Genomic DNA, 144,179 nt, shown 5'->3' on the forward strand with positions numbered 1-144,179 from the left:
GTGGAGGGTGGGGAAAAATGGGTGAAGAGGGTCAAAAGGTACAAATTTCCAGTTATAAAGTAAGTCATGGGGATGTAATACACAGCACCGTGACTATAGCTAATAATACTGTATTGCATATTTGAAAGTTTCTAAGAGAGTAAATCTTAAAAGTTCTCATTACAAGTGGGATGCCTGGGTGGCTCAGTCAGCTAAGTGTCTGCCTTCGGCTAAGGTCATGATCCCAGTGTCCTGGGATCGAGCCCCGCATCGGGCTCCTTGCTCAACGGGGACCCTGCTTCTTCCTCTCCCTCTGTTGCTCCCCCTGCTTGTGCTTTCTCTCTCTTTCTCTCTAATAAATAAATAAAATCTTAAAGAAAACAAAAGTTCTCATCACAAGAAAAAAATTGTAACTGGCGTCAGATGTTAACTAGACTTATAGTGATCATTTCGCAATATGTACAAATACAGAATCATGTTGTCACCTGAAACTAACATGTTATGGCATTTATACCTCATGAAAGAAAACACTAAAAATGTATTCAAGTAACACAGTGATGGAAAGAGTCCATAGTAGGGATAAGCACACAGCACATTAATAAATGTTTAAGTGACATATCAGATCCTTTCCTCTTTGACAAGCCAAAGAGAACACTGGGAAACATGAAGGCTACTGAAGAGGGACAGAAGGTCAACCTCAAAGGGCTAAAGTTGACCCTCCTTATCAACCTACCTGGACAAATAGATGTTATTAGGGTGCTTTTGGTCTCTATCTCATACCATGGCTTGAGGCAACACAGTGACAATGTTGTGCAACCTTAGCCTTAACATAATCCATCATAATAAAAGAGTTTTCCCCTCAGAAGATCCATGAAGCACCAAGAGGGTTATTTGCAGTAGTTATGACAAATTACCACCTCACTAAAAATGTATGTGCCCGGATTTTTATTACTTTTTCTCACATTACGTTGTAATTATTTGTATACCTGTTTGCTTCACCAAGAGAAAAGATTCTATTTTATCTGTGTTTCTCTATCTGACACATAGAAGTGCCCACACAGAGGAGGGACTTGAAAAAAGGATCTTGAAGTAATGGGGAAATGTAGATTATATCCTTATTGTGAGATTCTCAGACCTTCACTCCAGCTTGACTCCCCTTTCTATAACCCCAACGGCCCTTCTATTCCCCTGTTCACAGGAATCTATCTCACCTGGCAAACAGCTCAAGAGGCTTTCCTGCCCTCATTTACTCAAAATTTTAATGTCTGCTATCCACCAGATTCACTGTTTCCTGATCCATAGCTTTTCTAAAGCAGCTATATTCCATCCAGTGGTGTGCTGGTAAATGTTTAACAGCCGGTTCTCAGGGCAGGAAAGTCAGGGAGAGACCTGATGTGTAGAATTTGCCAATTTCTCACTGTAGCTGATTTCAAGCTGCCAGTGTGACTTCTCTGAGCTCAGAGCTGAGAAGAGATGTACATAATGGGCTCTCACAACCAACTTCAGCTCACTGTTGGTTTGCATCTCATCAATAGGCCACAGTCATCAGCATGACCTTGGAGGTGGACAGAGCTGGAATGTCTCCCCAACTCTAGCACTGGGTGACTTTGGGCAACTTATTTAACCTCCCTAATTCCATTTCCTTATCCATAGGCTGGAGATAATAAAGTAGCTACCTTATAGTTCTTGAGTGCTGGAAAGAAGGTAATGCATATAAAGTGCTCACCATCGTGACTAGCACACTATACAAAGTGCTTGTATATTATAGCTAGCATATTAGCTACTGGGGCTTCTGGGTGGCTCAGCCGGTTAAGTGTCAGACTTGATTTTGGCTCAGGTCATGCTTTCAGGACTGTGAGATCAAGCCCCACATTGGGCTCTGTGCTGGGTGTAGAGCCTACTTAAGATTCTCTCTCTCTCCCTGTGCCCCTCCCACCCCTGAAAAAAGAAATATTAGCTACTTCTCTAGTGAGGGGAGAAGGGCTGGAAATGGAGTTAATGATTGACCATGCTTAAGTGATGAGGCCTCAATAAATCCCCAAAGTATGGGATTCAGTGAGCTTCTAGATTGGTAAACAAATCCATGTGCCAGGAGGGTGACACGCTTTAACTCCACGAGGACAGAAGTTCCTGTGCTTGGGACAAGTCCCAGACTTCGCCTTATGTATCTCTGCATCTGGCTGTTCATCTCTATCCTTCATCATATTCCTTAATAAACTGGTAAATGGTAAGTTAAGTATTTCCCCGAGCTCTGTGAGCTGCTCTAGCAAATAGTCAAATCCAAGGAGGAGGAGATCATGGAAACCTCCAGTTTGTAGCCACATCTGACAGAAGTTATGGGTGACCTGGGGACCATCTGAAGTGGGGAGCAGCAGTGGGACTGAGCCCCTAACCTGTGGGAGCTGACACTATTTCCAGGAAGATAGTGCCAGAATTAAACTGCGGGACACCTAGCTGGTGTCACAGAGAATTGTTTGGTGGGAGAAAGCCCCCACACATTGGTGACCAGAAGTGTCAGAAGTGAAGTGTTCTGTGTGAGTAGTAAAGGAAACACAGAGTAAAAGGGACTGTTTTTTTCTAATGCAACCACCCCCAGGGGACAACCAAACTCCACAGAATACAACCAAACTCAAAGGACATCACAGAATGCCGTGCGGAATGAGAGTAACAATCTCCATCCAAAGGGTTAAAAAATATCTATCCTTGGCTATATATGCCTGAAATATTGTAGTAGCAAGCAATTTACCTTTCTCAGTGCTGAACTTTGAAGTCAATCAATATGTTAATTGTGATCAGCTTTACGCAACTTCATGACCTTTTTTCCATTAACAAAAATATTCTGTACAAGCAGTCCACCTGCGCTGGGTAATTTGTCCTGGTGCTTTCAGAGGTTACCCTAAGAGAACTGTCGAAAGCGCTGCTAAGACAGAAGGAAGTCATCCCACTAGAGGAAATGCTCTGACTGTAATGTAGTAACCTGCCAAAGCAATCAGTGTGCAAGTGAGAACACCTTGAGGAAAGCGTGTAAAACCCTCCACTTGGCCATGGTTCCTGTTACCTGCCATTCAAGTTACAGAGCTTTGTTCCTTCCCCGTTCCCATATCCAACCAGGAAACACACTTTGTTCTTCTCTTCCTGTGGTCTGACTGTATGATGGTGGCCATAAGAATGGAAGGGGAGGAGGCAGGTCAGAACCCCCCCCATGAGCCCCCCCCATTCTCACTGCCACCCCCACAAAGCCCAGCCTTTGTTCTCTCCTAGGGAACGTCTTCTAAATAGGGAAATATTTGCAAATTCAAAACCTAAGTGCCAGAGGCCTCTCTCTCTTGATTACTGCAGGATTTGATTTAAATAAAAGGCTAGTTTTGCCTAAGGTAGTGTCTTTTGTCATCAGCAAACTGTTGAACAACGAATGCGGTCGGTGTATGTGGAAATAGTAATTTACGAATTCTGCAGTTCTTTTTGGCGTGCCCCATCGCCGGTCTCCTGCCGGACGGAGTACGAGTCCTTCCAGTGCCCATCAGACGCCCCTCCTTAAGCCATCAGAGTAGACCCTGGGGCCGCCCATGCAGTTTTTCTTAGAATGACCCGCTCAGCCTCTAAGTCCGGGATCAGAACCTCCCCCGGGGCCTTCACAGCAGCCAATCAGCTGTTTCTTCTGGCTCCGTTTCAGTCCCAATCTTTACTCTATTTAAAGGGCTGAAAGTTAAAACTGACCCAGAGAAATAGCTAGCAGGTGACAGCAGCTAAGCCCCTGAGGCTTTAAATAGAAGACACCGCCTAAGGAGAAGCTTCCCTGGAGTGTTCCTCTGTGGTCAAAGGGATCTTTCGGGAAAGTCACTCTGTTAATCACTTATGACTGCACTGGAATTGATGCCTGGTGGCTGCCAAATGAAGCAAACAGTGGGTAACTGCCTCCATTTGCCAGGAGACAGATTTCTGTCATTGTAACGTATGGGAAAATGCCATTTGTTATGCCAGAGGAAAATGCGCTTGTTTACAAAACAAATGAGAGGAATGTATCTATTGATCAATTATTATTTCATCTTATGCTAGGAATTGTTGAAGTTCAGATACATGATTCTTCACCACAAGAGAATTTAGTTCCTCAGGAGTCCTCCAAAGGCTGGGCCAGACAGACCCCTAGGAGTGTGAAATAAGATGAAAATAAGATGCACCTAAAAACATGCAGATTTTAAAATATTTAAAAACCCTGAACTGGCCTTACAAAACCCAAACACAGCTGCAGGCAAATCTGGCTCACACATGCTGCTTTGCCTTGCTGGCTCTTAGATTAAGCAGAGAGATTATAAAAACATTGAAAGCCTTGGAAATGCTGCTGCTGGTTGTTGTGTTGTGTTTTTTTTTTTTTTTAACTATGTGGTTTAATTTTAGATAGCATGAATTGACTCTCTGCTATGAAAGATGAAGTGATACAATTTTGTTATTCCTCCTACCTACACTTTCCCCTGTTCCAGTTTTCATTGCTTATATTTTTACTTTGCCGGGTTATAAACCATCACATTGTGTTCTGTAATTGGGACGCTCATAGTTATTTAATCTTTGTTCTTTTGAAAAATGGATTCAGAGCTCATTTCTGATTCTTTTACCACTCCTAAATTCTTGGTCTTCATTCATTTCTTTGGCAGAATTTCAATGTCAAATGTGTTTTTATTTTTGGGTTTTTTTTTTTTGGTTGTTGTTTTTTCCAAGAAAGGCTCTCAGGTTTTGTATCTCTTACACACCAGATTCTAAACACTACTTTCCCTTTGTTTTTTCGTATTTGAAAAAGCCTGCTTGCTGACTTTATAACTAAACAATTTTTGACTGGGTCACACTTTCTTGTCCTCAGAAGTTTGTAAATATTGTTCCATCGTGTTCTGGCTTTGAATATTGCTGAGAAATCTAAGGCAACCCTAATTTTCCTCCTTATGGGTGACTTATATTTTCTTCCTGAGCAGCTAAAGATTTCTTATCCTTTAATGTCAATAACTTAAACAAAGTGTGTCTATATGTTTGTTGTGTTGTATCAATTTTTCTAGCATACAGAGTGCCCTTATAGCTAAAGATTTAGTTTGTTAATTTCAGGGAAAGTTTCTTTTATTACATATCTAACTACTTTTCCTATTCCATTTGTTGTCTATGTTGACTGGTCTCTGTTCTCCATACTGACTGCCTTCTACATATTTTAATTTCTTTGTCCCTTTTCTCTGCATTAGCTGATTATTGCAGGCATTTCCTCCATTCCACTAATTTTATTTTCAACCACTGTCTCTCTTGTTCCTTGCTCTTCCTAAATAATTTACTAGATCTATAATGGTGCTCTTTGGACTCTCAACAAGTTTTCTTAGCTCTGAAATTTCCTTGTTCATTTTATTCTGTTGTTTTATTATCTCATTTTAGGGCCTGAGTTTTATAGAACAACAGCCTCATAAAGCAATTCTGTACCTTAAAGCTCTCTCAGGGAATCTTGTTTGCTTGGAGAAGCTAGCTACATTTTTGTTATCTGAAAACCATTCTCCCCCTTAAAACATCTGCCTTTTTGTACCAAGTTCGTTCTTTCTTTTTCTTCTCATTTTTCTTTTCCTTCTCCTCTTTCTTCTTCTTGTCCTAAAGGGTTTGCTTATCGCCGTGCCATTTCTTTTCATTTTTCATTAGATAGCTCTGTCCTGACTTATTTGGTCTGATATAATGCTTCCACTTTATTTAGGACCAGTCTGTCTGCCCCATTTGGAGCTAATTCAATGTGTTGGAGATACTTTCGATCCACTCATCCATGGAGGGCATGGTGGGAGGCATGTGAGTGAGGGAAGACCCACACTAGGTCGGGGGAGCCTCTGATTTCTCCTTTGAAGTCCAGTGAAGCATCTTGCACCAGTGCCCGCCCCAGCCAGCTGGGGATATCCCTCTCATTCATCCTACCCGCACCCCCCCAACCACCCCCCCCCCCCCCACCCCCCCACCCCCCCGCCACAGGGACCTGGAAGATCAGAAGCCCTTCCTGCCTCCGACCAGGCCCCCTAAGGAGAAGTAGGGTCAGCTACACTGAAGCCATTTTCCTTTACTTACCCACGGCTACCTGATCACTCCCTCAGACAGCTTCTGTCCAAAGTGGATGACACTAATAAAAATGATCAGAGTTCTCAATATTCTCCTGGTGAGTGAATGTGAAGAAAGGGGCAACAGCAAAACTTCTGTCACTGTCCTTAGCCATCACTTTTTGAAGTTTTATGCTGTAAAGTTGTTCTTTGTTCATTCATGAATTGTTGCCTTTTTCTCACTGCTTCTGTTCACTTCATTAGATTTGAAGGAAGATTCTTTATTCTGGCTTTGTTTCACCCTTTGTATTCAGAGGTCACTTTGCCCTTCCGATTTTCAAATCTTATAAACTTATAATAGGCATATAGAAAATATCTGGAGAAATGTTGCCGCTACATAATTTGTTAAAAAGTAAAAACTGTTAATGGGACTGCTTGTTGCTCTTGGGTAGTTAAACATTCCTCAAAACTGCTACTACAAGATAGTTAAGAAGCCCAGTCTTCAGTCCCCAAACCCTGGAGCCACACAGGCCTATGTTCAAAATCTCAACTCGACTACTCACCAGTTGTAGGATATTAAGCAAGTTCCCTAACTCCTATAAGTCTCAGTTTCTTCATCTGTAAAAAGGGGATGATAATAATGCCTACCTTATGAATTGTGAGGATGAAACGAAATAATGTACAGTGTTTATCACAGTGCCGGTCACTGAACCCATCCACTTTCCAAGTTATGTGTAGGGCTTCCCTTTTCCGTGATGCAGACCATGCAATAGGAATTTTTAGAATTGAGAAGAACTTCAAAGGTTATCTTATCCAAACCTCTAAGATCACAAAAGATAAATTAAGATCATAAGAAATCACATCAGAAATAATATGATACCTATTTCCCAATACCCTAATACTGGGATTAGACCCTTAGTCATTGGTCATAGACCCTGAGATGACTGTTCTGATCATGGGGAAGGTGTATCTCTCATTGTAAGTTATTAACAAGGTATCCACTTGATTAAAAATAGAACAAAAATGGGATGTCTGGGTGGTTAAGAATCTGCCTTCGGCTCAGGTCATGATCCCAGGGTCCTGGGATCGAGTCCCACATCTGGTTCCTTGCTCAGCAGGGAGCCTGCTTCCCCCTCTGCCTGCCGCTCTCTCTGCTTGTGCTCTCTCTCTCTCTGTCAAATAAATAAAATCTTAAAAAAATTAAAACACAACAAAATCATTTCAGCAGGACCTATGACAACAACCTAGGACCTCTGAATCCAGGTGTGGTGCACTTTCCCTTGTTAACCGTCTCTCTTTCATTATTGAAGGAACTATCTTTAATCCCAGAAAGGTTTATAAAAAGATTTATACATGAAAAAATGTAGTCATTTTTTAAGTTGTTTGACTTGGTAAAGAGACATAATATCATTAAAGATCTGTACTATTCCTGAGATATAGATCTCATAGAGATATGCTAAGCTCATCAAAGGCTATAGTAAAAAGCTTTAACCCAAATTCATAACTCATCATAATACATCTGTTTAAAGAACACAGTGTTGAAAATGCAGTGGTATGACTAGCTAAAAAAAATTATGAATTCTTAGAGGAAAAAATATTCCACTTACTACACCACAGTGAATTGGCCAACCATAATAATGTATGTTGCTTCCAATCCAGACTTTCTAAGCCTAGAAGAAGTCAGAGCAGGAACAGCCTTGGAGGATATGTTTCCCTGGATGAAACTCCTGCACCACTCCTACTCTTCTGGTCCACAGTCACAAAGTACCCACCTCTGTACAAAGCAATTCCCAGGCCCTGTCCTCCTTAGCTTATCCCCCCACCAAGAGTCCCCCTGCCAGTCGGACTGTAGAGTTGCAGACATACTTCTTTAAACTTCTCTTACTCCCAATGTGGCAACCAGTTAATCAGATAAACAGGTCAGTTATAAATGATTATGAACTAAAGAAAACTAGAGATGCAACATCCCACACCCTTGCCCTCCCAGAAAATATTAACAGACTGTGGCTTTTAGAGACTGTGTCTTCACTTCTATTGCTTAACCTGAAGGATTGCTCTCAGTGATAGAGAATTCATGCCACTCGAGCCAGAAGGAAGCCATGGCATCTCCTATTTGCTAGAGTCCCTGAGGGCTGTGGTAGACTACTAAATGAAGGGTGAAATGGCTGGGGGGCACTTGGAGGACTCCTCAAAGAACCCCAAGCAAATAGTTATTTAGGCCTGGTCTGGTATGAAACACCTCAAGCCATAATGGCTCTGGTATTGAACAAGATGGCCATCCCCGTCATTCCCTCGCCACCGGCTGAGGTTCCGAGGCCCTTGAATGGACCAGAGCAGAAAAGAATCCTGTGACTCTTCTCCCTACGAAGGTGGGACCCCTGACCTTTGCCATAAGCTTTTTCTCCAGGCCACAGAGCCCAGGCTGGGGCATTGGCACTCCATGCTTCCTGACGCTTCACTTGCTCTCAGGCTCCGCTCCTCTTTCCTTCCCCAGGCAGACCCACAGTGCCCTCCAGAGCCCCTGCCAGGATACTAGAAAACACTGCTTTCCTCCAGAGCAGCTCTGGTTAAGATGGACACTGATGATGCCTGATGGCCACGTCTTCCTTGTACCCAAACTCAAAAGCACTTTCTAAGGTTCAACAGAGAAGCTTCATCTAGAAGGTCTTGACACCCACCACATTATACTCCTCACTGAAAACTTGGATACCCAAAGCATCTAGCTTTCTCAGTAACACTGAATCTATCATAAAATTTCAAAACAAAGGATAAGCCAGAAAAGTTCATGCAGATATGTTGCTCATTGTTTTCATACAAAGTGTGTTACTCTAAATAAATTCAAAGGCCAAATCTTTGAAAGTCAAACAATAAACTTGCAAGTTATAAGGAGAGCTTCCATTACTGAGACTCACAACTTTTATAAAATAGTTATTTATACTACATCTTTTAGACTTGGTTTTTGACAACGTATTTTCAACATTTTGCTAATGAGGCATACTTTTGCCTCTGGTTTTTTTCTTCACAGTTGAATCCACGGCCAACCAGCTTAATACAATGAGCATTCATTTGAAACTGAAGAGTCACAACCTTTGGTATGTCATATCCATCTTCCCTTAAGAGATAGAATCCCAAATTTTGGCTGGGCATATTTCCCACCCTCCCTTGTAGCTAAGTCTGGCTATATGACTAACTTCTGACCAATAGAATGTGAGCAGAAGTGACAATTTCTGAGTTGTGCTCTGTTGTGCTTTAAATGGAAAATGTATCTTTTTATTCTATCTCTTCTTCTGCCATCCTGGTGCCTAGCCATGTCATCCTGGCAAGTCATCTAGGAACAAGCAGATGGGGCCAATATTTAAAGGACACTGCAGGATGGAAGGAGCCAACACATCAATATTACGTGAGAAATATATCAGATTATTAAATGAAAATAAAATTCTATATTGTTTAAACTTCTGTCTTTATTAAAGCAGATTAATCTGTATCCTAATTGAAACACCCTACAATTTCAACTTCAATTATATTACATTTAGAATTTTTGCTTTTGGTGACTCTTGGCTTTTGCTATTTCATGTTCACTAGTTGTTGAAAGTAAGTCAAGGAGCAATAAAACATTCAAAGAATTACACAAATTTCTGTACAAAGAAGGCTGATAACTTTGCTAAAATTGATGGGCATTGACATCATCTAATAGTTCAAAATGGTCATTTTATTGGCTGATTATAAAAGTCCATGTCCAGGGAACAAACCCTACTTTAAAAGTTATGCACAATGCTGTTTACTCATGAAGACAATGAACACAGGCTGTTAGGGGAGTGCACCAACACATTTTACTTTTGGTGCAATTAGGGCAAAAGCTAGAAGAATGTGTTTCAATTATTCGAGATAAACAATTTCCTGTTGCTAAATCCTCTTAGCAGATGTAAACAAATTACTCGAATTCTATATTTAACAACCTGTTGAGTTTCAGTTGTAAAGTTGGCTAAGAGTCGTTGGTTCAGAAGAGGTAACGGACCTCTTCAAAAAGTTTCTGATGTAAACTGAGGCTGTAGTAACTACCAGCAATTTCAGAAGGTAGATTGCTATTTGATGCAAATTTCTACTTGCAAATAACTCAGCTAAAGAACTAGGTTAGAAAGAACGTTATGAGTCATTTCTATTAGAATTATGCAGACAAGGAAGTAGTCAGGAAAAGAGGAATCTTAAAATAAAGAACACTCAGGACTAAAAACTTTATTTCACTGTAATGCCCAGTATGACTATAATTCCTATTTCTATTGTGGCTACCACAAATAACAGGCAGTAAAGGGAGAAGTAGTATTATTAAAAGAGGAGAAGAAATGTGTGTTTCCAGTCTTTCCGATTCTCTTTGGGCTGCCAAAATGGGGTGAGAGTGCTAAGTTAGAAAATAGAAGCCATAAGTGTTGCTGGAAGAGAAAGGAATCACATGGCCTTCAGGGAAACCTTAGGGGACATTTGGGAGAAGCTATAGAACTTTCAGTTTCACAAATCGTGAGCAAATCCTAAGAGGCAGCTCATTTCAAAATGAGGATTCATAGTGATAAAGTCTCTCAATGTCTCTAATTTTCACTAATGGGATAATGATCACCATGTCACTTAATCACAGGATGTCAGTTATCTATGATTCTTCCCTCCCTTTTATCCCATTTTCTTACTGTCACTGCTTATTGTCACTCATTGTCACCCTTTCATTTTATTTCCACCACCACTAAGTTCAGGCACTTGGTATCAAACAGCCTCCCTTCCACCCTGCTCTCCAGTCACTATGTTCATTAATTCATTAGTGGAACATTTATACTAATAGACACTGCAGTAAGTGCTAGGGGTATCACAGTACACAAGTCAGACATTCTTCCTGCCCCCCGTGGGGCTTATGTTCTAACAAGGGAAGAAAGCAAATCAATTTTATGGTATCTTGTCCTCCAAGACTCTATAGAACAATCCCGGATCTTTTGTGTTATGGACGGAATGTTTGTATCCCCCACCCCCCCTACCCCACTCCAAATTCATATGTTGAAGCCCTAACCCCCAGTGTGACTGCATTTGGAGATAGGGCCTTTAAGGAGGTAACTGAGGTTAAGCGAGGTCATAAAGGTGACCACGATCCTGTAAAACTGGTGGCCTTATGAGAAGAGGAAGAGGGGTGCCTAGCTGGCTCAGTTGGTAGAGCGTGCAACTCTTGGTCTCAGGGTCATGAGTTCAAGCCCCCATTGGGCATGGAGCTTACATTAAATGAATAAATGAATGAATAAATAAAATAAAGAATAAAAAGAGGAAGAGACACCAGAGCTCTCTCTCCCTCCATGCACACACAGACAGAAGGTCACGTGAAGACATAAGGAGAAGGCAGACATCTACAAGACGAGGAGAAAGGCCTCAAGACAAACCAACCCTGCCGGCACCTTGATCATAGACCTCCAGTCACTAGAACTGTGAGGAAATTAATTTCTGTTGTTTAAGCCACCCAGTCTGTGGTACTCTTTTATGGCAGCCTGAGCTGACCAAAGACATCCTATTACTCTTGTTCCCACCACACAGGCGCCACTCTCAAATGCCAGTCCTCAGCTCCAGTTACGTAAAATTCTCCAAAGACACCCCATTTCTCTATTCTAAACCTTTGTTCATGTAACTCTTCATCATCACTCTACCCAACTGCTTTAATAAAGACTTCATTATTTCTTAAGGCATAATTGTAGGCCAAGTTCATTAATCTCTCTCTTAGTTCTTCCTGCCAGTGACTGAAGTCTGTTTGGAAGAGGAGGCCATAACTAAAGTACTAATGGGAGTTTTCTTACTCTGAATGCAGACAAAATGCACATAGGGAACTAAAGAAACTCTAAAGGGCAGGAACCATAAAATAATTGCCTGCTTGGTAAATTTGCCTATGTCCATCCCTTTCACAAACATAGATTTCATTCGATGCCAATAGAAGAGTAAGAGGCTGATAACTGTCTTGGCCAAACTAGATACAACTATGAAATCATATTTTAAAGCAATTAGGTATTCCCTATTACAGCTTTTTGTTTTGATTTTTCCAAGAAAATAATTTCATAACATATTTATCTGAAAAAGGTATGTTATATATCAAAAATATTCTTTTTTTGGCAAAGATGATAGATTTGTACTGAAGTGGTTAAGTTGTCACATATGTTCACAACATGACTCATCAGGATTAGGTGTCACAACATGGACAAAAGGAATTTCTCCAAATAGCAACCATACTTCATATTTGTGATGCACTTGCCCCATATTCTAAGCTTTAACAAAACGCACACACACACACACACACACACTGACTTCAAATAAGTCATCAAATTTAGGACTTATTAGATGTAGTAAGGCCACATTGGAGTAATAAACTTACTAACTGCCAAAGTTTTTTGTTTTTTGGGTTTTTTTAGATTACAATATCGGTTCCTTTGTGAGCTTTTGAGTATCTGAGGTTCCTAATTTACATAAACACTTTGGTCTTTCCCAGAAAGCACACCTGTGCCTTTCCTTTCTGCTCAGCCACCAGAATGGCTACTCATTTTTATGGACATGAAGTCTCAAAGGAGGTTTGAGGTATTATTTTCTCCTCTCTTCCAGCAGAGTCTACTTATCATCTTCTAAAGAAGTTTTCCTTTAGGTAATAAACATTTCACAGGTTCAGAAATAAATCTTAAAATTTAACTGGAACTTTAGCAGCCACTGGTTATATTAATAAATGACATGGGCTGGCATATCTTCAAATTTAGTACTGGCATTATTCAGCAAAGTGGGCCTCAATGAAATATAATACTTAAATAAATATAATAACTCTTAGGAAGCATTTCCCAAGAAGGCGTTTTAAATTTAAATTACACTAACTAATATATATTACCCAGGAAATGATTATCCTCTTGGGAGAAATTTTTCTATGTGTCAATAATAAGCTTCTTTCCAATTTTTAAAAGGTGAATGAAAACTTCTTTTCAGAAGAAGGAAGAAAAGAATATTTCAGAGGACAGAGGTTGGCTTCCCTGAACAGATTCCTTCAGTGACCCCGCTCATGGGTGAAGCCCGAACGTGTACCATATAAATAGTTCCCACTGTTTCAGCTCTATCCGGTAGAGAGACAATGATTTTGTGTGATTCAGAGTGTGTGTCTGTTCTTAGTCACTCTTCAGATTTTAAATGTCACCAAAACTCAATGGCTTCTCTGAGCATATAGACATAGCTCTGCCATTCTGTTTCTACGAGTTTTGAGGTTGTTTATATGATGTGGTGCGCAATCATTCTGTAGGTTAAGCTTCAACAAAGCAAAAAAAAAAACCCACTTATTTTATTCTGATTAAGAGGATAATATATGTTCGTATAAAATATTCAATAATTCTTTTTGTTTTAAGATTTTATTTATTTATTTGACAGAGAGAGACACAGCGAGAGAGGGAACACAAGCAGGGGGAGTGGGAGAGGGAGAAGCAGGCTTCCCGCGGAGCAGGGAGCCTGATGCGGGGCTCGATCCCAGGACTCTGGGATCATGACCTGAGCCGAAGGCAGACGCTTAACAACTGAGCCACCCAGGCGCCCCAATATTCAAACAATTCTAAAGATTATATAGAAAAAAGTAAGAACAGGGTGCTGGGTGGCTCAGTCAGTTAAGCATCTGCCTTCGGCTCAGGTCATGATCCCGGAATACCAGGATGGAGCCCCACATCGGGATCCCTGCCCGGCGGGGAGTCCACTTCTCCTTCTCTCTCTACCCCCTACTCCTTATCTCTCTCTTTCACTCACTCTGTCTCTCAAATAAATAAGTAAAATCTTAAAAAAAAAAAAAGGAAAAAAGAACAACCTAAAAACTCTAGTTCCTAAATGTGACTGTTGTAAACTATTATAAAGATTTGGGGGAATATCTTTCCAGATGTCTTTTTATTCATGTATACACATATACAGAGTCTAAAATATTAATGACCTGATATTAAGCATGCTATTTTATAACCTGATTTTTTTCACTTAGCAGTGTGGCTTTCCACATCAGTGGATAATTGATATGCATAGATATATGTCATATTCTTTAATGGCTGCATAGTATTCCTATCCTTGTATATGTCACAGTGTATTCAAATAATCCCTCTTTGGGTTGCTTCTAATTTTTTGAGAGAATAAACTACAAGTTAATGACTCTGTGATTTCACTTTTGTGTATCTGTCCAAGTGTTTCTTTTGGACAATTTCCTAACAATGAACTTGGCTGGATCAAAAATAGCTTTTGAGCTTTTGATTTTTCTTAAATCTATATTGCCAAATCGCCTTCAGGAAGTTTGTACTCTCACCAGCACTGTGTGAGAATGTTTGTGCTCCTGCAGCCTTGCAGACACTGAGTTTTGTCCATCTTTTCTAACTCTGGCAATATAATAAGTATATTAGTTCTACTTCTGTGTAACAAACTACCATAAACTTAACAACTTAAAACACATACATTATCTCTCAGGGTCTGTGAACTGGGAGTTCGGGCACAGTTTCACTGGGCCCTCTAAGTTCCCTCACAATTTTTGCAGCAATCAAGGCATGAGCCAGGGCTGGGGGTCTCATCTGAAGGTTCACTTAAGGAGGATTTGCTTCTAAGCTTATTTACATGGTTGTTGGCAAGATTCGGTTCCTTTTGGGTTATTGGAGTGAGGGCTGCAGTTTGCAGCTGACTATTGGCCAGAGGCTGCCCTCAGTTCCTTGCCACATGTATCTCTCCAACATGGCAACTTGCTTCATCAAAACCATTAAGGGAGTAAGTTGGCTAGCCAGATGAAACTCAGAATCTTTTGTAATCTGATCACAGAAATGACATTTCCTTGGGGCGCCTGGGTGGCTCAGTGGGTTAAGCATCAGACTCTTGATTTCAGCTCAGGTCATGATCTCAGGGTTGTGAGATCGAGCCCAAATCAGGCTCCATGCTGGGTGTGGACGCTGTTTGATATTCTTCTCTCCATTTCCCTCCCCGCCCACCTCTCTCTCTCTCTAAAAAAAGAGAAAAGAAAAGAAACGGCTAAAAAGAAAAGAAAAGAAATGACATTTCCTCAATGTTGAGGTAGTCTATTGGTTCTTAGAAGCAAGTTATTTAAGGAGATGGGATTATACAAAGCCATAAATACCAGAAGGCAGAGACCATTAGGGGCCATCTTGGAAAATGCCTACCACAGTCCACCCTCTGGTCCCCAATGATTCACATCACTTCCACATGCAAAACACATATCATTCTCTCCTAAGGCCCTCAAGAGTTTCATCCCATTATAGCATCTGCTCAAAGAACAGAATCTTATCATTTAAATCAGGTCCAGCTACAGATGAAGCTCCTTAGGTATAGTTCTGTTAAGTATATCTCCTGGAGCACAATTCTTTTTAATTTGGGGAATCTGTGAAAGAGATAAGTTTTTTCCTCCTAGGCACCTAATGTACAATGATGTGACAGGCAAAGAAAAACAGCTACCAGCATTCCCAATCAATATGGGGGAAATGGTAGGTACAAAGACAGCAGTGGTCCTGAGCAATTCAGAAATACATCTCAGCAAATGCTGGACCTTCTCTGATTAGGCTTCAAGGTCTAGGTATAATTCTCTGTGGTTCTTGGCTCCACTCTCTAGACTCTTGGTTCCATATTCTGAATCTCTGTTCCTTTTCATGAAAAGTAGTACAAGTTTGCAGGATACGTACTTTTCTCACCTGCCTCCTGCCTGTAGAAGTTTGGAAGCCCAACACCTTCTTTTCATTTTGTACTCCTCTGTCCCACTCAGTCCAAAGTGGCAGTGTTTTGAATGATGTAATTTTCTCATAAACTTGGTGGGTGAACCATGAATTTCCTTGGGGTTGATTCCATTGGACAAAAGCCAATCCAAAATCTCTTCTGGGTAAGATCTTCTCTACTTTGGGGTCCTGTTGATTTTGCTGAGGAAAAAATGCCCTTAAACTTCCTAAAAGGCCTATGGGTTAATTGAGAGGTTTCTTAAAGCCTACCTTTAATCTCTCTCAAAGCTCCTTTGTGTGACTGAATAGTCTGAGCCTTTGATCTTTCTGAGGTTTTAACAAAAGATTGTACAGTCACACGCTCAGCTTTTCCTCTATGCCACTTTCCCCAGTCAGTGCTCAGAATCCATTCCTCCGCTTTAGCAACTTTTTCCATCTGAAGAGGCTGAATATTTTCAAAATCATCAAATCCTGACTTCTTTTGTTTCATAGTTTTTCTCTTATTTTTTTTCTCTCCTCTTGCATTTTACTATAAATATTAAGAAGAAACCCAGTGGCACCTTCAACACTTCTGCTTGAAAATTTTCATACTATATATCTAAGTTCATCACTTACAGGTCCTGCTTTCCACGTAATTGCAGGAGACATTTGGCTAAATTTGTTACCATTACAAAACAAAGACACCCCTTCCTCCAAAGATGTCCATTCCAAAAACATGCTCCTCATTTCCTTTTAAGCCTTACTGGCATTGTCCTTAAAGTTCATATTTCTTCTCACAAACTGGTCAAGGCAACTGGGCTTTCTCTTTCATGCTCCTCATAATTTTTCCAGCCTCTGACCACTACTCGGTTTCAAAACCACTCCCACATTTTTAGGTATTTATTACAGCAGTACCGCTCTATCAGGTACCCAAATACCGCAACTAGTTATCTATTGCTACAAAACAATATTACTGAGTCAGTGCAGAGCCAGGAGGAAATGGTGAAACAGACCATACAGATTTTCACGAGGGTGAAGCCAACTATCCGAAAGCAGCAACAAGGGATTTATTCCATAGATGAAGATGAAAAATTAACCACTAGCCTGGAAATTACCTTACCTCGTGATTTGGCAGATGGATTTGTGAATAATAAGGAGAAAGCTACAAATTTAAGTCAGACATCAGAAGTTCGCTGGCTTAGCAACCCTAGGGTCCCTAGAAAACAGGTGCATCTTGCTTGGGTTCTGGTCAATAATTTGGACTCTATACATTCCTTCAACCACCTCTCAACAGAATGACTAGGAGGAGGAACCCCCAAATAGGAAAGACTCAGAGATTATGACTTATGCCACAGATTTACAAATAGATTCAGATATAACCAAGATGTTGGAGATGGAATTCAGGCTAGTGATTGTGAAGACAATAGCTAGAATGGAGAAATCAATTAATGGCAACATAGAGTCTCTAAGGGCAGAAATGAAAGCTGAATTGGCAGAACTTAAAAATGCTATCAATGAGATCCAATCTAATCTAGATAATCTAACAGCTAGGGTAAGTGAGGCAGAAGAACGAATTAGTGACCTGGAAGACAATTTAACAGATAAAAAGGGAAAAGAGGAGGCCAGGGAAAAACAACTCAGAATCAACGAAAACAGAATCAGAGAGATAAGTGACACCATGAAACGTTCCGATGTCAGAATTATTGGAATCCCAGAGGAGGTGGAGAGAGAGAGAGGACTAGAAGATATATTTGAGCAAATTGTAACTGAGAACTTCCCTAATTTGGGGAATGAAACAAACATTCATGTCCTAGAGGCAGAGAGGACCCCTCCCAAGATCAAGGAAAACAGGCCAACACCCGGCATGTAATGGTGAAACTCGCCAATCTTAGAACCAAGGAAACCATCTTAAGGGCAGTTAGGGGGAAGAGATTCCTTACATACAGTGGGAGGAACATCAGAATAACGTCAGACCTATCCACAGAGACCTGGCAAGCCAGAAAGGCCTGGCAAGACATATTCAGGGTACAAAACGCGAAGAACATGCAGTCAAGAATACTTTATCCGGCAAGGCTTTCATTTAGAATGGATGGAGAGATGCAGAGCTTCCAAGACCGACAGAAACTGAAAGAATATGTGACCACTAAGCCAGGCCTGCAAGAAATATTAAGGGGGGTTCTATAAAAGGAGAAAGACCCCAAGAGTGATCTACAACAGAAATTTACAGGGACAATCTATAAAAACAATGTCTTCACAGGCAACATGATGACAATTAATTCATATCCTTCAGTATTCACTCTCAACGTGAACGGCCTAAATGCTCCCATAAAATGGCACAGGGTTGCAGATTGGTTAAAAAGACAGGACCCATCCATATGCTGTATACAAGAGACTCATTTTGAACCTAAAGATACATCCAGACTGAAAGTGAAGGGATGGAGATCCATCTTCCATGCCAATGGACTGCAAAAGAAAGCTGAGGTAGCAATTCTTATATCAGACAAATTAGATTTTAAACTAAAGACTGTAGTTAGAGACACAGAATGACACTATATCACTCTTACAGGGTCTATCCAACAAGAAGATCTAACAATTGTAAATATCTATGCCCCCAACATGGGAGCAGCCATCTACATAAGCCAACTGTTAACCTAAATAAAGAGTCATATTGATAACAGTATGTTAATTGTAGGAGACCTCAATACTCCACTCTCAGCAATGGACAGACCATCTAAGCAGAAAATCAACAAGGAAACAAGAGCTTTGAATGATACACTGGATCAGATGGACCTCACAGATATTTTCAGAACATTCCACCCTAAAACAACAGAATACTGATTCTTCTTGAGTGCACATGGAACTTTCTCCAGAATAGACCACACTCTGGGTCACAAATCAGGTCTCAACCGATACCAAAAGATTGAGATTATTCCCTGCATATTCTCAGACCATAATGCTTTAAAACTGGAACTCAGTCACAAGAAAAAATTTGGCAGAAATTCAAACACTTGGAAGCTAAAGACCATTCTGCTCAAGAATGTTTGGGTCAACCAGGAGATCAAAGAAGAACTTAAACAATTCATGGAAATCAATGAGAATGAAAACACATTGGTCCAAAACCTATGGGATACTGCAAAGGCGGTCCTAAGGGGGAAATACATAGCCATCCAAGCCTCATTCAAAAAATAGAAAAATCCTGAATTCACCAGCTAACTCTACACCTTAAAGAACTAGAGAAAAAGCAACAAACGATGCCTAAGCCATGCATTAGAAGAGAAATAATTAAGATTAGAGCAGACATCAATGAATTAGAAACCAGAAACACAGTAGATCAGATCAACGAAACTAGAAGTTGGTTCTCTGAAAGAATTAATAAGATCGATAAACCACTGGCCAGACTTATCCAAAAGAAAAGAGAAAGGACCCAAATTAATAAAATTATGAATGAAAGAGGAGAGATCACGACTAACACCAAGGGAATAGAAACAATTATTAGAAATTATTATCAACAACTATATGCCAATAAACTGAGCAATCTGGATGAAATGGATGCCTTCCTGGAAACCTATAAGCTGCCAAGACTGAAACCAGAAGAAATTGACAACCTGAATAGACAAATAACCAGTAACGAGATTGAAGCAGTGATCAAAAACCTCCCAAAAAACAAGAGTCCAGGGCCTGATGGATTCCCTGGGGAATTCTACCAAACATTCAAGGAAGAAATAATACCTATTCTACTGGAGCTGTTTCAAAAAATAGAAACAGAAAGAAAGCTTCCAAACTCATTCTATGAGGCCAGCATTACCTTAATCCCCAAACCAGGCAAAGACCCCATCAAAAAGGAGAATTTCAGACTGATATCCCTGATGAATATGGACTCCAAAATCCTCAACAAAATCCTAGCTAATAGGATCCAACAATACATTAAAAGGATCATCCACCACGACCAAGTGGGATTTATCCCCAGGATGCAAGGGTGGTTCAACATTTGCAAATCAATCAGTGTGACAGAACACATTAATAAGAGGAGGGAGGGGGCGCCTGGGTGGCTCAGTCATTGGGCGTCTGCCTTCGGCTCGGGTCATGATCTCAGGGTCCTGGGATCGAGCCCCGCATCAGGCTCCCTGCTCAGTGGGAGCCTGCTTCTCCCTCTCCCACTCCCCCTGCTTGCGTTCCCTCTCTCATTGTGTCTCTCTCTCTGTCAAATAAATAAATAAAATCTTTAAAAAAAAAAAATAAAAGGAGGGAAAAGAACCATATGGTCCTCTCAATTGATGCAGAAAAAGAATTTGACAAAATACAGCATCCTTTCCCGATTAAAACTCTTCAGAGTATAGGGATAGAGGGAACATTCCTCAAGTTCATAAAATCCATCTATGAAAAACCCACAGCGAATATCATCCTCAATGGGGAAAAGCTGAGAGCCTTTCCCGTAAGATCAGGAACACGTCAAGGATGCCCACTCTCGCCACTATTGTTCAACATAGTACTAGAAGTCCTAGCAACAGCAATCAGACAACAAAAAGAAATAAAAGGTATTCAAATTGGCAAAGAAGAAGTCAAACTCTCTCTTTTCGCAGACGACATGATACTTTATGCGGAAAACCCAAAAGACTCCACCCCCAAATTACTAGAACTCATACAGCAATTCAGAAATGTGGCAGGATACAAAATCAATGCACAGAAATCAGTTGCTTTCATATACACTAACAATGCAACTGTAGAAAGAGAAATTAGAGAAACGATTCCATTTACAATAGCACCAAAAACCATAAGATACCTTGGAATTAACCTAACCAAAGAGGTAAAGGATTTATACTCTAGGAACTACAGAACACTCATGAAAGAAATTGAAGAAGACACAAAAAGATGGGAAAACATTCCATGCTCATGGATCGGAAGAATAAACATTGTTAAAATGTCTATGCTACCCAGAGCAATCTATACCTTCAATGCCATCTCGATCAAAATTCCAATGACATTTTTCAAAGTGCTGGAACAAACGATCCTAAAATTTGTATGGAATCAGGAAAGACCCCGAATCACCAAGGAAATGTTGAAAAAGAAAAACAAAGTTGAGGGCATCACGTTGCCAGGTTTCAAGCTATATTACAAAGCTGTGATCACCAAGTCAGCATGGTACTGGCACAAAAACAGACATACAGACCAATGGAACAGAATAGAGAGTCCAGATATGGACCCTCAACTCTATGGTCAAATAATCTTCAACAAAGCAGGAAAAAACATGCAATGGAAAAAAGACAGTCTCTTCAATAAATGGTGCTGGGAAAATTGGACAGCCACATGCAGAAGAATGAAACTCGACCATTCTCTAACACCATTCACAAAGATAAACTCAAAGTGGATGAAAGACCTCAATGTGAGACAGGAATCCATCAAAATCCTAGAAGAGAACATAGGCAGTAACCTCTTTGACATCGGCCACAGCAACTTCTTTCAAGATACATCTCCAAAAGCTAGTGAAACAAAAGCAAAAATGAACTTTTGGGACTTCATCAAGATAAAAAGCTTCTGCACAGCAAAGGAAACAGTCACCAAAACAAAGAGGCAACCCACAGAATGCGAGAAGATATTTGGAAATGACACTACAGATAAAGGGCTGGTATCCAAGATCTATAAAGAACTTCTCAAACTCAACACCCAAAAAACAAATAATCCAGTCAAAAAGTGGGCAGAAGATATGAAAAGACACTTCTCTGAAGAAGACATACAAATGGCTAACAGACACATGAAAAAATGCTCATCATCATTAGCCATCAGGGAAATCCAAATCAAAACCACACTGAGATACCACCTTACACCAGTTAGAATGGCAAGAATGGACAGGGCAAGAAACAACAAATGTTGGAGAGGTTGTGGAGAGTGGGGAACCCTCTTACACTGTTGGTGGGAATGCAAGTTGGTACAGCCACTTTGGAAAACAGTGTGGAGGTGCCTCAAAAAATTAAATATAGAGCTACCCTATGATCCATCAATTGCACTCCTGGGTATTTACCCCAAAGACACAGATGTAGTGAAAAGAAGGGCCATATGCACCCCAATGTTCATAGCAGCAATGTCCGCAATAGTCAAACTGTGGAAAGAACCGAGATGCCCTTCAACAGATGAATGGATAAAGAAGATGTGGTCCATATATAAAATGGAATATTACTCAGCCATCAGAAAGGATGAATACCCAACTTTTGCATCAACATGGATGGGACTGGAGGAGATTATGCTAAGTGAAATAAGTCAAGCAGAGAAAGACAATTACCATATGGTTTCACTTATTTGTGGAACATAAGGAATAGCATGGAGGACACTAGGAGAAGGAAGGGAAAAATGACGTGGGGCGGGGAATTGGAGGGAGAAATGAACCATGAGAGACTGTGGACTCTGAGAAACAAACTGAGGGTTCTAGAGAGGAGGGGGGTGGGGGGATGGGTTAGCCTGGTGATGGGTATTAAGGAGGGCACGTACTGCATGGAGCACTGAGTGTTATACGAAAACAATGAATTGTGGATCACCACATCAAAAACTAATGATGTATTGTATGGTGATTAACATAACAAAATAAAATTAAAAAAAACAATATTACCACAAATTTAATAAGTTAAAACAATACCCATTTATTATCTCACAGTTTCTGTGAGTCAGGGATATGAATGCAACTTAACTGGCTGCTCTGCTTTGGTGCCCTTAGAAAGGTGTTGGCCAGGACTGGAGTCTTACCTGCTGCTCAACCAGGGAAGATTCTGATTCCAAAATCATGTGGTTGGTGGCAGGATTTAGTTCTTTCTGTTTCTTCAGACTGAGAGTCTTGCTTTCTTGCTGGCTGCTGGTAGGAGGCCACCCTCAGTTTCTTGCCCCATGGAGATAGCTTCCTCAGGGAAGCTCAGTTCACCAAACAAGGAAGCCAAGAGGTAATAGTATCTTCTAGCAAGATGGCAGCTACATCTTATATAATATAATCATCCTTTGCCATATTCTATTGGTTAGAAATAAGTCATGGGTTGCTCCCATGTTCAAGGAGAAGGGATTACATGAGGAATATGACTGGGGGGGGGGTCATCTTAGAGTCTTTCATCCACAAAATACTGATGCCTTCAATTAGGGATATATCTTCATTTCCATCATGTATAAATGGCTATTGGGTTTTTATTCACATTAACACGAGTAAGGGGGTGCCTGGGTGGCTCAGTTGGTTAAGTGTCTGGCTCTTGATTTCAGCTCAGGTCATGATCTCAGGGTCATGAGATCCAGCCCCCATTGGGCTCCATGCTGTGTGTGGAGCCTGCTTAAGATTCTCTCCCTCTGCCCCCCCCACTCCCCCTCCCACCGCGCCCGCATGCATGCACACATACGAGCGTGCTCTCGATCTCTCTCTCTCAAAACAAACAAAACCATGAGTATCAACTATTCTTTTTTTTTTTTTTTAAGATTTTTTATTTATTTATTTGACAGAGAAGGACACAGCGAGAGAGGGAACACAAGCAGGGGGGAGTGGGAGAGGGAGAAGCAGACTCCCCGCCGAGCAGGGAGCCCGATGCGGGACTCGATCCAGGGACTCCAGGATCATGATCTGAGCTGAAGGCAGTCGCTCAACCAACTGAGCCACCCAGGCGCCCTCAACTATTCTTTTAAATATGTCCTGGGGGTCCCTGGGTGGCTCAATTGGTTAAACAACCAACTCTTGGTTTCAGCTCATGTCATGCATGATCTCATGGGTCCTGAGATCAAACTCTGAGTCAGACTACCCTCTCAGCAGGACATTGGCGTGAAAATTCTCTCCCCCTGCCCCTCCCCCTACTTGTGCTCATGCTCTCTCCCTCTCAAATAAAAAAATAAATCTTTCTAAATAAATAAATAAATGGGTCCTGAACATTGACTATGTGCTAGGCACTATACAAGGTACAAGGTGAAATTCAATGATGAGCAAAGCCAGACACAGTTCCTGTTCTCATGGAAATTATAGTCAGAGGGAGAGAGAAAATAATTCTATGAATAAATGTGAAATTACAATTTTGACAAATACTATGAAAATTTGTGGTGCTGTGAAAATATGTAACATGAGGAAGTGACCTGATCTGGTGGTTGGGCACAGCCTGTGGGAGGATGTTTCATTTGAGATACAAAGACCAGGGAAAGCCCAAGGAAGAGAGGAAGAGCAAATACAAGGGGCTTATAAGAGCAGAAAGCATCAAGTGATTGAGGAATGAAAAGTGTGATTAGAGCAAAGAAACCAATAGTGACCTCCAAATTCCCATCTGTCCTTTGGAGTCTACACTTATATATTCACCTGCTTATTTGATATCTTCATCTGGATATTTTGTACTCCTCACATCAATGCATATAAAACCACACTACTGATTTTGGCTTGCCAAGCTTAGTTCTTTCCCAATATTCTCTAGTTCAGTGAATGGCACCACCATCTGTCCAACTGGAAGTGAGAAACCTAGCAGTCATTCTCTCTTTTTTTTTTTTAGATTCTATTTATTTATTTGACAGAGAGACAGCGAGAGAGGGAACACAAGCAGGGGGACCAGGAGAGGGAGAAAGAAGCAGGCTACCCTCCAAGCAAGGAGCCCGACGTGGGGCTCCATCCCAGGACGCTGGGATCATGACCTGAGCCGAAGGCAGACGCCTAACGACTGAGCCACCCAGGTGCCCCCCTAGCAGTCATTCTTAACCATTCCATCTTCCTCGATACCTCACCAAAATCTTAAGGACTTTATCACTAGTTACAGCCGTGCTCACCATAATCCAGATATACCATATTCTCTCATGTCCCAAGCCTTTACTTTTGCTGGTCTCTGTGTTTAGAAATTCATCTCCGTCCCCTCCCTTCTCTTCTTAGCAACATCCTACTCATTCTTCAAGACTTAACCTAACCATACTGCATTGATGTTCTGCTACCCCTATGCAGAAATAATCTCTCCCTCCTTGGTGATACCAAACACTTTGTATATACCTCTTCATCCCTGTTACAGGTTGAGTTCTCTGGGAAGCAGACTTTAAGATAGATCAGCATAAATGGAAGTGCTCTTGGAAACAATGCCTGTGGAAGGGAGAGAAAGAAGTAGGACTGGGCAGAGGAAAAATTGAGCTGTGATGCAGTGCTAACAATCCTCAGCCAAGCCTATGGAGTGCTCTGGGGCTCGGATGGTCCTTTAAAATTGTCCCAAGTTAGGGCAAGAAGGCCAGGACTTTATACCTCCAGGCTGTTGAGTGATTGGATATGGGCTATCCCTGGAAGGAGACGTGATGTTGGCTGAGGAGGTTTTCTTCGGTAATCACCCCAGAAGTCTGACACCTAATGGATGTCTTCTGGTAATACTCCAGAGTTGGGGAATAAGTCCTTATTGAAGGGGCATCTGGGAGGTGCATCACAGCATCCAGTCTAATCCCCATGTTCAAATCAACTTACTATAGCAATACTCTCTTGTATTAAAGCTATTTAATAAAGGGACCATCATACTCACTAGGTTCTGAGATTTCTGAGGACAATACGCATTTGAATCAGAGTTGCAATTTCATGAAAGTACAGTGAAGAAATGATTAAAGAAATGACCCAAACCAAAAACATGAGAGCCTACTTGATGAAACCAAATGCCAATTTCTTCCTTTACACCAGTATTCCTCAACCACTTTTTAATTATCACCCCTCCAAGTGCCTTTTTAGATATTTTTCCCTAATCACCAGCTATGAAATTTTAATGCCACAGATATATTGCATTTCTGTGCATCAAGTATATTTTATCTGTATGTTATATATTTTTATAAGTACTTTTTGCCCCGAGAACCAGTAATTTTCACCCCCATGGGAGCAACATTGGTCCGTTAAGAATGCATGATTTATATCAATAAATGTAACTGTTAAGAGGATCAGAGTACTGAAGTCAGCTCTTCAACCCATTCTCTGTTACGTAGTCAAGTCTACATGAGAGGCCACATGGGTGTGCTGTGCTGAGCATGAAATCAGCGCAAAGGGAGTTAAATGATCTCAGCAGCTCCTTGTTGAGCTAAGATGGTCTGATACCCTTTTCCCCACTCTAAGATGATAGTGACCCAACAGTTGAGTAGTCAAGGGAGCTTCCATTATTCTGTGCAATTGCTTTAATTATTTAATTTTTGTCATTTATATTTAATTACAAAGTATTTCTGGCATATAAAAAGTAGAAATAATATAAGGAGACTCTTGTACCCATAATCTGGTTCGAGATAAAACATTATAGATATATTTGTGGGCCCCCACCCACCTCCCGTATACATCACTCCAGTCTCAATTCTCTCTCACTCTCCCTAGGAATAACCACTATCCTGTGGCCCAGGAGTGTATAATGGTAATAGTCTACATTTTGAAGACCCAAGTCTACATCTTCCTTTCATCAGCCCTCAAAGGTAAGTACTTGAGTGGAAGCTTCCTGCACTGCTGTGGACTGAAGGTTTATGTCCCCCCTTCAAATCCATATGTTGAAGCCCTAACCTCCAATGTGACGGTAATTGGAGATAGGACCTTTAAGGAAATAATTAAGGTTAAATGAAGTTATAGCCTAGGGCTCTGATCTGATAGGATTAGTATCCTTATGAGACACGAGAGAGTTCACCGGCTTTTTATCCACCTCTTGGGACACAGCATGAAAATGACCATCTGCAAGCCAGGAAGAGAGTCCTTCCCAGAAACTGACCATGATGACACCTTTATCCTGGATTTCCAGCCTCCAGGACTGTGAGAAAATAAATCTTTTGTTTTAGCTCCCTAGTCTATGGAGTTTGATTATGGCAGCCTGAGCAGACAAATACACATTCTAATCCCAAGAACCGATCACACAGTATACTGAAAAAGAAGAGCAGCCAAGGGGTCAAAGCAATGAGAAGACTGCATTCTTCTCTGAGCCTGGCCACTCTGACTCAAGGGTATGACAACCCTTTGAAGCCTTCTTTTTCTCTTCTATGAAATGAGAGACTTAAGTAGAACTTCTTTGGGCCCCTTAGAACTTCCTAATTAAAAGGGTTAGATTACATATTGTGGGCTATGACTCAGGCAATTGCACTGCCAGGATTATAACCTTAAGAAGTAATTATGGATAGTCACAAAGATTTAGTTATAAGCATGTTCATGCCAGAATTGCAATCAATAGCAAAAAAACAAAAACAAACAATAAACTCTGTAATTCTAACCAACAATAAAAGTATGTTAAATTACAGTAGAGCCAGACAATAAGTGAATATTTATTGTGTGAACCTATAGAAACTGCTTTTGTTAATAAACATCAAGGATAGGGGCTCCTGGATGGCTCAGTCAGTTAAGCATCTGACTCTTGATCTCAGCTCAGGTCTTTTTTTTTTTTTTTTTAATTAACATATAACATATTGTTTGTTTCAGGGGTACAGGTCTGTGATTCATCAGTCTTACACAATTCACAGCCCTCACCATAGTACATACCCTCCCCAATGTCCATCACAGCCACTCCATCCCCCCCACCACCCTCCCCTCCAGCAACCCTCAGGTTGTTTCCTGAGATTAAGAGTCTTTTATGGTTCGTCTCCCTCTCTGGTTTCATCTTGTTTCATTTTTCCCTTCCTTCCCCTATGATCCTGTCTTGTTTTCTAAAATTCCTTATATCAGTGAGATCATATGATAATTGTCTTTCTCTGATTGACTTATTTCGCTTAGCATAACACCCTCCAGTTCCATCCACGTCGTTGCAAATGGCAAGATCTCATTCCTTTTGATGGCTGCATAATATTCCATTGTATATATATACCACATCTTCTTTATCCATTCATCTGTTGATGGACATCTTGGCTCTTTCCACAGTTTGGCTACTGTGGACATTTCAGCTCAGGTCTTGATCTCAGGATTGTGAGTTCAAGCCCTGAACTGGGCTCCATACTGGGCATGGAACCTACTTTAAAAAAAAATAAACGTCAAGGATATAGTATTGAGAAACCTTGTTTTTTAAAATCATAGACTGGCAAAAATTTTGTCAGAAATCCCCTCAGAGGGGCGCCTGGGTGGCTCAGTTGGTTAAGTGTCTGCCTTCAGCTCAGGTCATCATCCCAGGGTCCTGGGATCAAGCCCCATGTGGGGCTCCCTGCTCAGCAGGGAGCCTGCTTCTCTCTCTCCCTCCTCGCCTCCCCCCACTTGTGTTCTCTCTCTCAAATAAATAAAGTCTTAAAAAAGAAAACAAAAGAAATCCCCTCAGTAAGCATGGAACTTCCCACTCTTATAAGAGTCTGAGCCATGCAGGTCACTTTTTAAAAATGTCTTTGAACTGGGGTGCCTGGGTGGCTCAGTCGTTAAGCACCTGCCTTCGGCTCAGGTCCTGGGATCGAGCCCCGCATCGGACTCCCTGCTCGGCGGGAAGCCTGCTTCTCCCTCTTTCACTCCCCCTGCTTGTGGTCCTCTCTCGCTGTGTCTCTCTCTGTCAAATAAATAAATAAAATCTTAAAAAAAAAAAAAAGTCTTTGAACTGCTTTATTGAGGTGTAGCAACTTAAACTATAATATTTAAAGTATACAACTTGGTAAGTTTTCACATACATATATACCCATAAAACCATCACGACAATGAAGATAATGAACTTATTTATGAGTCCCTGAAATTTCCTGATACCCTTTTGTAATCCCTCCCTCCCACTTCTTGCTCCCACCCCCTTCCCCCAAATAACTCTTGATTTGCTGTCACTATAGTTTGCATTTTCTAGTTATATATAAATGGAATCATACTGAATGTACTCTTTTTTTTTTTTTTTTGCCTGGCTTCTTTCACTCAGTATAATTATGTTGAGATTCATCTACGTTGTTGCATGTATTTATAATTCATTCCTTTTTCTTTCTGAGTGGTATTCAATTGTATGAGTCACTTTGATACTTAGAAAAAGCAGTCTTTAGTTCCAACCCACATGTTTCAGGTAAGAGGTTTCAGAAACATTTCACATTCATCTTAATTTTGCCACTTCTGAGGAATTAGGATTCTGAATCTACTTGGGCCAAGCCTGGTAACTCCTTTACAAACAGCCTGCTTTGCTTAGAGTCTTTCAAAGCATTGCTTCATTTAAGCTTTACCTAAACTTCATTCTGCCATAAGTTAATAAACCCAAATTTGTGGTACCACAGGTGTGTTCCTGGTGTTCAGATGGACTTTCTCAATGAACATGAATGTTCATGACCACATTAAGTGCAAAACAGTAAATAGCATATGACCTTATTTCTTTTTAAAATATAAATACTTGGATGACTATACAGTTATATATGAAAAATGATATCTGTATTACTAAATACATTTTTAATCTATTTTTAAGGTTTTTTTATTTTATTATTATTTTTTTTTTATTTTTTTTAATGTTTTATTTATTTATTCATGAGAGTCAGAGAGAGAGAGAGAGAGAGGCAGAGGCAGAGGGAGAAGCAGGCTCCCCGCGTAGCAGGGAGCCCGATGCGGGACTCGATCCCGGGACTCCAGGATCATGACCTGAGCTGAAGGCAGTCGCTTAACCAACTGAGCCACCCAGGCGCCCTATTTTTAAGGTTTTTTTAAAAGGCATTTTTAGGGACAGTCACAAAAAAGTGAAATTATTTTACATAATCAACACTTGCTAGGCTGCCAGAGGAACAGGCACATCCTGCTACTATTACCATATAATAGCTTAATTCATAAATCCACAGGTGTTAACCTAGAACGGGCATTTGAACTTCTTAAAGTCATCATCTTTCCCATCTCTAGAAACAAAATGTTAAAACGTGGAATTATAAATCTAATTTCATAAATATAAATGGAATTTGGAAACTTTTAGGGTTAAAGCGGATCCCAATGTCATCATCTAAGTTTTTGGCCTTGTAACTTACATTGTCTTTAATTATAAGTCTATATAAAGCCTAGCAAGAGTAGTCTGTCATTTTTACTATTCATTTACAAAACTCCCTTCCACCCATTAATCACAAAGTAGGTCAAAATACTCCTTAATAGATATTTGGCATTAGGTGCTTATTGATCTTACCCCCCTTTTCTATTCTTTGAGAAAGTCTGTACAACTGACCCTTGAAAAACAGACGTTTGAACTGCCTAGGTCCACTTACAGGTGAATTTCTTTCAATAAACACAGTACAGTACCGTAAATGTATTTTCCTTAAGATTTTCTTATTTTTTCTCTAGTTTATTATAAGAATATAGTACATAATACATATAAGATACAAAAATATGTTAGGTAACTATTCGTGTTCTTGGTAGGGCTTCCAGGCAACAGTAGGCTATTAAAGTTTTGGGGAAGTCGAAAGTTATATTCCACTGTCCAGGAGTCAGTGCCTCTAACCCCTGAGTTGTTCAAGGGTCAACAATATTTAATCCACTTAAGATACTTGCTTACATGCTATTATTTACTGATTAAACAACTTCCTTATAGAAAGTGGAAAGAAACCGCAAGGCACCCCGCAAACCATCATTTTTGTAATTAAAATATGAAAGGGCAATTCATTTCTTCCTAACTCTACCCAGAGATGGTCAACACAGATTCTAAAAACAGACTTTTTTCAAACTCCTTTTGTGGTCTTGTATGAAAGCTTAAAATAAAACACAAGGAGGAAGCTACCTCTACGCGTAAACACGGTCCAACGCGCTTCTCTTGTTATTTCTCATTAAAGCTACAGATTAGTAGGAAAACAGTGCCGCCCACGGGCTTTTCAAGTTTTGAATTCTGGGGAACACCCAGAGCAGGAGTGAATGAGCGAAATTGATGCGAACCGCCCAAGCCAGGCCAGCGAATGATAGGCACGCGGTATGTTAGTTGGCCCTGAAGAGAAAGAGCCAGTTTGTGAATGAAACCTAGGGCTTGGAGGTGGAACGTCTGGCTTCATACTCAGAGCCCACTCTGTTAGGAGCTAGCCCTGTGACCCAGGGAGAAAATGCTGATTCCACCCCAACACCACTCCCAGAAAAAGAATGGAGAAAACCTACACCTACTAGGGCGACTTTGACCTAGACACCCCGACCCGCTGTTACGCTCTTCACCCTCTCCCCCCACCCCCGACTTCCTCGAAAGCCCCTCCCCTGGACTATTTCAAAGCGCCACGTCTCCTAGCGCCAAGGGACCAGCCACCCGGCGGAGGCTTCCTGCAGTTAACCCCTCCCAGACGCCCGCCCAAGGTCTGCGATCCCGAGGCTCGGAGCCTCCACCAGGGCCAGAACCGGTCACCGCCAACCGCAGGAGCCGCGCCCTCGACCCAACGGCTCCCGCCCCGCCCCGCCCCGCCCGTGCCCACGTGACACCCACGTCCCGCCCATGGCGCCCACGTGACCCGCGGCCATCCCCCGCGCGCGGCGTGGATCGCGGCCCGAGCCGCCATTGTTCCGCCAAGGGACGACGGCGGGGCCTGGCACTGGCGCCGAGACGCCGCTTAGCGGCCGCCACTGGAGACACTCCCTCCCGCCGCCCCCCTCCTTCTGGCGGCGGCGGAGTGAGGCTGGCTAGGGGGACCTCGGAGCCCCCTCTCCTGGCGGCGGCAGCTGTCGATCCCCGGCTCCGGCGCGAGGGGCGGCCGCGATGCGCTCCGCCTGAGGCAGTCCGGCCCGGCCCTTCTTCGCCTCCCTTGACTCTTGTACGGCGTCTGTGCGCCCCAGCGTCATCCTGCGAGTCTCGCTGACGGAGGGAAGATGGCTGCACAGAGCTGGCAGGACGAGCTGGCCCGGCAGGCCGAGGAGGGCTCGGCTCGGCTGCGGGAAATGCTTTCGGTTGGCCTAGGCTTTCTGCGCACCGAGCTGGGCCTCGACCTGGGGCTGGAGCCGAAGCGGTACCCGGGCTGGGTGATCCTGGTGGGCACCGGCGCGCTGGGGCTGCTGCTGCTTCTCCTGCTCTGCTACGGCTGGGCCGCGGCTTGCGCCGGCGCCCGAAAAAAGCGGAGGAGCCCGCCCCGCAAGCGGGAGGAGGCGGCGGCAGTGCCGGCCCCGGCCCCGGCCCCTGACGATCTAGCCCTGTTGAAGAATCTTAGGAGCGAGGAGCAGAAGAAGAAAAACCGGAAGAAGTTGCCCGAGAAGCCCAAAGTGAGTAGGGGTGGAGCGGCGGTAGAATAGGGGCCAGGGGCCGGCGTGGAAACCCTCGAGAGAGCGGGAGGCCGAGCCCCAGCCGCCCCAGCCGCCCCAGCCGGGAGTGGAAAAGGAAAAGTGAGGTTAGTCAAGAGCTGGGACTCCGATCTCTCCAGGTGGAGGAGGGGATCGGTGGACGCGTTACTGGGGAATCGTGGAAATTCGGGAAGTGTAGGACGGGGTGGGGAAGACTAGTTTCAAGGAAGGAAGTTAGACGGCGTGGGGTACGTGTAACTCGAAGCGCCCAGAGGTCAAGCCGTTTTCGGGAACCTTGACCGCCGGAATTACGTACCAGCTCTTCTTGAGGCCTACCGGGTAGGCTGCATGTGTGCAGAGTAATGGGACCTTAAGGTGGTGTTGGGAAGTTGTGGAAAGACAGTGACTGGAAGACAGATGTCTGCTTCAAGTCATATTGAGACGGTAGTCAGTGGAGGAGATACGATGACCTAAAAAATCTGGGGCTTACAGAGGATTAAAGGTACCCAGGTCTAGACGCGCTTCCATTTTAGTTAGACTGTTTAAGGGAAATGGTTGCCCACTCTTATTCTTGTGAGTGTGGCAGTGGAGGCCTGAAGAGGAGTAAGGCGAGAGGGAGTCGGTTGCCTGATTTACTCTGGGGTACATGGCCCCATGAGAGAGACCTAAGGCAAGTTGAGCGGTGTGCGAGGTTTTGAAATAGAGCAAAAGGGGATGACAGAGCAGAATGGTGCAGTCTGAAAGAGAGATTTAGGCACCGATTTACCTACCGGACCACGTGTGGAAATGCAGAGAGCATTACATCCATTTTATCATGCCTTTCTGTTTTATTTGTATTTTCTTTATTGCCGTTTTCCCATTATATCTTTTATAGTTTTGTTTTTTAAAATACTTTACAGTTGAGCAGAATTAGAAACCGCTCTTGGCCTGTTGTTATGTACACTGAATTAAGCTCTTTACCTTTCAGTACAATAAAGTAAATGTAACCAAGGCCATACTTTGTGATATGCACTCTGGTCTGTGTTGGGCAATGGGAGGCATACACATGGGAGTTAAGAGTCTATCCTGGAGATTAGTGTAGGAGACAGATTCATAAGTAATGTCTATAGTGCATAGACAGGTGCTGTAGGAGCACAAGTGGTGTTAATGAGGTCTGGAAGGTGGGAGACTAATTCCGTTGAAGGAATTTAGGAAAGTTATTGGAAGAAGTGGGATTTGAGTTCAAACTAAAGCAATGAGAGTATTGTTGGTACCAGTACAAAGAATAAGTCAGTATTAGAGAAGTGACAGGTCACAGTGCATTATTAGGCCTAGATAAGTGATCACATTTTGTCTGCTGATTAAGAGGATGTAAGATACATACAAAATCTAGAAAAGGTACAACTTTGTCAGTATGAATTCTACCTTAAGTTAGAAGAGGAAATAGAACTGATTTGGAATGTATATAATAAAATTTGTTGAGCACATCCAAGGTTACCAGAAAGTAATGTTATGGTGGACATAGAGAACTTGGCTCCAAAATAAGCAAAGAAGGTGATCTTGAAAAAATCACATACATTAGTAAGCCTAAACCCTATGTGGATGAAGCAGGTTGTGAACATTTCAGAGCGCTGTTTGGGATGTCTAGAATTTCAGATAGACTGGAGTCCAGAGACGGGTGCTCCAGGAGCCCATCCGAAGTGCATCATAACACTCAGATGACCTTTATCTGAAGAAGGAACAGACTTCTGTGAAACTTACACTGTGAAAAATACTCATCAGACTTCGGACTTACTGCTTCTCTTTTTCATTTTAGTTAAGGAATGGGGCAGTGAATAAATAAATAAATCTAATATTAAGCTTTGGGGAGTGGAGAATGGGATGACTAATCAAATGGTAGAATGTTAATTGAGTGAGAAAATATCTTTGCCTACTTTATGGTATAGAAGTGTTGGAAAAGTTTGTCAACATTAACAAAATTCTAGCTTTCAAACTTTTTTTTTTTAATTTTATTTATTTATTTGACAGAGAGAGACACAGCGAGGGAGGGAACACAAGCAGGGGGAGTGGGAGAGGGAGAAGCACGCTTCCCGCGGAGCAGGGAGCCCGATGCGGGGCTCGATCCCAGGACCCTGGGATCATGACCTGAGCCGAAGGCAGACGCTTAACGACTGAGCCACCCAGGCGCCCCTAGCTTTCAAACTTTTTTGACTGCAACTTACAGTAAGAAACACATTTTACATTACAGTACCTGCCCCCACTCTCCCCCCACCCACATATCAAACCATTCTGTTTTTCTTTAATGATATTTGCGACCCATCAGATTGGCTTCACATTTCAGTGTGAGGCATGACCCACAGAAAAATACTGCTTTATGGGACTGAAAAGTAAAAGCACCCATTTGTGTAGTACTCAAATGCTTTGCACTGTGCTAAGTACTTACTTGGAGAAAAGCAGCATACTGCTTGCAATTTGAAGGCAGTAAAAAAGAATGCAATATTCATGTTTCATTGTGAAGGGGATACAAAAGTAAAAGCTCAGTTGCTCCCCAGGGAGCTTTTTATTCCAGTTGTGGAAAAAGATACACGAAAAAAAAAATTAACATCGCCAACCCAGTGTGGGCCCAGGAGGCTGTGAAAGGCCTTATCACACAATCTGGCTTTGAATGTGGGTAGGAGCAAGGTAGTGGAAGAGGCTGAAGCAACAGAAAAGGCCCAGTAGAGGAAGACTTAACTCCGTCAGCCTGTGAGGAATGGGGACTAAACTTAAGTAAGGCATTTAACCTTGCTCTGTTTAGCATGTCTTGTTTATAAATTGAGGATCTTAATTGAGTTAAAATACTGCAGGATTCCTCAAAATGTTATCTCCGACTACTTGCGATAGAGTTACTTTGAATGCTTACTAAAATTTATAGATTCCTGAGCACCAGAACAGATCTTATAAATTCAAAATCTCTGGAACTGAGTCCAGGGAATCTGCATTTTAACGAGCTCCCTTGGTAAATCCTTGCTATTAGTTTAAAAATGACTCATTGGTGTAAGACCATGAGATCCATAGAATAGGAGAGGTTTCTAAGTGGAGTCATGTTTAATCTTACAATTCATCTCTTCATTACTACATCATTCTGATACACATTTTAGGATATACCTTACTCTGATCCAACTAAACTACTATGGGTTTGTAAAAGGATATTACATGTTTACTTAAATATTTTATTCTCATCTTTTTATCCCATTATTTTTAGTTCTCAAGTCATTCCAAATTTTGCAACTCAAGTTTTAAAAATTTGTTTCTAGTAGCTTATTTTTATCTGTAGAGTAGGTGGTATTTAGCTCTCTAATATCTACCCATAAGCACTTTTTGAAATTTTTATATCATTTTGGTTTTTATCCCCCAATAATATCCTGGCATAGGTCTTTTAGGGTATGAGTTGCGGTTTATTTCCCTATTAAAAGTGGAGGGGGTGGCACTTTTCTGGGTTTATTTCTTGGCATTTTTGGAAATCATTGTTATGTATTTTCCGTGACACCTAGTATGATGTGAGTATTAAACAGGCACTCAGTAAATATTTTTAACTTGACTTAGTCTGAGCAGTGATTTAGATGGATGTGAGATCTCAGATAACTGGTCTTTAACAAAAAATCATTGCTTTGAATATCAACTGGAAGCCTATAACCCAGGATCAACTTCAACAAAAATTCATTTAGTGAAAAAGCTATTTTTATATTAGTGTAGGACTTCTCATAAAGATTTGCCATAGTGCAGTCATTGGTATCAATAAATTCACTGAATAGAGTAGTGTTTTGTCTTGTTTGCTGCTGTATAACCTTGCATAGTGCTTGGCACTCAATAAATAATTAACAAATGCATAAAGTATTAAGATGTCCTACCAAAGTATTTATACAACTCATTCCCATTCTTCATGCCTGGTAAACAGCCATATGAGCCACCTTTTTATTTTTACAGTGGATGATGGCTATGTTCGCCTCTTCTGACAAAAATTTTGTGAGGTCCATTGTTCTACAGCCAATAAATCATTCTAATAGTATGCAGTATCTTTTGTAGTTATTATTTCTGTTCCAGTTTCATTGCCATTGCCCTACTTTTGGACTTTATTACCTTTTGCTTCAACTATACTAACAGCATCCTAACTGGTTTTCCTGCTTTCCGTCTCTTTGTTGCCATTCCTTTCTAGAACCCACTCCTGCTAGTTAAATCTTTTAAAGCCCAGCTCTGATCGTGACTTTCATGTTCACATCTTGTCAGTAGTTTCCCCATCACATGTTGAGTAAAATCCAGTCTATGAGATGGCCATGATGCAACCCCATCTTAGATTTATCTCTTAACCATTATCCCAAATGCATTACAATTAACTAGACTGCAGTATTTCTTTATTCATATTATTTTGTTCCATTGGAAAGCCTTTCTTTCTGTATCTGTACAGTTTCTACCTAACCTTCAAGGAAGGCCCAGCTATGGTGCTCTCTCTGCTATAAAGCCTTCCCTAGCTCCCCAGGTAGAGTTAGTCTCTTTTTTATATGTTTATTTTATATTTTATTATGATCTAAAACAAGAAGACAGAGCATTGCCTAGGAATGTACCTGTGGGGCAATTCAGATTTTTTTCCCAGCTCTGTGCACGTCCATGAGTGATCAGGAAAGCACCTCAAGTACTGATTTTGGGATTAGAAGTTAATTTTAGTGAGTAGGTGAACTTGCCAATATGGAATCCCTGAATAATGGAGATCAAGTTTATATTAGTCTATATCTATAATTGGACCATTCCTCTCATCTCCTCATATCTAGGCATATACTTGACTTCTCCAATTGGAAATCTGGCATTTGTCTCAAATTTTAACATCTCCAAAACAATTCATGATTCCTTGCTTTCTCCTGGTCTTCCCCATTTCTGTGAATGGTAAATGACTGCCTGCCACCCATTCAGTTATTCAAGCCAAAAATCTGAGAATCATTCTTGATTCTTCCCTTTTCCTCACCTACTTGTATCTTCCCTACCTCATGTCTAATCTAGGAGCAAGTACCATCCATTTTATCTCCAAGATGTAATTCAGTTTGACTACTCTGTTCTGTTGTCTGGCACCTTAGCTCACTTGTGTAGCTGGAGCTTCTGCAGGCTGCCTCCAGTCCTAAAGCCAACACTTGTCTAAAATCAACACCTCAGTGGCTTTTGCATTTAAAATCTCAACTTCTTTCCTATGTGGCCCAGCACCTGCATTTCTTTCTAAGCTGATTTTGAGTTAATTTCCTCTTATTATTACCTCCAGCTATAGTGATCTTTTTTCAGTTCCTCAAATTCCTTCACAACCCAGTGCCTTTACATGAACTATTATTAACACTTCTGGAATAATCTTTTCCCCACTGTTCTAATCAGCCTGTAGATCTCACCTTAAATCTCACCTTCGTAGAAAATCATTTTCTGATCACCCTATTTCACATAGTCATCCCGTTCTATATTCTGTCTCAACTTTTGGTATGTGGGGATTTTTTTTATTGTAAGTATCAGAGTTTGTAAATTATTTACTTATCCATTAACTTTTGGGGGGTCCTCTGCCTCCACTAGGGGAAGGCCTCACTGGCCTTGAAATGCAATGGCAAACAGTGCCCAGCACACGTAAGAGCCTTTGATAATTATTTGTTGAACTCAATTCTGAACAGAGTAACTATAATGATATCTCACAGTTTAATTGGATAGTTTATTTGGCTAAATAAATTTATCTTTTAAGATACTCCAACAGAATTATATCTTTTATTCTTAAGCAGTAGTTTTGCTGTATCATCCCAGGTATTAGTAAAGGTAAATTATATCACTTGCCACCTACATACAGGATTTTCTTTTTACCTCTAAATCACTAGTGCCGTTAGTTTTAAGTACTAAAAGAATAATCATTTGAAAATAAGTAAATGAGTAATCATTGGATGAAAAAATCCCAAGTCATAGTTAAAACAAATATTCCTGATTGTACAGAAAAGGAATCTTGAGATTCATGAAGATTAAATAACTTATTCAAGGGGCGCCTGGGTGGCTCAGTCGTTAAGCGTCTGCCTTCGGCTCAGGTCATGATCCCAGAGTCCTGTGATCAAGCCCTACGTCGGGCTCCCTGCTCCGCGGGAAGCCTGCTTCTCCCTCTCCCACTCCCCCTGCTTGTGCTCTCTCTCTCTCTCTTGCTGTGTCTCTCTGTCAAATAAATAAATAAAATCTTTAAAAAAATAAATAACTTATTCAAGGTCATAGAGCAAAGGAGTTTCAAGGGCTAAACAGTATCCTAATTTTTAGTCTACAAACTCAACTGTTACTTCCACTGTACCTCTCTGGTTTCTGTAGCATGTTTAAGGATGTTACTTTGCATTCAGAGAGCAAATCCAGTTTTCCCAGTGAGTTACAGCTCTCTGTATTGCTTTTAAAATTTACTTTTAGAATCATAAGTTTGTACTGAAAATTGTAATGACTTTTACCAAAGCTCCAGAATTTTGGCTCCATTTGTTTGGTTATATGACAGGGCTTTTTCTTTCTTTTTTTTTTTTTTTAAGAGAATGAGAGACAGAGAGCATGAGAGGGAGGAGGGTCAGAGGGAGAAGCAGACTCCCTGCTGAGCAGGGAGTCCGATGTGGGACTCGATCCTGGGACTCCAGGATCGTGACCCGAGCTGAAGGCAGTCGCTTAACCAACTGAGCCACCCAGGCGCCCGACAGGGCTTTTTCATCTTGTCATTTTCTCCTGCCAGAGGCCTAGTAGAGAAGACCTTTAATAGTTCTGCTTATCTTAGATACCGAGAGCAGCAATAAACCCTCTGAACACCTGGGGTTTCTTTTGCATTTGGGCATTACTGCTTAATGCACTACTTCTCAAGTTCATGAAAGCTTTGACAGTATTTTTAAATTATTATTATTCAGGCAAAATCAAGGGCTCTGAGTGAGGAATTGGTGTTATTTGACCAGTTTTAAAGTTTACTTTTTTCTCTCCAGCTGTGCTAATAGTTTTCAAACTGTGCCACAGAATGCCAGTATTCCAGAGGGCATCCAACAGGATCCAAGGAAGTACATGGCTGTGTATCTGCTCTATCAGATGTAGTCCTTATCTCAGTACCCATCAGAAGCAAAACCTTTGAAACCAATACCGTATTGAATTCTTCAGAAATCCTCTTAGCATAATTTGGCCAGGTGACAGGTGTGGCGTGTCATCTCTCTATCCTTTGAAAGTAGCTCTGAGTATCCCTGATGCAGTCAACAAGTGGATAGTTCGTAATCCCTGAAAAGAGTTGAGTCTTTGGCTAGCTGCTTAGAAGGCAACAGGATCTTTATTACTAAAGGGAAGATCTCAGGATACACAGCAAGATTGTGCAAATTTGAATTATAGGCCATATTTTTAAGATTGTTCTCTCGGTTATTAAAGAGTTTAAAATTGGAGTTGAATTTAAAAATAATTTGGTAAATTACTATGACAAAAGCTGTAGTTTATTGTATATTTAGTTTATGTAATTGATATATTCACATTTGGCAGAAAAAAGACACAGTTCATGCTTTCAAATAAATGACAAGGAATTGTTCTATCATGAATTTGTATCAGAACTCTTCAAACTAAAATAAACTGACTGAGGCAAGGTCTTGTTCATTAGATAAGTTGATGTGTATAAAAAGCATCTAGCAAGGTGCTTGGCACATGGCAAATACTTGGAAATTATTAGTTATCGTCAGGCTATCTTTAATCTATCAGCTAAGGATGATGCACCTTGAATTTCTATAACATCTTGCCTTTTATCTTCTTTATGAAGGGTATAATGTATATACTTAATGCCTCCTGTATGTGCAATATAACTTTGAGCTAAGAAAATTGAAACTCCAGTGACATCGTAACTTGTCCAGGTGGCACACATTTGAGAATTCAACCCTGGTTTCAGCTTGCCTTCAAAACCCATACTGTTTGCCTTTAAGGGGTGGGGTTGGAGGGGTAGGGAGAAGGGGGCAGAGTATACCTTTTGCCTTGTATTTTAATATGTGATGTTGTCTTCTTCCTTTGCTAGGTTCTAAGCTTTTTGAAGGCAGGGATTGTGCCTCACTTGTCTTTGTTTCAAGCTTTTAAGGGTTCTAGGTATTACTCTACTATGTTCACTTACTGGATGTTGAGTGAATGAACATAAGTGAATATGATGTAATTTTCTTTTCTTAGGAAATGGTGAAGCTATAAGCAGGTTTTTTTTTTTTTTTTTTTTTTTTAAAGAAAGATAATATTACATTGCTGTCTCTAGAACAAGCCTGGACTATTTCTGGCCTCTGAGAGGATATATTTACTTACCATTTGTATTCTCTTAACTTCCCAAAAGAATTTGTGTCTGGAGTACTGAGCACATGTATTATTTGTTGGCCTTCTTGACCACCAGGACTTAACATTTATTTTGAGCTTGCTAGTTTGAAAAGTGACCTGAATGCTAGAACATGAGGATAGGGATTTGAGCCATCCTAGCCATGTTCTCTCCTTTATTGTTGTTTTAATAAGAAACTTATATAAGACAAGTACATTTTTTTTTTTTTTTGTATTACAGATGATGAAGTCAAGGAAAATGCTTACAATCACAGGGAGTAAATACAGAAGTCGAGTCTTGATCCCAGTTTTGTCCAGCTTCAAAGCCCATGGTCTTTTCATATTCCTTTTTTTTTTGGTAGTTGGTAGACTGCCTTTCTAGTTTCTAAACTTAAGGCATTTCCAAGTAATTTAAGTCATGATTTTTATATTTTATGTCTAGAAATAAAATTTACATAGCTAAGTGAAAATGGGATTCTAAATGGTTTCATTTTAGAAGTCTAATGTTAAACCTTATATATGCTTATCTTAGATGTAGATTCTTTTGCAATTTAGAATCAGTTTGACAAATATGTACAGGCTGCTCAAATGGAGTAGATGTCTGTTATTAAGCATATCTTCTGGGGCGCCTGGGTGGCTCAGTTGGTTAAGCGACTGCCTTCAGCTCAGGTCATGATCTCAGGGTCCTGGGATCGAGCCCCGCATCAGGCTCCCTGCTCGGCGGGAAGCCTGCTTCTCTCTTTCCCACTCCCCCTGCTTGTGTTCCCTCTCTCGCTGTATCTCTGTCAAATAAATAAATAAAATCTTTAAAAAAAAATTAAAAAAAAAAGCATATCTTCTTATTCTAAACTTTGAAACTTCTGGAGGGCAAATTCCTTTCATTTGTCCTTGTTCCTGAGGTCCCTAGCCCATTGCCTGGTACTGAAGTACTTCTTAAATGTTTATGGAATTGTATGGAATTAATAACTCAAAGGTTCACTAACACAAAGAATTTTATTTCCTTTAAATCAGGCATTATTAAATAAGAGACCCTACTCCCCTATGTGTCCCCCTTCTGCATTTTATTTTCTTGATTGTCAGCTAGGTATTTTCGTTCTGGTTTATCACCACCCCTCCCAACACACAAACACACACTGTGTTCTTTTCATGAATGGCATAGGAATTGGGGAATATATAATAATAAGGCAGGCATAGCGATGCCTACAAGGACTTTATCCATATAAGAAATGATTATGTCATTCTTCTGTTATTAGTTGATTTTCCTGAGATTTGGAGAATGTTCTTGTCTAATTTAGAATATAGATTGTATGTTATATATGAAATTAGCCTTGGTTGGCCCTGGAAGGAACCCTCAGAGCGTTCTAGAAAATTTTATACTAGGGTACAATAAGAGGCTCATGTAGTTACTAATCTATGGAAACACACCATATATATTAAGGCTTCATGATGAGAGAAGATAATACTTTTGTGTAAAACCCAGATTGGCAGTCAGGTTATATTTAAAGTGTTGGTTTGCAGTTAGTTACTTTTCATGTGAGCAGATCTACATAGTATTCTTCCATTTCTGGATTTGCTGATTTAAATATGGTTAACAATTTTCCAGGGCGAGGCCTTCTTGACCAGCTAGTGGCAAGTAAGGGGACAGATTAGTGTTGCTGGTGGGTAGAAGAGGCACAGCCACCATAGTGTATCCTTTTCTCCTGCTGTCCAAGAGCTCTTTGACTTTATTCTTGGGAAAGGAGGCTTATTGTTTCATGTTATCAGGCATTTGGGGGGAGTTGTTGCTGACTTGCGGACTCCCAGTAGTAGTGAGAGCAATATAAAGCCCCAGAGTTAGTGGAACATTGGGACATCTGCAGAGACCAAAGGAACAGCTGCAGTAACAGCCATTGCTTAAGTTTATGTTGCAAAGAAGGAAGTAAAATTGGCACAGGTTGATGGTGTGGGACCAACCTCTGGCTTGGTGGTCATTTCAGAGTCTATGAGATGGAAACGGAGTATTCCCTTTGTAAGTCACTGATAGAGGACTTCAGACTTCCTGGTTGATCAAGAGGAGAGATTGTTTCATCTTTCATTTGGGAGGCTGTATCAACAGTGTTTGCAGTTGGTCTCAAAGGAATTGCATTGAACTTTTTAGTCATTTTAAACCACTTAATTTCTTGCCTTTTAGCAGTTAATAAATAAATTAAAATGACTCCGTGTAGTCATTTACATGAGTAAAATGGAAATGCTATTTAAGTGACTATGATGGACAGTTTCCTGAAGGGATTAGTTAAGTGAAGTTTTTAGAAATGTAAGCCTGTGAGCTGCCAGTTAGAAGTGGGAAACTGGAATTGGAGCTGCCAGATCTAAGGTGGCGTAAGGCTTGAATAGAAAGGTAAAGCCAACCACAGGAAATCAGAAAAAGTTTGGCTAAAGAGGATAGTATGAACTAAGAACTAGCATATGTTGGATATTAGAAAGTAGAATTAAACAGTTTTATATTCCTGTTGTGGTTATGGCTCTAAGTCCAAATTCCTTTTAGGGTTTCTTACCTTTCTCTGTAGTACCGTCCCCCCCCCCCCCCCCCCCCCCCCCCCGCACCGCCCCAGACACACACACATATACATACACAGGAAGGTGGATTAGAGGAAGCAGCAGGAAAGTGACAAAACAGCACGGGAGAAAGAAAACCAAATGAAGAGTGAGGAGACCTGGTTTTGGCATCTGACTGACTTCAACAAGTTGCTTAAGAGCCAGCAGATTAAATTGGGATTAATTGGGAATTTCATTTCAAAAGACAGCTTTTGTTTTGGTTTTTCTTCCATAAATCTTTGTGAAGCCTACAAATTGGGTTTTAGAATATTAATGGTCTCTTTCTCTAACTGTATATCCCTGATAATTTTGAACAAACTCAGGGAAAGTCAAGTTATAGAAACTTGAACATTCATATTGTTTTCTTGAGTATGGCTCTGCTATAGTGAGTAATCTGGTGGAAGTCAATTCTGCAAGAACTGGAAATAAGGCAACTGAAACTAGTGTATTGATTTACTAACTCATTGTGTTGGAATATGAGGTGAATAAGCAAGTGAAAAGAAGTAGTAGGATCCAAAAAGAAGAGGTTAGAGTACAGATACCTGGACCCCATTCTTCAAATTCCTGAATCCTAAATACATTTCTGGTGATAGAGCTCAGAAATTGTTTTTGGGGGGGGGTAGCCCCCAAAACAAGTGATTCTAATGAAAAGCCAGATTTGGAATTCACAGACTTATTTTTATTCATGAGCACCTCTAAGAGCTATCATTTTATTTTAGGAGTGTTAAAGCTGAGGTAGCCTTTCTTAAGCTTTAGCAGCGGATTGGTAAATTTCTTAACCCCGGAACAGTAGAGCCATTAGATAATAGAATTACAAGGGATATTAGAGATAATCTTATACAGAGGCCAACGGACTATGGCCCATGGACCAAATCTGGTCCTCTACCTGTGTTTTGTAAATAAAGCTTTATTGGGAATAGCCAAACTCATTAATTTATTCATCTGTGTCTGCTTTTGTACTATAATAGTGGAGTTTTGTGTTGCAGCAGAGACGATATTGCCCACAAAACCTAAAATATTTCCTGTCCCTTTACTGACAGAGCGTACCAACTTTTGAATTGATCAGATTTATCATTCTATATATGTAGAATAAGACTAAAAGATAATGAGCGAAACATTCGGAGATCACACAACTAATTGGTAGTTAGAGTGCAAATGCAGTATAATTCCCTTTTTTCCTGCTTTCAGTCCATTATTTTTTGCTGGAGCAACTGATACCTGAGTAAGATCAGAAAATATATTTGTTTATAGGTTCATTATTAATTATATTATGAAACACAGTTACTATGAATTAGTAGTCCAGGTCTTAGATAACATGGCTGTACAGAAACCTTTTAAATTTGGGTCAGGGGGTAGAACTTGATTGTAGTATATTCTGTTTCCTGAGTATAAATCTTTGGTTTGACCTATTGAGTAGTTTGATAACAAGATTCTTTTCTGTTGCCTGTGCAGCCAAATGGACGGACTGTTGAAGTGGCTGACGAGGAAGCTGTCCGAACTCCTCGAAGTATTACAGCAAAGCAGCCCTTAGAGACAGATAAGAAAAATGAAAAGGTAAGCTTGAGAACATATGAAATTATATGCAAAGCTCTTAATAAAGAGAGTAACATATAAAAATGATGCTTTTCTGTTTCACAAAAGTGTACATATACTCCCCATTAAGGACAACTGAAAATCTGAATTTGTCATAGCAGATAGGTGGTGCAGGTTTAAGTAAGTTGTTTTGTTTTTTTACTTTTAAAAGGAAGGATATGTCACCAAGTATTTTAAACATGCTGTGGGATTATTAAATACTCATTTTGCCAAAAGAATTTACTCATGACTTGAACATCTTTTATATGAGTAAGGTTCCAGGTATGTAACATCCCTCTTATTTGAAAACAGAACTGTGTTATCTTTGTTAATAGTGCACTTCTGACATAAAAAGCTTACCAAAATTGTTCTGTGGTATTAAGGTTGAAACAAATTGCTGTTCTGATGGAGATATAGTTGTCTTCTTATTAAACAGTTTGACTTTGTTTAACAAAAGAGAATGTTCTATATTCAGGTCATTATTAAAAGGTTTGGATGTGCACTCTTAAGTTTTCAAATAAGACAATCTGTCATACCCCATAAATGATACATTCCTGGGATTTTATTCATTTTTCAGTTTTCAGTGTTAGAACTGACCCAGTTTTTATTTGACTCTAGTTTGTAAGTAGGCAAAATGTAAAAAACTGTTAACAGTGGGTTGTTCTGCTGTGGGAGAGAGACTTTTCATTTAAATCCTTTTGGTACATTAAATACTTGTTCCCCCCTCCCCCTTTAAAACCCTACACATGCATAACTTCTTTTCAAGAAAGACAGACAAAACAAAAAGTAACCAGAGGTAGGTAAGTGGTTTCTAGGAACCAGAATGCAGCAGATCCAGTCCTACAGAATAGTAGTATGAAATGGTTGCTACAGTTTCTGAATGCTTGCAATTTCAAAATGTCTTTGAAGAACTGGCAAGATCAATTCTCCCCCTGTAACCCAATGAAATTGGTCTAGGGCCACGACAGTTGCAGGTGGGATGGCTTAAAATGAAGGATAGTTGTGGGAAAGAGTTAAATTTATGCCTGATTTTGCCTTTGGCAGAAAAATAAATAGTAAATGACTTGTATTAGCAAATAAGGATACAATTTCGGGATTGTGAATTTACAGAATGAATAGTTTATATGTCTAATACGGATTTATACTTCTTCCATCTAAAGTTTCCTTATTTCTGGGCTTTCTACTAGTGAGCATTTTATGCTTGTTCTTGCTTCCAGTTCCTGAATTATCCTATAAAATTTGTAGTTGGAATAATTGATGAACTACCATTCATTTCTGATTGATGAATTATATATAGATTGGGTGCATGAGGATGTAAAACTATAGTTTAGAGTTTATAATCATTCTGAAATTTCTGATAGAAAATAATTATAATTGACATTTGTTAAGTATCTGTAATATGGCAGGCACTGTGCAAGGTGAGGTGTGTGTATATGTGTGAATATATTTACATATATCTAGTAGAGACAAGTTACTGAGTACCTACTGGGTATACTTTTAAGACTTTATAGAATATTTATATGTTTATTTATGCCCACAAGAGCACTGAGGAGGTGGTATTATACCTATCTTACAAATAAGAAACCTGAGGCATAAGTTACCAAAGCTACTAAAAGTAGTCAGTTCTATCCCAGACCCATCTGACTTCACAGTGTGCTTTTTACTGCTCTGTATGATTTCTGATTCTTTCATAAACTCTACAAGGCAAATAGAAAGAGCCCCATCGTACAGATAAGGGCTCTGAGGCACAGAGGGATTTTGCAGTTTCACTCATTTCATAGTTTTCTGAAGTAGGATTTGAATCCAGCTCACTCTGGTGCCAAAGCCCATGCACTTGTTAATCACTTGATGGTACCGCCTCCTTTCAGTTGCTGTTGATTTTTAAGGACAAAGCTTCTGCCTTTGGTTTGCTGCCTATTTGATTTGACTTTTTGCATAGTAGTAAATGCTGCAACTCATGGCTAGTGTTTCTTTTTGCCATCTGCATCTTGAATTTATGCTTTTAACCTGGTTCCAGTCCAAGAGACCTCATTTCAGTTAATTTTTTATGCTCTTGCACTGTGTGTTTTTGTGTGTTTTAAATATGTGTTTTTTAAGACTTTTTATTACTTTTTTTGTAAAGATGCTTATCATAGATCTACTTAAAAACCTTAAGACACATTATTGTCTGTTTTCGTCTCAGAGCCATATCTTGGGCACTTTGAGAAGTACAGTTTGCCTGTAGAATAATTGCAGTCTAAGCTGTGATACTGAATACCTTGCCCTGTCACTTGAGTAAACCTCACAGAGAAAAACATGGTCTAAAAACCATGTATGACCAGAGTTATAGATCTTGGGTCTATAAAGCAAGTTAAACTACCATAGTTGTCTAGGTCTTTATTTGGCTGTGAAGGTCAATGCTTCATTGATACTGGTCTCTAGCAGAGTCCACATAGGACCATTAGCTAGGCTGAATGTATTGTGCTGTTAGATGCTGAAGGGAATAAGAAGAATGGAAGATGTACTCAGCCCTCAGAGAGATTGCAGTCTAGTTAAGTAAATGCAAGCACAAGAGAAGATACCAGGTAACAAGGCTTTGGGTGCCAGATATTCAGAGGAGTAAGATTATTCTATTTGGGTGGCCAGAAAAGATTGACTTAATAGGACTCTTAAGGATGGGGATGGTATTTCAGTAACTAGAAGTGAGGAGGCCAGTTCTGGCAGGTGAGAGAAACAAATGAACACAATCAGACATTATTCAGCTGAAGCAAAAGAGCATATTCAGACATACTCAACGGAAAGCCCTAGACAAGTTTGACTGGTCAGGGTGGAGTGGGGGTATGACAAAAACAGGTATGTTCAGCTGGCAGCAACATTTATGAAAACAAATCAGGTTTGCATCAATGATGATGAGGGTCTGAATTAAAATAGCAGTGTAAAGATCGTTAGAGAAACAATAGAAACAAAAATGTATGAAATTTGGTCACTGTCAGGTTGTTCAGGATGAAGTCAGTGGTGTCCTACTGAAATACTAATATCACTCATTATAAGTATTAATAAGCTCTTACATTTTTATGATGCTACAATAATACAAATATTTTCACATCTCTTAGCCCTGATGAATAACTCTTGGTTGGGGAAGGAGGGGAGTATAATCATTTTTTTCAAATCCAGCTCATTAAAAAGAGTTTAGTGGATTGCCCAACATCACATAGCTAGTAAATAATGATCCCTAAATTTTGCGGGGGCACCATTTCTCAAAGTGTGGTTTGTGGACCCCTGGAAAGGGGCCTCGGGGACCTTTCGTTGGGTCCAACTATTTTCATAACAATAGAGACATTTGCCTTTCTCAGTGTGTTGATATTTGCCTTAATGGTACAGAAGCAGTAGCAGGTAAAACTGCTGACCTCCCGAGCACAAATCATGACTGTGACACCAAACTGCTAGTAGCTGTATTCTTTATTGCAATCCACTCACCATTAAAAAGAAAAAGAATGCCAGTTTCACTTAAGAGTGTCCTTAAGCTGTAAAAATGATCATTATTAGTTTTATTAAATCTTGACCTTTGAACACATGCTTTTTAATTATTTTGTATGATGAAATGGGAATTATACATACAGTGTGCTGTGTAGTGAAGAACAGTGGTTGTCCTGAGGACAAACACCAGTACCGTTGAATTACAGTCCTGACTAGCCACTTCGTTCATGTTGCTCCATTTTAACATGAAAGAAGAACTGATAGATAAGCCATGGTGATTTAGACTTGGGTATTTGCAGACATTTTCTCAAAAACAGTCAGGATGATCCTGTCACTTCAAGGAAAACAACATTTAGTATTTATTGCAAATGATATAATGATTTGTTTCCAAGTGAAAATTGGAAATTTAGAAAATTTGTATCTGCTACCATGAGCTTGACAGCATCCCAGTGCTTAAAGAATTTCTGATGAGATCAATTGTGATATTAACGATTGAGATTTTTAAAAATACTGTATACAGTGGAATATTTTAACATTTTAGAAGATGTGTGTGACTCACTGAACCGGTATTTTCCAAATGACCAGTGCTTGCGTGTTACAAAATCAGGCAGTGTAAAAGATTCATTCAAAGTGCAGGATAGACCAATAGAGTATGGGAAAGTTCATCGATACAGATTTCATGTTGCAACAGTTTTTAAGAAACTACCACTTGACAGGTTTTGGCGTAATGTTTTTTCCTTCCTCTGCTTAAAACTCTTCACAACTGGGCGCCTGGGTGGCTCAGTTGGTTAAGCGACTGCTTTTGGCTCAGGTCATGATCCTGGAGTCCCTGGATCGAGTCCCACATCGGGCTCCCTGCTCGGCAGGGAGCCTGCTTCTCCCTCTGACCCTCCCCCCTCTCATGTGCTCTCTCTCATTCTCTCTGTCTCAAATAAATAAATAAAATCTTTAAAACAACAACAACAACAAAAAAACTCTTCACAACTTCCCATTGCTCTTATGCCACAGTCTTGAACATAACCACTCAAGTCTCTCTTCCTATCCCTGACCCTCCCTAAGCCCAAACACATTGGTTTTCTGTCTTTCTTTTTTATTAAACAGCTTTATTTTGAGATATACTGTAGAATTTATTTTGTTAAAGTATATGATTTCAGTGTATCTGCAGAGTCATAGTGTAGTTTTTGAACGTTTTCCTCTTCTCAAAAAGAAATCTTGTGCCCATTACCAGTCATGCCCCATTTTCCCTTCTTTTCCTCTTAGCCCCAGCCCCTGTCAACCACTAATCTTTGGTGTAATATCAAAGAAGAATGCAATTATCTGAAAAAACTATTAAGACAGTCCTCGTTTTTCCAATTATATATGTATGTGTACGTAGCCAGATTTTCTTCGTATGCTTCAAATAGTGTATCACACAGTAAAATTAAATGCAAAAGCAGGTATGCAGGCTGTCTTTTATGAAGCTAGACACTAAAGATATTTGCAAAATGTAAAGCATACCACTGTTCTCACTAAAATGTTTGTTGTTGTGGAAAATATAGTTGTTCATATAGGTGTAATTATACAATATGTAATGAGTCTACTGTTCTGAAATAAATTAATATATATCTAAATAATATCTTAGTTTTAATTTATAATATGGTAGCATATCAGTAGGTATAATCCATGTAAACAAAGGCTCTTTGACATCCTCAGTCTGTTTTAAGAGTAATCCTATATCCAAGAAGTTTGAGAACCACCACTCTAGGAGTAATCAGTGTTTAGAAGACCAAAGACAAACTTACTCCAAGGCATCATAGTTTTTAAACAAGTGTAAGGTATAGCAGCTCTTAGCAAAACAGAGAACCCCTGCATGCCCAGTGAGCTTACATGCATTTGTGTTTTACCTTCCATAATACATCTTAGAAACTAATTTAAAACCAGGGATTGGCAAACCATGACCTATTTGCCATGTCTAGCTCTCTGCCTATTTTTGAAAGTGAGTTGGAATGCAGCCACACTTACTTAACTTATTTATTGTCTATGGCTGCTTTTGTACTCCCAACAGCAAAGTTGAGTGGTTGCAACAGAGGCCTTATAGTCTGCAAAGCCTAAAATATTTACTGTCTGACTTTTTTTTTTTTTGCTGAAACCCTGTTTTAAACTCCAATATAGTCTTTTGGATTCATTAAAATGTTTTTATCTGGAATGCTTTGAGTCTGATTGTGTAGGTCTTGGACTCTTGACTTTTCGGGCTCCTTGGGCCACAAAATCTAGTTTCGTGAGTCTTGGATTCCCATCCAAGGAGTTAGTTTTCAGTGTCCCCTTTAAGGCAAATACTATTTTCTATAAAAGAGGGTGTATCTTGGGCGCCTGGGTGGCTCAGTTGGTTAAGCGACTGCCTTCGGCTCAGGTCATGATCCTGGAGTCCCGGGATCGAGTCCCGCATCGGACTCCTTGCTCAGCGAGGAGTCTGCTTCTCCCTCTGACCCTCCCCACCTCATGCTTTCTCTCTCTCTCTCTCAAATAAATAAATAAAATCTTTAAAAAAAAAAAAAAAAGAGGGTGTATCTTACCAGAGAAACGTCATTTCTGCTCCTAGAATTTCCTGTCTAAACTCTGACATTTGCAGAAATGAGACCAGAACCAGGACTTCCACCCTAGCCCATCCTTTTTCCATGATGCTGTAGTTATATGAGGCAGGAGGGGATCGAAATACGGTGAAATAATGAATTTGGTTTTAAACATACTAAAATTGAGGTAAAAATGGGGTCTCCAAGTGGAATTAATTTATTAGGCTGTTGGAAATATGAGAACCGTATCTGGGAAAGAGTTCGGGGCTAGATAAAAAGAGTTCTTAAGGAAGGTTTCTTGTAATTTTTTTAAGATTCTGGGTAGATAGCCATGCTACTTATGTGGTGTACCATAATTCATGAGCTCACACTAAACATATTTAAATAATTTAATGGCTTGGATGATGGATCAAGTATACAAATACGATAGCCCAGAGGTTTTATTTTGGGGACAGTGAGAGTTGGGCAGACAGGGCTATATGTAATGCAGTCTACTTTTAGGCTCTTCCATTGATTAACCAAATATTAATTGAATACCTTCTCTCTGCAAGGTACGTTATTCTAGGCACTAGGAATATAATGGTTGATAAAACAGGATAAAATGGGAGCGGGGGGACAACTGAAAATAAGCAAATATATTCTCTCATGTCAGATGGTGGTAAGTGCTGTGAAAGAAAATATAACTAATTAGGGTAAGGAGAAAGAGGTAAAGTTTAAGTTGTGGGCACTTCCCTGCACCTGCAATCCTGCTCCTTCCTTGCATTCAGGAAAATGCATCAGGATAGTAGTGAGTAGAATAGTCTTGGCTCTAGTTTGAATTACACCACCTCTGCCAGCCACCACCACCACCTCCTCCAGAAAAGGGGGGGAACATCAATTGCAACTCTCTCTACTTTTAAAAAGGTTTATGACACTTTTTATAATTAATCTCATCCTAATATTGTGTCACCAAGTTACTAAGATTAAGAATTGCTGGTGTAGAAAAATGTAAGTAATATGCTCTTTGAACCGTCCATCCTTTGCCATTTAACCATGCCCAGCTTGTTTATATGTTTGAGACAAGTGAGAAAAAGAGTGCTAAATATGGAGCAATGTAAAATAAGGACTTGCCATATTTGTTTAGGCAGAAAGTGAATGAAATTGATTTAAAGCAATAGTTTTCAGATTTTCCAAGTGGCAATTGATTTCACCAACTAACATTTTAATTTTGTCAGGTATGTACATTTTTAAAACCACTGTCACCATTACAAAAAAAAAAAAAAAGGAATTTTGACACAGTGGAAAGAGAAAGAACAAAAATCTCAGAAAACAGAATAGTTTTTGCCATGAATTAGTGGAAAATCTTACATACTAGCCACTCATCCGCAGACAAAAGCATCATAGTATCCACTTCTGACCTCTAGGAAATACTCAGCATTCCTCTTTTTCAGGTTCCATTTCCTTTATCACTCCTGACTTTACCAGCAGTGGCTTTAGATAATTATAGGGCTTTAAATATCAGTTATGTCAGTTCACCAAAATTTTAAGGACCAGTATTTTCCAGAAAAGACAGTTAAGAAATTGAGTAAGGATTACATTTAGAATCTGGCTGCCTACTTTGGTGCAAATAACTGATTGCAAAATAAAGTATCCTCTAACTTAAAATTTGTACAGTATCTCTCTTAATGATAGTTTTTGACTCTATACGAATATTTAGACTCCCTAAAATTGAGCAGTTCTCTGCCCTTTTTTTTTTTTTTTAATACTTCACAATTCCTTAAAATCTGCTAAGAAGCAGCCATTTCGGTAGATCTGCTTTTGCTGCCAACATATACCTTTTGCTGCTCTAATAAGTGTTATCACTTATTTTTGGGTGTTGTCTAATACTAGGAATATTCATTCATGTTAGGAAGTTAAAGGTAGAGGCTGAGCTTATTTATGGAAGTCATTTTAGTGTCTTTTTTTGATAACTCAGCTTATAATTTTTGATATTTTAAGTTCTGTGAATTCGAAAGCATATTACTTGTAGTCCTAGAACTGCTTCAGCATGTGCTTTTTAAGACCATTGTCTCCAGAGTGGAGTATACAGGAGGATCCATTGGGATGAAGGAAGAGAATATTGGACTTTCTATTTATACTTAGTTTTTTATTAAAACAAATGAAGCTTTATTCATTTCAATATATGATGTCATTGGCATCCTCATTTGGAATATTAGAGGGTAGTAAGACACTACATGGGCCAGATCCTGAGAAGAATGGGAAGCTACAATGGAAAGACTGCCCTCATTGCTTCTTTTCTCATAATATATTTTGACAGATTGCAATTGATGTGTGCTCAACTCTGTGGGTTTCTTGATTGTGTTACCCAGTTTAAACTAGACTAACCTTTAGTGAACAGGCTAGGAAGCTGCCGACCGTAGATGATGATAATGCAAATAAACAGAAAAATAGAGTGGGCACTACTATTCCTACTAAGACCTCTGTCAGTCACATCATCATGAGGTTAAGATGATTTAATCAGACCTAATAAGAAATTGGTCACAAAAAATGGAATAATCAAGGAAGATTTTTGAAACAGAAATATAGTCCTACTTCTGGTAAGAAGCCTTGCCCATTTATACTGTGACTTAAGATTTTAGCTAGCGATATTCTGAAACTGTCTCAATCAGCAGGATATCTAAGCATTTAGAATGTGAAGATTGGCCTCCGCAGTTTTTTTTTAAAGATGATTATTTATGCAGTACCCAATAGTACAGAATTTTACTAAATATAATTAAGAATGCTTAGAAGCCACTCTTGGAGGTTTCTTGTTTAAAAAGGGAAAGACATATGTGGGGAAACACTTGTTCTTTCTGCCATGGTAAAATCGCAAAAAACAATATGACAATCACCCGGAACACATTCTTTCATCAGCATATACTGTTGGGTGCAGCATAAAAACATTGTTGATGAATTAAGTAAATCAGTAGCAGAGCAAATTGCAAATTGGAAAAATGTACAGATGATTCTGACATTACACTTGGGGAACTCGGTATATTCTATTTCAGTAATGAAATGCATAAAGAACTAGTTTTGTGAGCAACTAAAGATAAAAAAAAAAATACAAAGATACCTTCTCAAGAATAGATCACTTAATTTAAATTTTTTGGTGTGGAAAAACTAAATAAAAGTCACTGATGGAGGGCCCCTGTGAACTGGAATTTAATTTAAAAAAATAAAATTTGGGGAATAGGGAGATGAAGCCATAGAGATAGCACCATGCACAAAATTCATTCACTGCATTATTTCTAGAAATCTGTGGTGGCAAAAAAGGTATAAAGCCAGACTGTAAATTGGAAAATGAGGCCTTTAATTTATGGTAAGGGCAAGGTGGGAATCATCATCTTTTATTCTACAAAGAAGAGATTCATTGATTATATTTGTCAAAATACTTTTAGAAAGCTGACCAACTTAAAAAGCGAGCCACACATTTTTCTTTTACTAAAATTCAAGTGTTTCAAATATGTTGATCTTTTTTATAATGACAGATTATACTTAGCAGATCTTTTTGGGAAAAATTTGTACTTAATCTGTCCCGTCAATGTTAAGGAAACTTTAACGAGATGTGTCAGAAAGTAGCTGATTTTTTTTTTTTTTTTTAAAGAAACTCATGTAACGAAGAGTGTATTCTGAGAAGTTTACACCATTGTGTGATTTTGTTATTAAAAATTATTTGTTACTTGTGAAAATTATCATATCTGCATAATTTAACAGCTCAGGAGCAGTTTTCTAACAGAAAAATAGCATAGCAGCCCAGGTTCTGGAGCATGCTTATCAAATCCCAGCTCTGGCACTTAAGAATTATGTGATCTTTGGGTTGGTTGCTTAACCACTCGGTGCCTCCCTTCTCTTATCTGTAAAGTGGAAATAATATCATTTGCCTCATAGAGCTATTTTGAGACTTAACTGGGTTAATTAGAAAGGTCTATAAGTGATAGCAATTACAACCAACTTTTTTTAATTTAAGTGTTTTTAGTGAATCCATTTTTAAAAAATGCCAAAATAAAGTAAAACCATCAGATTCAATTGCAGGAACACCTGGTGTTGAGGAAGACTAAATTTTATTAGTTATATTTCCACAAAAACCTTTGCCTACTTAGAGGATGAGGTGGAAGAATTAATGTCATGTTTTAGTAAGCGTGGCCTTCATTTAAATGGATCTGTGTACCTTTGTCAGGTATGATAGTTTTTAATATTAAAAGTATTAAAGTATTAAAATGCATGAATTTAGAAGATTATTCAAAAATAATGAAGCATATTCAGTCCTATTGCTCTGATGTTTTACACATGTATACATCATCAGTAGTAGGATATGTGTAAAATTTACAAATAAGCATTTTGGAGTGTATGTCTAGCACTTTGTAGGTATTTAATAAATCTTGATTGCATGATGACCAGCCATTCAAGAGAGGCTAAGGCTAGCTCCATGGTAGAGTCTGACAACGAATTGGGGGAAAGAACTATGGTAACAAGGGAGCTAGAACTTTGTATTTGCAATTTTCCTTCAAAAGTGTTAACTGTAGTGGAGCTGCCCAGAAGTAAGGTGTTCCTCTGAGTAGGATGACTGGGGCAAATAGTAGCATGTATGCATATTCATTTTAATGCTTTTTATAATATGTTATTAAGTCTCATCTGGGTAAGCATGATTTTTTGGTTAGTTTTTTAAAGGTAACTAAAACAAGACCTAAGCCAAGATAGTTGTCTTTATTTTTCTGCAGATTTTATTTTAGTGACACATCACAGTATTTCAGTGTGAATGTAATTTCTATCCTTTTTTCATAGTTGCTTTCCTTGAAAAAGTCTTATTTATGTATACTGTTTCGTAGTTGGCAATCCGCTTTCACATCTTACTTAATCCTTAAAAGACCTTATGTGAGGTTAGGAGTTTTTGTCCCGTATGGCAGTTGGGGAGAAGGGTTTAGAGCGATTTAGCCCAAAATCACATACCTAATACATGATTAAATTTGTATTTAGAGTTAAATGTAGAGAGACAGAATAGCAGAGTATTTGTGAGGGCAGGATCTAGAGTCGGAACTGAATTTTAGCTCATTTTACCACTTAATAACTCTATGACCTCAGGCAATTTATATAATCTATGGCCTCAGTTCTCGCATCTATAAAATGAGGGTACTTTAGGTAGTTCCTGTAGGTCTGTACTATCCAATGTGGTAGCTACTTACATGGCTATTGAGCACTCTTTCTCATACTATGTTATTAATAGTTTTTTATATTAATTACATTTTGAAATAGTATTTTGAATGTGTTGATTTACATATATTATTAAAATTAATGTTACCTATTTCTTTTAACCTTTTAACCTGTGTGCTAGGAAATTTTAAATTACTAGCATGGCTTGCATTATATTTCTATTGGACAGTGCTGCTCTAGACCAGGGGTTGGCAAACTCTGGCCCCCGAAATCCAACCAGTTGCCTATTTTTGTAAATAAAATTTTGTTGGAACACAGTCATACCCATTTAATTACATATTGTATACGGCTACTTCCGTGCTATAATAGCAGAGTTGTACAATTGCTACATGTAGAGATACATATGCCTTGCACAGCCTAAAATATTTACTGTTTGATCCTTTATAGAAAAAGTTTGCTGACCCCTACTTTAGGCTGTAATCGAAAAGTGCTCAAGGTATTGTGTGTACTTGAGAGTGGATATGAGAGACAGACAGAAAGTGGCCTGGTGGTGGACGCCAGTGGGAAGAGGGTAGTGGGGACTGATTAATACTAGGTACGAGCTTTCTTTTTCGGGGTGATGCAATCATTCTGGAATTAGACAATGGTGATAATTGTACAGCCTCAAGTATACTAAAAACCACCAAATTGTACACTTAAGAAGGATAAATATTATGGTATGTAGATGATAGCTCAATTTTTGTAAAGTGGATATGAGCCTGGTTTGGTAGGTGTAATAAAGCAGTACACGAGACGTGATACATGTTCATGAGAACATGCAAAGAAACAAGTACAGATCAACTATGGGAAATAAACATTGTTTTGAATAGTTTGTTGTGTACTCCTGTTGTCAAAGAATTTTTAATCACTCTGAAGAGCTGTCATTCATTGCTTACTCAAACTATCCTTTACTGCTTTACCCATGAAAAAGGCTTACTATCAAGATACAGTCTTTTTTGGTGGTAAACTTAACTTTAAGATAGTGTACAATAATACATATGTGTAGCCAATATTAATAAATAGTTAAATGTGTGAATACAAATTATAAATAAAATCACTATTTCATGAATGTTAGTACTCTTCTTGAAGCACTAATCTATAGGAATCATGGCTTTATGAGGTTTTAATGAGCTTTTGAGAAGAGAAAATATTAGCGGAAGGGAATTGGAAGTCTATTTCAAAATATGCTTACCTTCTGTGTGTGTAGGTATTTTTTCTTTAATGAATTACTAAATACTAAACATCTACCATATATGAATTCTAGATATTTTCACATTGCTCTGAAACCAACAAAATATTATCTACTTTGTACAGTTGACTCACTAATTTGCTATACAGTAGGGTATTCCAACAATGTGTTTTATGAAATCCAAAAACTGATAATCAGTGCATCATTTTCTTTCTGAACATTAGCAGTAGGTTTTTATTTTATTCTGAACACATCATATTATAGTACCTTATTTATGATGTAAATTAGGGTAGCATGTTTCTAAGGGCACAGACTTTGGAGCCAGATAGACCTATTTCCTAATTTGACTCTACCATTTACTAACTCTTAATGTGACCCCAGACAGCCTATTTAATATTTAACAGCTCTAAGTCTCCATTTCCTCATCTCTAAAATGGGAATAATACCTTCTCTAGTGATTTTTTTTTTAGGGAATAAAGAAGAAAACGAGTGCAAAGTACTTAGCATAGAGTAACCACTGAATAAATGGTAACCTCATATTATTATTGCCATTTAATGTTAAGTTTTTTAATCAAACATTAAATTTTTTGGTTGTCAGCATCATACATTTCATTATGTATCTTACTGACTCCTACCTTTTCAAAAACATAATGAAATATTAAGTAACATTCTATTTTACTTTCAGTCAAAGAAAAATAAGAAGAAATCAAAGTCAGATGCTAAAGCAGTGCAAAACAGTTCACGCCATGATGGAAAGGAAGTTGATGAAGGTACTTGAGCAAGTGAAAGGACTATAGAAAAAATTTTAATCCTTTTTTACCATGGTGCATTATATAAAAGCTGCATTTGTGTCGCTTAATCTTGTATCTAGTTTTCTTTTAATAATTACAGATTTTAATGTACAGATCTGTGACATTGTTAGAAAACTTTTTTTTTTTTTTAAATCTAAGTTCTAAGAATCCAATCGTGCTTTTCCTGAAGGGAACCACTTTGAGATTTAAGGTGTAGCTTAGTATCTTGAGCAATTGTTTTGTCTTTGTTTCTTAGAAATATGATTTGGACTTTTTCTCTCTTGTTCTTAAATACACTATCCCTAGAAGGCTGTGTACAAAATTCTTGAGGAAGCCCTTTATTGTCATCACCAAATAAACCCATTTATTAGTAATTATTTATAACACTCTCAATTCTCTCCAGCGGGATAAAAAGATCTACAGGATGACTTATAGTTATCATTTTTCCTAAATCATAGATGACAGTTGATAAAAATTACCAGAATAAATAATAATGGCAGTTAGCTGCCTAAAACAACATATTGGGATTAGAATAAATTCTTAGGATAAATTAATATAATCAGTACTCTGGGTTTTTAGTTTACTCTCTTAATTTATCATGATATCTTATGTGCCCTGCCCCATTTCCCCCCTCAGAACTACAACGTTTTGTCTTCCCCTTTACTGAATAACACTTTTTTTTCTGGGGCTATGTCAGGAGCCTGGGAAACTAAAATTAGTCACAGAGAGAAACGACAGCAGCGTAAACGTGATAAGGTGCAGACTGATTCTGGTTCATTGGATTCAACTATCCCTGGGATAGAAAATACCATCACAGTTACCACCGAGCAACTTACAACTGCATCATTTCCTGTTGGTTCCAAGAAGAATAAAGGTATATTAGTGGAACATAAGAGTCATACATCAAATCCAGCTCCTTTTAATCAGATGTACAAAATATCATTATGTCAAAATTTGACTATTTTGAACTGCTTACATCATTGTGCTGATATACCCTTCTTCGTGAGAGCACCGTGGACCACATATTGGTTTACCTGATAACCAGCAGTGTTACTTGTTACGTAACGCCTGATGAATGGCCTGCTAAATTAAAATTGCCTTTCTGCCTTGAGTCACGTGAGAAAATGATGTTGCCTTTTTTTTGTGTGTGCATTGCTTTGCCCCAATTCTCTTACATCTCCATTTCTTACAGTGGACAAGACATTTATTAAATAAAATTATTTGTCACCATTCTGCATGTTGGATGCTTTCATTCCAAGATGAAACAAGCATGTTCTGGATAGTGCAGGCTCTATCTGGACTTCTTATCACCCTAACTTTTTGAGAATGCCATAGGTGTTTGATAAAGCTAGACTGAAACTTCAGAGGTTGTTGAGCTGATATTCTTCCCAAGTATTTCAAGTGCTCACACTATCCAGTACTGATGGCTTCTTAAAGCTCTTTACATTGCCATCATTTTTACCCTGGAGACATCAGTCTGCAGAGTGATACTATTCAACTTGAGCATTGACTTTTCTTCCTTCACTTTTTTGTTAATTGCCTCCTCACCCTGCATTTGTCTCCAGACCACTTTCTTAGCTTTGGTGTATTTTACTTTTTTGCTTGATGACTTGCTGAAATGTATTGCTTTGGTACAGCAATGACTTCTATTTATGCATTTTCGCTGTTACATGTTAGCCATGTCTTAGCACTCCGTTTTGTTGGGGACCCTTTTTCACTGTCTTGTGCATGCCTGCCTTTGCTAGCACAATCTGTCTGCTGGCTTTTTGATACATTGTAATCATTAAATGCTTTTTAGTGTCAGAGAAATGGTATCCTTGTTATAATATGTATTCGTACCTCTTGCCATATTTCCTAAGTCCTGGTCCCAAATACTGGCAGTGTTCTTCTTAAGTTGGATGTGTTTGCTTCCAGGATTATTGAAAAGGCAGCTGGTATTGTTGAGAGGTGGCAAAGTTGAATCCAATTACAGAGCCCCAGTTCTCCAGTTCCTACTTAAAAGAATCTCATAAGCATTACAGAACAGCAGACTCTACATATACTTAAGAGATTTTCCAGTTCCTATATTGCCATTTTAGTTGACTAAGAATATGGTAACTATAGAACTCAGTTCCTTAAGGACATGTCAAGTGTGTTGTGAGTAAAACTCTTTTCCAGTATAAGAATTTAATACTTGAAGAAACAATTTATTAAAAATAATAAGTGAAAACTTAATTTATATGTTAACTCCTAATTTAATGTGCATAGTGGCCTATTTAGTATTAAATAAATTTTATTTCTATTTCAACCAGGTGATTCTCATCTAAATGTTCAAGTTAGCAACTTTAAGTCTGGAAAAGGAGATTCTACACTTCAGGGTGAGAGAAATTACATGTAACTTAAATTGAAGGCCCATCAAAATAGAAACTTATATACATGTCTGTTTCCTCACATGAATGATACAGAAGGAAAAAAAAGGCTTAGAAATGATTTTTAATTACTAAAGTAACATAATCACAATCCAGAGATTTTGGAAAATGGAAAAAAAGAAAAGTCATTCCCACTTCCTAAGAGTCTTTGGTATGTTCTAGTTGTTTCTCCCTCTCCCCATATGTAAAAACATTTTTTTAGTAGTAGTTTACATGCGATTTTTATTCTTGCTTGCATTGTGTAAGCCAATAGAGAAAAGAAAGATTTGGGGTGGGGGAGGACTTGGTTTTAATATAGGCATATATGGGATAAAAGACTTTACCCCTGTTTATTAAGAAAAAAAACCTTAATACCTATAATCGTTTAAATTGCTTCCTTAACAATATCAAATATTTTACAAAAATGGACTACAGTCTGAAGTTATACTGTGCTTCACAATTAGAAAATATATTTTATTTACTTGTTTATGATAAAGATTGAATTAAGTAGAGTGATATACCTTACCTAGAAACTAAAAGTATGGTAGTAAAATATAAACTCAGAAATGAAAAGCACCTTCTTGTTTCAGGCTTATTTTAACCCTGTCAGCTTCCTTCATTCCCATGGTTCTCAATCCTGGCTACACATTACAGTCATCTAGGAAGCTTAGAAAAACAACACACACACATATGTACATATACCTGCATACAAATATTCTGATTTTATTTTATTTTTATTTTCTTAAATAATCTCTATGCCCAACATGGGTCTCGAACTCACAACCCCAAGATTAAGAGTTACATGCTCTACCAACTTGAGCCAGCCAGGCACCCCTAGAGATTCTGATTTTAATTAGTCTGGGCTGAGGCTCCAGTGTCTACTTTTAAGAAATTTTTCAGTTGATTTTAATGTGCAGCCAGGTTTCAGAATCACTGCCTTATACTGTGTGTGTGTGTGTGTGTGTGTGTGTAAATAAGAACGGAACATGGAACTAAGGAGAATTGTTCATATTTTTAGTGGGTGAGTATTCTGAGCATAGCAGAGTATGTGTTGTTTTCCTGTTTAATCTTTTGTACTTTCTTTGAGCAAGTCATTCTGCTGTTGAAAACATCATTAAAATATAAAGTTCAAGCCTACTCTTAGTTTCTAAATTAAAGTCATCCATTGGTGGTCATGTCACTTTTAGGACATCATTTTTATTTTTAAAGCTCAAGCTGTTTAGAGGACAGTAGGGGAAAAAATGAGTGATAAATATAAACCAAGCAAATTTGAAAATATCCCAGTTTTCATAAGGAGTCATGTATCAGTTTTTAATCTTCTTTTCTTTTCTTTAAGTTCCTTCAGGATTGAACGAAAACCTCACTGTAAATGGAGGAGGCTGGAATGAAAAGTCTGTAAAACTCTCCTCACAGATCAGTGCAGGTGAGGAGAAGTGGAATTCTGTTTCACCTGCTTCTGCAGGCAAGAGGAAAAGTGAGCCATCTGCCTGGGGTCAAGACACTGGAGGTGCTAATGTAAATGGAAAAGACTGGGGAAGGAGTTGGAGTGACCGTTCAATATTTTCTGGCATTGGTAAGAAGTGTTAGAAAATTTTAAGTTCATTTACAATTGCTTATTTCCAGTACATTTTGAATTTTCCAGGAATGAAAAAAAAAAATCCATGAGTAGAAAAATGAGTAAAGCTATTCAGAAATAATAGTAATAACTAACTCATCTCAAACCTTCACATAGAGCAAAGTGGTAGCTAAAAAAGTCAGTAATAGCATGTATTACTCGCTCTTTACTAGTGCTCTCACATACTTTTATCACATCTGATTATCAGTGTAGCTAAGGGGTATAATTGTGTATTTTTAGTGATGTTATAAATGTAGTGTGTGAACAGACTTTTTGATTAATTTCAACAGTTCTGTTGAGTTTAAGTAAGAATAATAAAAGTTTGCAGCATCCACTTTTATACTGTTTTGCAGTATATATAATTAATTTTTCTCCTCGGTTTTAAAGATGAAGACAGTAGTTGAGAAGCTTATTCTTGTTGAAAGCCATCAAATAAAAAGCAACTTAATTCCAGTGTGTGTGTGTGTGTGTGTTTGTGTGTGTGTGTGTGTGTATATGTGTTATAGAAAAGAAGTCCATGTTTAATATGGAAAACTTAGAAGGAAAAACCCACTGTTATTACACCACCCAATGACAACCACTGTTTTTTATATTTCGTTAATGGTCTTTTTTTTCCTGTGTAGTTTTTTGGGGGTTTTTTGTGTTTTTTTTTTTTTTTTTTCATAATCTAAATTAGATGCATTTTTATGTCCCTCCCACACACACACACTTAATATTGTAACATAAACATTTTCCTTTTTGTAAGGATTTTTAGTTGAAGGCCCTGCAATATATTGTATAAGCATAACATATAAATTATTCAGCTATTCCCATATTATCAAGAGAATTTTCTGTTTTTTAACCATTGTAAGTAGCATGGCATTAATATATCTGTTTTGGGGTTGTTTTTTTTTAGGATAGATTCTTGGGAGTGATATTATTGGGCTAAAGGGAGTATAAACATACAGTGCTCTATAACATGTTGTCAAAGTATTTTCTAAGAGAGTAGTTCTAATTTATACTGTCAGCATCTATTATATGAGTGCCATTTATCCTGTGCTGACCAAGATTGGGTATTCTTATTTAAAAAATCTTTTCTAACTTGATAAACAAAAAATACATAAATTGTTCTGGTTAAATGAGGTTGAATATTTTTCACAATTTTCTTGGTCATTTCTATTTTATGAATTGTCTATTCATGTTCTTTGCCCATTTGTCTAATGGCCTCTTGTTTTTTTTTTAAATCAAGTTGTAATTCCTTGTACGTTAAACATACACTTTTTTCTGTTATGCTTGTTGCAGATATTTTTGTTTTATTTCTTTTATTTGGGAGAGCAATAGACACTGTAGAGTTTTTCGTGATTAAGTACAAAAAAACCTTCTTCCAATGTTATTTGCTTTTCCCATCACTTTTAAGCCTAAAAAGATTCATGTTGACTATTGTCCCCAAGAAGCAAACTCTAGATCATTTACTGATAATTATTTTTAAGCTTGTTCTTCCTACAATGTCCAGAAATTGTGTAGAAATATCAAAATTTGTTTGGAAGAAGACAGTCCCTAAATTCCCAGCCTCATTTTCCATAGTGAAGAAAGCAGAAATGTCTATGCTTTAAAGCATCCTTTCATATTTAACAGAAGATCATCAGATTTTATCGAGTAATGTTAAAAACTGTGGCCTTTTCAGATATTTGCAATTCACTTATAAAAGCTACGTAGCATTTTCATAATTAGGACATAAATTAGACGGTACTTGCTGAATGGTTGCTACAGATAAAATTAAGCAGCAGGTTAGAGCTCCTGCCTAGGTGGATTAGGACCTTTGTTGAAATTGAAAGGGAACTATATTAAATTGGGTTTGTAGTGAATCACTAAGAAGAGACTGGTGTGACTGGTCTCATGGATGTATACGTTCCTTAAAATACTCATTTATATAAGTAAGAAATAGCTTGAAAATATTGAGGAAATAGTACAGTATAGTGGAATGAGTGTGGACTAGTTGGAAATGGACCTATTTGGAATGAATCCCTATTTTCCCACATAATAACTTTTATGGAAATCAGGCTTAGTTTTTTAACCTGTATGAACCTCCTATTTCAGTAGTTGTGAGGATTGGCTGTAATGAATGTCAAGTACCAAGTTCAGTGCCTGGCCCCAAGTAGTAGCATAATTATGGTAAATAATAAGGTATCTTGCTAAAGTGGAGAAAGGCATAGGCTTTGGAAATCAGCTTAAGTTCCAGTCATGGTTCAGCTGTTTTCTGGCTGTCAGAAAGTCATTTAACTACTCTGAAATTGTGCCTAGCAGGGTTACCCTAAGGATTAGAGGTGTTTGGTATGAAGAGCTTGGCCTGTAATAGACATTCAGTAAATAGTAGCTATTGCTGTATTGTCCTAATTTCTAAAGTTATCTTTAAATATCATTATCATAGTTTAAATCTGTACATATCTTTCAACTTTTCTTTTGCAAATTGAAGGTTCCAAGTGACGTTCTTTATTTTAACAGCTGCTTGGTCTAGTGTGGATAGGGGAATGAATACCTCTGAACAGAATTCTTCTTTTGCATCTCTCACACTTAACTCTGCTGTTTCTGGTATGTGAAAACAGTCTTTCATTTAGTTAACAAAAGAATTTCTGTTTAAATTCTTTGTAGCTCATGCTATTCGAAAAATAAAAGTCAAGTACTGCTATCAGCATAAATAATAGATATATAAAGTAGCGGAGGCCTTAATAAAAGGAGAGAAAAGAAGACCTAAATTCTTATCTGCAAGTGGCTTGGTTCCTTTCTGTAGTGAAGATAGGAAGATTCTGTGGCATAACATAAGTGAAAGTTCCTTGGCATACAGACAAATACAAATAGAAGGCCTTCCCTTCAGGGTTATACTTTTCTGTTACTAGTGTGTTTCTACCATACTTCTACTTGCAGTTTGCTATTTCTATTTGCCCTTATTCATCATGAGTTTATATCTAAGCCTTTTAGGTTATGTAGAACCTCACATAATAACTCTACTTAGAGTATCTATTGATTTAGAAAATACAGTATTACTAATAAACTATTACCAATTCAGCATTACTTAAATGCTGTAATGGATGTGCCTTTTATTAATCATGTAGAAGTCATATGTACTTAACAAATACTACATAAATATGGGAGGTGTTTAGTTTGTAACATTTTGTTCACTATGGAATTCATGGACCCAGTGTACTGATTATGTAGCTCCACAGTGTCTGGAGTCACTAGAACTCTAGGGGTCAACAGACTTTTTCTGTAAAGGGCACAGTAATAAATATTTTAGGCTTTGTGGGCCATACTGTCCCTGTGGAACTACTTAATTCTGACATTGTAACAGGAAGGCAGCCAGAGACGATACATATAAACAGGGGGCTGTGTCTGGTTTTGAAATACTATTCTTTTGATCTTTTTTCAGTCATTTGTAAATACAAAAACTGATCTTCGCTATGAATCACACAAAAAGGGACTGTTTGCATTTGGCCTGTGGGTCATAGTTTGCCAACCCCTGCTCTCATAGACTACATTTCAGTTCCAGAGATAGAATTAATTGCCTCTTTCATTTGGTGACTTGGTACAGCACAGATGCTATTCTCTTCATGTATTCAGAGAGAAAAAGAAAGCAGCATGGGCTGCTAAAGAAATAGCAATAGTGTTACTGTGGTGCTTATAAGCAGCTAATATACTAATTATATATGGATTTATAGGGTTGTTCTGTTAAAATTTTTATTAAAAAATACATAACTACTTTAAGTATGTATCAAGCCATTATATTATGGAAGGCTGGTAAGATCATCTATAACCAGGTGAAAACGTTTAAGTTAGGAAGGGCTTTTATAAGAGGACATGATTGTATGTAAGTCTTTTACGGTAATAGGTTTTCTTAACCATTTCTTTGTATCAGTGGCTCCAAATCCTAAGTGAGGATCAGAGTCTCCCAAGGATTCCAGTACATGTGAAAATTCTGATTCAGAAGGTCTGGGGGATATGTATCCCTAATGGAGAATCCCTGCTTTATGTTTGCATTCTAAAATGAATTTATAGCTATAGAACAAGGGTTTTTGACCTGGCACCCATGAATTTCTGTGCCCCCAAAATTATCTGCAAAATTTTGTGTAGGTTCTGGACAGAGTCCATCACAGCTTTCATCAGATTCTAAAAATTATGTGACCCCATTCTCACCCCGCCTCCTCCCCAAAAATGAAAACAGAAGGAACTTAGGAGATAATAGTCTCTTCTCTTTAAGTGCACCTGAACTTAACTTGGCCTCTAAACCACCGGCTTCCCTCTGTCTCACCTCTCTAGATAATCATCTGTTTCTTTAATTTTTTCTTAGGCAGAAGTTTCCAGCAAACCTGGATATTTTCTAGCTCTCTCTTTTCAAGGTCCTCAGGTTATAGGCATATCCTGAAACATTCAGGATTTCTTTTGTGCTTTATTATTTTTCATTAAGAACAAAAATAAAACAACTTTTTTCACCTTCTTGAAATTTGTAGATAATCAATTTGAAATATGTGTTGTAAAAGACAAAATCGAATGGATTGGTACTAGGGACAATATATAATTCCCATCAGTGAATTCAGTCAAGTATTATCATGCTTAATCTGAAATTACCCTCAATTCTACTTTTCTTTAACTCTTTTTCTAATGTCTGAATTTTTCCTTTTAGGGGAAATAAAAAATAATTTAGACTCCGTGTGCAAAGTATAGAACTATTGTTATGAAGCATCATTAGAAAATTCCATTTTTAATTTTATTGCATTCGTTTTCATTTAAGGGTCTACTGCTGAGCCAGTTTCTCATTCTACCACTTCTGATTATCAGTGGGATGTTAGCCGTAATCAGCCCTATATCGATGATGAATGGTCTGGGTTAAGTATGTCCTTTTAAAAATTATGTTTTTGTTTTTGTTTTTTCAGAATTTTCTTTCTAGCACCCTAAATTCATGCTTTATGTTTTAATTTTAATCCTAATTTTCACCTCTTAGGCCATAGTAATATAATTTAATACCAAATGTGTACTACTTGTAAACTGATGTTTTTGAATAACTGTAGAATTTAAATTTATACTTTTTGTGATTGAGGCAATATTTAAACGTGATGTTTTCTTATAGTTGCTCTATAGTTTTTTATTTAAAAAAATTTTTTTATATGAACATTCTGTTTCTCTTCTTAGTTTTAGTATAATAGAGTGAATATAATATATAGGAATGGCTTTCAGTTTGTGAGGTATGCAAGTTTTGTATTTTAAAATAATTTTCTTAGCCTGATTACCAGTAGAAACTTAGGAAGGTTAATGACCAGAGTTATTTTAAAAAAAAAAAAAAAGAGGAGAAGGGAAAAAGAATATGGTTTTTACGTTCAGAGAACTTATGCCATCTTCGCTTAAAAAAAAATCTGAGATTTTTTTTCCCCGCACAACCTCAAACCTCAGAATGTACTCCTTAGAATTTTTACAGCCATCCTTTTCTTTTTATTTAGCATTTATATGTTACCTTGTGGACTTCTCCACCATTTGGCTAGTGCAAAAAAAAAAAAAAATTCTTGAAGAATATCTTGTGTTTCTTCAAGTAGAGTTGAAATGAAACCCTCTAAAAATAGGAACTCTCAGTTACTCTTGGATCCTCGGTACCTAGTGCAGTGCTTTATACAGAGGTGTTCAGTAGTAATAATGATAAGAAAAGCAAACAGCTGACTGTGCCAGGCACTCGTCTTAAGTCTTGTGGATTTTATTAGCTTATTTTAATGCTTACAATAATTCTACAAGGTACGTGTTTTTTTTCCCACACTTTCCAGATGAAGAAACTGAGGCAAAGAAATGTTATCTGACCCAGGTCACACAGCTAGTTAAGTGGAGGAAGTGGTATCAAACTTGGGTAGTCTGGCTCCAGAGTTCATGCTCTTAACCACCACAGGGTCCAGCCTTAGTGATGATGGTAATTGCGAAGGTAAACTTGCAACGCAGTACAAAAATTAGTCTGTAGATTAATAAGTCTCCATAGATTCACCAAAGCACAATTCCTACAGATTAAAGGAAGTGAGGTGGAAAGGTAGATTAGGCCATAAAAAGCCTTGAATTGCTGGCTAAAGATTAGGGAGGTGGGGTTGGCGTGCTACTTGAGAAGAAGGTATTTCCTACTTTAGTCCTCACTTTAAAACGTTTTACCTCATACGGCTTGACTTCAGCACTTATCTTGGAATCTAGAGTAATTGAGCTGTAAGATGGAGCAAATAATCTGTCCCATCTACTTCTGTAGATTGTTGTGAGGTTTTAATGTGGTAGTGAATGAACATGAAAGCTTTTTGTAATTACAAAGTACCATATAAATCCAGGGTATTACAGGATGTGAAGGTAACGATTTTGGAAAATGAAGTCTGTACTTTTGAAGAAAGATCAGCTCTGTGCAGGATAGAATTGAAGAGTGGGTTGTAGGAATGCCAGAGAATAGCGGTGAGGCAGCTATGGGCTGAGGCGGAGGACAGCTGAGCATCAGGGCTCTAGGCTTCCCTGCCTGCACAGGATTACTCCACTTTTATCCATTTTAGAATTCTTATAACATGAAAAACATGATTGGCTGCCGAAATAAAAGACTGAAGCAAAAGATGTATCCACAGGACTCTGTTGAAAGTTAAAAGTATCAGAAACACCATCTTTGACACCATCTTTCATTGGTTAGGCTCTTAGCAGTCTTTTAAGTCCAAAGTTTCTCTTTAACCTCATTTTTCTCTGTGAATTTTATTTTTTGTTTTATCATCTATAATGTGGCTAATTTTGGTACTCCGTGCACTTAATTATTCCTTCTAAATTTACAAAATGCATGATTTAGTATTTGAGATTACTAATCCACAGAGTATGTATATGTGTATGTATGTATGTATATACATACGCTGGCTTTACATTTCGTAGTGTGATATGATTAATATATTGACCCTCTGGTGTGAGGCATAGACATCATTATCTGACAGAAAGGCATTGGATTTACCCGAACACTTGAATATTAAGTTAAGATGCTAAAGTACAGAAGATACATTTTTTTAAAGGCGGGTGTTAATCTTATCCGTTGTCTGGATCATAAAGGAACAATATCATCATAACCCCTGTAAAAAGTCAGATTTTGAACAGAACTTTGTTTTTGTTGGCACACCAGAGTGAGTGAATTTGCTGCAGCATAGTTAGGGGTTGAGAGCATGAGCTTTGAGGACAGACTACTTGGGTTTGAATTTTAGCCTTGACATAAACTTAGGTAGGTACATGGTCATTGTATGCTTCAGTTTCATCATCTGTAAAAAGAATAGTTCTTCTCCCACAGTTGTTGAGAGAATTAAATAATAAAGTATATAAATATAGCACTTAGAACACTGCCTGAATATTCAGTAAGTGCTGTGGTGCTGTTGATATTCTTCTAGGGGCAACATTTGTCTACTCGGTGGAGTCAATTAGTATTGTCTGTTTGAACACTGGAGAGTCTTTCTAACATAATTGTTTTGTTGTATTAAAGTTAATACTAAAGTAAGTTCTGACCAGAAGCAGCTGACAGCCATTTTTTTACTCATAAGAGATTAGCTATGAGATGCTTAAACCTAAAGCATTATTCAAGCAAATTAAATAGATAAATTCCTTACCATTTTGAAAAGACACTAATACAGCTCTTTGAAAAGATATTGGCAAACCGATGGGAGAATTTTGAGAAATGAGAAGTTACCCTGTTTATAAATGGAGAAAACTATCCAGTGAATGAAACTATACTGCATAGTTTCCTTAAAGGAAAGAAGTTTTTAGCATATTAGGCCCATGAATCTTAAGAATTATGTGTTGAAAAGTCTCCTGGTGACAACTTTTATGTTTAGGTAATCTTTTGTTTTATAAAGTAGTTTTATTTGATCCCAGTTAGTAAGAAAACAAACAAACCTGAAACCAATAAACCTGGAAAAAATCACCATAAACCTTTATAAAGCCAATAGAGATTTGTGCTTCTGTTAATGTTCTTACGTAGGTTAAACCATAGGCTGCAGTCATTCCCCAACCTTTCTGGTTATCTAAGCCTTTAAAAAAGTAATGTTCCTAATACTTTACTAGATTTTTACCTGTTATCCCCCCACACCACTGTATTTATTAAGAAAATAGTTTATGGGGTGCCTGGATGACTCAGTCGTTAAGCATCTGCCTTCCGCTCAGGTCCTGATCCTGGGATCCAGCCATGCATTGGGCTCACTGCTCAGCGGGAAACCTGCTTCTCCCTCTCCCACTCCCCTGCTTGTGTTCCTGCTCTCGCTATCTCTCTCTGTCAAATAAATAAATAAAATCTTAAAAAAAAAAAAGGAAAGAAAATAGTTTATATGTTAGTATATTGCCCACCCACTTGTCTAAACTTTTTTTTTTCCTATAAAAGAAAGTATCTTTTCTGGCCAGAGGCCTTGGAGACCTGGCTTATGGAGAGCAATATGCCAAATCTGCATTTCTTCTTTGTGAGGTTTAAGCAAAACCTGTGACATTCAGATCTCCTTACAGTGTTCTTAATGAATGCTTAATGTAAGATGAGCAGTTGGTTCCAGATGTCTACTAGATGCCTTTATACTTATAAAAATGATTTCTACATTACGACACACCAGATGTATCTTACTGAGAGATTTACTGGGGTTGTAAGAAATAAATTCTTAGTTGTGTGTGCCTGATAGCTTAGAAACTGGCTTTCTATTGTTAATGTCATCAGTGCTACATAAACAGAACACCTACCATTCATTGAGCACGTACTGCATTGTTGTGCACTGCTTTAGATGTATCTAATATAATCTTCTCAGTCATCCTGGAGAGTTAGTGTATAACCCACTAAGATTATGAAATTTCACCCATATCACATAGTGATTAAGTGGTAGATCAGTATTCACATGTAGATCTGTTTGACTCCAGGTCCATGCCTTTAACCCCGATGTGGGTGTACCGTGCAATACTGCCTCTGGATTCCTGCTCGTAGTAGTAAATTTAGGGAGGGACTTCCTTTATTGCAACATACTTCACAGTTGTCATCACTTGTTACATGTTTAGACTATCAGTTCTTATTTTCAGTCTCTTTCCATCCTCTACTGTTTTAGCCCCTTTTCTCCCTTTCCATAGCCCTGTGACAGAAAGTCTCATTCTGTACTTAAATGTCTCTTGTACTTACCTATCTTCATCTCTGAATAGATAAGACCAGGAGCTCCATGTTGGGGGTGGGGGGTATATTGTACTCATTTTTGTATGTCTAGTACCTACCCAGCTCAAGTTCTAATATATAGTAAGTGCTTAATAAGGTGAAATTCCTGTAATTCTACTATTAGGATATATCTGTTGTTACTATATTATTTTCTTCAATCTCTTCCTCATATAAATTTGGGATCATGTTTTAAAGACAATTTTGTCTATTTTTTTTTTCTGTGAGCACTTTCCCAGATTATATTCTTCCGAAACATAGGTTTTAAAGCCTTCGTGAGGTATCATAATACCTCCCCTTTAAACAAAAATAATAGAGTTCACATGAAAAAATAAGAACAGCAAAGAAAATAAGAATCAGGCAGATTTGTCATTCGAGTTACTAAAAAGTATTACAGAGTCATATATGGCACCATCCCAGGAATATATCTGTGAAATAGGATAGAAATTCCAGAAACAGACTGAAGTGTATGTGAAAGACCTCAGTAGTTAGTAAAAGTAACATTTGACATAAATGGGAAAAGATTGGATTTTTCAATAAAGGAGTGCTAGAATGACTTGTTCACCATTTAGAAATAGAGCTTAACCCCTATCATCTTAAACCACTGGAAATGAAACCTGGCTGTAAGTAGTCCTTGCAGAGGTGATGTGGAAGCATTTCGGAAATCCAGGGAGAGGAGAGAAGAATTGACTTTGAGAGCTACTTAACCAGGATAAAGCCAAAGATTGTTTTTCCCTTTTTAGAATAAGCAAGTGATAGCTTCCCAAAGGAGGTAAAATTCAGTGCCTTTTAGAGTGAAAGAAAGGGATCTAGAGGTCTAAAATAAAAATTTATTCTTGAGAATAGATGATAGAAACCCTGAAAGTGACTTGAATATTTTGGAATGATAAAAGTAGCATTGAATAATTTGGAAAATGTAAGAAGGTACAGATTAAGTATTAACCATTAGAAGTGACAAAGTAATTGTTCCCAAAAAAAAAGGAAGAAAGAAGACATTAAATATTCTGTCGTGACTTGGTGAATTTGAAGAAGAACCTAATCTTGAAAAGCTCCTAAGGAGAGGAGGAGGTGTAGTGTAAAAGGACGGATGGGGACCATAATTTTGGCACTGCTGTTCAAGATTCACTAATTCTGGACCCTAGAAAATAAATCAAGTACAAAAATGGAATGACCAAGGGAAAAAAAATGACCAGGACCCAGACCAAATTAGACATAAAAAGTACAAACAGAGCAAAGTCAGGTGGTTGATCACAAAGGAATTTGGGAGAGTGGAATTAAATAGGTAATTCTTAAGTTTCCTAGAGTTTCTTAGAAATTCCATTTAATTAGCCATATGATGGGCCTAGCACAGGTGGGACAGAGGTTTTTACCATCATGATTGGGTTTTCTTCTAGCTCTTAAAATGTGCATGGGAGAAAGAAGGAAGAACAACAGTTTAAAAATACAGCTTAGTTCAACATAAGGAATTTTAGTTTTTGCATTTTAGTTTTTGGCAGAAATGATAGATACCTAATTCACACTGTTAAATTTTAGATGGTCTGTCTTCTGCTGATCCCAGCTCTGATTGGAATGCACCAGCAGAAGAGTGGGGAAATTGGGTAGATGAAGAAAGAGCTTCACTTCTAAAGTCCCAGGAACCAATTCCTGATGATCAAAAAGTGAGTAAAGGCATTGGCGGGTATGTCTATTTCTCTGTGCACCCAACTATATTATAATTATTAGGGGTTACATTCTGTATTATAAATACATCCAGTGATAGAATTGCTTCTGAGCCATTCTGATTATATTTGCTTCAATCCTTATGCCTGCATGCCTTCTTTGTATCACTGTTTTTTCTTTCCACATATTATTGAGAATTGTGATATGTGGAAAGCACTATTAGGCACTGATAAGAAAACACAGTTACTTTCCTCTTATCAGAATTAATAATAGTTGGTATTATATCAACTCTTAGTGTGTTTAGAGAAGACTAGATCAGTTGCCAGTGAAAGATTTAGGAAGGCTTCATAGCAGCAGACAAGACTGAGAACACCATGAAAAAGCCATCAAGGCAAGAAAATAGGTAATAATTTAGTGGAGAGATAAATAGTACACATGTGTGGAATCAGTTGATGAAAAGTACGTTCCTTCTAGGCTACGTTCCTTAAAGAAAGGGACCGTGAAGTTTTGTTTTGTTTTGTTTTGTTTTTTGTAGCTCTAGCAACATGCTTGGCATTCAGTAAATAAATGAAAGGAATGATAGATAACCTTGCCACATTTTTGTGAAATTCTGTAGATGATAACCTGTCGGCGGCTTTTAAACTAGGGATGACCTAATCATCACTGGGGTTAGGAAAATTAGGCTGGATACAGCGGAAAGACAAGAAGCTTGGGAAGCTATTTTGTACTATTTTGGGGTAAGTGTTAAAGAGGCAGTTACATGAATCAGGTAGGAGATAATGAACTAAATTGATAGCTTTGAAAAATAAATGGAAGTGGTGTTTACCAGAGATATAAAGCGACTGATCAAACTGCAACTGGGAAAAATCAAAGAGGCTCTGAAGATAATAGGGCCGTTAGTATTCAACAAATATTCATTGAACATCTGCCATAAGTCAGGTATTGGTTAGTAGAGAAGCGGTAATAAGACACGGTTACTGCCTTCCAGGAGCCTACAGTCTGGTTAGGGAGGAGAGGAAGGAGACCGGCACATCGGCAGGTGAAAGTCGTGTTACGGTATGTGTTGGGTATTAGGGAAGCACTTGGGAGTTTTAGCAAAAGCATCCTGAAGGTAAAAGCAGAATGCGAAACAAAGAGTGGTCAGAAATTAAACTAGAGAGGGAGGCAGGGACCAGATGCTAGAAGTTCTTGAATGTCATATTTAAAACCATAGATTTTATCCTGTAAGTAATGGAAGGATTTTAAGCTAAAGTGTTTTTTTTCTCCGTGGGTTACCCTGGTAGCCCATGTAGAAAAAGGTGGAGGCATATGTGAGAAAAGGCAGGAAGACCAGTTCAGAGGTTGCTTAGTAGTCTAGGCCAGTAGTGGTAAGAGTGGTACACGGAATACAGAATGGACTTGAAAAATACATTGAAATAAAATCCACAGAACATGATTAGAATTGAATGGTGTTACACGCAAACAATGAATCATGGAACACTACATCAGAAACTAATGATGTAATGTATGGTGAGTAACATAACATAATAAAATACAATTTTAAAAAAAGAAAAAGAATTGAATGGAGGAAGAGTCATCAAAATGACTTCCAGGATTTTAGCTTGGGTAACTGGGAAGGTGGAAGTAGTCCTCCCAACAGAGAAAATATAGGAGCAAAGGCTAGTTAATTGGGGGAAGGGTGGTTGGTTCCATTTGGGATACGTTAAATGCAGAGCGTTTTGTTGAAATGCCTAAGAGAAGTTGGTTTTGTGCCAGGTTAAAGCTTAGGGAAAAGATCTGTTTGGACGTTATTAGTATATGGTTGTTAAACACTTTGAGAGTAGGTGAAATATCTAGGAAAAATCTGTAGACTTGAAAAGAGCAATGGAATGAACATAGGAATCTGGGAAACTCCCAAGTTTTAAGGAGAAAAAAGCCCATGAAAGAGACTGGGGGAAGAGAGTTCTGGGTCACAGAGGCTGAGACATCTGCTCTCTGGTAATTAAGAGCAGTTTCGTTAGAAATCTTGGACTAGGGGCGCCTGGGTGGCTCAGTCGTTAAGCGTCTGCCTTCGGCTCAGGTCATGGTCCCAGGGTCCTGGGATCGAGCCCCTCATCGGGCTCCCTGCCCGGCGGGAAGCCTGCTTCTCCCTCTCCCATTCCCCCTGCTTGTGTTCCCTCTCTCACTTTCTCTGTCTGTCAAAAAATAAAATCTTAAAAAAAGAAAGAAATCTTGGACTAATAACCCTATTGCAGTAAGTTGAGTAAATGGTTAGGAAAGAGTAGTAACAATTACAAGGTTTTTCTAAAGTAAGTTTGGATAGAAATGGAGGAGAGGCAGTGGATGACAGCACACTGTAGTATCAGGAAGGGTTTTGTTGGGGGTTGTTTGTGTTTTAACGATAGGAGAGATTTTAGTACAGCGTCGGTAAACTCTTTATTAAAGTTCCATACAGTAGTGCAAAAGCAACCGTAGACTGTAGGGAAATGAACTTTATTTACAAAATCTGGCATCGGACCAGACTTGTAGTTTGTCAACCCCTGCTTTAACATATCTGTGGACACAAAGGGAAAGGATCTAGAGTAAAGTAAAAGCTAAACATAACTGAGAGATGTGGCTAATAGAGTAAGTTCCTGGCAGTAGATGTAGAGGAATCTTAGGCATGAGTGGATTGTGGGTTGGCCTTTAATATAATAGGATGGTAGTACCTCTGATCTTTAGAGACCACAGGAAGGAAGAGGTAGTAATGGGATTTATTATTAAGTGTGTAAAGAAACGTACGGGGTGGGGGGCAGTTGATAGGTAATATGAAGGTCGAGGGGGTTAGGGGGAGAGAGAGATGAATGGGCAGAGCATTGGAGGGGTTTTAGAGCAGTAAAGCTACTCTGTAGAGACACTGGAATGGTGGATGCATGTCATTATACATTTTTCCCAAAGCTGTAGAATGTACAACACCAAGAGTGAACCCTAAGGTAAATTCTAGGGGCTTTGAGTGGTAATCATGTGTCAGTATAGGCTCATCAGTTGTAACAAATGTCCCACTCTGGGGAGGGATAGTGATCGTGGGAGAGGCTGTGCATGTGTGGGGCTGGGGAGTATATGGAAATCTCTGCCTTCTGCTCAGTTTTGCTGTGAACCTAAAATTGCTCTAAAAAATAAAGTCTGTTAGGAAAGAAAAGCTTCCTGGTACGGTACCTTAACACACAGTAATCATTCTGATATTTGTTGAATGTTTAGTGAATGTGCAACCAAAAATCTGTTTCTTTAACTGAAACTTCCTTGTGCCCGATCATCAGAATTATAGAGTAGAATCACTGAATGGAGTAAAGACTGTTACATATCATAGCACTTCTTTTTCTGAGTATATTCGGAGATCGTCTTTCATTTCTCTTAGCAAAAATGGGGCAATATCCAAAGGCCCATCAGTTGAGGAATGGAGAAATAAAATGTGACAGGTTTGTACAATCACGTATTAGATGTTAAAAATCAATGAAATAAGTTACATTAATATCAACATGAATAGAATCTCAAAAACATGTTGAATGATGAAGGACAGGTTTACAGAAAGATACAGTATGATACCATTTATATAAATTTTGTATGTGTGAACACACCAGAATTTATAAAAAGAAACTTGATTGGATGGACACAAAAGAAGTTCATGGTAGTGGTAATGGTAAGCCATTACCATGGTAATGATTAACCCTAGGGTAAACCCCTAGGGGAGGTGGTGTGGAAATGGGATTGAGAAGGGTTTAAGGAATTTTAAGTTTATCAGTAATGTCTTTTAATAATCTAAAATAAATGTGTCAAAATGTCAGTTCTTTTGTGTGAGTTAAAAGATGGTATGGAGTTGATTTCAACCTTTTTCCCCATGAACAAAACTAGCGTTTTGCCATCAGGAACTACAGTTCTCTCACGGTTGGATGATAATTGGCTGAGAAGCAGAGTGCCCAGAGTCCTTGTGACCTGAATATTCCTTATAGGATACATTTTTTTCACGTGGTATTTTAATCACTGTGAGCTTATGGTGAAAACTTCTGTGGAAGTTTCTCCACAACTGACAACCAACTTGTACTGAACATCTCTTAGCTAAGTTTGTGTAGGATTTTGTTTTTCCATCTGCTAGTAGTTTCTGTGAACTGTTTGGTGGTTCATCCTAATGACTGTGCTGCTGAGCAGAGAAATAGTAGTTACCCCATCATCTCATCCTATAAGGATAGGCTAGGAATCTTGGCTGTCATCTGTGCAGAAGAAACAAAAAGCACTTTTTCATAGAAAAGTCAACTATATGGTATGTGTGAAGGGATAGTCTGAATACTAGTTTAACAGTTCTAATTCACTATTTTTGTCCTGCGGAATGTTATTTTCAATGACATTCCATCTCAAATTCAATTTTTTTAAATTAAGCCTTCTGTAGAGTGACAGGCCCTTGTGAGAAATGATACAGAGAGATTCCCTGTACTCTTTACCCAGTGTCCCCCAGTGGTAACATCTTGAAAAACTTGAGAACAGTTATCACAACTAGGATACTGACATTAATGCAGATACAGAAAACATTCCCATCCTGCAAGGACCCCTCATGTTGCCCTTTTTTTTTTTATAGCCACCCTTTCTCTCCTCTTGTCACCACCCCCCTGGTAACCCCTGGCAACCAGTGATCTGTTTCCATTTCTATAATTTTATCATTTCAAGAATGTTCTATGAATAGAATAATAATAGCATGTAACCTTTTCATACTGTTATTTTTTTCACTCAGCATAATTCTCTAGACACTCATCTAGATTGTTGTGTGCATCATTAGCTGGTTCTTTTTTACTTCTGAGTAGTCATGGTGTGGATATGCCTCAGATTGTTTAATCATTCTGTTGAAGGACATCAGGATTGTTTTTGGCTTGGGGCTATTGTGAATAAAGCTGCTATCTACATTTATGTACAGGTTTTTGTGTGAACGTAAGTGTTCATTTTTCTGGGATAAGTGCCTAGGAGGACAGTGCCTGGGTTGTATAATAGATGCATATTTAATATATTAAGAACCTGCCAAACTGTTTTCCAGAGTGGTTGTATCACTTCACATTCCCGCTTACAGTGAATGAGTGATCGTATTTCTCTGAATCCTTGCCAACACTTGCTTGTCACTGTTTATTATTTTAGCCATTATTGATAGGTGTGTAGTGAACTCACTGTGATTTTAATTTGCATTTCCCTAATACCTGATGATGTGGAACATCTTCCCATGTGCTGCTTTGCCATCTGTCCTCTGTCGTGAGATGTCTGTTCATATCTTTTACACATTTTCTAATTGGATTGTTTACTGTTGAATTTTGAGTGTTCTTTATATAGTCTGAGACATGAGTCCTTTGTTGGATATATGGTTTGCAAATATTTTCTCCCACTCGGTAGCTTGTCATTCTTTTAACAGAGCATATAAAAACAATCAGAAAGATGTAAAAAAAAAGTGGTCTATCATAGACAATAGGAGAATGAAGTTCCACGTACTTTGTTCTTTTTAAAGATTTTTTTTTTTTTTTTATTTATTTATTTGAGACAGAGAGAATGAGAGAGAGAGAGAGAGCACATGAGAGGGGGGAGGGTCAGAGGCAGAAGCAGACTCCCTGCCGAGCAGGGAGCCCGATGCGGGACTCGATCCCGGGACTCCAGGATCATGACCTGAGCCGAAGGCAGTCGCTTAACCAACTGAGCCACCCAGGCGCCCCTACTTTGTTCTTTTTAAATATGTAATTTTAGATCCATTTTATTACTCATTACTAATTCTTTACTTAGCGTTTAGGAGATAAAGACTGAGCCTAATGAATGAAATTATTCCATAATTTCTGAATAATGAAAACTTAACCAATTGTTTCACTTAATACTTTTGCTTTTAACATCAGGTTTCAGATGATGATAAAGAAAAGGGAGAGGGAGCTCTTCCAACTGGGAAATCTAAAAAGAAAAAAAAGAAAAAGAAGAAGCAAGGTGAAGATAACTCTCCTGCACAGGTAGAGTATCAAAACAGATGTCATTCGTTAAGCACCTACTGCTCAAATGTGAAAAGGTAATATGCAGATACTAAGAATATGTAGAGATAAAAGACACTATAGGAGATAGGTTTACTTGCAAAGCATTTGAAAAGTCACAGAATGTTTTAAAGATCTTCTATATCCTACTGTAATAATAACTATTGCTGTAAAAAAAATCGTACCAAAGGTGTAAACCCAAAAGTAATAAATTAAATTAGATGCATTTTGATTTATATTAAGGTGAAATGGAAAAAGAGGTACAGTATTTCTCACGTACAGAAATGCTTTTTGAATAACTTGAATTTAGCAAGTTAGAATTTTAGCTTAGAACATGTGAGTCACAAGTGGAGTGTCACTCCAGAGTTTGCTCTCTGTTTCACTTAGTATCCTCTTAATACCTTCACTTAGTATCTTCATCTGCTTGTTTGGCTTCTGACAGAAACTTTCTACTTCCGTCACTCCATTTTCCTTCTTTTTTCGTTGGTCTCTCCTATTGGGAAAACTAATTTTAAATGACAGTATAAATGAAAACAAAGGTACTTTAATTGCAAACATACTAGATTACTAGAAGTATGCATGGGTTTCTCTTTGAAAGCACTATCACCATTATATTACAAATTACGAAAATCTTATTCCTTACCTACAACCATGTGGCTGCTTGTTTTTATTCCTTTAAATGTAGGAGAGAGCCAGAGTTTCTAGAGGATAGCCTCCATAGTAATTTTCCTGTTTATTCTCTTTGGGAAAAGTTGGTGCATAAGGAAATACGTGTTGCGTTCATTTTTTGTTGAGGGAAGCACAGCCCATCATAAATGACACTGATCCATTTTCAGTGCTTGTTTTTTCTCACAGTAATATATGTAACTGAGATCAATGGATATACTGTGTAATAAGGATGCTTCTCTCCTTAGCTGAGCTAGCTGATGAGAACCGTTATGGACAGCTATCTTTTGTTAGTAATACTGTCTGAACTCTGTTTAGCCAAACTTTTCCTGGACTTCTGTGACTTACATCATAGCCTTTACTAAAGACTACTTTTCTGGTTTGTGGATTAGATGAGTTCCTTTTAAAAGAAATTTTGTGGGACAGATATAATCTGTAAATTTCAACTTACTGGCAAAGGTCATTAACTTGTGAAAGTTCTTTTGGTATTGTTATACTCCTTTTAAAAATGTCTGAAATGTTTTTAAAAATAACAGTGAGTATGGGGCAGCTGGGTGGTGCAGTTGGTTAAGCATCTGACTTGGTTTTGGCTCCTGTTGAGATCTCAGGTCGTGAGCTTGAGCTCCACATCGGGCTCTGCGCTCACCGCCAAGTCGTCTTGGGACTCCCTCCCTCCCTCTCTCTCTCTCTCTCTCTCTCTCTCTCTCTCAAATCAATAAATCTTTTAAATAAATAACTGAGTAAGTATACAGGCTTTGGAGTCAGATCTGTATTCAAATTTCAGTTTGGCCATTTACTGGTTGTTTTTGTTTGTTTTTCTTTGCACAGATGACTTAACTGCATAGGTTGCTTTGAGAATTAAATGAGACAGCCATGAAATTCTGTGTCAGGGTCATAGAACATAGTATCCTATCCGTAGTACATTTGGGAATTTGTTCTTTTTAGTTGTGGGTACATGGTTGGTGGGCGTCTTTACTGTTAGAGTACAGCTTAGGATAAAACTAACTGATGTCTTCACGTTAATTTTGTACAGATGGCAAATCTTACATATATACTTCCAAAGCTACTCTTCAACTTAAATTCACAACAAAATTTATATTACTGTCTAAACCCACTACCATCCTGAACAAGTTTTATAAAGTATCAGTATTGGCAGAAGACTTCCAAGATCACCCTAGCCAGTTGTTTCTATGTATGTGTTGGCTAAGGAATCATACAATTAGCAATGATGGTCCTGTTTAATGTATTCTAGTTCATATTTATTTCACATACCTACGCATGTAATGTGCTTTAGAATTGCTTTGTTGGAACTTTTTTTTTTAAGTCTGAAGGCCTTTGGACACCTGGGTGGCTCAGTCGGTTAAGCATCTGCCTTTGGCTCAGGTCATGATCCCAGGGTCCTGGGATCGAGCCCCTCATCGGGCTCCCTGTTCAGCGGGGAGCCTGCTTCTTCTCCCTCTCCCTCTACTGCTTCCCCTGCTTGTGTGTGTGCTCTTTCTCTCTCTATTTCTCTCTCTGTTAAATAAATAAATAAAATCTTTTTTAAAAAATAAAATAAAGTCTGATGGCCTAAGAATGGAAATGTTAAAGCTTGGATAGGACCTTAGAAATTATCTAGGCACATTTTATTTTATAGTTGAGGGAGGAAACTAAGGTTCAGGGAAATGAAATGATTTGTCTTTGACACTACACAGCTAGGCTGCAGCAGACCAGAACTGAAATGTACTTTGTACTATGTCAGCTTCGTTTATCTACAGAATGTACTCATGTACAGATATTCCTTGAAGATGTCATTAACTGAAATGTTATTTCTAAAGTCTTAGTTTGAGTATCACCTAATTCACTGTGTATTTTGTTTAAAAGACAAAATTCTAGTTTATTTCATTTGAGTTGGTTTAGTAAATTAGAATGGTTTGCATTTGGGGATGGGAGTGTATTGGTTTTTAATTCCCAATTGATTTAAGTCCCTGGAGAGAGCAGGGATGATCACTGTTGTTCCAGATGTACCTGTATATTTTACATCTTTGAATGATTGTTTTTATATGCTCTGTTAAGCTGTTTGGACAGTTACTGAAGTGAAATTATTTTCTTGGAATATCTTTTGGACATTAACACTACAAACCAAATAGATTTTTAATTAGTAAAAAAGAGTGATTTATATCATCTAATAGACTACTTTTCTCTGTAGGACACAGAAGAATTAGAAAAAGAAATTAGGGAAGAGCTTCCAGTGAATACCTCTAAAGTCCGTCCAAAACAGGAGAAAGCTTTTTCTTTGAAGACCATAAGCACTAGTGATCCAGCTGAAGCACTCATCAAAAATAGCCAGGTAATTTTTTGATATTTAAGGAATAAAACTTTGATGACTTGAGAGTTGTGTCATAACTCATATTTTATCGAAGTACTAAGTGCTAAGCATTGCTAATCACTAATTTAAAGTGCTGAGTATTTTAAATACACTAATTTAACCCTCATAACAACCCCATGAGAAAGGTCAAGATCTATTATATAAATGAGGTTGGAGAACTTAAATAACTAGTCCCAAGCTGCCTGTCAGTGGTGAAACCAGAACCAATAGACTGTGCTTTCTCCTATTAAAGAGCTAAACATACAGGGGATAGTGGCTTAGAGAAAATGTAACTGGTTGCATTTTCCTAAAAGCATGCCATAATATATAATATGGCTGTGGTCCAACCTCTCAAAATTTAACATTTGTTTAAAATTGGTGACAGGTTCTTGAAATCTGTGCCATTGGTAGAAAATTTTGATGTGTCAGAAAGGATCATTTTACAAAAGGTCTAGGCCAGTGACGCATAGTTTTTTAAAATCTAATTTCTAGAAAGGTAAATTGTATAGAAATCTGTGAAATCTTACTAGAGTTGCATGGTTCATTTATATATGCTCATTCAAAAAAATTTACTGAGAACCCACTACAGTGCCACACACTATTTGAGGATATATCAGAGAACAAAGCAGATCAAAAAAGTCTCTGCCTTTTTGGAGCGTACATATTTTTAATGAAACAGCTTCAGACACAAACCTGAGTTACAGGGGCGCCTGGCTGGCTCAGTTGGTAAAGCATATGATTCTTGATCTTGGGGTTGTGAGTTCCAGCCCCACAGTGGGTGCAGAGATTACTTAAAAATAAAATCTTAGGGGCGCCTGGGTGGCTCAGTCGTTATGTGTCTGCCGTCCGCTCAGGTCATGATCCCAGGGTCCTGGGATCGAGCCCCGCATTGGGCTCCCTGCTCCGCGGGAAGCCTGCTTCTCCCTCTCCCACTCCCCCTGCCTGTGTTCCCTCTCTCACTGTCTCTCTCTCTGTCAAATAAAATCTTTAAAAAAATAAAATGAAATCTTTAAAAAAAAAGAACCTGAGTTACCGCTAAAAGAAGTAATTGGTAACAGTCTTGTGCCAAAATAAAATCTTAACCATAGTTCCTATTTGGATTTGATGCTTTTAATTCCCTAAGAAAAGAATTCCCTTTTGAGATGTAAGGATGTGATCTCAGTACATGCATAGGTTTAATAGTAGGGAGACAGAGGGTCATTTGACATTTTGATGTTTTACTTACTAGCAAGTCATTTTCGGAAGCCATTTTGTAAAGACTATTTGAGTCCTTCTGTGATTTATCATAGATTAAGTGGAGAGAATAGAGGGGAGAATACTGGAAATAAATACTAAAACTTTTGGGTAAGAAATAAATATGGAGAACACTAATAAGAAAGCTGAGCCAAGCAAGACAAATGCAGCTTCGGATACCTGAAACAGAAGGAAGGAATCCTAGTAATTACGTGCGTGCACACAGCTTCCTCTTCTTGTTTCCTTTTCCGCTGAGCTTTCTTACACCTACAGAGCCTAGAGGAACAAGGGACAAGAGAAACATCACTTACTTAGCCTTGTTTCTATATTCAGTCATGATGATAAGGCTAAGGATGAATTGATCTCCTCTGTTACAGCCTCAAGGCACTCCAAATACTGGGGTTTCCATCCTTACCTCTCCTGACCATGCATTTACAGGCCTCACAGAGGCCTTTCTGCTTCCAGGTTGGAGAGGAGAAGCAAGGTGTAAGAGTCTAGGCCCTCAGCATTATGATTTCACTACCAGACTGGATAGAACTCTGAAAATTTGGACCTGAGTTTTACTGCTTCCTTTAATGGATAGGACTAGTAGCCATAGTTTGCTTTTGTCTGAGGCCACCGTTTTCTGTGGGTAGGAAACGGAAGTGATTGCTGCCCTGTTTGAGTTAGCCTTACCTCTCGAGAAGCAGAGAAGGGAGCATCACCTATTGGTATTTCAGAAATTCGCTTTTTTCTTTTTGTCTTTCACATGAAAAAGTTTTGAGGAATTAAAGAGTTGGTAAGAAGTGGACAGACATTGAATTACTAAAACATATAAAATCATTCTATTTGTAATGAAAAAGAAAAATGGAAAGGTTCATGAAAATGGAATTATTCACCCCTATATGAGATTCAGTAAACATCTTGTAATTTTATACTTTCATCCATTTTTATCTCAACCTAAATTGATGGCTCCTGGGGGTAAGGATTTATTTGGTTACGCCACTAGAGGGCAGGCACGGGCTGTAGTGCTTCTGCTGGTAAATTATTTGGAAACAGTCTTAGTACTTACTTGGTCCTAAACAGCCTCTTGGTATTACTATATTTAATTTTATTTGAAACTTTTTACAAAAGAACTTAAGATAATTTTATTCCAAAATAGCCTATCAAGACTCTTCCACCTGCTATTTCTACCGAGCCATCTGTTCTTTTATCAAAAAGTGATTCTGACAAGAGTTCGTCCCAAGTGCCACCGATGCTACAAGAGACAGATAAATCCAAGTCAAATACTAAGCAAAACAGTGTGCCTCCTTCACAGAGTGAGTAATCCTCCGTTCTGGTTCTTTTGTGTGTTCTTGTACTGTTGATAAGCGCTAATATCTCAGAAGGCCGATGGATTAATAGATAATCCTTCCTTCCTTGGCAAAGGCTACATTCCTTGGAACCTTGTGGACCTCAGCTGTGAGGACCAAGGGACTGAGATCACTCCAAGCAAGAGGGGGTGGCCAGGAACATAGATGGCAGAGACATGCCCTTGTCCATCTGGTCCCTCCCTTTTTCTGTGCACGTGTTCTTGGGACTGGGAATTGTTCTGTGCCTTTTTTCCCTCCGTTGCTCCCTTCAGCTCCCTTCAGTGTCCATTTTTGCCCATTTTCACTTTCATTACTTAGATTGAGCCGTATTAAATGATGGCTTTTCTAGATCAGAACCAGTGAAATACCTTCCATGTCATGAAAAAACAGAATACATTGGGATTCAAAGGAAAAGAGGACGGCAGCCATAGAATAACCTATAAAACATGTCACTGGAACGTGAACACTTAACTCCCCTGATAATGCTTCAACCTTTATGCTTATTTCAGCGCATGTTTTCATTGATGCTACTTTTACATTTTTGAGACATAACAATATTTACTCCTGTTTTTTCTTTCTTTTTTTCCCTTTAGCCAAGTCTGAAACTAGCTGGGAATCTCCCAAACAAATAAAAAAGAAGAAAAAAGCCAGACGGGAAACGTGAATATATTTTTCCTGATTTGGACATGTGTTTTCAAACACTGTCTGGAAGATTATGCTGTTTATGCAATAATTTGTGAACATGTACAGAGTTTTATATAAATTTAAACCAATTTTTAAAACAAAACTGTGAACACAACCACCATAAAAATGGAATCAAAGGAAAGTTAATTTATGAAATTCAGAGGTCAGCAGAATATACTCCAGTGCTGGAAGACACTTGGGGAAAGTCTTTTCAATTGAACAAGAACGGTCTTAATTTAAGAATATTATCCTGGTTTTACAGCAGTGCCCTGTTTACAACAGCTTGTGCCCTGTCTCATCTGCAGCTGAGGAATAAAGGATTCTGATTAGAGAGAGAGCTGCCTGCGGATGCATAGGCAACATCTGCGATCTTATGCACGGAACTTAAACCATTTGAATCTGTTTTATGCTTAAATCAAAGTGCTTTGATCAAATGCATAATCTGCCATATCTTTACATATATGTTGGTAGCAATTTGTATTAAAGGAATCACAAGTGCAAATAAAAGGTCATTTATCATTTGTTAACTAAACTCCTGGTTTAGTTTACAATTTTTAAAAAGTTCTTAATTAAAAACATTGAACATGCAGTTGATGCTTGTATGGCTTATGAAGTTATTTTTGATAGTCTTACATTACTTGAATTGTTCAAAGTTCAGTATATTTTAAATTAAGAAAGATAAACTATATGTATTTGTTTTATACTTTTAAGGTTCAGACTCACAAATAATGCTCTTGTTTAGAATTTGAAAACTTTCAGGCAAAATGCAACTTAACATTTTTCCCTTTCCCTAGCAGTTTCTTTTTTCCAACGTCAGCTCTTCTCTTCATTGCTAATACTTCTTCGACTTTAAAAATGAAATCTTTCACAAATTAGTTATACAGACAGAACTTTGAGTAAAGGATGGAGAATGAAAAACTAGAGTCAGCTTTAATTGACATTGTCAAGACCTCCAGTTATCAGGAATACATTTTTTTACTGCCTTAACCTATAGTGCGTAGAATATGCATCAATTTCTTGAGGGGGATTCGTGTTTTTATAAGAATTTTCATGTAATTATTGCGATCGTGGTCAAATAAGGAACGTTTTCTGCTTGAAACTATTGATTTAAATGACGTGTGAGATGTTTCACCATTTTCAGGCACTGTGTAATTCTCTTGTAATAAACTGGCAGGTATCTTTGTAACTATAACTAGTGCATGCTCAGCCATGTACACTGTAAATAGCCTTTACCAAACGTGTTTGACAAAGACCATAATTAACATCACTTAGTGAATTGTGATAAAGAAAAAAAGCCATGATTTATTTGATGTGATTGGCTTGTTTTTACGTGGCGCCAAGAATGAAACTGTTTAACAGCTGTAACCAATGGTACTGATCTGTCCATCCAATCTTGTCTTTATTAGATCTGATTGTGGTTTGATAGTATTGCATTGTGACACTAGGAAAGCTAAAGAAACACAATGGTTTTAGTAACTGCTGAAGACTGGCCTTATTAATGGACAGCTTTCCTAACAAGCAATTATTAACTTCTATCAGGTGTTACCATCTGTTTCAGGAACACGGCAGTATGTTTACATGTCAGAAGTCTTGTTTCATTCTATGAGGTTTCGAAATTGATTTGTTTAAATAAATTCAGCAAATGGACAGCATTGTGTTTATTTGCTTCAATATTGGGGTAAATAAGCTCAACTGCCAGGAATTCATTTCTTCAAATGACTTCATTCTGTGAGCTTTACATAGATGTTTCCTAAATAGATAAAGGATTCCTGAAGTTGCCAGCACTTTGTAAAGGTATCACAGAGAGTTTGAGAAGGAGTCTGTATAATTTTAGAATGTGCCAAAAGATCTAAGCTCAGAAAATTCAATTGAACTCTCTCAACTCTACCTCACCATTTCTTTATCTTAGAATTTTGTTGGCTGAGTCAAATGTTGGGCTTTATTTCTCCGGCTTAGTATCTCCCAGACAGCCACCTACAGCGGATGTTAGGGACACTGTCTTTTGAGGAGAGATCTAGTGTGGAGATGGAGAAGTGCATTGCTAAATGGGTGGATCCGGTGTGGAGATGTCTCTGTCTCTCCAGCTCAAGAGCGAGGACGTGGATTTTATGTTTTAAGAGATGGCAGCTATGAGTGATAAAATTAATTTTTTTCATATGCATGAGATGAAAACTCTTGCACAATTAAAGTATCATTGTTCATTGCTCTCTACCTGTTCCAGAAGATCTTTATATGGCATTAAATCAGTTTCTGGAATCTGAACACAGGAACTTTTCTCCATCGTCAACCTTAGAAGGCACTAAAATGAAGGTAGCGATTCAGGGAAGAGGGGAAAGAGAGGAACCTATTGTCCTTTGGAGACTTGCATTAGATGCTACCCAAACTGTCAGTAGGGAGATAATTGATCCCTTTAGGCTTCATCAGGCCTGAAGAGGAACCTTGTTCTAATTAGCAAATGAGGCGTCCTCAGAGAACCTGCTTAGAAATCTCCCTAATCCTGACCTGTCTACTCGTACTTACTGAAAATCTTTCCCTAACCTGGAGTGGGGTTTAGGATTTCCCCAGACTGGAATCCTACCTATCTGTACCCCAGATTGAGCAAAACAATAGTTGAGAGAGTCCAAAAAAAAAAAAGGTGTTGAAATAAAATGTCGTTAATGTAATTTACCATGTTTACTTTGTGCATGCATTTTGGGGGTGGGGGAAGCAGTGGAAATAATTTATCCAAATGGTATTATTTCACAGGCGAATCCAGTTTGTATTTGGGTTAAAGATCATTGAAAGGCAATATTTAACTACAGAGTTTAGTTTTTCTTAATTAAAAACAGTCCTCTATTAACGTAGTGTGAAATATCTTTCAAAATTGAGAATTTAGGTTTAAGATGTCTAAGAGATGTCTTAAGACTTTTCTGTAAACTCATTGCACAAACTGGAATTACTTTCCAAAAGACTTAGGGAATGCAAATATGTTATTTGTAAAATGCATTGAGTATTGTAAATAAAACAAACCATTTTTGTTTTGTTTAAATTGCTCGTTACAGTTCTCTTATGGGAAGGGACTTCAGTCATTCTGCATCTTAAGCTAGTCTAAAGGCAATTAGTTTTTGATGTTCTTGATGCTTCTTTCAAACCATAGATGCATTTGCAGGCTTTACCAGTGGGAGGTCAGATATTTGGAGTTCAGGACCTCGTAAAACAGCCGTTTGTGACGCACGATGTTGTCCGTGGGAACCCGCTTCCATCTGAGGTAATCTTAGCAGTAGACGCACCCCACCAGGTGCAGTGTCTAACTTGCATCAGCGTTTTAGGTTAAGGAAATGAGACTCAAATTTGGTACTATTAGTTGGGCCGTGTCCCCAGACAATAGTGACTTAGATAGAAGTTTATTTCTTGTGCGTGCGTGTAAAAGTCGGGAAGGCGGTCCCCTCGACCGCGGTCCCCCCACGCTCAGCGCGTGGCTTCCATGTCGAGGCTGCCGACAGCTACACAGCTGGGTAACACCGCCCCTGCCTTTAAGAGCACTTCTCGAATTACGCCACGTAGGCTCATCAACTCAAACTCAATCACTTGTTCCTTACTAGCTACAAAGAGAACAGGAAATAATAGTCTTTATTTTGGCTGTCGTGGGCCAGTGAATATTCCAGGATTCGTTACGGGGGAAGCGGTGGGGAGGTGGACAGCGAGCCCAGCTAGCGGTCCCTGTCACAGGGTTGGACATAACGCTGCGTTTTTCCTGCACCCAGGCATCCTTTCTAAGGTCAGGTTTTAGCGTTTCCAACAGAGCAGAAATTCTGAAATCTCTCAGATACTGCTCAAGAGCAGCAGCTAGTCATGTTCAAACTTATGTGTAACAGCTTTCTGGAAGAAATTCCTGCCCTTCAGTTCCTCCTTTAAATTCTAGAGACAGGCTGGGGCGCCTGGGTGGCTCAGTCGTTAAGCGTCTGTCTTCGGCTCAGGTCATGATCCCAGGGTCCTGGGATCGAGCCCCGCATCGGGCTCTCTGCTCCGCGGGAAGCCTGCTTCTCCCTCTCCCATTCCCCCTGCTTGTGTTCCCTCTATTGCTGTCTCTCTCTCTGTCAAAATAAATAAATAAAATCTTAAAAAAAAAAAAAAATTCTAGAGACAGGCTGAAGGAAACTCAGTAGCCTGCTATCATGCCTATCCTGTAAGTATCATCACAAGTTCCAACAGAAAAATTGCCCTGCTATATAATCTCTAAAAAATAAAAAAGCATTAGTATTCTTTCTAAATGCTTTAACGGGAGAAGGATTTCTAACTCTAGCATCAGGACAGGAAGTACATTGTGACATGTTTGCTAACTATTAATAGTTAACAGTACTGAGATTTATGAATAGGCTAATTGAGGAAAATTTCAGCAGATACAAGGTCTTCCCCATGATACTGGCATTCTTATTTGTATATGTGTGCTTTCCTTTTTTATTTATTGTATTAAAGCATCAAAATGAATATATGTAACATGTACATAAAGTATAAAGCATAATAAAATGAACACCTCTGAAAACACCATTCCGCTTAAGAACTAGAACCTTACCAGCAGAGGGGATATCGGGGGTGAGCCTGACTTTTGCTGTCGTTCGCTAACAGGGTCGGGGGGGGGGGCAAGGCATGGATGAAGATAGCTGCTCTCGGGTACCCCAAGCTGGCACGGGTCCTTTTGCATGCCGAGAGTAGCTGTGGGTCCAGGTAACCTCTAGCCCGTCTCGGAAGGGAATCACGGCCTCACTGGCGCCCCTCAGTTCACTGCCATCTGCTGGGAAGTCATAGTAAGTACACGTAGGCACCATGGCTCAATGTGAATGGTGCCCCCAGAGCCCTGTAGCGCACACTCTGCACGACCTCTTTTCCATGAGGAAGGAGGCTAGCGAGGCTCTATCAGGAACGTGCCCCCACCCCACCCCCGCATGCCCCCGGAGTCAGAAGAGCAGCACGTGGCCCCTTTAGGGTGCGGATTCCTGGTGAAGTTTGTTGAGGGGCTGCCGATTTTCTGACAAACACCACAAAGGGGTTTATGGCAAAACAGCAGGAGCTGTGAGTAACTTAAGATAGTGTAATTATGGATGATTTCTTTCTCTTTGAAACTGTATAGCAACTTACTAAAATACGGGATTACCTGGGGAAATTGCAGCTATTCCCATTTCTCATCAAAATAGAAATGTTCACAATAAGGCAAGATGGAAGAAAACCCACCTTAGTACTGGAAGTGGAAAGGGGGACATCCAAATGCCAAAAGCCCGGGGACATTCCTGTTATTAGCAAACAAAATCCAATAATTTATCAACAGAGTAAAACACCATGAAAGATGCAAGTGTGGGCTGATAATCAGGAAATCCAGTAACACATTTCATTTCACCACAAACTTAAAGCAGAGAAGGCCTATGATCATGACACTGCTGAAGAAGTATTTTACAAAATCCAATAGCTGTTCCCAATTTAGATTTAAAACACAAAAACAAAAACTTAAGGGAAATACTAAAGTCATCTCAATTGAAATCAGAACAGAGCAGGGTTACCTACTAGCCAAGACTGTCTTGGAGCGGTATTAATAGATAATAAAATTTTAAAAACTAACGTCAGAAGAGAAAAAGTATTTTTTTCTGATTGTACACCGACAAAGCTCAAGAGATTTTAATCAAAAGCTATGACCACTAGGAAAAGAATATACTCAAGCGACAGAAATACAAAAACCAATAGAATTTTCTGTACTAGAATAAGCATCTAGAAAAGAAAATGGGAAAAAAAATCCAATTACATCACAACTAGAAGCATCTAATATTAAATTTTTCAAGAAAAATACAAGACCAAATGGAAACTAAAGTCTTTAAAAAAGGACAGAAAATAACCTAACAAATGAAAGTATAGCATTAAACACATCTGAAGGAGAAAGGAAGGTGGGCCCAGCAGGGCTTAGATCTGCTGGTAGGAATTTGTTCTAAACACAGTACTGAGTAAGACACCGTGTCTGGTTAGCTCACTTTGGCTCCTTGAACTACAACAAGCCTGACTTAGCTGCTCCAAAAAGTATTTGTTCAGTGACCACCTAAGTAAACGGATCCGTGTCAGATGTGTTGCCCATTTTATAGAGAAGGTGGGCTGAACCGAACAGTGTCGACGCACGTCACGTGTGTTCCCAAGTCAACAGCCAAGAAGCTGCGCGCTCCTTCCGCAGCACTAAGCATCTCCACGGCTCAAGGCCCTGCGCTAGGGGCAGGGATTCGGCAGTCACCAAGGCGTCATGACAGATCAAGTGCTCGCCTTACCGGCCTAGATGACAGACAAGCAAGCCGGTGGAGGGGGACAAGAGGATAAATGCTAGCACCGGAGAAGCATGGAGGGCCAGGAGGGCCAACAGTAAGCCCAGGCTTAGTTTGATAAGAAACTGCCAAATCCTTTTCCAGAGCGGCTTACCATTTTACATTCCCACAGTAATTTACGAAAGATCCAGTTCCTGCACATCAGCACCATTTTTTTTTTTTTTTAATATTTGATTTGTCAGAGAGAGAGCACAAGCAGAGAGAGCGGCAGGCAGAGGGAGAAGCAGGCTTCCTGCTGAGCAGGGAGCCCGAAGTGGGGCTCGATCCCACGACCCCGGGATCCTGACCTGAGCCGAAGGCAGATGCTTAATGACTGAGCCACCCAGGCCATCCCAGCACCACCATTTGATAGTGTCATTTTTGTACATGTTGCAATAGGGGTGTAGTAATACCTTATCATGGTTTTAATTTGCATTTCCCTGATGGCTAATAATATTGAACATCTTTTCTCGTGGTCATTTGCCATCCGTACATCATCTTTGGTGAAATGTCTGTTGATGTTTTGCTCATTTTGTGGTTGGGTGGTGTGTTTTGACTACTGGATTTTGAGAGTCCTTCATTATTTTCCATGAAAAAAAATCCTTTGCCAGATACGTGGTTTGCAAATAATTTTTTGCAGTCTATAGCTGGTCATTTCATTTTCTTAACAGCGCCTTTTGCAGAGCCAGAGTTTTAAATTTTGCTGCAGTCCAATGTATTGACTTTTTCTTTCATGGGCCATGTCTCTGGGGTCATGTTTAAGAACTCTTCTCCTCGCTCAAGGTGCCAAAGACTCTCTCGTTTTCTTCTAAAAATTTTAGTTTTATCTTTTACATTTAAATCTATAATCCACTTTGAGTTAATCATTGTAAAATGTGTGAAGGTTTTTTAATTCCAGTGTAATTACCATACAGTGTTATGTTAGTTTCAGGTGTACAATATAGTGATTCAACAGTTCCATTATATTCACTCAGGGCTTTTTTTTTTTTTTAATTCCAAGCAATTTTGCTGGGAAGTGGTCAGGACTGGCCTCTGGTCCTCCAGCCCCGGCTGTCTGCCACTGCCCACCTCCTGGCAGGTTTAAAAACCTTCAGGAGGAGGGACGCCTGGGGGGCTCAGTCATTAAGCGTCTGCCTTTGGCTCAGGTCATGATCTCAGGGTCCTGGGATTGAGCCCCAATTCGGGCTCCCTGCTCAGTGGGGAGTCTGCTTCTCCCTCTCTCTTTGCCCCTCCTCCTGCTTGTGCTCATGCATGAGCATGTGCTCGCTCTCCATCCCCCACCCCGTGCATGCTCACGTGCTCTCTCTCAAATAAATAAAATCTTAAAAACAAAAAACAAAACCTTCAGAAGGAATCTGAAACCCCCACAAGGTGGCGATTTGAACACAGGGCATCCTTGACCCTCACCCCATCCCCTGTCTGCTATTTTCCAAATGAGAAAGGGCTAGAGAAGTGGGTTCTAGGCTGGCCCCCAGGAGGCCACCATCGGAAGCACCGAGTTCGAGAGAACAGTGCCAAAAATACGAAATGTCTTATACATTAAGCGTTTGCTTGCATAGTGAGAGACTGGAAAACAGCCCAGGTCCCCATCAAGAGGTGCTCATGGAATAAATTACGTTCAGTGGTGGAGTTCTACACAGCTGTAGAAAGGAATAAGGACAATCTCTATCTACTGATATGATCACCAGGATATATTTGTTAAGTGAAAAAAGAAAGGTGCTGCTCTTCGTACCTCAGGTCCTTCAGAAATGGATTCCAATTTCCCTTTCCCCTGTATCTCCCACTGCTGCCCTGTCCTCAAGCCCTCCTGCCTGTTCTTGCTGCCTCCTCCCCTGAGTTGCCTTCCCATCTCCACATAGCCAAATTCTAGGCAAGCACAGCCCTACAGAGCTTTCTCAGTGACAGAAATGTCCTATATCTGTGTTGTCACATACAGGAGCCACGAGCCACATGGGGCTAATGAGCACTTAACAGGGGGCCATTGCAGCTGAGGAACTGAATTTCTAATTCAGTTGTATTGTGTTGTATTTAAAGAGCTACAGACTCCTCGGGGCGCCTGGGTGGCTCAGTCGGTAAGCGTCTGCCTTTGGCTCAGGTCATGATCTCAGGGTCCAGGGATCGAGCCCTGCATCGGGCTTCCTGCTCGGCGGGAAGCCTGCTTCTCCCTCTGCTGCTTCCCCTGCTTGTGTTCCCTCTCTCACTGTGCCTCTCTGTCAAATAAGTAAATAAAATCATTCATAAATAAAATAAATAAATAAATACCATCTCTAATCCTTCCCTTGTCTCCTTAGTCCTCATCTCTAACTCTCTCTCTCTCTCACACACACACACACACCACAGCCCTGGCCTGCATCTGTATCTCTTCAGAGGTGTACTCATTACCCTCCATATCACTGTAAATTCCTGGAGACCTCCTTGTCTGTCATCTTTCTGCCCCCCTCACCCCCGCAGTGCCTTCCACACAGCAGGGATGGAAGATTGGCCAATGTGCAATTTGCAGTCTGGACCTGCATAAGTACAGAGTCCAATTCTGAGCTTAAAAAATAAGAACAGTAATTAAAAAGTTCATCTTTGGAATTCATTGAGAATTGAGGTTACTCTCATCTCTTGCTGTTCTTCTCCTTCACTGACTTCCAGAGGAGACTGATACCAAATTGCTTTCTCGGTAACAGAAGTGATTTGTAACTTTCCTGAGGCCTACAGTTCTATTTTGCCATGTAGATATTCCTCATACATGGGATATGGAAAACTTTTTTTTGCTCTGTAACAGTCTATCAGATTTAAAGGATTGCTTTCCCTGCAATATCTTCAACTACAAGCAAAGCCTTTTTTTTCAATTAAACTTTTTTATTTTGAGATAAATGTAGATTCATATGCAGTCCTAAGGAATAATACAGAACCCTTTACCCAATTTCCCTCCAAGATAGAATCTTGCAAAACGATGGTGACAATATTGCAAGCAGGAAACAGATATTGATATAATCTACCATCTTGCTCAGATTCCCTCAGTGTTAGGCGCCCTTCTCTGTGGGTATATTACTGTGCAATTTCATCACATGTAGATTCGTGTAGTCAGCACCAGTCAAGGTACACGACGGCCCCTCACCACGCGCCCCCCCCCCCCCCCGGCCGACTGTCCTTTTATAACCACACCCGTTTTCCCAGCCCCACCCCTGACCCTCACCCATGGCAACATGTGCTCTGTTCTCTATAATGTCATTTCAAAAATGTTATGTAAATGGAATCATGTACCTTTGGGGAGCGGCCTTTTCCACCCAGCATAATTCCCTTGAGATCAATCCAAATTATTGTATCAAAAATAACCCATTCCTTTTCTTACCACTGTTGTTGCTGCCTAGCATTCCATGGTATCTACATACCAAGGTTGTTTAACCGTTCGTCCATTGAGGGACAGTTGGATTGTTTCTAGATTCTGGCTATTATGAATAAGCTGCAATAAACATTTGTGTCCATATTTTTGTATGGACACAGTTTCCACTCCTCTATGCTAAAGGCTCAGGAGGGAAATTGCTAGCTACATTGTATGGTAATTGCTTGTTCCCTCTTATTAAGCAACTGCTAAACTCTTTATCCAAAGTGGATGTGCCATTTTACATTTCCAAAAAGCAAAGGTTTCCAAACAAAGGCCAATTCGAAAGTAAGGTCAAGTTCTGTTGAAAATCAGGTGATTAATTAATTAATTATTAAATTAGACGAAGGTAAGGCTTTATACCAAGGTGAGCTCTGGTCTCCGCATTAGATTTTGCTGCCTGCATAACAGACCATAAACTCCCCTCGGGGATGGTTGGTTTGGTTTGTTATCACCTAAAGCTCCATCACGTCCGAATAACTGAAGTGAATGTTACATTCTGAATATTCATCTCTTTATGTACCCTACGGGTAGCTGATAAAAAAATGTGGTGAGGCCAGTGCGCTCTGGGCTGATAGTGGTTACTGGAGATGTATTAGCAAAATAACAAAAATATTTTTCAGGGTGAAATGTTAAGTACTGTTGAATGTAATGCTGCCCACCCCAGAAGGACGAATACTGCATGATTCCACTTACATAAGACATGTAAAAGGGTCAAACTCCTAGAAACGGAGAGTAGGACGGGGGTTACCAGGGGCTTGGGGAAGTGAGAAATTGCTGTTCAATGAGTACAAAGTTTTAGTTATGCAAGATGAGTAAGTTCTAGAGACCTGCTGTACTACGTTGTGCCTCTAATCCACAATACTGTACTGTGTACTTAAAAATTTGTTCAGAGGGTGCGGGTGCCTGGCTGGCTCAGTCGGTGGAGCGTGCGGCTCTTGATCTTGGGGTCATGAGTTCGAGCCTCATGTTGGGCATAGAGCTTCCTTTAAAATATTTTAAAAATTCTGTTAGGAGGGTAGATCTCATGTTATGTTCTAAGCACAATAATAAATAAATACGTCTTTAAGACAGCCTCGATGAAAATCGGGAACATGAGATTCTGACAGCAGCATCCTTGAGAGATTGAGAATCTTTGAACTCTGAACACAAAGTACTGCCCCAGCCATTGCCTTTTTTATACAGGGAGGATAAGAGGCTGGAGGATGTTACAAGTCACATCAACAATATAAACAGTAGGGGCGCCTGGGTGGCTCAGTTGGTTAAGCGACTGCCTTCGGCTCAGGTCATGATCCCAGGGTCCTGGGATCGAGCCCCACATCGGGCTCCCTGCTCCTTGGGAGCCTGTTTCTCCCTCTCCCACTCCCCCTGCTTGTGTTCCTGCTCTCGCTGTCTCTGTCTCTGTCAAATAAATAAATAAAATCTTAAAAAAACAAAACAATATAAACAGTAGTCAGTTGGGGGTAAACGTCTTTCCTGGAAAATGTATGGTACTCTGTATATTATCATCATAAATTTAAATATTTTATGTACAAGAAGCTCTCTTTCTGAGAACTTTAATGATTAAATGTTATATAGCTTTTAACAAAAATGCTGTGTAATACAGTAATAATAGATGTATGGACTCCCAAATATTTCATCACATAAATCACATAAAATATGAGGTGGTGGTATTTTTGCAAATTAACAAAAAACACTAGTTTTCAGCCAATCTGTACTGTCTCATAGAGCACAAAAGTAAAGATAAAGGGACTTTAGCACATCTGACCGAAACTTGGGCTAAGGTTTTGAATAATCATCACAAGGCAGTTTCTTCTCAACCTCCCCACAAGAAGACGAGAAACTCCCCCTTCAGAGTCCCCTCTTGCCCCTGAGAAGGGGGCTGGGCAGAGGATGGGGACAATCTAATTATATCCCAACCCCTCTTATCTCAGGACACGTCCTGTCGGCTTTACTTGTTTGTTTGTTGTAGGAAATTGTGTTTACTCATTGCATGTTTGTAAAAGGAAATCAAGTTTTCTAATATTTAACCATTCTCTGTGACTTCACTGATCTCTTTAAAATTAACTTGACCAGTATAAACACTGTCCAGACCTTAGAGTTAGGAAAAATGCTCAGATTTCCTCCATGTACCAATTTTGAAACAGAAAAATAAAGAGTGATGATAGCAGAAATGTTTGTAAACACACAATTCAGGGGTGCCTGGATGGCTCAGTTGGTTGAGCAGATGGGACTCTTGGTTTCGACTTAGGTCATGATCCTGGGGATTGTGAGATTGAGCTGGTATTGGGCTCCACGCTCAGTGGGGAGTAGGCTTGAAGATTCTCTCCCTCTGCCCCTTTCCCAACTCATGCGTGCTCCCTCCCTCTCTCTCAAATAAATAAATAAATCTTAAAAAAAAAAAACACCCACAATTCAGGATTTAGACCCCTTAAGATCTGAGGTTCATGGATATGGAATCAACTCATAACCCATCCTACCATCAGTAGGTATATTTTACCAATGACTCTTTTGTTGTAAGAACAATTGAATGTGTGATATACTCTTAAGGGGTCTAAATTCTGAATTGTGGGTGGTTTTTTGTTTTTCTTTTTACTAAGTAATAGCTATCACTTATGGAACATTGATTCTCTAGTAGGTGCTTTGTGTATGTTATCCTCAGATGCTCACAAAAGCTCCCAAATCCCGGAGAGGCTGCACAGTTGGAAAGGAGCAAGGGAGAGCCAGGATCTTAGCTGCCTCGCTAACTCCCTATTTCCCAACCCACTGTTCTGTGAAACACTTCTGGGAGTTATTACTAGTTAAGTCTCAAAGCTGAGTTCCAGAGTCAAGGTTCAGGAATCCCAGCATGTCGTTTCCTCTTGAAGGAGCTTGCCATTCACATCATTGTGTTAAAGTTTCGGAGAAACCTGGTGTTAAAGTGTTTCACTCTATTTCACTTAGTTACCCCAAATATATATTGGGGACTTGGAACTCTTCTTTTTCAAGGAATGCCTGGTAGCATCCTGAAAACTTACTGTAACTGATGCTGAGTTGAAGTTTTCCCATTGTCCTGGAACTGACCACTGAGGTCTACAGCTGAGGACCAAGGAGCACTAAGGAACCCCACATTCTAAAAAGAACTGCCATCCCCAGGCACCATTCTGGTCCACGTTCTCCCATCTTGTCAATCCCCAATTCTCACCCAAAAGACTGTGGAGGGGAGATGGGAAGAGAGTCACAAGAGTAGAATGTGGTTGGCTTAGAGCAGCTCACTGTGGCTTTCCCTCCCCTCTCTGTAAAGTGGAAGGAGGAGATGTTCTTCACCGCCATCCCAGCCAAATAGAGAGGTGTTCAAGAGAAACTCTTCTGAACATAGAAGCCACTGATACAGACCAGTCAGTGATGGCAGAGAAGCAGAGAAAGCCCTTATTGGGGTTCTCCAAAGAAATGGAACCAATAAAATGCGGGTGCGTGTGTCTGTGCATACACACATAATGTGGGTGGGCCTTATCTGATCAGTTGAAGGTCTTAAGAGAAAATACATACATATATATGAGATTTTAAAATGATTTTTAAACTAAGACTATTTTTTTAGAGTAGTTTTTGGTTCACAGCAAAATTGAGCTGAAGTTACAGAAATTTCCCATATACCTGTGCTCACACATGTACAGACTCCCCCATTATCAACATCTCCCACCAGAGTGGTATGTTTGCTGGGGGAGGACAAGGGACACATGATTATCATCCAAAGTCCATAGTTGACCTTAGGGTTCACTCTAGTGTTGGACCTTGTATGTGTTTGGACAAATGTATAATGACATGTACCTGTCATTATGGTATCATACAGATTATTTTCACTGCCCTGAAAATCCTCTGTGCTCCACCTATTCATCTCTCCCTTCACACCAAACCCTGACAACCACTGAACCTTTTACTGTCTCCATAGTTCTACCTTTCCAGAATGTCATACTGTTGCAATCATACAATGTGTAGCTTTTTCTGATTGGTTTCTTTCACTTAGTAATATGCATTTAAGTTCCTCCATGTCTTTTCCTGGCTTGATAGCTCATTTCTGAGAGACAGATTTATTTTAAGAAACTGGCTCATGCGGTGGTGGGAGGTGGCAAGCCTGAAATCTGCATGGCAGGCGGGCAGCCTGGAAATCCCAGCAGGGATCGATGTTGCAATCTTGGGTCCAAAGGCGGTCTGGAAGCACAGTTCCTTCTCTTCTGGGGATTTGGGCTTTTGTCTTAAGGCCTTCAACTGATGAGATGAGGCCAACCCACATTACGGAGAATAATCTCCTTTACTCAAAGTCTACTGATTTAAATGTTAATCAGGTCTAAAAAATACCTTCACAGCAAATCTAGACTTGTGTCTGACCAAACGATTGGGCACTGTAGCCTAGGCAAGGGCCATGGTGCATTTTAATTAACCATCATAACCCCCGAGAGAAGATCAGCAGTCGGAAAAAGGCTCAGAGCCTGTCTCTCTCCCAGCTGACACCCTAACACTCTGGAGAAACTGGAGTACGCTTGGTGGGGAGGCCCCAGGCTTGATCACAAGCCCTCTCCTCCACTCCAGGAAGGAGCAAGAAAGAAATGAAAGCAGAGGACAAGCTCCATCTACCTCCAAATCCCTAAGCCATTATTAGCCTGCTGAGTGCAGGAAGGGGGAAGAGGGAGGGGGATGAAATTTAAATCAGAGCTATACAGGGACTAAGATTTAAGGACTGGAAAAGACTGGGAAATTATGGAATCTTCTGGATGTCTCTATAGGACAGGAAAGGAGGACTCAACAGAAAACGGATGACAGAAGGCACAGATGGAACAAAAGAAACCACTTAGTGTTTAGACCCCGCTGCACTAACATTAATTAATTAAAATGGTGTTATCTTGTTTGGGAGACCCCCATTCCATGTTATATGCCCCATTGCACAGACACTAATAGACTAGGGATCTATTGTTTGAGAGACTCTCAAGTTAGGACACAGTTCTTTAATCCATTTCTGTCACCATCATCATAAGAAAGGCAGGTGAACAAATATTTTAAAAATATATATGTGTGGGGTGCCTGGGTGGCTCAGATGGTTAAGCGTCTGCCTTCGGCTCAGGTCATGGTCCCAGGGTCCTGGGATTGAGCCCCTCATCGGGTTCCCTGCTTGGCGGGGAGCCTGCTTCTCCCTCTCCCTCTGCCTGCCGCTCCCCCTGCATGTGCACCCTCTCCCTCTTTCTCTCAAATGAATAAATAAAATCTTTAATATATATATATATGTAAGTGTGTATATATATGATTAAAAATAGAAAAATATTATTGTTATTTGAATAACTGATTGGAATTGAACTTATTTTCTCAGATATCAGGTTTAGGAAAAAAATATCTTTAAGAATCTGTACAGAGAAGGGCACCTGGGTGGCTCAGTCAGTTAAGCGTCCAACTCTTGGTTTCAGCTCAGGTCATGATCTCAGGGTCCTGAGGTCGAGCTCCGTGTTGGGCTCCGTACTGATCATGGAGCCTGATTAAGATTCTCTCTTGCTCTCCCTCTACCTTTCCCCCCTCAAGCACTCTCGCTCTCTCTCTAAAAAAAAAAAAAAGAAAGAAAGAAAGAAAGAAAAAGAATCTGTACAGAGAGATAATGGTAGCTGGGGTCTTTCATGCCACACCAGACCTTAAACCTAAGAACCTGGCACTAGGAAAGATAACCCTGTGTGACACCGTGTGGCTCAGCTCACTCCAAAAACCTATTCTACATCAATTTCTACAATATGAAATTTCAAAGAAAAACAGTACAAAGTGTGACAAAGACATGTGTCAGGAAAGGGAATTAGAATTTATATCCAGCCCTTATTATCCAATTGTTCATTTCTTTGGGGCTATAAAACTTAAAAGGGAAGAATGACCAAGTAACATTTTTAAGGAGGAAATTGGGATGATAATGAGGACATTAAAAATCTCCCACTCTGTCCTTGTTTCAATTGGCGGCTCAATTGAGATTTATTGAATACTTACTGTGGAAAGCATAGCATTAAACACATCTGAAGGAGAAAGGAAGGTGGGCCCAGCAGGGCTTAGATCTGCTGGTAGGAATTTGTTCTAAACACAGTACTGAGTAAGACACCGTGTCTGGTTAGCTCACTTTGGCTCCTTGAACTACAACAAGCCTGACTTAGCTGCTCCAAAAAGTATTTGTTCAGTGACCACCTAAGTAAACGGATCCGTGTCAGATGTGTTGCCCATTTTATAGAGAAGGTGGGCTGAACCGAACAGTGTCGACGCACGTCACGTGTGTTCCCAAGTCAACAGCCAAGAAGCTGCGCGCTCCTTCCGCAGCACTAAGCATCTCCACGGCTCAAGGCCCTGCGCTAGGGGCAGGGATTCGGCAGTCACCAAGGCGTCATGACAGATCAAGTGCTCGCCTTACCGGCCTAGATGACAGACAAGCAAGCCGGTGGAGGGGGACAAGAGGATAAATGCTAGCACCGGAGAAGCATGGAGGGCCAGGAGGGCCAACAGTAAGGTCACCATGACAGAACCCTGATGCAACTGGGACGACACTGCACCCTCCCAGCGTCCTCTGGCGCTAGCCGCGGGAGGAGACGGGTTGCGGCCCTACACTGTGTGTGCTGTGGGTCCGGGAAGGCTGCCTGAAAGGATGGGGGTCACTTTGTGATCTGTGCCTGGGTCTTCATTTGTAAAGGAGGCTGAGTGATGGCACGGAGGGGCTAATGCCATGGGAAGAAGAATCTATGCCTTACAGTAATAGGAAGAAGGGGCAGTCCACCCCGCACAGGGTCACACGGGGAGGCACCAGGTTCCGTCAGCAAGCGGAAGCAGGTGCGAGGGCAAGCATCGGCCACAGCCTTGATCGTGTCCTCTGAAGGACAGGCAAGCTTGGGATTGGCTAGTTGGAATAATTCCAGCAGGTTTTGGGGCAGAGGAGCTGTCCCTGTGGTCTGGTCGGTGGCCCTGGGGCGATCTAGGGTCAGGGAAATGCCAGGAAATGCCTGGTGTGTGACAGTCAGGTAAAGGAGGCAGTTCAGAGAACGGGCCGTGGATGGGAGATGCCAATGACCGTGGCCGTTCATCTGGTTTTACGATTAATAGCTACCAATCAGACAAATACAGAATCTCAAACACTTTGCCCGCGAGGTGGACACGATGGCTGAAATAGCCTGGACCACGAGGTGCTCCAAGCTAGGATGGAGGTACAGAAAGGAAGGCGCCTGGGTCCCCAGGGACTGCACAGCTTCCAAACCACCCCGGGCCATCCAGCTCCACGTCCATTCCACATGAGAGAGAAATTGAATTTCTACCCTGTAAAGCCACAATAATCGCATTTCTGTTTTGGGGAATCAAAATCATGCCAATGGATATAGGCACCTAACTCAAATAGGGTAAGTCAGACAAGAATGTCCTGGGGAGGCGACAGCAGGGCGAGACCTGGGCAGACAGATCACCGAAGTGAAGAAGAGCATTTAGTTAGAGGGAAGAAGGCCTGGGGATGAGAAGGGAGCCTCATGCACTGGCCGGAGAAATCATGTGTGGCTGGAACCCACAGTGCAGCTTGCTGGGGGAGGGGGAGGGGCAGGGATCTGGTAGATGGGAAGAGGAAGAGTGTCCGTGAGTGATGGAGCCAGGGGACAGCAGGGGCTAAATCATAAGGACCTTGTATGCCCTCTGAAGTGGCTTAGCTTTAATGCACTAGGAGGCCCTCCAAGGATTTCTGGCAGGGGAGTGACATGACTGGATTCATCTGCATTTCTGGCTGTTCTGTGGACAATGGATCAGAGAGAGAAACTAGGGGAAAGGCAAGGATACCCGGGAAGAGGCTGCTTGGGGTGACCAACTCCTCCCAGCTTGCCCAGGACTTTCTTAGGCTTCACATTGGCAGTTCTGCATTCTGGGACCTCCCCGTTACCCCCCAACCCCCAGTCGCAGGCAGACAGGAACAGCTGGTCACGCTAAGGCCTCTGCAGCACTCCAGGTGAGAGGGATAGTGGCAGGGACAAAGGACGCAAACAGGGCTCCAGGGTACTTCATGGGGAGACAAACACCACTTATCGGCTTGGTGTGGACAGTGCTCCCTCGGGCAGAAATCACACCAGGGAGACTTTTAGGGGGAGGCCAGAACTTCAGAGCCACTGAATTCCAGGAGAGGGATGAAGAATCATGATGGTCAAGGTCTAAGAAATGTCTTTTCTCAAAAAAAAAAATAACATTTTGCTTTGGATGCAAACAATCCCATTGTCCATCTCCATGATTCTCCTTGCTACCATTATCTTTGTTTGATGATGGACATCATTTGACCTACTCATGGCCAGGACACCGAGCGCGGAAAGAAGCACAGGAGAATTCTGACCTCTTGTTCTGTCAAATACCACAAGAATGTGCCATCTTTTAAATAAGACAGATGTGGATACATTTGCTTCCAAACACTTAGGAATTCTGTCTGGCTTCAGCTGCTGTTTGTCTTGTTCTTCTCTCTTATCTTACAACCCTTCCCTGGAGTTGTCTGGACTTCTTGAGGAAAACTGTATCAAGATGAACAGTTTTTAATTATTATTTTTATTGTAAGTTTTATACATTCTCTGGAATCTAAAAGAACAGTAACTGCAATCATTGACCTGAGAATCACAGCGCAGGAAAAAAAAAATGGCAGAAGGTCCCAGAATCTAGGAGGTTCTGCTATGCAGCAAAATGTTTTACAGAGATAACAATGGTCTCCTGTCAAGTCACTAAGCATATTAGTCATAGTTCAGAAGAAATGTTTGAAACAAGATTGGACTAAGACTTCAAGATAAACTGTGTTGGAACTGTGTTGTTAGAAACGGAACAGATAATGGAAGGGATAGTTGACTTAATAGGAGATAAATGATATTTAGGAATTTTATTTCAATCATCACTCAGTTGGCCAAACAAACTCAAAAAATGTGTTTTGGAGGGAATTTAGTATGAAAAATGCTAATTGACTTTTAATAATCTCAGCAACAGCTACCCAAGAGATCTCTTCCAGGTGTTAGCATCTTGAAATCAGAGAATCACGCACACACAGATCACCCACCAAGTATTTGTCTAAAACCTACTACTGTGCTCCATTAGCAGGAATTTTTAAGCTTATTTTTATTTTTTTGTCAGAGAAGAGAGAAAGTGGAGGCTTGTATAGGGGATATTTATGGGCAGGTCCTGGAAGAGGCACATCACTTTCATCCATCTTCCATGCCCCAAACTCAGACGTAGGGCCTCATGTAGCTGAAGGAAACCTGGGAAATATGGTTTACCCATGTGTGCAGAGAGAAGAGAAGTGGGTTTGGGGACTTCCCATTCAATCTACATGTGGTAGAGTGCCTGGCAGGAGCTGAAGACTCAGTAACTGTTTGTTGAAGGTCCCAGAGATGAATGCTACAGTTAGAATTCCAGCTTCTTCTTGCTGGGCCATGCTGTCCAACCAAAATGCTATACAGGCATTGTTAACATCAGGGTGGAGGGGTTTCCCCATTTTTGCAGCGAGTTCATCTCCTAATCTCTGTATACTGGGGAGAAATCATCCCCTTTCTTTTATCCCGGTCCCTGGACCTAAAAGGAACATGAAATGTTCTCCACTCCTCACCTACTGAACAATGTAGACCACTATTAGTTGCTTCAAGCTGGGTGTGTGATCATAACAGAGAAATATTTACTCAATTCTCAGTTTCTGAAAGATCTTATGATATCCTCCAACCTTAGCACTGTGTTGGGTCTTGAGAGATCACAATGAAGAATGTATTGATGTTAAATAATTTTTTTAAAGATTTTATTTATTTATTTGACAGAGAGAGACACAGCGAGAGAGGGAACATAAGCAGGGGAAGTGGGAGAGGGAGAAGCAGGCTTCTCGTTGGGATCATGACCTGAGCTGAAGGCAGATGCTTAACAACTGAGCCATTCAGGTGCCCCGATGTTAAATAGTTTTTTAAGTGGGGAGTGGCAAGGAAATTGTTGCCCAAAAACAATCCCAAGAAAATTGTAAAATAAAATGAACTGGAAAATAATTTTAAAAACTGTCACACAACGGGCATTTTATTGGAATAATAAAGGCTTAATGAAAAATTAAATGAGTTAACTCTTAATGAACATCTTAAGTCAAACGCGGCATATTTCTTTGCTTTAAATCCTTTAGCCAATAAAAAAAATTACCAGGTATTCAAAGGGGGCACTTATACAGTGATAAGCAAAATGCACTTTGAGGAATATTATAGATTCATTTAATCTACTTAAATGTTTGTCATATTTTCATTTAATCACAAAACATCCTCTTCTCCCTCTATAAGGAACATGTCGAGACTAATATACTCAGCATAAGTGGTGTCAAAGCAAATTTAGAGTTCTTCAAAAACTTGTTTTCATAATCATCCAAGCACTTAAAAATTTTGTCTAATACTGTTTTATTTACTTTCTAATTTTTTAAGTAATCTCTACACCCAACGTGGGGCTCACACTCATGACCCCGAGATCAAGGGTCACACGCTCTACTGACCAAGCCAGCCAGGCCCGGCCCTCTGTCGAATACTGTTGGACCATATTTCCTCCTCTCCTCATTACTGCAAAATTCACTTTTTTGTCTTTTTTAAAATGCACTTTATTTTTTTAGGATAGTTTAAATCTACAGAACAATGACTACTACAATACAGAAGTCCCCATACACCCCACCCTCATTTTCCTCCATTAGCACCTTCCGTTAGCACTGTACATTTGTCGCAATTCATGAACCAGTATTGATTCATTCTTATTAACTAAGGTACAGACTTTATTCAGATGTCCTTAGTTTTCCTCTGATGACCTCTTTCTGTTCCAAGATCCCATCCAGGATACCACATTACATTTACTCGTTACATCTTCTTGGGCTCCTCTTGGCTATGACAGTTTCTCATTTTCCTTGTGTTTGATGACCTTGACAGTTTTGAGTACTTCTCAGGTATTATGGAGAATGTCCCTCAAGTGGGATTTGTTAATATTTGTCTCATGATGAGACCAGGGTTGGAAGACCATAGAGATAAAGTGCCATTTTCCTCACACCATTGTTGCTGTTGAGCTTGATCACCTGGCCGAGGTCGTGTTTGTCAGGTTTCTCCAAGTTACTCTTTGCCCCACTTTCCATACTGTGATCTTTGGAAGAAAGCCACTGTATGCAGCCCACATTCATGGGGTGGGAAGTTATGCTCCATCTTCTTGCTGGCAAAGTAGCTACATAAATTATTTGGGATTTTCCTGCACCAAGAGATTTATCTTTTGTTCCCTACTTATTTATTTATTCAATCATTTATTTATTTCAGTATGGACTCATGGGTATGAGCACAGTTCATTTTTCAAAATGCAAATTTCTCCCCATGGGGAAAACAAGAGAGACTGCCAAACATTTGCATAAGCAAAATGCCCTTAGCCTTTTCTCAAGCACATCCCCGGAATGCGTTAAATCCTCTCTGCAGCAAGGGACTTGGCACAGGTAAAGAGGGATTGTTCCCTGTAATCTAAAACGGTTGACTCACTAAATTAAAATACCCTTGTGAAAACTTCCCCAGTATTTGCTTAATCTAAATCCCCCATTTCAGGAAGGAAAGGAAATTTAAATGCACTCTTTATTTCTGAGTATTATTTAAACCACAGCAAAATATAAACAAATCAATGAAGAAGGAAAAAAAAAGAGAAAACCTTCCTCAGACTACTAAGACAAAACTAAAACACACCAACAACAGCAATGCCTGTGGATGATTTGGTCAGACAGACAGGGAAGAGAAGCAGTGAGATCATGGCCAGGAGCCTTCAGAATCCTGAGGTCCCAAGAACTCAATTTCACTACGGGTCTCACCAAGTCCTAAGGTCAGCTCACGGGAGCTTCCAGTGAAGCTCCTGCCTGTCAGGGTGACCCCCACAGGCAGCACTTCAGAAAACCACTACAGACGATGGTCTTGGGGTACAGTCTCTAGGCATTTCCTGATGTGCTATGGTGTCCACACTCCACCAGAAGAAGACCAGTCCTCTCCACGTAAGCGCCCTGCTCCTGTTCCATGCCATCACCTCCAACACCTCAGGAATTTTCACCTCACACCTCCTATAGCTGCCACGTACTTCACACAGACCACAGACAGATAGCCAGCCTTCCCCCCTCAGTCTATTCCTGATCAGTTTTGGGAGGTCCTGCCTTGTGGGGACAAAGCTCTCTTCTGACGCAAATTGTCTGTGTGACCTTGGACAAATTGCTCTGTCTCTCTGGGCCTCAGGTTCTCAATTGTGAAATAAAGGCACTGATTCAAGTTGACTCCAACGCTTCTCAGCTCTGAAATATAATGATCTTGTTAAATCCTTAAGACCTGGAGTAATACTGTTTCCCAATTCTTTGTGGGAATAACTGGACAAAACAATAATGTGGTCATTAAATAGTGTCTCATCTTTCCCTCAGTTCCTTCCTCTGACTGACTGGCATTTTTGATGATTGTGTGATTTTTATACCTGGATATAATACATTGTGCTTCATTTTTTTCCCTAAAAAGTATGCCTCTCAATTTTGCCTTCAAAATGATGTATTTTTTTCAAAGTGGGATTTTTATTTTGATGGTTTCTACCCTTTCTCAATGACTAATTTACTAAGGTGTAAGTGTGGACTTTTTAGAGGAGGGACATAAAATCAGGGAGGGGTATGCAGAAAGCTTGAACTTATTGTATCTGTAATACTTTATTTCTTTAGAAAAAAACAGGAAGCAAAGCTGGCAGAATTTGAGGATGTGATGATATCCGAGTGACAGTTATATCAAGTGTTCGTTCTATTACCGTGAATATTTTTCACTTTACTCGTATCATTTTCTTAAGAATAAAACTTGACATCTCATATCCTTATTTTTCCTTTCGTTGACCATTTAATTATCTGGTATTTGAACACGCAGAGCCGGACCTTAAAATAGGACAAGGAAGAGGTAGCACCTCGTCTAGGGCCTTTTTCTTCGTAGCTCACATTAGGTTCCAACTCCTCTGTGAAGCCTTTCTGTTGGCCTCAATCTCCTGTGAAAATTTTTCAGTCAACTTCTCTGGTGCCTTTTGTTATAGGGGCCCCTTTGGGGCACTTAATCCCCAACTTACTAACTCTGGGCTTGTCCAACAAGCCACATTTTCCTGTACGGCACACTGACATTCTGTATCCTCAGGAGGGGCGAGGTCACCCCCTTCTGTCAACCCCACGAGTCATTTCTTGCCCACACTCCCTGTCCAAAATGGGTTGACTGTGGCTCCAATCCACATCATCTTGCACTCTGGGACTGCAGATGACACAGTCTTACCTGTCACACTGCCTGTTTCCAGGTAGAGGAGCCTGGTAACCCACGTCTGATTCCTAAAACTTCCACCCACACGCTCTTGGGAAACGTGTCCTCTGCTGGATGTGGACTTTCGTCTCTCAGCTGACAGACAACCATCCTGTGAGCTCACCTGCTGATACTGCCAGTCCCAGCAGTATCAGGTGCTTTTTCAAAGCTAGTGTTTAAAAGTTGGGGTAGAGGGGTACCTGGATGGCTCAGCGGTTAAGCGTCTGCCTTCGGCTCATGTCATGATCCAGGGGTCCTGGGATCGAGCCCCGCATTGGGCTCCCTGCTCAGCGGAGAGCTTGCTTCTCCCTCTCCCTCTGCTGCTCCCCCTGCTTGTTCTCTCTCTTTGTCTCTCTCTCTCTCTCTCTCTGTCAAATAAATAAATAAAATCTTTATAAAAAATAAAAGTTGGGGTATAAATAGAAAGATTTTTAGCTCTCTAGGAACAGAAATTATTACATCAAATTTGGGACATTCTTATTTCATATCTGTATTTTCAGGAACACATTATACAGGAGCTATCTGTATGGGGCTAACATTTTCACTTAGTGCTTTATACATGAGCTTTGTTTTGTCGGATTCAAAATCCCTGAAGATAGGATCTAAGTGGCAGCATGAACAGAATGCACTCAAGTTCGGGCGCCTGGGTGGCTCAGACGGTTAAGCGTCTGCCTTCGGCTCAGGTCATGATCCCAGGATCCTGGGATCGAGTCCCGCTTCGGGCTCCCTGCTCCTTGGGAGCCTGCTTCTCCCTCTGCTTCTCTCTCTCTCATGAATAAATAAATAAATAAATAAATAAATAAATAAATAAATAAAAAGAATGCACTCAAGTTCTGTGAGACCATCCTGGATCCAAATCCTAGCCCGGACCCTGCCTTGCAGCGAGACACTTAAAGTCCTTGAGCCTCAGTTTCTCATCTGAAAAATGGGCACCTTAATACCTAGCTTCCAGGTTTGTTGTGAGCCTTACCTAATAAATGTAAAACACTAGCAGGTGCTCCATAATGTGAATTTTGTCTAAATCTACCATTTACTACCCTTTCTCTGTGCAAAGCATCTAACATGCTTTGCTCTGTAATAACCTCCCAACAACCATAAAAGTAGGACTAGCAGTCCCATTTTACAAAAGTCAGAGGGATTAAGTGATTCTCCCAAAGACACAATCATTGGCAAATTAGGTCTTGAACTCATGCCCATTTATTATGAAATGCTACAAACTGAGAAAGGGTAGATTAACCGGTCTTCCTGCTTCAGAACCTAAGTCATTGCAAGATTCTGCCTTTCTAGATCATCAAAGAAAATAAATTGTACTTGATAACATTTCAGGGTTAGATGTCCATTGCCTAGACAACTTGCCAGCTTGTTCTCAATCCATTCTCCTCCCTCCCCCTGCTCTTTTGTGTTGTGTGGTAAAATACACACAACACAAAGTTAGCCTTTTAACCATTTTTGAGCTTACAACTCAGTGGCATTATGTACATTTATTGTGTTGTGTGACCATTACCCCTACCCATTTGCAGAACATTTTTATCACCCCACACAGAGATTCTGTACCTATGAAACAGTAACTCTCCATCCCCACACCCCCAACCACTGGTAACCTCTGTTCTACTTTCTGTCTTCCATGGATGTGCCTACTCTCAGTACCTCGTATAAATGGAGTCCTACAGTATTTGTCCTTTATGACTGGTTTATTTCACATAGCATGTCTTCCAGGTTCATCCACATGATAGCATGTATCGGAATTTCATTTCTTCGTAGAATTTAAATAAAAATTGAAATAAAAAATTTCATTTCTTTAAAAACGTTTTATTCTGGTAAAAAAAAAAAAAAAAAAAAATACCATAAAATCTACCATCTTAGCCATGTTTAAGTGTACTGTTCAGTAGCGTTAAGTATACTCACATTGCTGTGAAACAGATCTCCAGAACTTTTTCATCTTGCATATCTGAAACTCTATATCCACTAAACAACAACTTCACATTTCCTCCCGCCCCTCCGCCCTCCCCCCGCTGTCCCCCAGGCACCTGGCAAACACCATTCTACTTTCTGTGAATTTGACTATGTTCGATACCTTATATAAATGGAATCAGACAGTATTTTTCTTTCTGTGACTAGCTTATTTCACTTAGCATCATGTCTTTAAGGTTTATCCATGTTGTAGCATGTGGCATGATTTCCTTCCTTTTGAAGGCTGAATAATATTCCATCGTAGGGGTACACCACACTTTGTTTATCTGTTCGTCCGTTGACGGATACCTGGGTTGATACCAACTTTTGGCTGTTATGAGTAATGCTGCTGTGAGCATGGGTGTAACCCCTACTGGTTTTGCATGACGGGAAAGTATGTCTTCCAGACCCCTTGTCTACTGGTTCCTGGGAGTTCAGCCAATGGGAAGCACTGGTAAAAGACTGGAGGGTGGGTGCAGGGGAGAGGCCAAGGCATCCTCCTCTTTTCTCTCTCCTTTGGGAGGTGTTCCCAACAGTGGTCACACACGTCTGACAGTGCTGACCTCTGGTGGTCATCCTTCCTGCCATGGTCTGGACTCTAGCCAAACAGGAGGGGGCAGCTTCCTTCTTCCCTTTGCCAATACCTGGGCTTGCCTCTTTGTCTCTCCTCTGACTTCTCACCTGGGTGCAATCCTGCTGTAAAATATAACTTTTCTTTCTTTTTTTTTTTTTAAAGATTTTACTTATTTATTTGACAGAGAGAGACACAGCGAGAGAGGGAACACAAGCAGGGGGAGTGGGAGAGGGAGAAGCAGGCTTCCCGCCGAGCAGGGAGCCTGATGTGGAACTCGATCCCGGGACCCTGGGATCATGACCTGAGCCGAAGGCAGACGCTTAACGACTGAGCCACCCAGGTACCCCATATAACTTTTCTTTTGATGGTGGGGCACAATACAATGACACTTCAGGATAGATGAAAGGCAGAATTCTTTGTTAATTACAGCTCCCAATGAAAGAAGACAGCCAGGCAGGGCGTCATGGTGGGGGGGGGGGGGGGCCGCCCCTGCGGGCGGGGCAACAGCAAATTGGAACTATAAGAAATGGCTTATGGGGACGCCTGAGTGGCTCAGTCGGTTAAGCATCTGCCTTGGGCTCAGGTCATGATCCCAGGGTCCTGGGATCGAGTCCCGCATTGGGCGACTTGCTCAGTGGGGAGCCTGCTTCTCCCTGTACCTGCCGCTCCCCCTGCTTGTGCTCTCTCTCTGACAAATAAATAAATAAAATCTTAAAAAAAAAGAGAGAGAGAGAGATAGCTTATGTATGGCAAACAGGCTGAGGTTAGCTAGGTTGTGAGGGATTCCCTGGGGATTGGGTATTTTGGAAAATTCCACAGACCCAAGGAAGAAAGGGCCACCCCTGTGTGTTAGGTAGCTCACTTGGGGAAGTGTGTCTTATAACCTAAGCGTGTTAGGGCCTGATAAGGGAAGTAGTTGGGGTGGGGGCTTAGCAAAAACTGTCTGCAAGGGGGAGTTGAGAGCTTTGAGCTCTGACTACAAAACTGGGACAAGGCAGCACTTGGAAACTACTTTATGGCAGCAACCAATTTCCTATATTACCTTCCCTCTGTGTGGAATTTCTAGAATGTTCCCTGTTTTCCTGCCTGGGCTCTAACTGATACAGATGTATTTGATTGCATAACCAGATCTTTACACACCGATAAAAAACTGAAGTAGCATATTAATATCACCATGGATCAGACTACTGTTGCTTAATTGTTAGCCACACTATCTCCCACGAATGAATCCCTCCGCCCATCTTTGTCCCTCTCACTATTTCGTGAGTTTCTTAGCCTCAGGGATTCTGTCTTATGCATTCCTTCTCACAAACCCCGTCCAAAACCTGACCAAACCCCAAATGTGTGCTTTAATAAATATATGATTAATTACGTGCACATCTGAGAGCACATCAGTCATAATTTTTCACTTCCACCTTGGCTGTAATTCAGGCCTGGAGCCAGCTCCATGTTCTGACCTTCACAGTCCTGCTCATCCCCACCCCCCCCCCCCCCCCCGCCTCGGCTGGGACAAGGTCCAGATTCTTCGATGAATCATCTGACATACTACTTATTTTCTTCCACACATTCCTATAAAATTGACATTTATCACAGCTTCTATGAAACAGTTCTTTGTTATCTGACAGCTTTTTCCTTTCTTGTTGTTGTTGGTTTTGTTTTTAATCTCTAAGAGAGACATGGGACCTATCTCCAGGGCCAGCTTCATGGGCGTGTGACCCTGGCAGCAGCACAGGGTCTAAGCACCTGCTTAGAACAGCCCACATGTGGTTTAATGTCGCCATCTTGGAATGCTTAATACTTTGAAATGAGAACCCTACCCCCATTCTCACTGTTGCACAGGACCCCACAAATAATATAGCCAGTCCTGCCTATCTCATTTGTATGTGCCTTAAGCTTGTGACATTAATTGATCATGGAGGCATATGGATTTAATACGGGCTCAATATTTAGATTAGAAGCTCCCCATTTCCTTAAGGAGATTTGCTCCAAACCTCTCCGTGCAACATGGCATGAAAAGCTTTTCATCTTCTGTTACCTCCCCTGCCTATACTGACACCCCTAAAACCTCCTTAGCCCCATCTTCTCTACTCTGCCCCCCTTCCCTTCAAATGTTAACTCCCAGCTATCATACTACCTGCTGTTTCTAAACTTGTGAGCTTGCCAGATGCTGGGCCCTTGCATGTCCCGCTCCCATCCTGTCTGAGGGGGTCCTCCGTCTCTCTCCCTAGCCAAGTCCAACTTACCCCACACAAAGGAGCCTAGATGTCACTTCCCTGGTCTTCCCCAAACTGAGATGTGGGGCTCTCATAGCACCTTGTGCTAAACATATGGTAGCATTTATCTTGCTATTATGTGACTTTCTGTTTATTTCTCTATTTCCCTCTTGAAGTTGTGAGATCCCTATAGATAGAAACTATCTCATGTTCTCTGAGCTGACAGCCATGCTCACTCAGCTCCAAGGAGGCACCCGGAAGGTTTTCATTCACCAAATTCATGACCACACGAATGAACAGATCCCTGGTTTATTTGGAGAGTGTGTGAGGAGACCTATAAGGTTTTCTTTTGTACCATCAAGGACTGAGAAGTACTTCCATCATTGAAGAAGACATTCAACAGCACCCTCTGCCATAGACAGTGGGGCTTTTCCAACACATCCACGGAAGGCATTGCCTCCCTTTTTCCTTTCCAGGATAGCTAGACAGTAGTAGCTCTTTAATTTTCTCAGCCTCTGAAGGGGGGTCCTGAGGTATCTCACGGGACAGACCCTTACCCAGGTCATAGAGGTAGCTCCAGTGAGACCTTCCCTAACTCCCAAGAGTGTCTGGTCCGATGCAAACCCCAGAGCAAGTGTTTCTTCCTTTCCCTCTATGTTCCTGGTCTATGTTCTATTCACCCTTTCAAGGCCCAACTGAAATGCTAACTTCCCATAGTTATAATGTAATTGGCCCCTCCCTGCTTTCCCTTTGTATTTTGTTTTTACCTATAGGGATACTCGGCACACATTCTGACTAGCGCCATTGTGACTGGCTCACTGGATGACACTGTCAGCTTTGGGAGCGGGGGCAGAATATTCTCATCTTTGCAACATGTATGTCTTTATTTCCTATACCCGGGCACCACTCAAGCTGACCCTGGGTATGTTGGATCACTAACAGATATACTGAAATACAATTGGTCCTAGAAAAGGAGAGATTTGGAAAAGAAATGAGAGTGGCTTTATCTGATGGAAAGAAAAATTTCCTTCAGTTCATTGGAAAATCCGTGCACTTAGAAGAAGGGGGCCAGGGGAGGATTCAGGGCGAGAAAAATGGGGAGTACAAGAAGGCAAGGGAAGGGATCTGGGTGACAAAGAGGTTGCAAGGCCTGAAGTCCTAATGGTAAAAAGGCTTTAAAATGTGGTAAGGACGGAGGCAGGCCCTGTTCGAGGACCAGAGGGTCCTTGACTTTGCCAAAGATGGAAATCAGCTGTGAGCCAGAAGGAAGTGAGAGCAGTTTACTGAATAGTGTAAGTGATACAGTATAGCACACGGAGTGTGTGGGAGACTCAGAAAAGGAGAGGTGAGCCTCCCGGTCGCTTGGGGTTAGGGGTTTATATTGGAAAGGGGTCCAGGGTACGTGTTCCTTCAGGAATCCAGGGTTGAGTCCCATCAAAGGCAAGTGTCAGGTAAATGATAGATGTTATTCCACAAATTACTGAAGGTGGGGTATTGATGCCAGTGTCCATGGAGGTTTGTTTGAGGCGAATGTCCTGGAACATGTTTGGGATCCAGTTCTTTTTAGACGTTATCAGGTGTTTGGGGGCCTAGGATGAAACGCAGAGAATGATGAACATAGCTTTTCTGGTTTACTCAGATGCAAGGTGAACTATGGAGCATGAGTAAATGGGGCTTTTCTAAAATGGAGTCCCTACCGTGTCCCCATCTCCTCCGTAATGAAGGCACCATGGAGAGAGAGAAGAATGGGAGAGGAGGGGTGAGCGACTTGCAGGGCAACCTGACCAAGGGTATGGAGGCTATTGTCTTTGCTCTTTGCTCTGTGGCCCCAGAAGCTGAGGGGCTCAGGGATGAGAACAAGGTGATCTGTCTAAAGACCTGTCCCACTGCGATCAGTACTCCAGTAAATATGCCGCTGTTTGAGAATGAGTAGAGTCACCCGAGTCACCCGGCTGTGAGTAACTTCCTGGGGAAGCTTCTGGGGTTTTTGTTTTTCTGGATTTGTTTTTGCCAATCCTCCCCAATCCTCTTGCATCCAAATAAATACGACTCTAGAGATACTGACATTAAGTTTTATTTCATAAACTTTGCTTGCAGATGTACCTTTTCTCTCCTTATCTCCTTTCTCCAGCCAGATTTTCTCTACTCTCCATCTCTCTTATCTAGAGCCATTTGGCAAATGTCTGTAAATTCAAATCCTGGATAGTAAGCTCTGTGAAATATAAAATTCCCTTTAATCAAATGAATCATGTGCCTAATGAATCTGAAATCCTGGTGGGGAGGGCAAAGCTGGAGGTCGTTAGAGGAACATGTCTGCAGTTTGAATTTGGAAAGTAGCACTCCCCGCCCTGATTCTCTATGTCCATCCCTGCTCAGAGCATTCATGCTTGTCCCATGGCCGTTTAAAAGTAGCTATGGGTATAACCGAACATTAAATGGAGACGCCAGAGAGAAAATTATCTCAGGTTTGAGAGAAAACAGAAATTTGTAGTCTCAGAAAACAAAACAAAACAAAACAAAAGCTGATCTTCCTTCTTCCTTCTTTCTGATTATCTCCCACAATGATGTTACTTACTAGTTCCAGTTAAGGGCCCACATCTGAGGGTCTCTGGGGAAGACGCTCCAGTCCCTTCGGATCCGGGTTTAAGGGAGGCACTAAGAATGCGCCAGCTTTACAACCTCGTCAAACTAACTAGTCCCACACTTAAACCACCGCATCTAACATTTTCCTTCTCTCCTATATAACCTGTCCTTAAGAAATTTAAATCCGACCAGTTTTTCTCTTGCTCCAAGTCCGAAATGAAACTTTGACGTGCGCTAATAATCTAACTCAGCTGAGATGCTTAGCTTAAGCGGTGATTAGCGGCTAACCCAGGACAAGGGCGCTTTGAGACCAAACAATAAATGGGAGGAAATAACCCCTGATTGGAGTCCTATCTTTCAGTACCCCTTACGCTCTGCGTTGTGTCCTTCAGAGACCTTGAGGCAGTAACTGGCTTGATGATTGTTTCTTTAGAGCTGCCGTCATGATTAAAAATGCTACCCGAAGCACAGCGCGGATGTCCTTGACACACATCCTATTTTCTGGGAAAAAGGTTACTACCACAGTAATTGAGCTGGGAAGCGGAGACAAATTGCTCTGGCTCCAGGAGCGGTTCGAAGGACTGCAGTTTTCCCTTTTCCAGTTTGCAAGATAACAGTGACAGCATTTGCATCTACAGATTATCGGCAAAATAGAAGTGGAAGGAGAGAAACCGCAACCAACGAGACCATAAAAGAATCTCAAACCCGTGACAGAGTTACACAGATGACCACAGGAGAGAGGGGAGGCCCGGAACTCCACCGCGGGCCTGCTCCCGGACCCGCCGGGTCGGCGGGGTGGGGGGTGGGGGTTGCGGAGGGAGGGGGGCGTGCAGGATGATTGATTTATCTATCCCGGCCGGCGGCGCCCGCAGCTGGCTGGAGCCCGCGGTGACATCACTGGCCCCGGCGCGGGTCACGTGGCCCGCCCCCGCGTTGCCCCCCCCGCCCCTCCCCCGCGCTCCTCCTCCTCCCGCCGCCTTCGGGGAGCAGGGTCCGGCCGCTGCAGCCGCTCGGAGCTCTCGGCTGAGGCGCGGAGCGCGGGCCCCTGGCGAGCGGGCGAACGGGCGAACGGGCGAGCGGAACCGGGAGCGGGAGCGGCGGGGGAGCCGGCAGCAGCCGCGCAAGGAGCCCCGAGCTACGCGGCCGACGGTCCTGCAAACTTGGGCGCGCGCGCGCGCCACGGCACCAGCTGCCCGAGCGATGAAGATGGTCGCGCCCTGGACGCGGTTCTACTCCAACAGCTGCTGCCTCTGCTGCCATGTCCGCACCGGCACCATCCTGCTCGGCGTCTGGTACCTGGTGAGCGCGGCGACGCGCGGGGGGCGCACCTGCCGGCGAGGAGGCGCCAGCGCCGCGAGCCCCCGCCTCCATTCCCCTCCGGGACCCCGGCCCGCGCGCCCGCTGCGCCCTGCACCGCCCCCCCTCCAAGTGCGGCCTCGGTGTTGGGCGACGCCGGCTATAATCCGCCTAAAGTTGTATTATTAGAAACTTAATTCTCTGCGCGAGCCTGTCCGCGATCCCCGGCTCGGCCAACCTGTGGCGGGGGTCCGGCCCGGGCCGGGAGTCGGGGGTGGTGTAGGCTGCGGCCGTCGCCGCGTCCTCCGCTTCCGGTAGAAGTGCACCTGGTGGCCCGGGAGCCCCCATCGGATCTGCGGACCACGTGTTTTCCATTCCTTTCTTTCTTCTCCCCACCCGTTGGGCTTTGTGTTTTGACGGGCCGCGACAGGGTCGTGGGGGTGACGGAGAGCATTCTGCCCCCTTCCCCCCCACCCCCGCCCCCGCGGTCGGGCTTGCAGCCCCGGCATGCCCATTCTCCCTGCCCGCATCTGGTCTCGCCTTTGCTGTCGGGTCTCCTGTGCGCGTTCGCGTCCGGAGGAGAAACGGTTGGGGGCTTCTTGGCACGCTCCGTGCCTGAGTCCCTCCACAGGTCTGGTGTAAAGCCGTTACTCTAGAAAGGGATTTGCTTGTGATTTACTGCGTTTCAGTCCGCCCGGGGAAGCCATTTTTACACCCACTTACTTTCCTGCTCATTGACAGGTGACCCCTGTACCTTTCTTAGACACCGCCAGCAAATCTGGTTTTTTTTCTTTTTTTAGGTTGGAGCTTTTAAGGACTTGTTTGTATGGGGAGCAGTGATTATCGGGGGCAGTGAGGAAGCCTGATGGAGTCTTCCTGGCCCCGTGCCTGCTCCAGGTTGATTGTTGGCACCCCTGGACTGCATGCACCAACACTGAGTCGGATTCCGTTGCATTTCGGGTTTTGTGACATCATGATGGAGCGTTAGACCCGAGCCACTGTGCAGTGAATACCACTGCGTCCTGAGGAAATAGTGGTACTAAAATGGCATATTGAACTGTTTAGTGAGAATAAATTCTTCTTAATCATCAGAGTTTTTTTGTTGGTTCAGATTCACTTTTTCGATATAATAAGGACATCATGTCGAATTGTGTCGTTGTGCCATTTTAAGCAAAACATTTTCCCCCAGGCCTGTGGTGTTCTTTGCGCTATTTATAGTTTCAAGTTTCCTTTAGTCCTTGCCTATCACCGGCCACACAATAGACATTTTTTGGCCTTAAGAGCTTTCAAACAGATCTTTGGTATGTGTGGATTCTTTCTGTGCAGTCTGAATGCAGATAGAACATCAGCATCTTGGCTCAACACGGACTTTGCTAAAAGCCAAGAAATGCTTTGCAGAAATTTTGAATACAGCAAAAGGATAGTAGGTGGCCTCAAAATAGGCCTTTTATTGATGGTCAGGACAGACTATTGTATATAAATGTCTTGTGTCCTCCTTGAAAATGTTCAAAACTGCAGACTTGCAAGTACACCAGCAAATGTAATTTGTAAAATCTAGGGCACTGCATTAGGCAAATGTACTTACACGATCTACAGGAAAGATAAATCTACTTGAGCCCTGTTGCTGGCTGTAATCCAACCAGACAGCATTGGTGTGATAAAAGGAGAGTACTCTGCAAGCTTTGTCTACTGTTTGAACATGCTTTTTGTGGAAAGTAGTTATTGCTGTGCGTGTTGTAGCATTTGGAAACAGCATGGCCTTTTGAAAGATAATTAGAAAGCTTTCTAGCAGATGTAAGGATGCTACCTTAGGTAAACCTAATAAATGGGAAGCCTGGCTCTAGTATTGACACTCTTCATAAGAAGTCTTTGCATTTCATAAAGCAATGTAGACTTGTGAGTTTCACTCATACCTTTACATATAATTTGATTGCCCAAAACTTCGTTTCACATGAACATTTTTGAGATGAGGGAGCAGGGTCACTGAAGAGCAAGGCACCTCTCCCTCTCCCCCCACCAGCCGTCCGGATGGCATAGGGTCAGTTATCCGACAGGGGGAGAGTTTTCATGAAAAAAGGATAGGGCTGTGGGGAGATATTAAAATAAAACTCTTCTTTAAATTAATAAATAATTGCCTATTATACCAGAAAGGTAAAGGGGATCTTTTTTATGCATTTTCTAATTGCTGTTTCCTACCCCACTACCATTTACTAAGGCCCTGTGTGCCAGGTGCTTTGCATACGCGTAATTTTTACATATTCCTGGTGAGGTCGATTTTCTAATCCCTGTTTTATAGATGAGAAAATAGAGGCCCAGAGAGCTTAAGTGATTTGCATACAGTCCCACGGTTGGTTTGTGGTCCGTGTGATGTTTTAGTCGGCCCGTTTCCACTTGTTTTTACCTTTTAAAAGTTGTGGGTGTGTTTTGTTTTTGCCTTAGAATAACAAAGGTTTCCTTCGGTCTAGTAATAAAGCATATTGATTTTAGATATTTATATTAGAGATCATTTTTTGTTTATTTTTTCCTTTTAATGAGGCATAATTTACATATGGTGAAACCCACAGAAGCCTATAGTACATTGAGTTGACAAATGCATGCACTTGTGTAACCCACACACCTAGAAAACATTTCCAAAACCCCAGAAAGTTCCCTTGTGTCTCTTCCCGGTTAATCCCTGCCACCCCTTCACCCCCACCCTGAAGGAGAGTTTTACCTATTCCTATAAATGGGATTATACTGTATGTATTCTTTCGTGTCTGGTTTCTTTCACTTGGCATTAACGTCTTATAAATTCATTCATGTTAATTGGAGTACATCCATAGCTTGATGCTTTATATTGCTGAGTATTATTGTATGAATAAATCACAATTTATCCATTTGCCAGATGATGGACATTTGGGTTGTTTCCAGTTTGGGGCTATTATGGTTAAAGCTTGCTCTGAACATTCTTGCACAAGACTTTTTTTTTTAATAAAGATTTTATTTATTTATTTGAGGGAGAACGAGCAGTGGGGAGGGGCAGAGGGAGAGAGAAGCAGATACCTGCTGAGCAGGAAGTCCCATGCAGGGTCCATTGATCCCAGGACCCAGAGATCACGACCTGAGCCGAAGGTAGCTTAACCGACTGATCCGCCCACGCACCCCTCTTGCACAAGACTTTTTGTGGACGTATGTTTTTATTTCTCTAGAGTACATACCTAGCAGTGGAATTGCTGGTTATTGGGTAGAAGTACATTTAACTTTATAAGAAACTGCCAAGCAATTTTCCAAAGTGGGTCTGCCATTTTATACTCCAACCAGCAATGTATGAGGTTCCAGTTGTACCACATCCTTGTCAACATTTGGTGTCGTCAGTCATTTTAATTTTAGTCATTTTGGTGGGTATATAGTTGTAGCTCGTGGTAGCTTTAGTTTGTTTCCCTTATGACTAGTGATGTGGAACAGTTTATCTTTGCTTATTGGCCAGTCATGTATCTTCCTTTGTGAAGTGCTATTTATTGCCTATTTTAAAATTGGTTTTTATCTTTTTTTTCTTAATGATTTGTAAGATCTCTTTATATACTTTGGATCCTGGTCGTTTGTTAAAGATCCATTTTGTGAATGTTTTCTCCCAGCGCATGGCTGTCTACCCATTTTCTTAATGATTTTTTTTTTTAAAGATTTTATTTATTTATTTGAGAGAGAGAGAATGAGAGACAGAGAGCACGAGAGGGAAGAGGGCAGAGGGGGAAGCAGACCCCCCGCCGAGCAGGGAGCCCGATGCGGGACTCGATCCCGGGACTCCAGGATCATGACCTGAGCCGAAGGCAGTCGCTTAACCAACTGAGCCACCCAGGCGCCCTTAATGATATATTTTGATGAAAAGAAGTTTGTTGTTGTTTTGAGACAGAGAGAGAGAGAGCACACACGTGCACAAGAGCTGGGACAGTGGGTGGGGGGTGGCAGCGGGAGAGGGAGACGCAGGCTCTCCGCTAAGCAGGGAGCCCAACTCGGGGCTCAGTCCCAGGACCCCGAGATCATGACCTGAGCCGAAGGCAGTCACTTAACCAACCGAACCACCCAGGTGCCCCGATGATAAGTTTTTAATTTTAAGTTCAATTTGTCAGTTTTTTCTTTTCTGGTTAGTACTTTCTGTATTCTAAGAAATCTTTGCCCACCCCCAGACTGTGAAGATACTCTCATATATTCTTCTAAAGCTTTATGGCTTTAGCTTTTATATTTACATCTGTGATCTACCTCCAGTTAACTTTTGTGTTACAGTATGAGGTAGAGGTTTGTATTTGTTTATTTTAAAAGGCAGTTTAATCGCTTACCCTAAAAAGAAGTTGAATTATTACCTAACCTTTAATAACTATAAATATTTTCAGAGAGACAAGATGATTATCCATCTTCACAGGGAATGAAGACTGACTTGTCCTGGTTTCCAGAGGCATCATAATATAAAAAGTATTTGACGTGGGCTGATTGTTAGGTAGTCTTCTGGGATTTCCACTCTTTCTTCATCAAAACTTCCTGTTCTAAACCTGAATCCATTAACTTCCTCCCCAAGTTCACCCATACTCTAGTCTCTCTCTCTCACCATCTGTCTAGACTCCTCGGCTGCACGCCTGTTTCTCCTGCCACCGTAATCTCTTCCTTGATTCTGTGTCCATGTCCTATTGATTTTTGTTCTACCTCCTGATTACCTCCTTATTCTGTCCTTTTTTCTTCTTCTTGCTATCATTTGCCTCATTTAGGCTCCCATTAGCACTCACTTGGCTATTATAATAGTCTTTCTGTTTCTAGCCTTGCCATTAAACAACATTTTTTTTTTTAAGTCTATTATAGATGCAGTTCCCAGAAGTACTTTTCTCAGACACAAATATGAACTTGTTAGCCTACTCCTAAAAACTTTGGCTCTCTATCCTAGTTAAGTCTGTGTATTTCATGACCTGCATGTTGTAAGCCAACATCAATTGGCTTAAACAGTTAGCACCGTGGTTTCTGACATGTCTTTCCCCCTCCCAGTCCTTCCTTTTCTGGTTACCCTCTTTTGCAGGTCATTGCAAAAATCCCACGGTTCATTCTGATTTGACAAACCTAAGGATCTGTCCACCCCTGAACTAAACAGGCCAGGGATATGTGACGAGACTATCAGATGAATTTAGGTCTGGGTCATTCTCCTGCCCTTGAACTATTGATTAGAGAGAGATGTGAGCTGGGGATGGGATTAATTTTGCTCTGAGAGCAGAGGGATGAGTCATTTCCCAGAGAATCCGAGACTGTTACTGGGAGAAGGAGGACAATTACAATGCTTGCTCCTCCTTAGGCCAAAGCCCCCATTTCTTACGAGTATGTTTTACCACCAGGACCTGAATTTCTCTTAACATACTCAAGCAAAACTTTTTCCTTTGTAATTTTTTTCATTGTTTTACCACGTGACTTTCTTAGAGTGTTTTAAAAGGGGGTACTGGTCGTTGAAAGCATCTGAACTTGACACCTGGGACGAGTATGCCTTTGTGTATGTCATCCTTTTCATCATCATCCAAGTGTGTTTTAGGCACTTAGTCATTGAGCAAATACGTACTGAATGCCTCTTTGTATTTGTACCCTATTCATAAGGTAGTTGGCCATATATCAGATTATAAAGGATAAAAGAGGTCAGAGTAGCTGGTTTCATTAGCTTTATGACCTGACCTTTCAAATAACCAACTGGTTCACTTTGGAAGTCCCAGTGTGCTTGTGTACCCAAGCCTGGTGGATTCTCTTTGTATCCTGAGAAATTCTGGTGCGATAAATATTGATTTTTTTTTTTTTGTCTGGGTGATAATACTGGATAGTAAAACCGACAGCTTGTATTTGTAGAATGATTGATAGTTTTTAGTGGGCTTTCCCATTTATTCTTATTTAGATCTTAAAGCAACCCTGGGGTCAGGTGCTGTAGGTGGTCATATGCTCATTTAAGATTGATAGTTTCTTTTTAGCTGTCAGAGTCTATGACTTAACCCCTAAGTCCAGGGCAAGATATGAGCTAATACATAGTCTCATATAATCCTTACTGCCTAGTGTTTTCCCTACTATACTAGATTGTAAAAGACCAAAAGTACTAGATTATAGATTTTGGATTTTATTCTGTAGGCAGTGGGGAGGCATTGAAGAATTATGAGCAAGGGTGATAGGATGAAAGCAGTTTTTTTCCCCCAGTGTAAGACTCTGTGTTTTGTTTTTTGTTGGTCAGTAATGGACCATATTTTTTTTTCCTTTTTACCTTTTGGCCCCCTTTGCCCATTTCTCTGACCTCCCATGTCCTGCCTCTGGTAATCACCATTTGTTCTCTGAGCTTGTTTTTTTAGATTCTACATGTAAGAGAGATCAGATGGTGTTGTCTTTCTCAGTCTGACTTATTTCACTTAGGATGATGTCCTTAAGGTCCATCCAAGTTGTCGCAAATGGCAAGATTTCATTCTTTTCTTATGGCTGAGTAATACTGCATTGTGTATATATATGTCACAATTTGTTTATCCATTCATCTGTTGATGGACACTTAGGTTGTATCGTATCTCGGCTATTGTAAATAATGCTGCAATGAACAAGGGGGTGCAGATATCTTTCCAAGTTAGTGTTTATGTTTTCTTAAGATAAATACCCTGAAGTGGAATTGCTGGGTCATATGGTAGTTCTATTTTTAATTTTTTGAGGAACCTCCATGCTGTTTTCCAGAGTGGCTGCACCAGTTTGCATTCCCACTAACAGTGCACAAGGGCTCCCTTTTCCCCCCATGCTCATCAACGCTTGTTATTTTGTTTCTTTTTGATAATAGCCATTCTAACAGATGTGAGGTGATATCTCATTGTGGTTTTGATTTGCATTTCCCTGATGATGAGCGATGTTGAGCATCTTTTCATGTACCTGTTGGCCATCTGTATGTCTTCTTTGGAAAAATGTCTATTCAGATCTTCTGCCCATTTTTAATTAGATTGTTTTTTTGCTATTGACTTATAAGGGTTCTTTATATATGTTGGAAAGTAGTGGCTGATCAGATAGATATATGATTTACAAATATTTTCTCCCAGTCGGTAGCTTGTCTTTTCATGTTGTTATTGGTTTTCTTTGCTGTACAGAAGCTTTTTTGTATGATGTAGTCCCGCTTATTTTTGTTTTTGTTGCTTTTGCTTTTGGTGTCAGGTTAAAAGATCATCACTAAGACCTATGTCAAGGAGTTTACCACCTGTATTTTCTTCTAGGAATTTTATGGTTTCAGGCCTTATATTCAAGTCTTTAATCCATCTTGAGTTAGTTTTTTTAAAAAACTTATTTATTTGAGAGAGAAAGAGAAGGAGAGCATGTGCGTGCACGCGACTGAAGGGGGGTGGAGGGCAGAGGGAGAGGGTGAGGGAGAATCCCAAGATCTTGACCTGAGCTGAAATCAAGAGTTGGACGCTTAACCACTGAGCCACCCAGGTGCCCCCATTTTGAGTTAATTTTTGTGTGTGATATAAGATAGTGGTCGAACGCCATTTCTGAACACCATTGAAGAAACTGTTCCTTTCTTACTGTATATTCTTGGCTTCTTTGTTATAAATTAATTAACCAAATATGCATGGGTTTCTATTATGTTCCATGATCTGTGTGTCTGTTTTTATGGCAAACCATACTGTTTTGATTACTACAGCTTTATAATAGTTTGAAATCAGGGAGTGTGATGCCTTCAGCTTTGGTCTTCTTTCTTAAGTTTGCTTTGACTATTCAAGGTTTTTTGTGATTCCATTACAAATCTTAGGATTATTTGTTCTGTTTCTTTGAAAGATACCATTGGAATTTTGATAGGGATTACATTGAATCTAGCTTGCTTTGGGTAGTATGGACATCTTAACAATATTGATTTTTCCAACCCATGAGCACGGAATATCTTTCCATTTATTTATGTCTTTTTCAATTTCTTTCATTAATATCTTAATAGTTTTCAATATACATGTCTTTTACCTCCTTGATTAAATTTATTCCTAGGTATTTTATTCTCTTTGACGCAATTGTAAATAGGATTGTTTTTTATTTCTATTTCTGATAGCTCATTATTGGTGAATAAAAATGCAACTTTTTTTGAGTATTGATTTTATATCCTCCAACTTTAATGAATTCATTTATTCTAAGTTTTTTGATGGAGTCTTTAGGGTTTTCTATATATAATATGTCATCTGCAAATAGTGACAGTTTTACTTTTTTCTTTCCATTTGGTTGCCTTTTATTTCTTTTTCTTGCCTAATTGTTGTGCCTAAGACTTCCAATACTATGTTAAATAAAAGTGGTGAGAGTGGGATATCCTTGTTTTGTTCCTGATCTTAGAGGAAATGCTGTTAGCTTTTCACTGTTGAGTATGTTAGCTGTGGGCTTGTCATATGTGGCCTTTTTTATGTTGAGGTATGTTCCCTCTATAACCACTCTGTTGAGAGTTTTTATCATAAATGGATGTTGAATTTTGTCAGTTACTTTTTCTGCATGTATTGAAACGATCATATGATTTTTAACCTTCATTTTGTTAATGTGATATAGTACATTGATTTGTGGATGTTGAACCACCCTTGCATCCCTGGGAAAAAAATCCCCCTTGATTATGGTTTATGATTCTTTTATTTGATTGAATTTGGTTTGCTAATATTTTCTTTTTTTGCTAATATTTTCTTTGGTTTGCTAATATTTTCTTTTTTTTTAAGATTTTATTTATTTGACAGAGAGACACAGCAAGAGAGGGAACACAAGCAGAGGGGAGTGGGAGAGGGAGAAGCAGGCTTCCCATGGAGCAGGGAGCCCAATGTGGGGCTTGATCCCAGGACCCTGGGATCATGACCCAAGCTTAATGACTGAGCCACCCAGGCGCCCCGGTTTGCTGATATTTTCTGGAGGATTTTTACATCTATGTTCATCAGGAATAGTGGTCTGTAGTTTGCTTTTCTTGTAGCATCCTTGTCTGGTTTTGGTATCAGGGCAGTGCTGGCCTCATAAAATGAGTTTGGAGGAGTTCCTGCCTCTTCTATTTTTTGGAAGAGTTTAAGGAGGATTGGTATTAATTCTTTGAATGTTGGTTAGAATTCATCAGTGAATCCATCTGGTCTTGGCCTTTTTGTTCGTTGGGAGGCTTTTGATTATGGATTCAATCTCCTTACTAGCAATTGGCCTGTTCAGATTTTGTTTCATCATGATTCAGTCATGGTAGGTTGTAGGCTTCTAGGAATTTATCCATTTTTTGTCGGTTGTCCAGTTTGTGGGCATATAATTGTTCATAGCAGTCTCATGATCCTTTGTATTTCTGTGGCATCAGTTGTAACATTTCCTCTTTCATTTCTGATTTTATTTATTTGAGTCTTTTTTCCCCCTGGTGAGTCTAGCTAAAGTCTTGTCAATTTTGTTCATCTTTTCAAAGAACCAGCTCCTAGTTTCATTGGTTTTCTTTATTGTCTTTTTAGTCTTTATATCATTTACTTCTGCTCCAATCTTTGTTATTTTCTTCCTTCTACTAACTTTGGGCTTCATTTTTTCTAGTTCCTTGAGGCATAAAGTTAGATTGTTTATTTGAGACTTTTCTTCTTTCTTTCTTTCTTTTTTTTTTAATTTATTTGAGAGAGAGAGAGAGAGCATGAGCTGGGGAGAGCAGCAGAGAGGGAGAAGTAGGCTCCCCACTGAGCAGGGAGCCCAATGTGAGACTCAAACCCAGGACTCTGAGATCATGACCTGAGCCAAAGGCAGACGCTTAACCGACTGAGCCACCCAGGCGTCCCTTCTTCTTTCTTGATGTAGGCATTTATCACTACGAACTTTCCTCTTAGAAGTGATTTTGCTACATCCCACAAATTTTGGTATGTAATATAGTTCCATTTTTATTCATTTCAAGATTTTTAAAATTTTTCTGTTGATTTCTTCTTTGACTCCTTGGTTGGTCAGTAGCATGTTGTTTAATCTCCACATATTTATAAATTTTCCCGGTTTTTCATGTAATTAATTTCTAGTTTCATCTGTGGTCAAAAAAGATTCTTGATATGATTTCAGTCCTTTTACATTTGTTAAGATTTACTTTGTGTCCTAACGTATAATCTATCCTGGAAAATGTTCCATGGGCATTTGAGAAGAATGTGTATTTTGTTGCTTTTGGATGGAATGTTCTGTGTATATCTGTTAGTCCATCTGGTCTAACATGTTGTTTAAGGCCAGTGTTTCCTGCTGATTTTCTATCTGGATGATCTATCCATTGATGTAAGTGGGATATTAAAATTCCCTACCCTTATTGGTGTCTATTTTTCTCTTCAGATCTGTTAATATTTGCTTTATATATTAGCTACTCCTATGTTATGCCATAAATATTTACAAATGTTATATTTTCTTGTTGGATTTACCCCTTTATTATTATGTAATTACCTTCTTTGTCTCTTTTTACAGTCTTTTCTTTAAGGTCTATTTTATCTGATGTAAGTATAGCTACTCCAGCTTTCTTTTTTTTTTTTTTTAAGATTTTTTAAATTTATTTATTCATGAGAGACAGAGATAGAGAGAAGCAGAGGAAGAAGCAGGCTCCCAAGGAGCAGGGAGCCCGATGTGGGACTCGATCCCAGGACTCCGGGATCATGACCTGAGCCAAAGGCAGACGCTTAACCATCTGAGCCACCCAGGTGCCCCCCAGCTTTCTCTTGGCTTTCATTTGTATGGAATATCTTGCCATCCTTTTACTTTCAGTCTGTGTGTGTCTTTACATCTAAAGTGAGTTTCTTGTAGGCAGCATATAGATGGGGCTCATTTTTTAATTCATTCAGCCACTTGGTCTTTTGATTGGAGAATTTAGTTCACTTGCATATAAAATAATTATTTATAGGCATGTATTTATTGCCATTTTCTTAATTGTTCACTGGCTGTTTTTATAGTTTCTCTTTGTTTTTTCTTCTCTTTCTTTAGTGGTATACTTCTATTCTTTTCCCTTTATCTTTTGTGTATTCACTATGGGTTTTTGTTTTGTGGTAACCATGAAGCCCAAATATAACAACTTTTATATGTAAGAGTCTATTTGAAGTTGAGAACAACTTAAGTTTGATACTATTCTAAAGCTCAACATTTTTATTGTCTTTGCCATGCTTTTTTTGATGTCACATTTTACACGTGTATTCCTCAACTAATTATTGTAATCAAAGGTATTTTTACTACTCTTGTCTTTTATTTATTTTTTAAAGATTGATTTATTTATTTTAGAGAGAGTGCACACACACACATATGTGAGTGGGAGGAAGGGCAGAGGAAGAGAATCTTTAAACAGACTCCCCACTGAGCGTGGAGCCAGATGCAGGGCTTGATCCCACAAGCCATGTGAGATCATGACCTGAGCCAAAACCAAGAGTCGGCTGCTGAACTGGCTGAGCCACCCTGGCACCCCAATTTTGGCTTTTAACCTTCATACTAGCTTTATAAATGATTATATATTTACTTTATATTTACCTTTACTATATATTTACCTTCCCAGTGAGATTTATTGTTTCATATGTTTTCTTGTTACTAAGTAGTACCCTTTCTTTTCTCTTTAACATTTCTTGTAATGCTGGTGTAGTGGCAGTGAACTCCTTTAGTTTTTGCTCGCCTGGGAAACTCTTTACCTCCCTTCACTTCTGAATGATAACTTTGCTGGATAGAGTATTCTTGGTTGGAAGTTGGCTTTCTTCCAGCACTTTGAATATATTGTGCCACTCTCTTTTAGCCTGCAAAGTTTCTGCTGGAAAATCTGCTGATAGTCTTGTGGGGGGGGGGGGTTCCCTTGAATGTAACAAGTTGTTTTTCTATTGCTGCTTTTAATATTCAGTTTTTAAGGAATGTTAAAATAGCAGGCTGTTTTAGGTGGCTGAAAAACTAGAAAGGTCTTCCGTACATGAGATACAGAAGATACTGGTTCTTTCCAACACCAGTGTCTCATTGGCTAGGGCTGTGGATAATATGGATGGGAATTTTTATCAGTTAGTGAATGATACAAGTTTCTCTTGACATCTAGACTTTCTCCATCTGAATTCAGGAATCAAATAGATCTGGGTAGTGAGGGATACTGAATTTTTGAAAGATGTCCAGTGAGCCCTTTTCAAAAAGCACAGGGACCCTCTGCCACCACCTAATATAAAGGATCAAGGGTAGCTCTATAAAATATTGGCTGGGGAAGATTTCAGTGATATGTATTTGTTTATTTTTTAAATTGAAATATAATTAACATACAGTGTTGTATTAGTTTCAGGTGCACAATATAATTAAAAAATTCTATACATTTCTCAGTACTCAGCAAGATAATTCCCTTTATCTATTTTACCCATTGCCCCCCCCCCCCACTTTCCCTATGGCAACCACCAGTTTGTTCTCTGTATCCAGTGATATTTAATATGTTTTTCAGCTTTTGTTGCACATTATGATAGATGTTCATCAGGATGTTTTAAAGATAGGCTGACCATGAAATAAAGATTGCCATCAAACCTGTCATTAATATCAACTTCTCTGGGACCCACTCTAAATATATCTAATTAACAAAGCATCAAGTATTAAAATGGTTAACATGAGTTTTGCACTATGATGTCTATTATGTTTATCTAAATGTATAATATATTTATTTTGTTAACTTACTTTGAATCTGTGTCATAAAGGAAGAGGCTACATTTTTCCCTTCCCACCCCATCCCCTTTGGGGCAGATACATTATTGTACATAAAAGGATGCTAGAAGAAATAATATGTGAGCCCTAGCAGCATAATTTACTACTTTCTACTTCTCTCTCAGCTCCCTTGGCTCTTAATAGAGCTTGTGGGGCTTTAAGAAGAGTTCTTGAAAAGCTATAAACTGGGTAACCCATTTTACTTGAAGAAAAATAAAAATTAAGTGAAGATCACACTTCTTCAGTCGCTTTTAACAAACTTTTAAAGGTTTAGGGTTGCCTGTTTGCAGTTGCAGCTTCCAAGGGAAAATCATTTCTCAGGGAAAAATGTGAGCACCAAAAGAAATATAATTTTGAAAGAAATATAATTTCAAATTATTAGTAAAAATAAGGTTGAGCTCTTTTATTAACCTTGAACTGCTAAAATTACAGGGCACTAAATTATGACTATTGAGTGATTTGAGTAGTTAATAACTTTTTATGAAGACAACCTGGTGAGTCCAACTTCACAGAAGAGAGAACATTCAGGGCTAAAAAGATCAAGTCTCCAGGCTGCGTCAATATGTCTTCCAACTACACTTAAAGAGAGGGGTTTGCTTCTTGATAATCCTCTGTTGAAGCCTCAGTTTGGATTTCCCCAACCTTGATCTAGTGCTGCTGGTCTGGGAGTTTTTTTTTCTTTTTCCTTTTTAAGGTATCATTGGATTCTCTGATATCTATTCTTTTCCCTTTTGTGTTATATTAATTTTAACCTCTGTATTTGTTATGGTGTAGATAAAGTCTTGTAACAGAGAGATTTAAAATGCAGTACTTATGCAAGTTACATTTTATTTCTCTGTCATGTAACAGTCCAGGGTTGGTAGACTTTGTTCCGTGAAGGTCACTCAGAGACCTCTTCTGCTGGGGCATCCCAAATGCGTGGATTCTTTCTCTGGTTCTGAGGAGGCCATGTCCTTTAGCCTTGTCTGCATGGCTGGAGACAGCTCCCCAGTACTATGTTTTCTGACCTGCTGGAAGGAAGAAAGGACACCTGGAGGACAAACAACTTGTTTTTTTTTTTAAAGATTTTATTTATTTATGTGACAGACACAGCGAGAGAGGGAACACAAGCAGGGGGAGTGGGAGAGGGAGAAGCAGGCTTCCCGCGGAGCAGGGAGCCCGATGCGGGGCTCGATCCCAGGACCCTGGGATCATGACCTGAGCCGAAGGCAGACGCTTCACGACTGAGCCACCCAGGCGCCCCACAACTTGGTTTTTTTAAGGATGTGAAATGGAAATTGCACACGTTGCTTTCACTTATATACCAGTAGTCCAAAATAAGGCCTATGACCTAACTGCAAGGGAGGCTGGGAGATATTATCTGTCTCTGGGCATTTATGTACCTGGATAAGCCTATGACTGTGAAAGAAGGGAGAGCAGATTCGGGGGACATCTACCAGTCTGATGTGCCCCCGAGGGTGGCCTAATTTTTAAGATCCTGTACTACCTGCAGAAGGCTTCCTTTAATTTCCAGTCTACAAAGTGGTACTGGTTGGTTCTCAGTACTTCAGTTTTCCTCTCCAAATTGGAGTTAATAATGCTAAAAGTAAACAATTATAGTTATTAAAAAGTATCACAAGGTACTTTAAACAAGTCATAAAAATAGTTATGTCTGTAGATAAAACTGAGTAGTATACAAACGCGAATGCATTTTTCCCAAGGCATGCTTCATTAATGGAGTTTTTAATGGGCTGCTTAAGAATTTTTAAAAAGATAAAATGAAGGCCACATGAATAGCATTTTCAACATGAAAATGCATATGGTCATCTATATAAGACATAGAAGGCAGCTAGCTTATAGATCAGAAACCTGTTCATTGTGCTTATGGGTTAAGGACTTCCCATCTCAAAAGAAAATAATTGCAGAAAATTTAAGCCTAGAAGGTATTGCTGATGCTTATTCAGTTTCTTTTTTCCCTCTTTCCCTCCCTCCTTTCTTCCTCCCTTGTCCTTTAACAGATTTTTTGAGAACTGTGTGTTAAGAAGTATGCCGGGTGCTGGGGTTGCAGTTGGGATTCAGCATAAACCCAGTCCTTGCCAACATCAAATCTGTGGTCTAATGGAGGAAAGAAATATTAATCAGAATTAATAGACATAGTAATCATACAAATAAATATTGGCACATAAGTGTGACGAAGACTACGGAGAAGAACGGTGGCCCTGTGATAAGGCATGGAGGAGGGTTCGGGGATGGGAGTGGGAGCATTGGAGAGCCTGATGGTCTTTGTCTTTAGCTACAGAAGTTAGTCCACTTCCAGTAACAGTGTTAACATACCCAGATTTATTCCCGTCATTGTTTCTGTTTCCCTCTCCTTTGGTGCCATCCTTCATGTGGACTGCATTGTTGCTTACCCGTTTTTCCTGTCTGCTATTTTGGAAGTTACACTCTGTTTCTATGATTCCAGTTGTTCGCTCAGGAAATATCAACATGTATCCTCATCAAAGTCTGCAGTTAATAATGATATCGTTGCCTTTCTTTTGAATAAGTACTTCAACTCCAGTCATTTGTCTTTTTTTTTTTTTCAAGATTTTATTTTTGAGTAATCTCTGTGCCCATCATGGGGCCCAGACTCACAACCCTGAGATCAAGAGTCACATGTTCCTCCCAGGCGCCCCTATTTTAGTGTCTTTTTTTTTGACAGAGAGCAGGAACACAAGCAGTGGAAGAGGCAGAGGGAGAAGCAGGCCCCCCGCTGAGCAGGGAGCCCGATGTGGGACTCGATCCCAGGACCCTGGGATCATGACCTGAGCCCAAGGCAGTCTATTAAACAACTGAGCCACCCAGGCGCCCCTATTTTAGTGTCTTTTTTAAAAGCTCCCAAGACCTTGATCTGTAACCATGCTTGTTTAGAACCACCCATAGATTTATGCCTCTCTTTGTCCATTCTTCTCCCTTTTTCCTGCAGTCATTATAATTTTTATTTTAAAAATGAATATTTAATACCCAAACTATGGAAAGTACATGGCCTGTTATTTTCTTTCCCTACTCAGATCTGTTGTCTCGGTTCACTCTTCTGTCTGAAATATAGGTTTGAAAATTTCCTTTAGTGAGGCTCTGTTGGTGGCAAACTCTGACAGCTTTTATTTGAAGATATCTTTATTTGGCTCTTGTCCTTAAAAGATACTTCAATCCTAGGTTGACAGTCATTGCCTCTGAACAAGTTGAAGTTCTCTTCAGCTCCTACTTTGCTGCAGAGGCCAGTCATCAGCTGTGTTGACATTTATTCTTGATTCCTTGGGTCTAGAGTGGGTGTTGCGGTTCTGCATTAGTAATAATAACCTGTGGCTCATGCTGAAGCTGCTGGTCTGCAGACCACAGTTTTGGTACCAGTGGTTTGGTACCAGAACTCAAACGCTTTGTGGTGTTAAATGCATTTTCTTACAGGCTTGCCTCTGTAGTTAAAACTTAGACTATTAGTTTTTATTCTTTCAGAAGGTATTGAACAGAACAAGTAATAGTCAGAGTATAGCTATAAGGAACAAGCTTTAATAATAGAGAAATATCATAGAGCTTTTCTGAAACTTTTTTAAAAATTAAGTTAATAAATCATAGTAGGGCTTTCTTTGATTCTTTTGTTATTTTTACCTGAGCCTATTTCTTTTTTTTTTTTTTTCTTACCAGCTGTTTAGAAATTAAATGAGAGTTTCTCAGATAATCTTAATATTTATTCTAAAGTAAGCATATAAACAAGAATAGGATCTTAAAGATAATTATGTATTTACATTAGTAATGAGTAATTAGTAATTTACTAGATAATCTTTTCATTAGTTTACTTTGAGAATAGCTAAGAACAATGATCTTCAGAGGCTGTCTACTTCTGAAGTAATTTGATACTGTTTTTTTAACTAAAAGTAACACTATCAGATATTGCCATCACCTTTAAGAATGTTCTAGATTCATAGTAAAGAATATTTATGACATACACTTTAATAATGCTTCTTCCTTTCCTTATATAAACAGGTCAGGGGCACCTGGGTGGCTCAGTCGTTAAGCGTCTGCCTTCGGCTCAGGTCATGATCCCAGGGTCCTGGGATCGAGCCCCGCATCGGGCTCCCTGCTCCGCGGGAAGCCTGCTTCTCCCTCTCCCACTCCCCCTGCTTGTGTTCCCTCTCTCGCAGTGTCTCTCTCTGTCACATAAATAAAATCTTTAAAAATAAATAAATAAATAAATAAATAGTTCAGCATTATGGTTATAAAACACTTCTTGTCTAGGAGATGGTTAGATTCTATCATTGCACTTGATTTTAATTTGACAATTAAGACTGTTTTAGAAGGTTAGCTACCAGGTTATACTTTAGCAGCTTGTCCTAGAATTCCAAGCTGTGTTTCAACTGTAGAAGTGTATGTTTTTTGTCTTTCTTTTTTTTAAAGATTTATTTATTTATTGGGGGCTGGTGGGGGCGGGCAAAGGGAGAGAGAGGGAGAGTCCTAAATAGACCCTGCACTAAGTGCGGAGCCTGACATAGGGCTCCATCTCACGGCCCTGAGATCAGGACCTGAGCTGAAACCAAGAGCAGGATGCTCAACCAGGTGTGCCACCCAGGTGCCCTTGTCTTTAATTTCTGATACTTGTTTTTGCTTGGGGGTATTTTGAATGTATTGCTATTTTGTTAGATTTTAACTCTAGAGTACAATATAACAACACCGTCCTTGTATCAGATACAAAATCTATATTCTAGTGGTTCAGTCTGTTACAGACTCTTCACTTTCATTAGTAAAGACATTCCGTTTTATGAGTTTCACTTCTGTCTGATGAATAGCTACAGGAATAAAGTATTCTTGTATATATTAAAACTAAACAAGGAGTAAATAATATATAATCGCTTCAAACAGTCTTTCAAAGCATATTTTATGGTAACCCAGGTTGTTGGACTAGGATGGTTACAGATAGGGATTAACAGACCTAATGAATAGAGCCAATCAGAACACAAAGAGAACATGTTTGCTGTACAAAAAAATTGATGTAGCCATTTTACACTTTATATTTTCTCTTGTCTTTTCCAAATGCTAGTCTTCTAACCCTTTAGTATGCGATACTTTTTTCTTTTCTTTTCTTTTCTTTTTTTTAAGATTTTATTCATTTATTTGACAGAGCACAAGATTTTTTACTTTTAAGTAATCTCTACACCCAGTGTGGGGCTCAAACTTACAACCCCGAGATCAAGAGTCCCATCCTTCTCCGACTAAGCTAGGCAGGCAACCCTGTGATACTTTTTTTTATGCACGGACAGCCTGTTCTAAAACAGGCTCCAGGTTAGGCCTATCTCTTCATATTCAGAGATCCAGAATGTTCTTTAAGACATAAAAGGGAGCCTGCTATTGTCCCCATCCACACCCCCCCAGTCTGAAGTCTCCCAGAGGCTCTTTGGACAGCGTTTCTCTATCTGGCCTCCTCTGGGGACCATCCCTTGCCTTCTGTCCAATGTCCAGCTTTCTCATTGATCACATGGACCCTGTATTCTGAGAGCATCTAATGGTGCCTTGCTGGCTCTTGTCGCATTGAGGGTGATATCTGGAACACTCCCTTGGAAAGAATTCTGAGCATGCCCCAGGGGTTTGGTTGGCAGATTCGGGCAGCTGGAATCTGTAAACTGGGTGTGGTGGCTTCTTGAGAGGGAACTGGGGTACTAGAAAAAGCATGCATGGCATCTGTAATCAAAGGATCAATGATTGAGTCTCAGCTGAGAACTCTGACCTTGTGTGGGGTGTCCTCTGCAGGCTGAGTGCCCTCATTTGTAGAATGGAATAATAACGGTCACACTTCCTAGGGGAGGCAAGGCTGCTTCAGTGATATAAAATGGTATGTGCAGTGGTGGTGCTTTCTTGAGGAAGACAGTTAAAGTGATGGCACCATGGGCTATAAGGTGAATCAGGAGGATCTCCTTGAATTTGGGGGAAAACATTTTTACATTTAAAAAATTTGCCTAGGGCGCCTGGGTGGCTCAGTCAGTTAAGCGACTGCCTTCGGCTCAGGTCATGATCCTGGAGTCCCGGGATCGAGTCCCACATCGGGCTCCCTGCTCGGCGGGGAGCCTGCTTCTCCCTCTGACCCTCCCCCCTCTCATGTGCTCTCTGTCTCTCTCATTCTCTGTCTCAAATAAATAAATAAAATCTTTAAAAAAAAAAAATTATAAAAAATTTGCCTATTGAAATGTGGCTCTAATAAAAGGTACAAACTTCCATTTTACTGCTTAACCTTTTTGCCCTCACTGTGTGTAACCTGGAGACAGTCCTTTGGTTTATTATAGCTTCAGCAACTTAAAACATTAGCTGTAATTATAATTCAATTCAAAGGACTGACAAGAGTTGCTCATTTTTATGTTTTTATGTCCTAGGACTGTCTCTCAATACTTAATTCTTAGTCATTTAGTCTGATACCCTAAAATTATTTGTGCTGTAATCTTTTGTGTCTCAAGATTTCCAGAAGTCTTTACTTTCTAGCGTTAATCTAGTCATCTAGTCATCTCCCTGTGCAGTCTTTCAGCTTCTCCCTGAGCTACTAGTATAGCAGAATTCCTTTTCCCTGTGAATGAAGCATCCAGTTTATTTGACTGTCTTCCCCACTAGACAGTAAGCTACCTTGTGGTGTGTGTGTGTGTGGTGGTGGTGGTGGTGGTGTTTTTTAAGATTTATTTATTTGACAGAGAGAGAGAGACAGCGAGAGAGGGAACACAAGCAGGGGGAGTGGGAGAGGAAGAAGCAGGCTTCCTGCGGAGCAGGGAGCCCGATGCGGGGCTCCATCCCAGGACCCTGGGATCATGACCTGAGCCGAAGGCAGATGCTTAATGACTGAGCCACCCAGGCGCCCCTACCTTGTGGTGTTTGCCATAATATGTATGTGATGCTTAGCATAGTGCTTGGCCTATTATTTGTTGCCTAATAGATCATTTCTGAACAATTGAATGAATTACTTAATGAATGGTATAGTATTCTGCATTTTACTTGGCTATTGATGTGTTTACCCCACTGAACTACTAATCTTTGGGGGCAAGGACCATGTGTTATTCATCCTTGTGTAGCCCAGCTTCAAGCAGAGCGCTGGGGACATAGTAAGTGAACTGATTTACCCAACTTCTTAGGTAAATAGGATTTTACAAAAAATGCCATTTCCCCCCAGACTACATTTACCACAGTTGATGGACTTGAAAATAGTGTCAGAAACTTATTTCAAGATCAGAACGGGACCATATAGACAGGGGCTAATTTGAATATGAAAGCACATTTGGATCAGAATTCTAAAAATAGATACTTCAGACTTTCATTTCATTTTGATTTGCCTGGACCCAAGTGAAAGGCACATCTGCCCTTATTAGCTTTTTAAAATTATTATTTTTTTAAGGGAGGTGAGGGGCAGGGGGAGAGGGAGAGAGAGAGAATATTAGGCAGGCTCCACAGCCAGCCCAGAGACCCAGGTGGGGCTCAGTCTGACAACCCTGAGATCATGACCTGAGCCAAAATCAAGAGTCAGACTGAGCCACCTCAGTTTAACTGACTGAGCCACCCAGGCGCCCCCGCCATTATTAGCTTTAAAAAAAATTTTTTGGGGGGTGCCTGGGTGGCACAGATGGTTAAGCGTCTGCCTTCGGCTCAGGTCATGATCCCAGGGTCCTGGGATCAAGCCCCGCATCGGGCTCCCTCCTCGGCGGGAAGCCTGCTTCTCCCTCTCCCACTCTCCCTGCTTGTGTTCCTGCTCTCGCTGTCTCTCTCTCTGTCAGATAAATAAATAAAATCTTTAAAAAAAAAAAAATTTTTTTTGGGGGGGCGCCTGGGTGGCTCAGTCGTTAAGCGTCTGCCTTCGGCTCAGGTCATGATCCCAGGGTCCTGGGATCGAGTCCCACATCGGGCTCCCTGCTCAGCGGGGAGCCTGCTTCTCCCTCTGCCTCTCTCTCTCTCTCTGTCTCTCATGAATAAATACATAAAATCTTAAAAAAAAAAACAACTTTTTTTTTCAAATGTTGGAGTATAAAAATTAGCCAACCAGGGGCGCCTGGCTGGCTCAGTTGGTGGAGCATGTGACTCTTGATCTTGGGGTCATGAGTTTGAGCTCCACCTTGGGCACAGAGATTACTTTAAAAAAATTTTTTTAAAAAGCCAATTATCTGAAAACAGCATATCTGATTATAATCTATATTTTTTTATTTTTAACCATTTTTACTGTATTGCACACATACAGAAAATGCACAAAATACAGACAACTTGGTTATTACTGAACAAACAGTTATGTATCTACCACTCAGGTCTGACTCTTCTCTTAAAGGTTACCCTGGAGATGACAACATACATCCTTGACTTTTTAAAATCTCACATTAACTGGTACTTTCATCCTCTTCCTGGGCAATGCAAGGATTTAAGATCAGTTCAGTTCTAATTATCTGCTCTTGATTTATATGCTATTGTCTGTTTTGAATCTATTTCTGTTTTGCACTCATAAGTCATTATTACTGTTACTGTGTTATCAATATTCACAATTGCCAATATAATTTATCATTTCTGTTATTCTTCTTCTTTGTACATCTTCAGCCTTTTATCTGACATCATTTTTCTTTTGCCCAAAGAATACCCTTCAATGCTTTCTTTACTGCTAAGCTTCTGGTGACAAATTCCCTCAGTTTTGTCCAAAAGTATATAACTCATTAATTTTCTTGTATTTTGTCTAATGGGTTAAACTCATCCACTGTGTTCTTGATTTGGCTACTGCAGTTTTTCATTCTAGAGCCTCTTTATTCTTTTCAAATCTGTCCTGTCCTTTTATTTATGATGCTAGTTGCCTGCCAAAATTCTTGTGTCTTTTTCTTTATCTCCTTGATTTTCATAAGCATGGCCACTTTAAAGGGCATGCTTGCTAACTTCAATATCGAGAATACCTATGTTTCTCTTGTCTGTTCTTTCTGCTGATTCTTGTTATGAGAGTCTTGCCTTTTCCTATTTGCTGTATTCTGGATGTTGCATTTGAAAATTAAAAAAAAAATTCAAGGCGTAGGATGATATCTTTCTCCACCAGGATTTTAATAGCTTTTTATAGGGGTCTAGCACCTAGGGAGTGGCTTAATCCAGTTTCAAGACTCAGATGATGCAAGGCTGGGTTGTGTCCTTATAAAGATTTGTCTCCTTCTGGTTCACCTTCTTCCAGGGGTGAGGCCCCAGCAGGGTCTTAGGGCAAAGCCTGTGTCATCTCCCCCTCACCCCCACCCAGGAGGCCCTTGACTCCCTGGCCCAGCGAGGCTGTCAGGGGTGCTGCTCAGGCTCTTAGCTCTCATCAGTCTTTTCCAGAATCAACAAATGCCCCCTGGGGTATTTCTGCCTTCTCCTGGGTCTTGGACCAGTAATTCTTCACTGCCTCATTAGCTCTCACGCCTTCTCACAGACGTGGGTATTTTGTCCAGATTTCCTAGTTGTCCTCAGAGAGAAATTGGTTTGTATCACTTACTTGGCCATTATCAGAAGTGGAGATCCCTGAATTATTATTATTTTATTTTACCCTTGACATTTCTCCCCTGAAATATCTACTTCCAAGATTTGACTTGAATGCCTGGCCAGGTTTACTTGTTGTTGGTCATCTTCTTTCTATTAATTGTTTTTTAGAGAATCAGGTTTAATAATAATATTTTATAACATTTTATATTAAAAATATTTTTGAAGTTTTAAATAATTGTTCCTAACTCTAAAAGTAGTTTATGCTCATGTTAGGCACTCTGGAAAATACAAAAAAAAGTACAATGGTAATTAAAGGTACAAGTCATCCTTAAAAAAAAGGTACAAGTCATCTGCAAACCTAGTCCCTGGTTTATATATAAAATTGTATGTTTTAGTGTTTTTAGTCTGTGATTTACACATGTGAACATACCACACATATAAATCATAGAATTGGAATCATAGAACATTTTTATACTGTAGTTTTCATTTAACATACTATGAACATTTTTATTGTTAACACTTTTTGAAATATGATTTTTAAAACTCAGGATTCTGTTATTTAGTAGCAATATTATTAAGCCATTCGCCTACTTGTGTTTCAAGTTTTCATTATAGATAAGTCTGTAGTCATTTTTGGATAGCATTTTCTGTGCAAATTTCTGACTGTTGTGTAATCATTATCTCAGCGGGTTTAAGTGTTATTAAGGTTCTCTTATTGAGGCTTTTAAAAAAATGAGCTGATAATTACATTTAACATTTTCAGTTGTTTAGATCAAAGCTGCAGATCCACTGTTCACTTAGATGTGATATATGATTTAAGGGTAAAGAGCATTTTGGATCCCTGGAGAATACACAAGGGCCTAACCATTTAAGTAATTGGACAGAAGTTGAATTTATTTACATATGGAAGTAATCATTGTCAAGAACAAGGAAAAAATATGGGACACCACGGGAACACTTTGTAAATGGAATGGGAACAGTTTGTGCACGGCCTACCAAAACAGACAAAGGAAGGCCAAGTGTAAGTGAGCATTAGCTGAACAAGATCACAAATATGCTCACTCTTTTTTTTTTTAAGATTTTATTTATTTATTTGAGAGAGAGAGAGTGAGAGAGAGCATGAGAGGGGAGAGGGTCAGAGGGAGAAGCAGACTCCCCACTGAGTGGGGAGCCCGATGTGGGACTCGATCCTGGAACTCCAGGATCACGACCCGAGCCGAAGGCAGCCGCCTAACCAACTGAGCCACCCAGGCGCCCCGCTCACTCTTTCTTTTACATTTAGATCAGCTGTGGTCACTACATAATCTGCTCCTGGCAAGTCCTAGTGTCTTCTTGGTTCTTGTTTGCGGTGACATTTCATTCTTGATGATTGGATGATTTCCATTTGCTCTCTTTCAGAAAGTACTTCTTGCCCGGGGTTCTTGGCCTTTGACTTAATCTGACCTTTTCCATCTGGCCCTGTGTAGTAGCTACGTGAGCTACCGTGACTGGTCCTCTCCCGGCGCCTTTGCATAGACCTTGGTCCTCAGGGATCGCCCTGTCACCGTTCTGTTTTCACTGTATATATCACCCATGGCGTGCCACATTCCCACCCCACAGTAGAGGTTTTATGACACAGTCAATATGTGTCAACACACGTTTTTCTCATGAAAGTTTCCTTCTGTGATGAAAAGTGCGCAGTGGAGACTAGTCTTCTGTGGTGGGTAATGCCCTTATCATCACAGCTTTGGTTTAGGGATGTCCCCTCTCTCTGGACTATTTTGTGAAGAGCTAGGGCAGCTGGAAGGGCAGTGGGCCCCAGGGCCGTGGTCTGTGGCTCGTGAGGGCTGGGGGTACGGAGGAGAGGATGGCCGTGAGCAGGGCAGGTAGGGCACAGCCGGGGCCGGGAAGCAGGGCCCACGGCAGAGCGAGAGGAAAGCTGGACCCGTGGCCAGAACTCTGCCGTCAGGAGAGACGTGCCATGTGCAGAGACTGAGCCGCAGAGAGCAGGAACTCCGGGAAGGCCTGGCATCAGGCGGCCAGAGCAAAACCGAGGGCCGGCCTGAACACCAAAGGTGGGCTGAGAACAAGCGGAGAACGTGAGTCTTTGGACATCCTGGAAGTGTTTTCCAGCACAGCGTGTCTAAAATGAGCCTCACCTTCGTCTCTCTGTGATCGCCCTTACTTCTGGTAATAACAAGCTGTACCCCGTTGCCCAGCCTTGAAATCTCCGAGTCTTGTTGGCGTCCCGTTATCTCTGCCTCTAGTCACTTACTGGGGCTCGGGAGACACCACCTCCACATGCAAAGCCTTGGCATGCCAACCGCGGCTCTTCCATACTAGGACTGGGGTAGGGCCCCTTAACCTCTGAAAGTCACCTGTGAGCCCACAGTGCGGAGAATTAGAGGGAAGTGGCGAAACCCCTCGTGACCCCACAGTGGACCGTGGCAGTGATTGGCAGCTCGGGGGCCCGCCTCCTGCTTGGCCTCCCCACCTCTTCCGGCTTGGTCTTCTAACAACAGCACTCTGATCGTGGCTCATCCCAGCCCAGAAACCTCCATGGCATCTTCATTAACTGTTAGCATGACGCCCCGGGCTCCTGTCCTACTCCTGAGGACTCTCCACCGTCTGGCCGCAGGCTGCATTTCTTTCCTTTTTTTTTTTTTTTTTTTTTTAAGATTTATTTATTTATTTCAGAGAAAGAGAGAGGGAGAGAGAGCGATCATGAGTCAGGGGAGGGACAGAGGGCGAGGGAGACAAGCAGACTCCCCCCTGAGCCGGGAGCCCGACTCGGGGCTTGATCCGAGGACCCTGAGACCATGACCTAGCCAAAATCAGGAGTCCCATGCTCAACCAGCTAGGCCACCCGGTGCCCCCCCCCCCCCCCCCCAGCCTGCATTTCTGTTCTCATGCCCCTATACTTAGCTTTGCGAGCTGTGTCCAGCTGCATTGAGCTGCTTGCTACATTCAGTACAGGCCCCTATCGCAGCAGCCCTACTTAGACTTGAATGTGCTCTTGCCCACACTGCTCTGGGTCCAAAACCTTGCCGTCTTTCCAGCCCTTGTCCAAGTGCTCCCGTTTCTACTGCAGCTCCCTGGGTCCCCGGTCTCAGCCTCAGGCTTCAGTAATTCCTTTCTCTGAACTCTTGGCATGCTTACTGCTGTATGTTTTGTGTTATTTGGGCACGTGACTTATTTAACGTCGTATTCTGAGTCCTGGAGAATTCTTCCCAAGCACTTAGCACAGTGCCTCTCTGTTGTTGCAGTTAGTAAATGTATTGTGATGAGTAAAGCAGGCATGGGGATAATAACAACCTGATTATGAGTTGACAGACACTTTCTCCACTGAGTATTCTTAGCTCCCTTGGCAAACATTATTTGACCACATATGCATGAGCTTTTTCTGGGCTCTCAGTTCTTTTCCACTGGTCCATGTATCTGTTTTATGCCAGTGCTACACTGTTTTGATTACTGTAAATTTGTAATAAAATCTGAAATCAGAAAAAAGACAAAACAGGAAGAGTCGATGGATGCGTTGGAACTAGAAGGACAGGAAAGCAGCGTCATCGTACTGGCTTAGGTCCGGCAGCCAGGTCATGTTCCCAGCCACCCATGAGCTTTTATGTGGTTCCTTTGGAGGTGCGAAGAGGGAAGCGAGCTCACTTGAGTGGCCATTATATGCCAGTCACCCTTCTAGTTGTTTTACTTGATTTACTCGTTCGAACCCCAGTCAGATCACATTCTTCCCTTTCTTAATATTCTTCGTTGGCTTCTTGTTAACGCTTAGAATAAAATCCAAGCTCCGCAGCACTAGCCTATGGAATCCCTAAATGTGTCCTGCATTTCCTTACAGGGGCACACTGCCCTGCCTCCTCACTCCCCGCCTCGGCTAAGCTTTGCCGGAATCCCAGATCTGGGTCTTCCCTTTTCAACCTGAAAACCGACCCGTTACGGTAACAGTGAATATACTGTCTTTGTATGGCGCCTTACTTTTTCAAAAACACATTCTTAGGTTGTTTCATCTGATTTTATTTCAGTCCATAATCTTTGGGCTGTCTTTTGTGAAGACTAGAGGGAATGAAATGCCAAGAAAACCGGACGGTTTGTATAAAAGCGCAACTTTGCAAAACATCACATGCCAGTTGTAGGATTAACTCCTACCTTCCTTTAAGCTTTAGATGTGTTCTGAAAATCTTTCTTCAAATACAGTTTGGCTAACCATACTCTCTTTAAAACATGCTATGAAGTTTCTTGTATCTCTGAAGAGATACAAGAAACTAGTAGTTCTTTTTTTTTTTTAAAGATTTTATTTATTTATTCATGAGAGACAGAGAGAGAGAGAGAGAGGCAGAGGGAGAAGCAGGCTCCCCACTGAGCAGGGAGCCCGAAGCAGGGCTCGATCCCAGGACCCCGGGATCATGACCTGAGCCGAAGGCAGCCACTTAACCAACTGAGCCACCCACGCACCCCTAAATATATTTATATATATATTTTTTAAATTCTTATTTATTTATTTGACAGAGAGAGAGAGACAGCGAGAGAGGGAACACAAGCAGGGGGAGTGGGAGAGGGAGAAGCAGGCTCCTGGCTGAGCAGGGAGCCTGAAGCAGGGCTCGATCCCAGGACCATGGGATCATGACCCGAGCCGAAGGCAGACGCTTAACCATCTGAGCCACCTGGGTGCCCCAAGAAACTAGTAGTTCTAATAACCACTGTGGGGAGGGTGATTGGTGGATAGCAATAGGATGGAGACTGACTCTTCACTATATGCCCTTTTGAACCTTAAAAAAAATTTTAACCACATGCTTATAGTATTTATTTTTATTAGCTCTCTATATATGTACGTACATATATCCATACATGTGTGTATATATATATATATTCGTTTTACATACCTGTAATGTATGTATGTATACTCTGTGAAATTGCTATTCATTCTCATTATTATAATTTTTTTTTCAAAAAGCAATCAGACCATATGAGACAATTTGGAAAAAAAGAGGAAGAAAAATAATTATTCCAAATCCTACAATAATCCTAAAACCACCACTTCGGGTTGCCATTGAAAAATGAATTCTGGGGTGCCTGAGTGGCCCAGTTGGTTGAGCGTCTGACTCTTTTTTTTTTTTTTTAAAGATTTTATTTATTTTATTTGACAGAGCGAGATACAGCGGGAGAGAGAGCACAAGCAGGGGGAGCAGGAGAGGGAGAAGCAGACTCCCTGCTGAGCAGGGAGCCCAATGCGGGGCTCGATCCCAGGACCCCGGGATCATGACCTGAGCCGAAGGCAGACACTTAACCAAATGAGCCACCCAGGCGCCCCTGAGCGTCTGACTCTTGATTTCGGCTCAGGTCATGATCTCAGGGTGCTGAGATCAAGCACCATGCTGGGCTCCATGCTTGGCACAGAGTCTGCTCGTCCCTCTCCCTCTGCTCTTCCCCCTGCCCCACCCCTCTCTCTCTCTCTCTCTCAATAAATAAATAAATAAAACATTTTTTAAAAAAGGAAAATGAATTCTGGAGTAGATATTTTGTCGAACAAACAACCTGACTCTCCCTTGGAACCTCTTCTGTAAATAGGTATACCAAATACACATTTTATAGTAGGATATGCCTTTAGTTACTGCTCTTAGTGAAAGAATTTCCTCTACGTAATCTTCACGGTTATTCATTTTCTCCTCCCCATTTTGACAAGAGTAAAACTCACACAAAAAGGAGAAAAAACACCCCAGTCTCATCTCGAGCCTCACCTAAACTCTCCCCACACCTGCCCCTCCAGCCCCGCCACAGTTGGTACACATCGGTAGCATGCAGCAAGGGCAGTTAGGAAGAATAAAGGAAATAGAAATGCATGAGTAGAACAGCCAGAATTTCCCAATTGGTCGGATGTGGGGATAAGGAAGGTGTTAAAATAAGCCCAAAGATAATCAGGTTTCAAGTATAAACAGGAGGCTAAGAGATTTTAATTCCAAAAATTTGTGGATGCACGTTGTTAGCTGCCTGATCTTCAGTAA

At 40.3% G+C, this 144,179-nt stretch overlaps 2 protein-coding genes across 8 annotated transcripts in view; both read left to right on the forward strand.

The window, feature by feature from the left end:
• The first annotated feature begins 31,016 nt into the window (after positions 1-31,016).
• Positions 31,017-87,131, forward strand: MTDH (metadherin). Of its 7 annotated transcripts, none has more exons than XM_021688680.1 (13): positions 31,017-31,751; positions 44,091-44,192; positions 57,295-57,379; positions 58,098-58,274; positions 59,692-59,757; positions 61,124-61,360; positions 63,884-63,970; positions 66,165-66,263; positions 72,108-72,232; positions 78,104-78,211; positions 81,084-81,224; positions 83,617-83,773; positions 84,400-87,131. In XM_021688680.1, the coding sequence occupies exons 1-13, from the start codon at positions 31,365-31,367 to the stop codon at positions 84,468-84,470; spliced, it is 1,842 nt and encodes a 613-aa protein (XP_021544355.1). In that variant the 5' UTR covers positions 31,017-31,364; the 3' UTR covers positions 84,471-87,131. The 7 variants fall into 7 exon arrangements, with proteins under 7 accessions (XP_021544355.1, XP_021544358.1, XP_021544357.1 ...); XM_021688683.1 differs by having other exon boundaries at positions 61,124-61,210; XM_021688682.1 differs by lacking the exon at positions 63,884-63,970.
• Positions 87,132-115,635: 28,504 nt separating this feature from the next.
• LAPTM4B (lysosomal protein transmembrane 4 beta) overlaps positions 115,636-144,179 on the forward strand; it is a 75,691-nt gene continuing 47,147 nt past the window's right edge. The window contains exon 1 of the mRNA XM_021688409.2: positions 115,636-116,100. Coding sequence (XP_021544084.1) covers positions 115,636-116,100 — 465 coding nt within the window. The remainder of the gene's footprint in view (positions 116,101-144,179) is intronic.

This window comes from Neomonachus schauinslandi, chromosome 4 (genome assembly GCF_002201575.2).
Source record: "Neomonachus schauinslandi chromosome 4, ASM220157v2, whole genome shotgun sequence".
In the NCBI taxonomy this organism is placed as follows: Eukaryota; Metazoa; Chordata; class Mammalia; order Carnivora; family Phocidae; genus Neomonachus; species Neomonachus schauinslandi.

Excerpts from the sequence above, each read along its gene's own strand:
- MTDH (XM_021688680.1), top strand. The coding sequence starts at position 31,365 with ATGGCTGCACAGAGCTGGCAGGACGAGCTGGCCCGGCAGGCCGAGGAG. Across the intron at positions 31,752-44,090 it reads AGTTGCCCGAGAAGCCCAAA|CCAAATGGACGGACTGTTGA; the intron begins GTGAGTAGGGGT and ends TTGCCTGTGCAG. Across the intron at positions 57,380-58,097 it reads TGGAAAGGAAGTTGATGAAG|GAGCCTGGGAAACTAAAATT; the intron begins GTACTTGAGCAA and ends GGGCTATGTCAG.